Raw genomic sequence first — 144,179 nt, 5'->3', positions numbered from 1 at the left:
CTAAGCTGTGTAATGGCCCAGTGGTTAGAACGCGTGCATCTTAACCGATGATTGCGGGCTCAAACCCAGGCAAGCACCACACACCACTGTATATATGGGCTTAATTTGTGTATATAATTCATCTCGTGCTCGGTGAATGAAAACATCGTGAGGAAACCTGCATGTGTCTAATTTTATCGAAATTCTGCTACATGTGCATTCCACCAACCCGCATTGGAACAGCGTGGTGGAATATGTTCCAAACCCTCTCCTTAATGGAAGAGGAGGCCTTATCTCAGCAGTGAGAAATGTACAGGCTGTTACTTTACTTTACTTTTCTTACTTTATTGACTATTAGTAGTCGCCCGCGGCTTCGCTTGTCTTTTAGAGGATGGTTGTCAAGTGTTAGGCAAAAAAGTAAACTATGTCCTTTGAGTTCAAAATTGCTTCATACCAATTTCATTATTTCTTAAATTTATTTCATCAAAATCGATTCAGCGGTTTGGTAGTGAAATAGTAACAGACAGACAGAGTAACTTTCACATTTATAATATTAGTATAGCTTAGCGATTGACCTCGGCGTCGCTCGGGTACAATTTACTAATTAAAAAAATGATATACAAAAACAACAACAACAAACAACAACAGCCTGTAAATTCCCACTGCTGGGCTAAAGGCCTCCTCTCCCTTCGAGGAGAAGGTTTGGAACATATTCCACCACGCTGTTCTAATGCGGGTTGGTGGAATACACATGTGGCAGAATTTCTTTGAAATTTGCCACATGCAGGTTTCCTCACGATGTTTTCCTTCACCGCAGAGCACGAGACGAATTATAAAGACAAATTAAGCACATGAATCAGCGGTGCTTGCCTGGGTTTGGTTCTCTAGTTATCTTAATCATCGGTTAAGATGCACGCGTTCTAACCACTGGGCCATCTCGACTCTCGAAAAAAAAAAAATGATATACTACAAAAATAATTTATGTCCTTTATAGCAGTGTATGTCTGATATGATATCTATCAGATAACACGTAGACACTCTTGGTGGTTTGAGCAAACCCAGGTAGATACCACCCACTCGTCAGATATTATGCCACCACCCAGTAATAGTTGGTATTGTTGCGTTCTGGTTTGAAGGGTGAGTGAGCCAGTGTAACACAAAGGACGTAACATCTGAGTTCCCTAGGTTGATGGCACATTGGTGATGTAAAGGATGTTTATTTCTCTTCATCTCCCATATATATGTTCAGCGGTGACCACATACCATCACATTACCTACTTGCAAATACGCCTTATTATATATAAATAAAACATACTGATAATTTTATAGTAACGCTTTTAAGAAAGTTAATTTATTCTGGTGTGTTTCAGTAAACGTTTAAGAAAAAGGGAGTCCAAAAAAGAAAAGGAGAAAGAGAAGCAAAAGGAGGAGGCGAATCAAAAGGAAGGTGACAAGAAGGAGACGAAGGAAGAAAAGGAAGCCAATCCTGACGAGGAGTGCATCACCATCAGCGATGATGAAGAAGGTAAGGTGTTATTGCTGGGCTGATATTGAGGATAATGAAAGTCACTAACTGGTTCACGATTTATTAACGAGACGGTACAATTACACGGACTGTGACGCACTGTTTTACCTATGCAATGTTTCGACTTTTATACATGATATCAAAGAGTAAGAGATACACAGATGTGAAACATTTTAGCCATAGAATATGTAAGCTTTATCAATTGTTTACTTTAATACCTATGTGCATATACGGCACAGTCTTATATGAATTGACACTGACCCACTTGTCAAACTCCTATGGAAACAACTCTCCTCATTGGTTGAGGCGATCAAATGATATGATTTGGCTTATGAAGGTCACGCGTGTTAACCAATAAGCGTTCAGAATCAATTTCTATGGGGGGGTCTCGTTCCGTGAAACGTTATTTGGTATATAAATTATACCAAATAACGTTTCATGCAGATTTCCTCACGATGTTTTTCTTCACCACGACGACATGAATTACAAACACAAATTAAGCACATGAATATTCAGTGGTGCTTGTCTGGGCTTAATTAAATAGTAAGGGTAATGCGTCTGTATTTAATAAATATTTGTTCTTTTCTTGCAGTGAGAGAACCCTCCTGTTTCACGGCGGCCGCTGGCATGGGTGCGAACGAATTTGTATCTAAATACAGGTAAGGATTTATTTACTGTTCAGCTCGTGAGTGAAACATTTTAAGGGATAGGGTGGGAGGTCGTTTAGTACTACACAACGTAGATGTGGCATCGGCAAATTCAATCATACCGATTACTGGCGATTCACACAACCAATAGAAACAGCTCCCTATCGCGCCATTCGACGCTATTCGTCGCTATAGATTCTCGCGTCAGTTCAACCCGAGACAGCGAGTGCGTGTAAATTGGCGAATATATTAGGTCATATGATATTACAAGTTATTACGTTTGTATAAAGATCATATTCACATGAGAAATAAGTATTGATAATTTGGTTTCACGAACTTTGCCGACGCTACATCTAAGTTGTGTCGTACTATACCAATGACTAATAGTAGAGCTGGGTCAGGAAGTGTTTGGGGTGGCTGGTTTTATATATCAATCAATACTGTTTTTTTTTTTTGTTTACTCCGTAGTATATGGATTATAGGTTACGGGTTTAATTTCCAGGTCAATCAGAGTTACAAGACTAGTATGTAGTTTGACAGTTGAAAGATCAATTTATATTGGTTATAAGAAAGCAAATAGGTCAATGAACTGCCTGATGCTAAGTTATAAGTTGGGTCCAAAGATGTTACAAGAATTTATGAATGTTCTCTCTTATATGGTCTACGAATCTCACTATTGATGCTGCTAAGGTTTTGCCTTAAGTTTTACAGGTGGCCTGACACCAACCCCAATTGGGTAGTCCAAAGTGCAGGTGGTATGCACTGGGCCTTAAATACCATAATTCGTCTCCTATAATACATTGGGGGAAGTCCTTTTTTTTACGCTGGAAAAACGCTTCACGCGCTTCCCCCACGTGATGGAAAGTGGGGGGGGGTGTGGGACTCCCCGGTTTCCTGAACGCCTAGTGCGCCCAGGTCCACCGGGTTTACCCACTAAAAAACCAGCGGTACCCTCTCCGTCTTTCGGCGGGCGCCACGGGATCGCTTACGCATGCTACCGTGACATTGGGGGTGGTCCTAATCTAAGCGCAATCTTTGGAAAAGTGAAGTTTAAATTTCCTAATTGTATTTCAGATCAGTTCGCTCTCTGTTCGGAGAAGATGAGGCGTGCTACATCATGGACGCGAAGGTGCAGGGCAACATTGGGAGATACCTTAATGTGAGTTATAGTGTTGTGTAACGTAGCAAGGCAGACTGACTAACGGGCCACTTGACGGTGAGTGGTCACCACCGTAAACACACACCGTACGTATCGGTACTGTAAGAAATATTGTAACCATTTTATAACGTTATTGGCAACGTTAGAACTGAAATGTTATATTTCTTTTTTTAAGGCATTTCTTCGCGAATGAGCTAAGATGAATAAAGCTCGTTTAGATATATCTAAATCTATACATATAATAAAATTGGAGTGTCTGTTTGTACCATTAGAATAACCCTTTTTTACTCAATGCATTGGTATATAAACCAAAATAACATTTTTTCCTATATTTGTCTTTCCATCTGTTTGTTCCGCCTAATCTCTGGAACGGCTGGACCGATTTTGATGGGACTTTCACCGGCAGATAGCTGTAATAATTTGTTCGCTTTCAGCACTCGTGCTCGCCGAACGTTTTCGTGCAGAACGTGTTCGTGGACACCCACGACCCGCGCTTCCCGTGGGTGGCGTTCTTCGCGCTGAGCCACATCCGCGCCGGCACGGAGCTCACCTGGAACTACAACTACGACGTGGGCTCCGTGCCCGGGAAGGTGCTCTACTGCCACTGCGGCGCCAGCAATTGCAGGGGGCGGCTGCTGTAACCGATGGTACCTATATCGCTGTTAAATATACAGACAGTAATTGTTCAGTTCAATAGGCTATTTGACAATGCGAAAAAAAAATTGTGAATTATTGTAATCAGTGTAGAATATGAGTTTAAAAATGGTTATTTACTAACGAAAATTAAAAATAATACTTAATTTATTCATAAATCAATAAATAAAAATGCATTTTTTCAAACGTTTGTCACGTGACACAAAACGCTCCTGATTGGCCGGGCTTATGATGAAGTCACTTTTTTGTAAACCTTGCTTTTTTGCCTACTATTTGTACAACAGATTAAAATACAGCAAAGTGACGTCACCGACCCCTTTGCAGAGCCGTATTGTCCAAGTAGCGTCTTCGCGCGTTATTTAAATATGGAATATTTAATATGATATTTTTCGGCAAATATGTACTAGAAAAAAAAAAAAAATCAACTTTTACTGAGATCCTTAACCTTTACTAAATAATATAAAATGGATTTTAAAAACCAGTCAAATAGCCTATTGTATTCAAATTCGTTTGGCATAGAATTTGTGTACAAAAGATTCGATACTTGGATTGAAAGGTTTCAAATTCGAATCCAGCTTACAGACATATACTACATAAAAGTTTGAAGTAGCCCGGTTCTGTTTGTACAAATAACTCAATGTCAAGTAATGTAAGGCGTTTTGATTGAACTTCTTGGGTTATTGATAATGTTTATACGATACAAGCAACTTATGATGTTCATATATTTTCAAATAATTCTAAACGATTATTCTTTCAAGAATAAGAATCAAATTATATATCCAATCTTAGAGTATACAATCAGTACAATACTATGCCGTTTTATTATATATATAGGGGACGGGCATATGTACAACTTAATGGTAAGTGGTCACCACTAGCCATAGACTATGATGCTGCAAGATATATTGACCAATATTTACATCGCCAATGCGCCACAAACCTTGGAAATAAAGATGTTATGTCCCTTGTGCCTGTAGTTACACTGATATATCATAGAAAATATATGTTAATATCTATTTTATTTGTATTGTTTCAGATTGTATCTCATGGTCTCAATAATAATATTTTAAGCATCAGTATAAACGTTAGGATTTCTCATGTAACATAATAATTACTGTTAGGATCTGTACGCCTGTATAATTAATTCTTGGATACAAATACTTTGTTAGATCGAACAAAAGTATATCGCTGTGGAGTGTATTTACCGAAAATAACCGGAATTAACCGGTTTTTGTCAACTAATTAACAGACAGACATTCTTTTTTAAATGATAATCTTTTGGGGCCTGTGATGTACTCTACAAATATCTTTTATATAAGCTGTGCTCGTGACTTTACGCGCGTTAGTATTTAACAGAAGAGTTATTGTTGTAGCCTAAGTTACTAATTATTAAATCTATCTGCCAGTGAAAGTCCCGTCAAAATCGGTTTAGCCGGAACAAATAGACACGCAAAAATTGTAAAAATGTTCTTTTGGTATATGTAACCCTAAGGCTGTTTTGTCTGAGTTAGTGATCTTAATATGTTATTAAGTAATGTTTAATGTTAAATATTCTGTACAAATAATACTAAGTCAGTTTACGTGTCATCTTTGATCCTGAAGGTTACCAGTGCCGGCAATCGTTAGTGTGTGTTAAGTAAGGACGCTCTACACTAATTTGAAACATATGCTTAGTTTATGTGGTACGTACACAATTATCTTTCATTCTACTTGTTATGTTGACTGTACATTGTGATTGAGAAACGAAATAGTTTAAGATTAATATTCTTTATTCGAATTGGCTCAGTTACTCTTTTCAATCATTTTAATTACATTGTATAAAATGTCAGTGTTTATAATAAGCCTTGATTGATAAATAGTCATATATTCAGTTCCATCGATTTAGGGAATATCTTTTTATAAATATCATCTCGTTGATAATTAAATATCTGTGCTGTGTTGCCATTTTATTTGTGTAATTTATTGTTCAATCGAATGTTATTGTTAAGTATAGTGCGACACAACTTAGATGTAGCATCGGCAAAAACAAATTACTGCCGATTTACACAACCAATAGAAACAACTCCCTATCGCGCCGTTCGACGCTGTTCGTCACTATAGATTCACGCGTCAGAGAAAGCAAGTGCATGTAAATCATATGATGTTACATTACATTTGCGTAAAGATCATTTTTACATGAGAAATAAATATTGATAGTTTGGGATGGCGTACTTGATTCGGGTCGGTTTTACGAATTTTGCCGATGCGACATCTAAGATGTGTCGTACTATACATTTGTTTATTGGGATCTGACAGATGTCAAAAACAATAACTTATTATTTTAGTATAGATCTCTTCGCTTAATAAGACTTTGCATGTAGAATAATCATCGACGTGCATTAGTGTGAGTGTCGCTCATGCGTACGATATGTCTCTGTGTGCGTGTGACGGCTAAGAGTAGAGACAGCAAGAGTGTACAAATTTCATTACAATTTACAGTTTATTTTAATGAAAAATAATTGTTTAACGTACTGTGAATAGGTCTGTAGTCTGTTCCAATCGAAGTGGGAATAAAGATACACAAACCTTTGTTTTTGTATTTCACGCGAGTCGCTAATAACTCAGCTGTACTGCGCACTACTGAGAGTTTGTGATTGATATATCTTTATTTATAATACAACACTATTGCACTGAACTGCTTGTATCCACTTTAATTTACTTTCATAGTTTTGTTATTACTTTTGTTGACGTTCAAACGCAATGTTATCACACATCCACAGTGAATATCATAGATTATGAGAGTATCGAGCCCTCGACCAATGATATCGCGTCGATTTAATATTGAATCTTGTATATTTGGCTTTGATAATCTCGTGGATGGAATACACTATATACAGTTTTAATTAAAAATAGTAATTATTATTGTAATGGATAAGTCATCTTGCAGCTCTGATCATAGTTAACCTTAATAATTGTTACGAAAAGACGTGAAAAGTAAGTTTTTCATTTAAAGTCGAAATTTGGAGTAAAATCAAAATCAGTAACTCGGCAATCTTTTATTATTATCTTTTTGTCTCTAATCACGAATAAGAGGCGTTTCGTTTGTGAACGTTGTACATGTCAAGTCCCAGTATATCAAGGTGTGTAAATATTGTAAAATAATAAAACGTATTTAAATAACATGGTCGTTTTTATTACTCGTCTCCCCTCTCACAAACAGTATGCTAGTCACAGCACGCAGGCGGCTAGAGGCCGGGCATGATGTAGGCGATGTTGTGCAGCGTGTCGCGCATGAGCGCCGGCGGCGGCGCGATGGCGGGCACGGCGCGCGCGACGGCCAGCAGCGGCGCCAGCGAGCACAGCAGCGTGTCCAGCAGCACCGACACCGAGCCCGACACGGCGATCTGGCCCTGCGGAGGCACATCACTAGTTTTGTCCAGTTGACCTTGAGATACGGCGATCTGGCCCTGCGTGGGCACATCACTAATTTTGCCAGTTTGACCTTGAAATTTCTCATCTGCCAATGACTCGCTACGTTTCACTTATATATATTATATTCTTGTATTGGTAAGTAATCAAAACACTTGGTGGTAAGTAATTACCGGCCATAGGCCTTAGCCAGTGGCGTAGGTAGGTGAGGAAGAGCCCCGGTGCATAGAAAAAGAATCAGACCCTCATCCCCTCCCATCCCTCTTTAACTAATAATTACTCTTTAAAATTATAGATGCCAAATAAGAAGTCTAGTGCGCAGGGTCGTGTTCTAGCCCCCTGAACTACGGGGTCCTGGTGTACTGCACCACGTGGCCCTACGATAGCTACGCAACTGACCTTAGCACTAAGTTATCTAGTCTAGCATTACCAATGCATCCCAAACTTTGGAAATATGGTAATTCGTGCCTGTAGTTATAATCACAGATGCCATCTCAACTAAAAACTTGCTAGTGGCAGGAGACGTGAATGCTTGGAGCCACTGGTAGGGCAAAAACTCTTAAAACCGTCGCGGAGAGGAATTCCACGTACTTATCACGGAAATGGACCTCCGCATCCTAAACAGCGGCAACGTACCGACCTTCGAAACATATCGAGGAGAAAGGTTATACACGAGCTGCGTGGATGTGACGCTGACCTGCCAATCTCTGGTAGACAGAGTGGAGGACTGAAAAGTGGATAGAGGTCTCATAACAGACCACAACGCAATTACCTTCAACCTGCGTTAAGAGAAAGCTTTAGGACCCTTGAAACCTATCTCCACGCGCAGATATAATACCAAGAAGGCAAAGTGGTCGGACTTCTCCACTTTTTGCAGAACCAAGCTCTTCGACAGTGGAATTACACTGGAACGCGCCTCGAGCCTCACAAGACCTGAGGAATTAGAGGAGATGTTAAACATCTACACATCGATTATCCACGGTTCGTGTGAAGACACGATCCCGAAACTAAAGGCGTGGAAATGCAATCCTAGACCACCATGATGGTCAGCCGTCCTAGAAGATCTTAGAAAGGATGTGCTCAGGAAAAAATGCCTAATACGTAATGCTGCACCCAGCAGAAAGAAACTCACAGTCGAAGAGTACGTACAGGCCAGGGAAAATTATAAGAGTAAAGCGTGCAAAGACGACTCAAAGCTGGAAAGAGTTATGCTCCACCCAGGACCAGGAAAGCGTCTGAGACGGTGTCTATAGGGTGATAAGGAAGACCTCTAGAAGACGGGACGACATGCTGCCTAGAGACTCAGCTGGTGAAACACTGTCGCCAGATCAGTCAGCCAAGCTTGTCGCGGAAAAGTTCTATCCAAATGACTTTGTCCATGACGAAACAGAATAGCAAGTCCACAAGCAATCACAGAAGACAGAATTCCAGCGGAGATTAAAGACCTATGGAATGATGACCCACTTTTCACAACCGCGCAGCTGGAATTGGTTCTCTCCAGTCTCAATCCAAAGAAAGCTGCAAGTCCGGATGAAGCTGCCCATGTTTGCATTCTCCGTAAACCATAAAAAAAAGATTACACCCACCCTAAGTCCTACAGACAGATCGGTTTATTAGGCATCCTCATTAAGATAGTAGAAATATTTATGGTGAGCAGGCTTCAATGGCGCTTACTCCCCACTTTGCACCCGAGCTAGTACGGATTCATGCCACAGCGAGGAACGGAAGACGCTCTCTACGACATCATCGACTATATCCAGGTGGATGTAAGATCAAAGAAATTAGTACTTCTGGTATCACTCTATATAGAGGGCGCTTTCGACAATGCATGGTGGCCAGCCCTTAAAAAACAGATGTTGCGCAAACATTGCCCACGCAACTTGTATGTCTTGGTGGAATCCTACCTACAGGACCGGAGGATAATAGTCAACTATGCCAGAGCGACTAGCTAGAAGGGATGTGTCCATGGATTCTTTGGCGGACCGACCTTCTGGAACCTCGCCCTCGATTCTCTTTTTCAAAAAATGGCAACAATGGAGGTTCACACTGCCAAGCTTTCGCAGACGACGTAATCCTTGTTTTCTCCAATCACTATACCAGCGGGTTGCAGAGTACAGCTGAATCCACCTTAGCGGCCGTACAGGAGTGGGGCGTTGAAAACAAATTGAGCTTCGCAACGCACAAGACAATCGCGATGCTTATCACCAAGAAGGACAAAATCTCTCACATCGGTACTAGCTCTAGCAGAATTTTTCCCCCTTGACCTCTGTGTCCAAGAGGCTGCCACCCTATTCAAGATTAAAAAGGTTACTGCGTGGACCTCCTACTACCTGGACGCGAACTAGAGCGCAGGGTGGGTCTTTTGCAAAACCCCCACCCGTCGTTACTCCGACGACCGTCGCTACTACGGCCGAGCCCTGGACCCACAGTGACGGCGTGTTTAATCCGCGATCTGGTATCTCCAAAGAACAAGACGTCGCACTCACCTCAATCAGACCCTGGCTCGTCGGGATAATTGAACTGACAGGCGCAGTCAATGAGGGAATTCCTAATGGTAAAAACCCAAAACTACTCGCGCCCACCTAACAAGGGCCGATAAGGGTCAAGTAATACCACCGAAGCTGAAACCAGCGTCAACCCCTCGAGATCATGCAATGAATGCTTTCCTAGAGTTCCGGGCTATTGTGACAGCCACCAGTGAGGTCCACTTAGCCAAAGATCATGCAGACCTACCGACATAGTTACGAAAAGCTGCTAGAGGTGGAGCTCGAAGAAGCCGGGGCGGCCATATACAACAACGACACATCCCAAGTTATCAAAGGGAAAATGTCGGGGCGGTACATGGCAGCCTACAGCGCTGTAGATGGATTCGTTGGCCTGGTTGAAGCGGAGGGGCGAAAAGACGCATTCCCTAGGTTCTTGATACAAACAGGAGACCCAGTGGTAGTAGTGGCCAGATGCACGAGAGTAATGCTAGACGACAGTATACTCGTGATGGCAAAGTCCGTCTCAGAAGGTCCGGGCGTCGACGCACGTCCACAGATATCGTGGATAAACGGGGTACCAGGATGCGGAAAGACGAATCACATTGTCAGGAATTTTGATGAGGATAACGAAGTGGTAATCACCTCAACAATCGAAGCCGCCAAAGATCTGAAAGAACAACTTACACGCCGATTTGGCGAAAAAGCTAAATCAGGGGTACGAACTATGGCATCCGTGCTAGTAAACGGGTTCAACGAGAACACAAAGTGCAACCGACTGACGGTCGACGAAGCCCTCATGAACCACTTCGGAGCCATAGTAATGGCGGCACAGCTGTCTGGAGCTAGTGAGGTGGTCCTTATCGGAGACATCAACCAGTTGCCTTATATCGACAGAGAAAATCTGTTCGAAATGAGGTACTGCCGGTCAAGCCTGACAACAAACATCACCCGTGAGTTATCCTGTACGCACCGAAACCCCGTGGACTTCGTATAAGCCATTAGTGAGGTCTACCGTACCATCTACTCTGCCAGCCCTATAATCCACTCCCTCAAAATGAAGAGATTCTCTGACGCCAACATACCATCCGACCAAACCGAAACCCTATATCTGGTCCATACGCAGGAGGAAAAGAAACTCCTGATGGACCATGCATGAATCTCAGGGACAGACCTACGGTGACGTTATCATAGTCCAGTCGGAAAATGTGAAGCTCCGTATACACCAAAGTGTTCCTCACGCAGTTGTGGCAATCACCAGACACACTAACACCTGTGTCTACTACACGGACAATGGCGACAACGCTATCGGCAGATACATTGGCCGAGAGGCGGGCGCTTCAGAAAGGACCATTACGTTTAGTAAAAAATATATAATATAAAACGCCAAAATGTAAAATGTAAAAAAAAGGGCACGGCATCTACATAAAAAAATAAAAATCACTGGTGCCTCAAGCCAGAATACAACAACATCATGTATTGGTTTCGTGGTGTCTGATGAGTACCCAGATGAGCTTGCGCAAAACCCATATCCGTCCAGAGTTTGGAAGCGCTGTGCGCGTGTGCGTGCGCGTGTGCGTGTGCGTGCGCGTGTGCGTGCGTGCGTGCTTGCGTGCGTGCGTGTGTGTGTGTGTGTGTGTACAAGCGGTCGTTCCGGCTCCCACCTCGTGCTCCTTGAGGCGCTCCCCGATGATGGCGAGGCTCTCCCCGAGGAGGCGCAGGTGCGCGGCCACCTCGGCGGCGCCGCAGCCCGACACACGGTACGCGCCCGCCGCCGACGCGCCGCCCGCCGCCTACGGAGCCCGAGAATCTCCCATTACATTTACACAAGTATAAAAGTAACAGCCTGTAAATTTCCCACTGCTGGGCTAATGGCCTCCTATCCCATTAAGGAGAGGGCTTGGAACATATTCCACCACGCTGTTCCAATGCGGGTTGGTGGAATACACATGTGGCAGAATTTCTATGAAATTTGTCACATGCAGGTTTCCTCACGATGTTTTCCTTCACCGCTGAGCACGAGATGAATTATATAGACCAATTAAGCACATGAATCAGCGGTGCTTGCCTGGGTTTGAACCCGCAATCATCGGTTAAGATGCACGCGTTCTAACCACTGGGCCATCTCGACTCTTATAAATATTCAAGTATACATATTCACTTATATTTTGATGGGATTTTGATACTTATTTTATCAGCTGATAGCTTACTATAAGTGCCCAATATTGTGATGAAGAGAATTTAGAGCCTAGTATGAGGTGAGAAGAGAGATGTGGTGTACAAACCACGAGTGCCTGGTGTGGAGGCGTGGGGGGAGCCGGGCGAGGGGGCGCGCGGCCCGAAGGGGGCCTGCCGGGGCCCTGACTGACGGCAGGCCGGATACCTGGAAAATAGTTGTTTATGTACAGTCGGAATAAGAAAAATTTCGTCACCTTAAGATCTATTTTCGTGTGCTCAGTATGAGCGATAATCTGCTTTACCAATTGAGAATATATGACACTGACCAACATATTTTGAATATGTCCGTTTATATTGCTTTACTAAACAGTGTTATTACTTGCTTTAAGTTATTTTTCATTAAAAATACACCATAATTCCCCTGACAAACTAATGGACGTGTGATGTTTCGATTACTCAAACTCACTGACTATTCAAATAGCAATAGAAAGTATAGTGCAAGGTGAAATCATTACACAGTATAAAACAAAGTAGCTTACCGCTGTCTGCTCTATGTATGCTTAGATCTTTAAAACTACGCAACGGATTTCGATGCGGTTTTTTTCAATGGATAGAGTGATTCGAGAGGAAGGTTTTTGTATATAATACGTGGACAATATAGTAAAGAAACACTGGAAATTTTAAGTCTATTATATCTAGTATTGCACCCGTTCGAAGACCAACCGTCTTTGAACTATTGGTCATTATCTAATAAGCATTTTTAACTTACTTGGAGTCGTGATGGCCCAGTGGTTAGAACGCGTGCATCTTAACCGATGATTGCGGGTTCAAACCCATGCAAGCACCGCTGATTCATGTGCTTAATTTGTCTTTATAATTCATCTCGTGCTCAGCGGTAAAGGAAAACATCGTGAGGAAAAACGGAATGTGACAAATTTCATAGAAATTCTGCCACATGTGTATTCCACCAACCCGCATTGGAACAGCGTGGTGGAATATGTTCCAAACCTTCTCCTCGAAGGCAGAGGAGGCCCTTAGCCCAGCAGTGGGAATTTACAGGCTGTTGTTGTAACTTACTTGGATTAGATATGATCTTGTTAACGACCGGTTGATTCTGTTCCTTCTGCATTGCGAACCGCTTCGCTTTCCTCTTCCACAGATATCTTTCATTGTAATTTACCTGAACAAGTAAAACATATATATTAATAGCGTCAGTCAATATATATATAATATAAGCTGCACATAAGAAATCAGTTATAATCTCATTTTGAACAGCCTCAGCTGTAGATATGCAGAAAATTAGAGAGAATTTTTGGTTACAATTTGCTAAATTACCACATTTTAATAAAGAATTAATTTTAGAGAGCTTTTGAGAGCTGTATAAGAACCTCCGTGGTAGATTGGTGTGTACACCGGTTTTTATGGGTACGCCACTCAGAGGTCCCGGGTTCGATTTTCGATCGCGTCGTTGTAGATTACCATTAGTTTTCTATGTTGTCTTGGGTCTCGGTGTTGGTACCGTCGTTACTCTTGATTTTCCACAACACAAGTGCTTTAGCTACTTACATTGGGATCAGAGTAATGTATGTGATGTTGTTTCATATTTATGATTAAAAAAAAAAAAATTGAAAAGCGTAAAGAAAATAAGAGTAAAAGCTGTCAACGAATAAGCAACTTTGACCTTGAATTGACGCGATATCATTGGTCGAAATGTTTAATTGTCTATGGTGTTCATAATGGATTAGTGAAGGATTTGGTAGCTGAGTTATTGGCAAGTAGCATTTCTTTCAATCTTGTATTAGCTCAATGAGGAAAAGGGTCCTAGTTTGTTAGTTAATATAATCTTTATTAATATTATAAATGTGAAAGTAACACTATCTGTCTGTTTGTCGCTCATTCACGACCAAACTGCTGAACCGAATTTGATGAAATTTGGTATGAAGCAAACTTGAATTCCAAGAAAGAACACAGGTTACTTTTTTGCCTGACAAATGACAACCAACAGCCTGAAAAACGAAGCTGCAAGCGACTACTAATTTTATATATCAAGAAGACAATTTCTAAAAGTACTTACATTCGCCCACATCTCTCCCAGGCGTTTTGATATCGCTGAAAAGTCCAAATCCGGGTGCTTCCTTAGAAGATCATTGCGGGCTTCTTTAGCCCACATCATGTACGCGGTTATGCGAGTTTTGCCTGAAACATTTCGATTAATGGTTACTGAAATATTAAAACACACTTACTACAATAGTAAGTAGCTAAACATAGCGCATGACATGCTTTGACGTTTGTTTCATGTAATCTTATACTGATGTTTATTCCAATCAACGTAATTAATAATAATACTGTATCTAACTGTCACTGAGTCGTCAAATAACTGAACCAATTTAATGAAATAGTGTATAAATGCTTGCAGGGAGGCCGCCTTCCTTAAAGGCCGGCAACGCACCCGCAACCCTCCCGGTGTTGCAGTTGTCCATGGGCAGTGGTGATCGCTTTCCATCAGGTGAGCCTCCTGCTCGCTTATCCCCAATAACATAAAAAAAAGGAAACTTGACCTCTAAGGAACTCTAAGCCTACGCTTTTTTATGCATAACATCTAATGACCAAAACCTAACACACAATCAAAGCTTTTGATGTCAACTAGTATATAAATAAATAAAACTAGAAAATCATGAAAATGTAAATATGTTATTGGAGTTATCTTATCCTGAAGTACCAAGATTTCTATTAAGATCCAAGTATAGTATGACACAACATAGAAGTAGCATCGGCAAATTAAAAAAAAACCGATTACTGCCGATATATCAAACCAATAGAAATAACTCCCTATCGCCCCATGCAACGATATTGGTCGCTATAGATTCTCGCGTTGGTTACGTGTCAAATTATCGAATATATTAGGTCATATGATTACAAGTTAAGTTTGTGTAAAGATCTTCAAATAAGAAATAAATATTGATAATTTGGGATGGCATACTCAATTCAAGAATTTTGCCGATGTTACATCTAAGCTGTGTCATACTGTATTTTCTACCACCTTACAAGTGAGAACAGATAAACTTGCCTTTATCTTTCCGTTGAGCTTTTGCTCTCCCAACGACTCTACCGTCCTTGACAATCACCTTTTTCTTACTCTTCTCCATCATGTACAAGGAATTTGCAGGTGTACGTGCAGAGCCCTCGTCTGAGACTGAGCTGTCGGATTCCATGCTAAAATGAAATTTGGATTTAAGTTTATTGATTCTAAGCCAACCTTTCACACAGTTCAGGGTTAAATGGATCACAGTTTTATTTGTTAAGAGATCAAAAACAACACAGGACATTTTATAATGCTCAAGTGTGTGTAAAAAGGTGCCCTGTCTATTTCCTCACTCTCTTTATCCAATTAGACGGCATATACAACACAGCTGGAAATATTTCCAGTACAAGGCCAACAATTTTCACAGGAGTGTAAACACTTCAAACAATGAGTCTCCAGATTGTTACTACAAAATTTTTGATAAAAAAAAACCCCAATAACTGTATATCAGCCCAACCTGAGTTAAAGCCGTAGTGATCTGCGGTGTTATATATAACCACTACGCCAAGACCGTCAAACTATAGGACACCTAATTATAATGTATTTTTAGCAGAATATGAGACCAGAAAGTATATTGATTTTTTCTGTCACAAAATTCCAAGGAAGGACAGTCTTTTTTATATTCAACTCCTCACAATCAACCCCTTTAACGCGAGAAAAGCCGTTCTTGAACTATATGAAAGCCCCTGCACATTTTGTTATACCTGAGATCACCTAGCCCATAATGGTCAATATCAATGTTTAGCTATATATCTAATAAACAAATCTACCAAAAACATACATACCTTTCACCATTGTCTGCATTGTTCTCATAATAATCAGATTCGCTTCCAGATGCAGTGCCAGCTTCCTCGACGGGCCTCTGAGGAGTTGGCTCCTGATATTCCACTTGCTCCTCGTGTCTTACATTTGAATATGTCTTCAATGGAGTTTGACGACGGAATCTCGTCTCAATGTCGTCAGGCGACTCGAAATCCATTAACTTCGAGCTTTTCTTCCTGACTCTGCCACTACGCGATACCCCTGTCACCTCTAAATCTACCGATATAAATAAATATGAAATGCCAATATAACACTAGCTGTTTTAAAATATATTCAAACGTACCTTCTTGCATTTTTCCTTCAATTTTTCGTTTTAATCAAATATTAACGATTGATAATTTGATAATTTTACTTTTTGTTTGTAAATGTCTAATATTTTGTCTACTCAATGTCAAAACCGAAGCGATTTAGACAAACACAAACCACAGAATATATATGTATTCCGTTGATAAAATCGATCGATAAAATTAATCGATTCATAATATTGATTTTATTGCTATCTTCTAAATAAAGATAATTCTCGATAAGATATTATATTGTTTCGTTTTCTTTAACAGCGAATAAGTGTTACTGTCACAACATTTTAAATTTTATTTCTTCGTTTATTTTTCTTCCAATTTTTTGTACATTCTCGAAAAAAGTAAACATTTGATGAATACTAAGTATATTGTCAATCTTTTTAAAACTAAGATTTGTTAAAACTTTACTGATATGCATTGATTCGTTATCGTATTACATTATGTATATGGTACGTATATGCCCGTAGATCTTTAAGCCCCAGGTCGAGACGAAATTTTATTTTCTTTGTCATTCTTAGTTTGCTGCTTTCCCTTATTATATATAATGCCTAAGTTAACCAGTACACTGATTGTTTTTTAAGAAAATATATTGGCTTTTTTCAACTTAAGCTCATGAATATTCTTTAATGACTTGGTATATAAATTGTTTTTTTTCTCATACAACAAATATAGAAAAAAAAAAACAGATTAAATTGTTGTAATTGTTGCTTGGATTTCGGTGCAGGATTGATTTTCATTAACTGTGAATACCAATATAATACATCTGTTTTGTTTAAATGAAATACTTTTGATTTTATTTAAAAATCATCAATAAGTAAAAACTAGAAAGATCTTTATATATAATAATTGAATAAAACGCATATATTATTATATAATACAATGTAATTTGTGAATGTAATTCTTCTTTAAAAATAAGCAATTTAATGCGAAATTGTTTCCTACAAGATCCATATTATGTATGCCATAAAAATAAAACAACAATCGAATGATAAATAATTTATTACAACAATAATTGTATACATTGTACATACATAAAAAAACCGACCAGCAGCATACAGGCTTAAAAAACATCACTCTGACGCCATTATTAAGAAAAAAAAAACAAATTCATTTAAAAAAAAGCCCTTTTGACAAAACCTACTTTTAAAAAGAGAACTACCAAGATATCAGTCTGCAAGAAGTGGCTGGTGGAGAGAAGCGGCATCCAGTATTTATAGTCAGTTGGACGGGTCAGGTGCATTTTATTTTAGATTCATAGAATTGTACAGTTAATCAATTAGGAACCTGTTTACTTCAGACCTTTTGATATAAATACTATCTTTTCAAGTGAATTACTGGTAGGCAACCATTAACTTTGGCAAGATTTTAAAGTAGAGAAGTCTTATTAAACGCAAGGCCGTTATCGATAGTTTTGCTAACTTGGGTTGTAGATATATTTTATTCAGCTACAATCCACCTTTATATCCTGGCAATACTAATTAGCGAAATGTTTATCAAGCTACCGCTTTAACAAAACTTCTGGCTTTATGCGGGCTTTTAGATATTGATGCCTACAGTTAATCGTTTATGCAATCGAGTAATTACTCGGATATGGCTACTTTGCCGATTTTGATTGACTTTTTCGTTCGCCTCCCTAGATACTCTCTTAGAATAATCACTACCTTACTAGCCAAACTCGATAGTATATTTTTCTAATTAATTTTGTATCGATAAAAAAGATAATCATTTTACAGTCAGAGTAAGACAATCTTCATCAGTTTTCTAATTCATTTCTTCATCAAGTCTTAAGCTCTTAGTACCTTTTGAATCTAAGCATCAAATCATTGCGACGCAATATGTCATTCTCGATCGGTAAAGCAGATAATTACTCATACTGAGCACACGAAAATAGATCTTAAGGTGACGAACCTTTTCTTACCCCGACTGTACATTGACTGTATAAGAATGTCTCTGTCTCTGTCACTCGCGTAGAATTGTATATTGCCATTGCATTCACACCTTTAGGTCCTATTTGGGTTTCCATTTCGTGTTGGTAAGTTCGAAATCGGAATTCAAGTTCAATTCTTATGTTATTAAATTGGATTCGTTAGTTTATTGTCATCTATTGTGGAATATAGACTACGGTCTTCTCTTTCTTTATACTAAACAATGTTTTCCAAGTAGTTTTCACCTGTGGTTACGCCCACGTGTGGGGGGATAAGTTAGGTACTCTGAAAATTCCTGTATACCTGTTTTGTATGCAAATGAATCACAATCTTATTATGTAGTTAAGAAGCCTAACAAAAAAAACAGTAACATTTATAAAATTAATTAAGATTAAAAAAAAAATAAGACCCTGGCTGTATGTAATACGGTCAATGCCCGAAATTCTTTTTGTTCCCTTTTTTAAAAAAGAAATAAAAAAATCCCTCGTTTGCATTACCTGAGCCTCATCTTGTGCTAATAATTGAATTAGAAAAAAAATAACCTTTTTTATAAATATTTGTAATGTAAAAGTATAGATTACATAAAATGTCGTACAACAGCTTTTATTACATATTTTATGTTATGACAACACTTCATTTGGTAAAACGTGCTCGTATTTGCATTATTTTATAAGAAATATTATTATTTAGCTTATTTTTACACATGGCAAGTATTTCCAATACAAAAGATCCTGCGCTGAGCCAAATCACATCTCAAATATATATGTGTGTGGTTGGGATCTACAGAATACTACTTGAACGCGTATTGTGCTTAAGACATCTGTTTTTCAACTTATTGGTTTTAAATTCAATACAAAATTAAGTCCAAAAAGGTATAATTTATTAGTTGACAACTTTGCACTATCTTCCAACCATTTAACAAATTGTGCTTCCAAGTTAATATGAGACAAATATTATAAAGATTTCCCTCTACGAACATGTTGTACCAAGTGAAATATCACATAAAACTGAGATACAATATCACACTCGACAACGCAACATATTTTTAGTGGAGCAACACTTTAAATAAGGAATAAAAAATAAAATCGAAAACAACCTACGCATATGTAGTAACATTTATAAACTTATATTGACGCTGGTAAGCCATTTGAATCAACTGATCCTACCAAAAATATTACTCAGTATTACCACGGCGCACATCACTATACCGAGACCTGTGAGAATCTGATTACCGTCCACCGTTGTATTTGGTGGTTCATCCCTCTTCTCATCTTCAACTTCCTGGTGGACTGCTGATAGTACTTTAGCAAGCTCCGCTTCTGACTTGGCACTATTTTTCGATGCGACTATTATCAAACGCTTCAGTTCACGGATTTGGGTCTCTATCACGTGATCTTGGTGGTTCAGGTGGTCTGGGGAGTAATGAATTTAATTATGGGGAGGGGGTGTGTGGCTTAACTTAGGTATAATTGATATACTCTATAATAGACTATTTGACTGGTTTTTAAAATACATTTTATCTTATTCAGTAGAGGTTAAGGAACCCAGTAAAAGTAGATTTTTTTATTTCTAGTACATATTTGCCAAAAAATATCATATTAAAAATTCCTTATTTAAATAACGCGCGCAAACGCTACTTGGACAATATGGCGCTGCAGTGGGGTCAGTGACATCACTTTACTGTATTTTAATCTGTTGTACATATAGTAGAAAAGCAAGGTTTACAAGAAAGTGACTTCATCATAAGCCCGGCCAATCAGGAGCGTTTTGTGTCACATTAATTATTATTTTCAAGTTTCGTTAGTAAATAACCATTTTTAAACTTTTAATCTACACTGATTACAATAATTCACAATTTATTTTTCGCATTGTCAAAAAGCCTATTATAATGGATTGAGTTTTTTGCTGTTAAAATTTGTTTTAAAACTAGCATGATGATTGAAAAGCGTTTATGTGCTTTTATTCGACATTAGGGCTTTGTGTGATTTTCCTGGGCCACCCACATCAATAATCACCCAAATTGACCACCAATCATTAATACTATGTACTGGCTTCAAGTTACTACTACTTACTACAGGTATAAGAGAGATGACATTACATTATGGGCGTTTTAGCATAGCCAATACAAAGATTGGTTTATAATTTATATATTTCCAATGTCTATGGTAAGGTACACTCAAATGACACATAGTCTTTTGCTAAATAAAAAAAAATCTTACCAATCAAAGATGCCTGTTTTGTGACTAGATTATTGATGTTCTCCTGCATCGACGTCAAATTAGTTGCAAGTTGCTCCTTTAAGGGACAGATAAATAAATATCAGTTAAGTGACAAGGACTATATTCAGAAAAAAAAAACATTTTAATTCACATTAAAATTTAATCATTTTAAATAATAGTATAAAATGTCTTAAATTTATTTCTAAAAAATTTGTGTTGTTAAAAAGTGCTGTTACTATTTTATATTCATTTATTAATAATATAAATAAGAAAAATAAATACGCAGCCGGTAGGATTCGAACCTACGCTCCCAGAGGGAATCTGATTTCGAGTCAGACGCCTTAACCACTCGGCCACGACTGCTGTTTCTATTACTAGTGAAAATGTACATCAATTCAATACAAATAACATACAGTTATTGCTTTCTACCTTCCATCAATAATATTAGGATAACATATCAATATGATATACAACATATGGGAGGCGACATATTACATAACATTTATTATTGAATTGGCATTTTTTTACAAAAATAATATGTCCTGACTGAAATTAAACGTAGCCTTAAAATTTGGTAAGCATTATTGTTTTTTTTTTTTTAAAACCGTCTATCAAATATGGATTGAAAGTTTTATGGGTCCTCATGGGTAATATCCGCCAATTTTTAATTTAGAAACATGAAACTTCGTTTTTGGTGTATTGACTAAAAATTAAAAGATACACATTTCTAGCGTCTCTAGATATTCTACCCTTTTTTTTACTTTTTTTTCTCGCTGGAAAAACGCTTTTCGCGCTTCCCCCACGTGTTGTAAAAAGGGGGGGGGGGTGTGACTCCCCGGTTCCCTGGACACCGAGTGCGCCAAGGTCCGCCGGGTTTACCCACTAAAAAACCAGCGGTACCCTCTCCGTCTTTCGGCGGGCGCCACGGGATCGCTTACGCATGCTACCGTGACGAAGATATTCTACCCTAAGGGGTTACATACACCAATGTAAAGAGGTCTTATGCTAACGTAATATTTGAAATGAATCTGTAAATATATTGAACTAGCACGAGAGCAAAGCCCCTTGGAAAAACTAGTTTCCAATAATGACCAAAGTCGATTTTGGAACATTGGCGGTCAACATTCAATAATCTATGGAAATATTATAAATGTGAAAGTCACTTTATCTGTCTGTCTCTTTTTCACTGTCAAATCAATGAAAAAAATGTCAAAGCTTTATAGCTGAGATGGCCCAGTGGTTAGAACGCGTGTATCTTAACCGATGATAGCGGGTTCAAACCCAGGCAAGCACCACTATATATATGTGCTTAATCTGTCTTTATAATTCATTTCGAGCTCGACGGTGAGGGAAACCTGCATGTGTCTAACTTCATCGAAATTCTGCCACATGTGCATTCCAACAACCCGCATTGGAACACCGTGATGGAATATGTCCTAAAACTCTCTTTAAGAGGAGGTAAATTTCCCACTGCTGGGACTTAGTCCCACATATTGTGGAAATGTGGGACTTAGTCCCAGCAGTGGGAAATTTAATTTACAGGCTGTTACTTTTATTTTTTTTAAATCAACGAATCGAATTTGACGACATTTGCTATTAAGCAACTTTGAACTCCAAGGACGGAAGGCTACCTTTTTGCCTGAAACATGATGTTTAGTTGATAATAATTAATTCCATGTATACCTGGTAAGCGAATTCAGTCTTCATAGCATCAGCGATGTCAGCCCGGCTCGCGGAGCCGCCCCCCGCGACTGTGTACAGCACGCTCGCGCTGCGGGCCATTTGTTGCTCCATCATGTCACGAAACTCGGCCATCTTGAGACGATTGTTCACCGTCGAACCGGCTATCCCGAGGACCGTGCCTGTAAATAGTAATCGTTAATGGCGCGTGTCAAGTGGCAGATCGATTGAGTCTGACCCGTTGGGCTATTCAGTTGGGCTATTGCACCCCCTCCTAAAACAAGAAATAAGGAGGGGGGGGTAAACAAGGATATTAGCAGTTACGAATTCCTTCATTAATTTGGGGTATTGATCTTATTACTTTTTTAAAAAAAAAGTGTATTCGTTTCAATAAAAAAATCTGCTTTACCAATTTGTTCAATCTAATCGTTTGTTAAATTGTAAAAATATTAAAAACTAGTCACCCGCGCCTGCTACGCACGGGTCCAATTTTTATATTCAACATATAGATTTCATATTATGCTTACAACGTGGCATTCATTTATAAATAGTAATCGTTAATGGCGCGTGTTAAGTGGCAGATTGATCGAGCTTTGTGCTATTCAGTTGGGCTATTGCACCCCCTCCTAAAACAAGATAAGGAGGGGGGGGGTAAACAAGGATATTAGCAGTTACGAATTCCTTCATTAATTTGGGGTATTGCTCTTATTACTCTTGACGTGACAACGTCTTATAAATTGGTTTGCCGGGTGACACTTCAAGAAACTGCGTTACGCTCCGCTCACGTTATGCGCTCACAATGAGAGCGAGTGAGAGGCACGCGTGCCTTCCACTCGAGCACGGTTAGCCCGCCTAGGAGCGAGAGAGACAGACAATTAGAATTATTTTACCACTCAAAGTCGTTGTCACGTAATACTTTCGCCCGTATACCGACTTTATAGGCAAACAATTTTTTACAAAGAAAAGTGTATTCGTTTCAATAAAAAAATCTGCTTTACCGATTTGTTCATTCTAATCGTTTGTTAAATTGTAAAAATATTAAAAACTAGTCACCCACGCCTGCTATGCAATCCAAGTCCAATTTTTTTATTCAACATATAGATTTCATATTATGCTTAGGTTTGAACCCGTAATCACCGGTTAAGATACACGCATTATAACCACTGGGCCATCTCTAAGAGCAGTAACTCACCAAATATAGAGGCGACGATATACCAATACTTGTTGCGTTCAGCATGCGCCCTCTCCCTCTCGTGGCCGAGCTTCACGGCCGAAGACATCGTTGCGAACAGCTCCCTTTCTTCCCTCTCAGCGTCGGAAAAAAGCGTCCTCAGCGCTCGTTCTTGTATGATTAACTAGGAGAAATATTTTTTTAACGTGGCAACACTGACTTCTTAATTTAATGTCATTAAATTAATTTAATGTCATTAAATTACATAAATATTCCATACTCCTATCACGAAAACTCGTCTTGGAAAACTGGCTCCGATAGTGCGCATATGTGCTCGACATAATGAATTGACAAAAGTTATACATGGCATTGACATCTTTCATGATAGCTTCATTACTTTAAAAAAAAAGCTCATGGATTACTTTTTGTTAGCTAAATAGTGCGTTAAATTCCTGTTGTTTTTTTGTTTTCTTTATTTTTTGTTTTTCTGTTATTTAGTTGTTGTGTTCATAAACGACGAAAGCATAGGGCAATAATCTTTTTTTAAATTGTATATTATATTTTAATTTCAATTTTAAATTAACATGTTGACACGATACACTGCGAATGTTATGTATACTTGTAATCGATGTACATATCCGAAGTTGTTTTTCTTTTTTTGGATGTTGTGTAAGCCATCAATTAATATGTATATTGATAGTGTACTTATTAAATAAAAAAATAAATAAATGTCAGTAACATTCGATTTAAAAAAAAAAACTATTGTAAGTGAAATATCTGTTCTGAATTAATTATTTAAATTTTTATGCCGCTCCTATATCACGTACAGGCAGGCTTACACATTAAGGTTTCCTCAACATGTTTTCCTTTTTTTATGGAATAGGTTGGCGGAAGAGCATATGGGCCACCCGATGGTAAGTGGTCACCATTACCCATAGACAAAGAAGCTGAAAGAACTATTAACTATTCCTTACATTGTCAATGTGCCACCAACCTTGGGAACTAAGATGTTATGTCCCTTGTGCCTGTAGTTACACGGGCGCGCTCACCCTTCAAATCGGAACACAACGATACAGAGTACTGTTATTTGGCGGTAGAATAACTGATAATTGGGTGGTACCTACCCAGACGGGCTTGCACAAAGCCCTACCACCAAGTAAATTACAATTACTAATTGTGAAATAAAGAATCACACTACTAATTCTAAATATATTCTATATGTCAAACTTAAAACATTTCTTTTATATTTTTAGGTATTAGGTTATATAAAATAAATAAATTAATTCAATGAAATGTTTTAATCTAGAGAAATATAAATGTTTATGTTAATTTTTGTTTAGATGGTTAATGCTTTAATATTTATTTTCTAATTATTAATTAATAATATTTCTTGATTATTTAATAGTTTAGTCGAATTGTTATATGTATTCGTTTTCACTTAAAATATTTTATAAAATGTGTATTGTAATGTTATAAGTGCATGCCGAGACTACCTGTAATTAGTAGAACATTTTCCTTTATTCAAGTTCTTATATTGTATGTATTCAATGTGTTATTGTATCTACTGTTGGTTGTCCTAAATAAATAAATATAAATAATCACGGAGGTCGTCGCAGGTATTGTCTTACTTTGTGTTCTTCAGTACACAGCTGGAGATACTTCTCGTCGCCTTTCATCGTGTTTTGCATTTCTGCGTGAAGCTCCTTTAATCTGGCCTCGATTGAGGCCAGCTCCCTTCCCAGATCACGTCTGTGGTTTTGGGCGCTGACGAAACGTTCCTTTAAAGGAGATAATGAGAAATTATAAGATTTTAAATTAACATGGTTATTTTTAATACTAAAGTTATTGATTTCGGGATATTTACCATGTTTTTTATTTTTATTCGGTGGAGCTCGATATTTCGACATTATCTACGAATGTACGTGAGTTTCGTTTGCAAAACACGGGATCGAGTGTCGAGTGTACATAAAATAAATATAACTAGTGACAACGGTAGGGGTGAAAGTGACGATAGTAGTGGTGACCGGTGTTTACGCAGCAAACGTACGAGAGAGGAGGTAGCCCGATACGGACACTTCTAACATTATCAACATCTAACCGCAAACTTCTCGTGAACAAGACATTCGTAGATAATGTCGACATATCGAGCTCCACCGAACGAAAATAAAAAAAACATGGTAAATATCCCGAAATTAATAACTTTAGTGATAAAAAATTAGTTTGTATGGAAGCTGTTGAAGGACCTCTGGCTTAATGACGTTGCTTTTGCTGTATATTATGTATCACATAATAATTAAATATATCGATATAATGGCGTATACAGGTGTGCAAGGACCCCGTTACTGTTCGATATAACTTAGATGTAGCATCGGTAAAATTCGTAAAACCGATCACATCCGAATTGAGTACGCTATCCCAAATCATCAATATTTATTTCTTATGTGAATACGATCTTTACACAAACGTAATAACTTGTAATATCATATGACCTAACATATTCGTCAATTTGACACGTCGATTTACATGCACTTGCTTTCTTGAGTTGACCTGACGCGAGAATCTATAGCGACGAATAGCGTCGAATGGCGCGATAGGGAGCTATTTCTGTTGGTTGTGTAAATCAGCAGTAATCGGTTTTAATTTATTAAGCGATGCTACATCTAAGTTGTCTCGTACTATTCAAAATTATAGATAGAAAAATATATATCTTGTATCAAGGTTGAAGTTTCCTAAATTCAGGAGTTGGCGAGTTGTTGGACCCGCTCATTTCAAAGCATAGGTTAAAGGAGCCTTTGTGCACTGCACCATCTATTGCTATTATAGCTATGCTATATGTCCAGAATAATTAAATGACTATTGCGTAATTATTATTATGAACTGTGTGAATTATAACAATAAAAATAAAAGTTTGGAAACTATAACATAGAACAGTTTACAATAGGAAAATGAAAAAAAAAAATTACCTAGAGTAGCCATAATCCTTTTTTCTTATGGGATCATTTTTACTGAATACATTTTACTGTAGGGGCAATAATTAAATTTTATTATAACAATAATTTAACCGACTAATTTATAATTTTATATTAGTATAGATATATGAACATAAATTATATGAGATATATAAGATTAAATAATCTCTATTGAAATAAAGATAAAAAAGGAAATGGTTTTCTATTAGGTGAAATATTTTTATAGCAATCAAACTTTCATATAAAATATATATATTCTTTATAATTTTGAGATGGACTCATTTGAACTCAGATAGGCATTGTATTTGGGAAAAGGTATTTCATTCCCATTCCACCAAGCTCATATGTACAGTAGTTAGGTAAATATTTAATTTTAATATATATTTAAAGCAAATATCAAAATATACTTTATTCAAGTAGGCTATTACAAGCACTTTTGAATTGTCATTTAACAAATTATATTAAGTGAAGCTACCACTAGTTCAGAATGCAGATCCTACAGAACAACCGGCAAGAAAGTCTGAAGTTTTGATTCAACATTTAAAAATACAGTCATGTTAGTTAAATTCAATTATGTATGTATGTAATATTTCCTGCCTGGAAGTCAACAAGTATTAATTCAACACTTTTTTTATCATCTGTATATGCAAGAAGGCATTGTGCGAATGATTTGAATTTTTTAAATGAAAAAGTTAATCTTATCCTCACTTCCTGTGCACACACAATGATTATCACAGATTTTATCAAACTATGAATATACATAATACAATTGTAAATATATTGTCACGTAACAGTGACTATTTCTATTTTGTTAAAATAGCTTTAGTCTAGCTTAAAGAATATAGCTATAATGTAAATAAATTATTACATAAAGTAACTGTAAATTTCCCACTGCTGGGCTAAGATCTTCTGTCCCATTAAGGAGAGGGTTTGGAACATATTCCACCAGACTGTTCCACGCTGTTGGTGGAATGCACATACACACAAATTAAGCAAATATATGTATAGTGGTGCTTGCCTAGATTTGAATGCGAAATCATCGGTTAAGATGCATGAGTTCTAATCACTGGGCCATCTCAGCTTATTTAAATTATTACATATTATTAATTATATCTTTATAATAAAGACATGCATAATTACATGATGGTGGAAGTAGAATTTTTTTATGCAAACAGGGTCCCATAATTATAGAAAAAAATATTATAAAAATACTTAATAAATAATTAATTATATAATAAATATTTTCTGTGTAAAATATAGTTTATAAATGGACTTTGGCTCCATCTGGAAGTAGGTACAGATATTAAATAATCAACAGGTCATACTAATCTTAACTTACATTCCAAATTCAAAATTGAGTTTGTTATACTATTACACTATCTACTATTCCACAGATAATCATGAAATTTTATAGATACTTTGTCAGGGGTACACAAAAGGGCATGGAGTACCTCGCACAGCCAAAGTCAGGTGGTGGAAATTAGTATTATATCATGGCAAGGAAAACAATGAATATATTAAAATTAACACTGTCATCTAAGCTTATTTTTGTCAATTTATTATTGGACTGCCGAGTGACATTGATTTACAACAATGTTTAAAACAAACCTGTGCTTCGATGACCGTGTTCTGAATCGCCATAATCTCTTCGATACCCGTGAATTTTTCATATCTCGATACTAGTTCTTTGACCTTACCAGTAATACTACCCTGTTTGAACTTCTCGGCTATTTCTGAAACTTTCGAAGCCGGGTCATACTTTATGATAAGCTGATCGACTTTTTCACGACTGCTGGCTTTCAACTGCGGGAAATGGAATTTATCCCTCACTCTTTGCGCGACTTGGCGAAGCTTGTCGGCCATTTTTTCATAATAATATTGTTGTTTTCGTTGTAATATTGATGGTCTAATTTTCTGTTAACATTTTGCGGGTTATGATATCATCTCTGACTGACACTTATGACAGTCATTTACCATCTATCAAGATCAAGAATTGACTTTATAAATTTGACTTTTATAAATGACAGTGGCATTTGAAATAGAGTCATTCATTATTATTGAAAGTACCTTTAAAAATTGGTTTTGTTCCGCTAAATTACTTTTGCTGGTACTTCTCAGGTCCGAAGTTAATATTTCCGAAACTCATAAATAGTTTCTATATCTAATTTTTATAAATAGTTTTTTTTTTATATCTAGGAGTGTTATTTGAAATCAATTGATTCAATTATGGTTATCATGTAAATATGTATAATCTAGTTATTAGATAATTATAATAACAACATATAATCAACATAACTGTTTTAGGTTAGAATTATATAAAAAAAAGTTAATTGCTTGTTCTACTCCCACTTGGATAAATATAGTAAGCGAAATAGCATATCATATCTGTTATGTATGTCATTTTCGAGATGTAATTTGTTTACAAGATCGACTAAATTAGTTACTAACCATAAAAAGTTTTCAAATCATCTAAACAAAATACTAATAATGCCTTATTCTACCCCCTAAAGAAATAATTTATCAAGATTAAAATTAATTGCTGCTATCAAAATAGCTATCAGCTCCTTTTATTCGCTCGCAATCGATTTAGTATGTTGAGTATATCTAGTTAATAGGAAAAATAAATAAATATTATACACAATACTTATACACATAATATCTACCTGAATTGCATTTTTTTTGATTATGTGGGTAGGAGATACTATCTTAGGCTGATGGTCTCACAGCCAATCAACAGATAAAAAATGAGCAATTGTTGTAGTTTATTATAAGTTTTTTATTGAAATAAAAACACATTCAGTGGCAAATGGGGCACTTGATGGTAAGTGATCACCGCCATTGTAAGGTTTATTAACCATCCCTTAAATGTTAGGTAACTAAGGCATAAGGGCCCTTGTTGCTTTGGCTCACCCTACATACTAGAACATTAAAATACTATACACGATTGCAACCATAAGCGGAGAAAAGCCTAATAACTATAATTTGACAGGAAGTTGGGGTGGGTTACTAGTTGTATTATAAATAAAGATATTAAGGGATTGCATTAGAAATTCGCATCCCGAATTTTAGATTGGGGAAGGGGTGGGGGGTAAGGGGAGGTAGTGTAGTACCTACACCACCACTCCCCACGCGCGGAAATCATTAGTTTTTTTTTCAATTTTTAAATTTCAATACTAAAATCATCAAAATTCGTACTGTTAGTTAAATTTTGGAAGCGGAGAGATATAAAATTCCAATTATTGGTATACAATGTGATTTCTGGCGCGTTCAGCGTTTGGTCATAAAATCTAACCTAACCTAGGTTAGGTTAGGTTAGATTTTATGACCAAATTTTATCCTTTGCTGCTATAACTATCTACTATTTTTGTTGCTGGAGTGGCTTCGCCACTCCTGTGCCCCTCACAGCTGTTAATTTTGGGTGAAAAATAGAAACAACAATAGGTATATTTTAGAAATTTATAAGAACCATTTATCTGTATATATACTTGACTACATTTAATAATGCGATAAATGGATCTTTTTTTATATTTATTGTTATATTGTATTCTATTATCATGTTCGTAAAATCTTCTGGGTGATTATTATTTTCTTTACAAAAGAATCACTTCACTATAAAATTAAATTAAATTTTTACACGTTTTTTTTTATAAATTAAAATAGTATTTGTTAAAATATAATACAGAAAAAAGCTAATAAACATAAAAATTATGATTTAAGGTTAATTATAATGTAAAATATCGATCCGTTACACGTAACTTTAAACGCACATTAAAAAAAAAAAACTATGGGTTTCCTCGGGTTGGGAGTGGTAAATTTCGAGAGAGGAGAGCAACCCCTTTAAGAAACAACCCCTACTATTATCGAATTCGGGATGCGAATTTCTAATGCCGACCCGATATTAATCTTAATGCACAACATTGCTGGATTATCTAGCATATCTCGTAAAATTCCTAAATCTAATGTTTGTTTATATTTATTTATACTCCGATTGGAATGGCTATACGCAGCGGTAGAATATCTGAAATAAAATTAAAGAAAAAACAACCTTTTTAAAAACAAGCTTTTATTATTTGTTTATAAAATGAACTAAAAAGTTAAAAATAAATTAACTCTAAAAAGAAATATAAAACTTTGTAACTTGATTGTAACCTTTAACGACAAATAAGCGTCTTCGTCTAGGACAAAATAATTCCATATTGTACAAATTTATTTAATTTTAACACTAAAACTTTTCACCATACATAATTATGCAATCTCGTCCCCCCTTATCATGACTGAATGACTTTTTAGTTCATTTTATAAACAAATAATAAAAGCTTGTTTTTAAAAAGGTTTTTTTTTTAAATTTTATTTTTAACTTTTTAGTACCTCTATTTTTAATTCTAGTTACGATATAGTATCAAAGTACTCGTCAAGACTAATCCAATGAGCCCAAACTCGATGGGGTTGTGTCGTTTAATTACGGAGTTCCTATGGCCACCTTCCAGCTCCATCATCAGATCGGCTCTATGACACAATAACATTGCATTGTCATCCGATTTATACATGCATTCTAAATTTCAGCTCAATCGGAAACCGGGAAGTGGATCAAATTTAAGTTGCAAGATTTGATTACAGAACGACAGACAACGGGACAGGTGAAACTAAATAAAAGCTTGTAAAAATAGTGGGTAGTACCTACCTCGTTGGCTCAGAGTCGTTATTATTACATTTAAATAAAATTGTTTGTTATCGCATCAAATTGTTTGTAATAATGCATTAAATCTATTGATCCGTGTTCTATGTAAATAATGAAAGAATTTTCCCTATTTACTTTCCATTAATAAGTTATCACCAATTAACACTGCCTCTGTAAATGCATGTAAGTCAACAATAATAATGTTTTATATTAAAGGCAGTATTTATAAAAATAGTGTCGAATCCAACCATTTTCTTTATCTCTCTGGAAAAACGCTTTACGCGTTTCCCTACGTGAAAGTGGGAGGGTACATGGGACTCGACGGTGCCCTGGACGCCAAGTGCGTCCTGGTACAACGGGATACCCTCTAAAAACCCAGCGGTAACTTCTTCGGTGCCACGGGAACTGTCGCATGCTACCGTGACGCCCTAAACTGGAGTAACCATGGGTAATGCTCATCTAAAACCTTTACCCTTTTAACATCTTAAAATCATTTTCTTCCACTAATATTGACCTTTAGGGTCCTATACCCGACATCTGTTTGTCACCAAGCTTTATGTCTTATGAACAGTGATAGTTGGATAAATGAAAAATTCAGAGATAATGATGATAATGATCTAAAAACAAGATAATAACAGCATAAATAAGCGTGGAAAAGAGTATGATGAAAATGAACAAATTTTATAAAATACCACATAAAATAATACGTAAAAAGACAATTTTATAGATGCCTGAAGCTACGCACCAAGATACGTACAACGATATGGAAGGGGCCAGCCGGCTACAGAACGAGTGGAAGGCCACAAACACGATGGGCAGACGACAGGAGCAAGATATAGAAATTTATGGTAATCTCTGAAGGCCTTCATCTGAAGAGATTCTTGCCAATACACTTTGCATTGTATTATTTTTTTTACAAATTTTCTTTTTATATACAACAACAACAACAGCTTGTAAATTTCCCACTGCTGGCTTCTCCTCCTCTCCCTTTGAGGAGAAGGTTCGGAATATATTCCACCACGCTGTTCCAATGCGAGTTGGTGGAATATACATGTGCTAGAATTTCTTTGAAATTAGACACATTCAGGTTTCCTCACGATGTTTGCTTTCACCGTCAAGCACGAGATGAAATATAAACACAAATTAGGCACATGAATATTCAGTATTACCTGCCTGGGTTAGAACCCGCGATAATCGGTTGAGACTTGAGATGCACGCGTTATAACCACTGGGCTAAGGCTATTGAGAAAAAATAATAATAATGCTAAATACAGGTTCTTATATTTACTACTGTAAATAAATTATAGCTTAAAATAAGAAATTATGTAATTTAAAATTCATTATATTAATATGATTAATATTACTTATTTAACTTAATGAACAAAATAATATAATTTAATAATATAAAGATTATTTTATTTTATATAATAGTTAAATATGTACGTATAATGTATAACTCACTTGGAAATAATTAAAAGTCTTTTTTATTTTACTTTTATATCTCTTGTTATTTTGCTTTTACTTTTCTGATTATTTATTTATTATTCAACCGACTTCAAAAAGGAGGAGGTTGTCAATTCGTCTGTATTTTTTTTTTCATGTTTGTTACCTCATAACTTTTCACAGGGTGGACCGATTTTGATAATTTTTAAGTGTTTTTCCCGTGTGGTCCTATTTTAATTAATTCCGGTTCTGATGATGGTATCCATATGAAAACGATATAAGTCTTAAATTTTATTTATGTATGTGCGCGATAAATAGGTTAATAACTCAAAATTGCGCCAACCAATTTTGGTGATTCTTTGTTTTATTATAAAGTTTGGTAAGGTTCTGAGCATAGGATCCATGACAAAGTAACGAAACGGAAGGGAAAGTAACAATTATTCTTTTACTTTTATCACCTGTAATTGAGGTACCACTTCTTTTATTTTCTATTATACGAACTGTGTGCTATCATGTATCGGTGTGTACTTTGTTGGTGATCTAATAAATTAAATAAATAAATTAAATTCTAAAGAGCACGTTCGCGATACTCGGCCGTATCTATTATTTATAGGTTATTTGGATATAAGATCGTATTAATTTTTAGTGTTTATTTATTAATTAATGTAGTATTGATTTGTCGTTGTAACAAAAAAATGAAGTAAGGCTTGGCTGAAGAAAACGTCAGGAGTCACAAAAATCAAAATAAAATTTATTCAAGTAGGCTTTTACAAGCACTTTTGAATCGTCATTTAACAAGTAAAGCTACCACCGGTTCCGCACCGGAAAGTAGATTCTACAGAGAAGAACCGGCAAGAAACGCAGTAGTTACCCTTTTTTTTGACTTATAAAAATACAGTAATATTAGCTAATTACAATTATAAGTGAAATTTATCCTATCTGAAAGTCAACAGGTATTAACTCCACGCTTTTTTATCGTCTGCATAATACTATACTGAATAATATGCTTTCTTTACCAATGTACTTTTTACAAATTATTTAAATTTATGAAACAACAACAACAACAACAACAGCCTGTAAATACCCACTACTGGGCTAAAGACCTCCTCTCCCTTTGAGGAGAATGTTTGGAACATATTCCAACACGTAATAAATACACATGTGGCACAATTTCTATGAAATTTGTCACATGCAGGTTTCCTCATGATGTTTTCCTTCACCGCTGAGTACGAGATGAATTATAAAGACAAATTAAGCAAATGAATCAGCGGTGTTAGCCTGGGTTTAAACCTGCAATCATCGGTTAAGATGCACGCGTTCTAACCACTGGACCATCTCGTCCTGTTGTTCTTGTTGTTCAGAAATTTATGAAAAGAATGTCTGAAAATATTTCTAAATTCATTTTTCGTTAGAAGGGTCACAGTAATTAACAAATTGTTTCCCACACTGAGACTCACATTGTCAAATCACGACATTTTTATACCTTGACATTTTCAAGGTGAAACTCAAATATATAATTTAAACATACAAACATATACATAAATACATATGATATGCATATATACATATATCACCAGCGTTTAAGTCTTGTTCGTTAATTAATTAATATTGTTTATATATATATATATATATATATATTTTAATATTGAATGGTTCGATTTATTCTCAATTGAATAGACAAGCTTGTAAACCCTTTCTTTAAGTCATTTGGTGGTAGGGTTTTGAGTGGTAGGTCTGGATACCATTCACTCATCAGATATTCTGCCGCCAAACAACAGTATTCAGTATCGTACACATGGATTAGGGACATAAGATCTCAGTGCCCAAGGTTGGTAGTGCTTTGGCGATGTAAGGAAGGGTTATTTCTTACGGAATCATTGTTTATGGGTCGTGGTGACCACTCACAATCAGGTGGGCCATATACATATAGACTTATAATAAAATTTGATTTGTCTGTTTTTAATATTATTAGGTTGGGGAAAAAGTTTTTTCGCATATAGTATGTATGAACCTGTAATAAAATCTCTTTGGCTATACCATTTGTATCTGGCTGTTTTTGGTATCATTAAAAAGTTTTAATTTTAAAGAAGGCACTTCCAAATTCAAATTAGGAATTTGTGTGATTTTCATTTGTTTTTGTTGTTGTTAAAATGAGTGAATCTAAAGAAGAAATTCGATACATTTTAAAATTTTACTATAAAAAAGGTAAAAATGCAACTCAAGCCGCGAAAAAAATTTGTGATGTTTATGGACCTAATGCAGTATCTGAGAGAGAAGCGCAAGTTTTTTAAGCGTTTTAAAGCCGGAAATTTTGATATCAAAGATGCATCTCGCTCTGGTCGCCCTGTTACGGACAAAATTGATGCCATTTTTGAAAAAGTGGAGCAAGATCGGCATATTAGTAATTATGATGTAGCTGAAGAACTGGCAATTGACCACAAAACGGTTTTGACTCATTTGAATAAAGCTGGGTACACAAAAAAGCTCGATATATGGGTGCCTCATGAACTCACTGACAGAAACCTAATGAAGCGGTGAACTCATTTGTGATTCTTTATTACGACGTAATGAAACCGAACCATTTTTGAAGAAGCTGATAACTGGTGATGAAAAGTGGATCACATACGACAAGAACGTGCGAAAAAGATCGTGGTCAAAGGCCGGTCAAGCTTCACAGACTGTGGCAAAACCCGGATTAACTCGCAACAAGGTGCTGTGTGTATGGTGGGATTGGAGGGGCATCATTCATTATGAGCTGTTACCGCCCGGCAGGACCATCGATTCAGAACTGTATTGCGAACAATTGATGAGATTGAAGCATGAAATTGAGAGAAAGCGGCCAGAATTGATCAACAGAAGGGGTGTGGTTTTTCACCATGACAACGCTAGACCTCACACATCTTTAGCCACTCAACAAAAATTACGAGAGTTTGGCTGGGAGGTATTAATGCATCCGCCATATAGTCCTGACCTTGCACCTTCAGATTTTCATCTGTTTCGGTCTCTGCAGAATTCCTTAGGCAGTGTCAGGTTAACATCACGAGAGGACTGCCAAAACCACTTGTCGCAGTTTTTCGATCAGAAGCCCCAAAATTTTTACAGCAATGGGATCATGTCACTACCAACAAGATGGCAAAAAGTTATGGAACAAAATGGCACCTACATACTTTAGTCAAATGTAAATAAACTATAAAAAAAACTTTTTGAATTTTCATATAAAATACGAAGAAACTTTTTCCCCAACCTATTATAATAACCGCTTTTTACTATATGTTTAAGTATGTATGCACGGCACATAATATATCAAAATAATGTATTTTACAATGTTTGTCTGTCTATTTTTTCCGGCTAATCTCTGGAACGTCTGCACCGAATTTGACGGAGTTTTCACTGCCAGATAGCTAATGTAATAAAGAGTAACTAAGGCTACTATATTTTAGAATTATATATGAAATAATAAAAAAGTCACACTGTAATGGCTAATTCCACTTCGTCATCATGTGCGTCCCACGAACCTCCTAATACGACAAAAACTGGCTAATACAGAATTAATATAGTCCAAGATTTTAAGATATCCGCTCTGCATAAAATCCTTCTACGTGATTTTTCGATTGGATTATGTCGGAGGGTGCCCCCCAAGTATTAAACCGAGTTTCTGTCGCCAGAAACCGCGAGCGTTAGCCACCATCTTGGAAAACGTTTTTTTGCATATATCTCGGAAACGGTAAGTTCTACGTTAAAAACCGAAGAAATATTTTTCGTAGAGAACAAAATTTCCCACCTTTTTCATACCAAACTATCTATCCTATTGTTGATATTTTCCGATATATTTAAGTAAATAAAAAACTTTTTTTTTGTTTTTGTAAAGTAACTAAAGCACTTGGGTTATAGAAAATTTGAAGTAACGGCGAACCACAAACACGCAGGCCCAAGACAACATAGAAACTTATGACCTTTCTACATCGACTCGGCCGGGAATCGAACCCGGAACCTCGGGGTAGCGTACCCATGAAAACCAAACACACTACTCGGCCACGGAGGTCATCAAATTGCTATGCGCCACCAATATTGGCAACACTGATGTCAAATCCCTTGTGCATGTAGTTACACTGGCTCACTGACAAGACGAAACACATCTTGAGTATTTTGTTTGGTAGTTTAGTGATTAATTATAACTACAAACTCCTACCATTAAATATGCCCATAAATATGGCCTTGGTAAGTACTTGTACTGACCCTAATTCTTCCTAAAAGGAGAGGAGGCCTTTGACCTAGCAGACTTTCAGGCCTTGATCAGCTGTGGTAAATTTAAAGGAAGTTTAAAAAAAATAATTAATTAAGAAAAATGCAAATGAAGTCTTGATGTTCACGTTTAATTACGTTAAAATTAGGCAAATTTAATTACTATTACGTAATTATGCGTTGAAATTTACACATAGTTTTATATTGAGTAATCGTATAAGCGTTTGGTTAAGTTGCCGCCATTTTTGACATTTCTTTTCTTTTTTAAATTGACATAGGCATACGGGAGTCATTAAATGGTCTATGTAATCGAACTGGGTGGCTTTACATTTAATTTAATCTTGCACACGACGGGCATGGTAAAATGTACTAAAAAATAATATGAAAAAATATTTTTTATAAAGTTAGTAATTAAAATGAATTTATATAATTATAATGATAATGTAATGCAATATTAAGTTTACACGTTATGCAAAAAAAATAAGACGGGAGAGAGTGGTGGCGGAGGAGATTTTACATGATGGTAAGGCTAGTCCGTCTGGGTACGTACCACCCGTTCATCATTTATATTCTACCACCACCAGCAATATTCGGTATTAAAAGTTTTACAGGCACAAAGGACATAACATCTTAGTTTCCAAGTTTAGTAGCGATAGACGATAAAATGAATGGTTAATATTACAGCGTCATTGTCTATGGGCGTTGGGGACCACTTAAGGGTCCGCCCACACATGCAATAAAAAATGATACATAATAGCCTAAGAGAGCGTTATGCTCGTCTCAACAACTTGATCTTATTCCCGAGGCGCAACGTTACGTTACAAGCAGTTTGCCATATCGGTTAACGTCTATGGTATCGTAGCGTGAAATTATGCAGTTTATAACCTTCCTCATTAAAGCAACGAAATTTAAGACGGCAGTTTAAGAGAGCGCATGCCGTATAATCCGACACAACTTAGATGTAGCATCGGTAAATTCAATAAAACCGATCACAGCCGATTTACACAACCAATAGAAACAGCTCCCTATAGCGCCATTCCACGCTATTCGTCGCTATAAATTCTCGCGTCAGTTCAACCCGAGAAATCGAGTGCATGTAAATCGACGCGTCAAATTGACGAATATATTAGGTCATATGATGTTACAAGTTATTACGTTTGCGTAAAGATCAAATTCACGTGAGAAATATACATTGATAATGTGGGATACGTGGGATATGTGCGTAGTTAGTTCGGATATGATCGGTTTTACGTTTTTTGTCGATGCTACATCAAAGTTATGACGTACTACACCAACTATACCAAAATAATTTTCTTCATTACATTGTATAAAAAAAAGTCGCTTACCGCTGTCTGCCCCTATGTATCTTTGAAATTACGCAACGGATTTTGATGCGGTTTTTTTAATAGATAGAGTGTCCGTGATTTTTTTAAATATCGAAGAGATTTCTGAACGACTCACGAAGTCCGCGCCCTGCCTGTAGGATCAGAATGCGCGCGAAATCAAATATGACATCCGCTTTGCACCATTTACCTAATAAAATATATAAATATTGTTTTTTAAAGTTGTTAATTGATCTTATTCACATATATTAAAGTTTCTTTTGTTAAAATCTTTTTTTATTTATATACATGCTATAGTCTATTTCAACCACAAAAGTAATGAGTAAATCAAACAACTTTTGACATTGAAAGATCATTGTTCGATCATTGATCTTGAATATTCGCTATGGATTTGGAAAGAAAATGGCGGCGAAGTTAAAATCGGGACTTTGAAAGTTAAATCAATGTGAATATTGTTGTATTATGACTAAAAGCAAAAAAAGTTAGTAACAGCCTGTCAATTTCGCACTGCTGGGCTAAGGCCTCCTCTCCCATTAACCCTGTCCGGGTTTGGAACATATTCCACTACGCTGTTCCAATGCGGGTTGGTGGAATGCACATGTGGCAGAATTTCGATGAAATTAGACACACGCAGGTTTCCTCACGATGTTTTCCTTCACTGCCGAGCACGAGATGAATTATAAACACAAATTAAGCACATATATGTAGTGGTGTTTGTCTGGGTTTGAACCCGCAATCATCGGTTAAGATGCACGCGTTCTAACCACTGGGCCATCTCAGCTCTTTCTAACACTTATCATTTTAAAAGTGCTGTAAGTTGAGTAACCTTCAAAGTCTACCTAAGATACTGAGTTATCAAATCCAAGGTATCAATTTCTTTAAGAAGTTATCATGGTTACATTTTCACATCTCGGTTAAAACGAAAGAAGCTGCGTTATTTCTGGTCGTGTCTGATTGTGAAATTGGACTTTAAAAATCAGAAAGATAGTGTCTAATAATGTCTGTTTTCAGAATCATTACAACGCAGAGATCAAATAAATTAAGACCATAAGTCTAATACCGAATTGACAATGGTCTTTACTAATTAAATTGTGATTGTAATTATAAACACAAATTAAGCACATGTATATAGTGGTGCTTGCCTGGGTTTGAACCCGCAATCATCGGTTAAGATGCACGCGTTCTAACCACTAGGCCATCTCAGTTAATTATTATCATATATCTAGTTATCGTATATAGTAATAATACAAAAAATATAGTGCATGGTATAGCAGTGCAAAACTAATAATTATTTATCTTTGATTGAAAAAGGTTGCATATGTTACCGGCCAAACTAAACTCAAGGACTAACTAGTTTTGCCTAGGCTAAACTAGTTCTTACTATACATAGGATTCACTAGTATAGCTTAGTCTAAACTAATTTGTCCTAGTCTAAACATTAAAGTATTATAGAAAGTCAAAATTAAAAGATGGATTAAATAAAGTAATCTGTAATCCGTTTAGTCTATGCAAAACTAGTTTGTGCTGTCCGGTGTGGTCGGTAACATATACATATAGTTTCATAGGTGTAAAAGTTTAAGTACTCTTTGTAGGTTCTTCTAGATAGAAAGATCCTACATTTAATAAAGTTGCTCGGCAAATATTCTCATAACAGTGATAAATTTTATCAAAATCGACAAATCTTTTAACAAAGTACGTGACGCTGTTGTCTAGTTACACACACGCTTCTGAATTATAATATGTTCTGTAAAGATTTGTTAATTTTTTGTTTGTTTTTTTTTATTCCTTTATTTTAAGGGGTCTTTATAGTCAGCCTATAGGTCAGCTCCATAAAATAAAACTAAATCAATTTGAGAGAATTACAAACAAATTAATATATTTTAATTACTCAAACACTGGAAAGCTTTCTAAAATTATAATTAAAAACGCCAATATTAAATAAATTTAAATTTTTTTCTGTGACGTTGGTTAAAGAGTGGCCAAGGTCGGTTAGAAGGACGGTATAGCGGCTGACAGCGTGTCTGCCCGCGCATATTGCGACAATAAATTAGATTGAGATCTCAACCTATAAGGCCTAAAATCTTACCAGAAAATGATTAATTTAAAAATATTTGCAAGAACAATACTGCTTTATAAAAAAATCTAAATAAATATTTTTATAAATTATTTCGATATTTGTAATTTATTTTATTTATTTATATTAATATTTTTTTTTTTTTTGTTTTTTATATTATCACAGATTATTATTTCTCTGTAAGAATATTATGAGTATTTGAATGTGTAATAATATTGGCAGCAATCTGTGACTATGTACTTGGCCGAAAATTGTCTCTCAACATGTTTACATGATAAATTACATTTAAAAAAAAATATACATTTCAAATAGCAATGTATCGCAAAAATTGTTATTTACTTTACGCAATCGTCCTAGGATTTATCAATGTTTCGATTTTTCGGATAAATTTTCGCACATTCACTTAATACACTTATGATGTAGCTTATTTACAAAAAGATAGAAGACTAAGCTACAGTATGCAGTATTCTTGCGTTCCGGTTTGAAGCGTGAGTAAGCCGGTGTAACTACAGGCACAAGGGATATAACATCTTAGTTCCGAAGGTTGGTGGCACATTGACGATGTAAGGAATAGTTAATATTTCTTACAGCGTCATTGTCTATGGGTGATGGTGACCACTTACCATCAGGTGGCCTTTACGCTCATCCGCCAACCTATTCCATAAAAAAATATATATAAGAATATGAAAGTTCTATATTACACGACGAAAAAGCCTTAATAGATAAACAAAACAAAATAATTGTGCTTCAAAATAGGGACATTTTCAATGTCTAACTAACGGCGAGACCCGACTTCGCACGAATGGACATAATTAATCTATACAAATAATAAAATTGGAGTGTCTGTTTGTAATAATAAATCTTTTTTACTCAATGCATATATATGCAAATTTTTTTACAATTTTTTGTCTGTCTGTATTTTCTTTAATATTCTAGAACATCCTTCTGTTCTATCATCAATAGTTTTCGCAGCGCAAACGACGAAACGTTTTAGGGCACATTTTTTACACCTTGGGTAACATTACTTAAGTTTTAGTAAATATCCCTAATCTTATTTAGCAATAAATATAGCCTATGTTAGTAATGGTCAATGTAGCTTTCCGATAGTGAAAGAATTTTTATAATCGGCACAGTAATTTTCGAATTCATTCGTTACAAAATTACACACACAAAAACATAAACTTTTCGTCTTTACCATAGCTGTAGTGTAGCTGAGTAAATTAAAAAAAAAAAAAAAAAAGATATCCATTCATTTATCCTAATATTATTATAAAGTCAACATTCGTGCGACATCCAAATAGTTTTTAATTGTCAAATGCTTATTAATGATTGTAATAGTAATAACGCATTATCGTTATTAGTCGAGGCCAAGATGAATGGCTGTAGTCACATCACACCGTTTCGCAACAACGCACGAAGGCATCGCGGTAAAGCGCGCGCGTTTTGACAGTTCAATTTTTTAATATTTATTTTTATAGCAAACGAAACAGCTAAAACTGATTTATAATAATTTTTAATTTTATGTGAATTTAGAATCAGTTTTGTTTTTTTTTAATTGGATATAATTTTAAGGTAAGTTAATTTTATTAATTATTTTAAATTATTATTATTATTTGCGTTTTATCGAAAAAAATCAAATAATATTATTTGTTTTCTTTTTTTTAAATATTTGTAAAGTATTTGGTTACCAATAGTTTATATTAAACGTTATTTATTAATTTTTTAATTTTATATTTAAGGTCAGGGTAGAATCAACCTAGATTTCTGCTAAATGTCAAAAGACCAGATTTATAGTAAGGTTTATAAAATATTTTAACCATTACCGGCAAGGCACCAGTGGTTTATAGTGAACGTAGATATTTGACCCCAGTTCAAGAGAAATACTAAGTACTACATACCGTGGTTTGGTTTAACATCGAGCGTTAATTAAAATTTTACCAAAATACAAAGTAAAAGAAATAAAAAACGGTTTCAAATTCGAGTATTTTGAAATTATATAATTTTAGTCAAAAAAATTGTTATAATTCATTATTCTAATTTTGTAATTCATTATTTTTAATTTTAATTAAATACGAATAGGTAAGTGATCTATTTAAAATACGTTAATAGTTTAAATGGTTCATAAACAGAATTTATTTTTGTTATTTTTTTTAAATAATTATACAATGACAAACGCCCATTATTATTTTTTCACTTAATTTTTTTAAACACAATAGGTATTTAAAAATTTGAATAATGTCAAGTTTAAATAAACATGTTATTTAAAATTACATAACAAACATATTGAATTAAATAATATAGCTTTCATATCTCTTAAAAATATTCATTTAAAAAAAATATATAAACCGAATTTCAAAAAAGGAATACTTAGTGTAAAGCTAAGGTAATAAAGTAACCAATAAATCACCCATTGTTTAGCAAATGTCTTCTCCAATGTAAGTTGGTGGCAGAAGTTGATCCAACTCATATGAATGTAATTTACAAAAAAAAAAAAATTAAGCCTCTAAATGCTAAAACTTCTCCTTTTTTAAATGATCTTATTTTATTACGCTATTCCAATCTAGGGTTCTGGATAATAAGTAAGCAAGAATTCAAGTGTTTGCTTGAAATAACTCGAAAAAATTTAAAAAAAAACGGCTTTACCGTACGCCGAGCTGATTATAAACTTCGCAACTAATAGTTATAAAATAATTTATAATGAATGAATATCACAATATAACAAATATGGGATAAAATAAATTAGTTGCTTTCTTTAAATGAATATTTTTTCTTAATATTGAATTATATACTCTTATATACCCCTATATAATTATATACCCCTACCATCATACCTTACATTCTACCGTCGAGCAGTAATACTCAGCGTTTTTACTAACATGACTGTATTTTTTAAATATTGAGGAAGAGTAACCACTGAGTTTCTTGTGGGTTGTTCTCGGTAGAATCTTCTTTCCGAACGTGGTAGCTTCACTTAATTGTTAAATGACAATTCAAAAGTGCTCGTAAAAGCCTACTTAAATAAAGTTTATTTTGATTTGAATTGGTCCGGTTTGAAAGGGAAGTTATCCAGCCAAACTAGAGGAATACGTGGTATAACATCTAAGTTACCATAGTTAGTGGCAAATTGGAGATGTAAAGATTGTTTGATGTTTCTTATAGTACATAGCTATATCTATTGGCAGTGTTGACTATAGAATAAGGTAGCTCATTGGCTCGACTACCTAACTTCTTAAAAAAAAAACTTGGCGCGTTTGAATTTAAAAAAAAAGTTATTGTTGAATAATTACTCCTGGCTAGTCGGAATGAACAGAAAGAAAAGTCAAAAATTGTGAATAATGTTATTTTTGTATGTGTACCGTGTATACATATGTACCTATTTAGGGAATATATCTGCTAGTGAAAGTCCCGTCAAAATCGGTCCAGCCGTTTCAGAGATTGGCCGGAACAAACAGACAGACAAAAATTATAAAAATTGCATATATATTGAATAAAAAAGGGTTATTTTAATATTACAAACAGACACTACAATTTTATTAATTTTTTTATAAAATTGAAAATGTTTATTAAGGTTAACTTAATAAATCAAATTTATATAACAATGATTCTGAAGAACAGCATTGTAAATCTATTTATTAAATACGGTAACATTTAATTGTCGACGATTTAAAAACGCTTCATTGTGAAGTTTACTTGAATGAAATCGATTTGGTTTGATTATGCGCGTAGATTAGCAACGTTGTATGTACAAATCACCAAAAAACACCAAGGGATAGAGAGTAGCAGTGAAAAGAGATGTCCCTCTTCCATCTTGGAAGAGGGACTTTCCGAATCCATTACTTAAATATGCGCATGCGTCGCGAAACTTGTTACGGGGCAGATAATCATCCTGCTTTATGGTGAACTTAGACAGATTAAAAATAAATCTCATTCAAATTAAGTAAAATTTAACGTTGAGCGATACAATACAACAACAAACAAAAACAACAACAGCCTTTAAATTTCCCACTGCTGGGCTAAGGCCTTCCCTCCCTTTGAGGAGAAGTTTTGCAACATATTCCAGCATGCTGTTTTTACGCGGGTTGGTGGAATACACATGTGGCAGAATTTCTTTGAAATTAGGCACATGCAAGTTTCCTCACGATGTTTTCCGTCACCGCCGAGCATGAGGCTAATTATGAATTATATTCAATTCAATTATAAGAACCTGAGTGTTCAAAAATCATCAAAATCATCAAAAATCATCGGTTAGGATGCACGCGTTGTGGACTACAATGGATTGGGTTATTTGATTACTGACAACCAAATTTTAAAAATTACTTTTTTTTAATTACTACTCTTATTAATTTGATTGGTCACCAAGAATATAAGCTGGCAACCCTAATCTTAACCCCGAGGCGCGCCAAATGCCAATAAATGTTTAGCATTATTATGTTAAATTAAATTTCAATGAACTCACGACGTTTTAACCAAAATATATATACATTAATCTCAGTGAATGTCCAAGGACGGTTGTGTTGGTTAACAGATTTAGCTTTAAAATGATCGACCGAATTTGACCGGGTTATTCTCTAAGCACGGTTAAGCAATATTAAGTGAACTATTGGTTAGGATGAGCTATAATTATTGAAATAAGTTCCATGCACTACGTATTATATAATATTGGGTTGGCAACTAAGTGATTGCCGATTTTGTGGATAGGTGGACTTTAGGCTTTTTTTTGTTTTGTGAAAGTGGTCAAAGTACCTAACCTATATTTTTTTCTAATTGTTTAGACTTCTCACTTTAATTTAGTAAAAATATATATATCGATTAGTGCCTTAGTTTTGTTTTTATCCCAATTAAAAAATAGAAGAACAGGACGTGCACTTCAAACATATTTTATTGTATTACTTCCGAAAAGGCAAGAATGCCTCGCAAGCACAAAAGAAGTTATATGCCATATACGAGAATGGAGCCTTGAAAGAAAGGCAGTGTCGAAATTGGTTTGCCAGAATTCGTTCTGGTGATTTTTCATCGGAAAATGCTCAACGATCTGGCTGCCCATTCGAAGTCGATCGTCATATCAGGGCCATTATCGATTCAGATTGCACAACACGTCGTGATATTGCACAGAAACTCAATGTATCGCACATATGCATTAAAAATGTTTAGATATATCAAAAACTAAAAAAATAAAAAAAAATTCAAATTTTCCCTCTTGTTTGAAATTTGCAATCACTTAGTTGCCAACCCTATAAATATTGGACAACATCACATACAGTACTCTGATTCCAATGTAAGTAGCTAAAGCACTTGTGTTGTGGAAAATCAGAAGGAACGACGGCACAAACACCCAGACCTAAGACGACATAGAAAACTAATGAATTTCCTACATCGACTCGGCCGGACGAACCCGGGACCTCGGAGTAGCGTACTATGAAAACCGGTGTACACACTACTCGACCACGGAGCTCGTAAATTATATACCTGTGCGATATCCAATTTTTGTGATATCGGATGTGTAACGGATATTTGGATCAAATATAATAAAAAAATCAAATCAATTATATTCAAGTAAACTTCACAATTAAACGTTTTTGAATTGTCGATAATTAAATACTGCCACCGTTTCGGAAAGCAGCTTCTAGCGAGAAGACACGGCAAGAGACTCGCATAGTTGCTCTTTTCATATAAACAGATTTACAATGCTGTTATTTACAGTAATTAGTGCCCTATCATGGAACCCGAGCATAACACCAGGCTTTTTTTTCTAAAAAGTACTCTTTTAATATTATGATTTATTTCCTAATTTAGCCTTAATAATCTTCTTAAATTTTGAAAATAGTAAATTTATTACATTTCCCGGTATCTTATTATATATGCGTATACCATTGCCCAAAAACGTTCTCTTTACCGTATGCAAACGGAAACTAGGGGTTACAAGTTAATTCTTATTTCTTGTATCAATAATATGTAAAACGTTTAGGCCTCGTCGTCTATTAAGAAGAGGGTTTGGAACATATTCCACCACGCTGTTCCAATGCGGGTTGGTGGAATGCACATGTGGCAGAATTTGGATAAAATTAGACACATGCAGGTTTCCTTATGATGTTTTCCTTCACCCCCGAGCACGAGATGAATTATAAACACAAATTAAGCACATACATATATATAGTGGTGCTGGTCCTGGGTTTGAACCCGCAATCATCGGTTAAGATGTACGTGTTCTAACCACTGGGCCATCTCAGCTCTTAAGTTTTTCTAGAAGAATATCATGCCTGACGCAATCAAAAGCTTTTGATAAGTCACAAAAAACTTCAATAGCGTTTTGTGACTTTTCACAAAACTTTGTGATGATGCGTGCACCATAAATGTGCTCAACAAATGCTACACCCGCATCAGTAGTCGAGCGATAAAGTATGAAAACAATTGATTAAGCATGATTTTTTCAAAAATTTTATTCAATACGGCATTTGCAAATGGCAAAATAGAGATCGATCTATAATTGTTTGGGTCATTTTTATCACCCGACTTAAATATTGGGATTACTTTACTTAATTTTAACATATCAGGAAAAATACTATTGTACACATTAAAGATGATAGCTAAATAAGTAGCAAAGTCGACAATTAGGTTGTTAATAATTGTAACTGATAAATCCCATATTTATTTATTTATAGTTTTCGAAACATGATAATCCCATCCCATTTGGATGAGTTGAAGACGACATGCCATTTGAGATATGTTTCGATGTATCGAACACATTATAGATTACAGCTCCCAAATTCTATACGGTTTTCACTAATAGACGAATCGATTCACGAAGGAGGTTTAAATGTATAATTAATTAAAATTTCGTGCAAGTTGACTGGAATTTTATGATAGCTGTTGAAAAAATATGTCTACGGGATAGCGATGTATATACATATAGTAAAATATACACGGTAAGGGCATAAAAATTATTACAAGTTTTGTGTGTCTCGTTGTTCCGGCTAATCTCTGGAACGGTTGGACTGATTTTGACAGGACTTTCACTCACAAAAACCTGATGTAATAGGGAATCACTTAGGCTACAACAACATTTTTTTGTTAAATTATTAAGCGTAAGAAGTCCGAGAACAGATAGTAACCTATATTATATAATAATAATATGAATATGAGACAACATCACATACATTACTCTGATCCCAATGTAAGTAGCTAAAGCACTTGTGTTGTGGAAAATCAGAAGTAACGACGGTACCACAAAAACCCAGACCCAAGACAACATAGATAAATAAAATTTTAACAAAAAGAAAAACCGACTTCAAACAAAACACTATTTTAAAACAAATGAATATGCACGAAAAAGTAATAAAAATAATTGCGTATTCAACATATTTTTAGAGTCTTCCTAAGTTAAATGAAATGAAAAATATTAGACTACTTAAAAGTCGATTAACGATTATATCATGTAGTTATAGTTATTGGTATATTTGGAGCCGGTGTCAGCCTCGGTGCCCTTGCCCCAACAATCAAAAGAAAGAAGCGATACGAGCCCCTTGATTGATCCAGTATATTATTGTGTAAAAGGTAATTTGTAAAAAACATATTTGTTAAAGTATTCTCGTATTGTTTTTTGATAGATATACTGTAGGGTTTTATTGGCTGACACCGACTCCAAATATAATAATAATTATAACTACATGATATAATCGTTAATCGACTTTTAAGTAGTCTAATATTTTTCATTTCATTTAACTTAGGAAGACTCTAAAAATATGTTGAATACGCAATTATTTTTATTACTTTTTCGTGCATATTCATTTGTTTTAAAATAGTGTTTTGTTTGAAGTCGGTTTTTCTTTTTGTTAAAATTTTATTTATTTTTTGATTTTAAGTGAAGCTGATGTTGACTAACTAATTTTTTTTAATATGGATAGATTAAGCGTTCCGTTTATATGAGTCAGAAACTACTTCGAGGACAATTTCAAAGGAAACTTGCGAATAAAGCAAAAATAGACTTTCGAAAATGCGGATTTAATACGTCACGCGGCGTGAACTACAAGGATCCCTCGAAAGAGCTGTAATCGAACTCAGCAAAAAAACTTTGAAAAAGACCAACTATATTTCGTACATCATATGACATCACATCACATACACAAAATTTGATTAAAGATAGTAAGAAATTCTGCCCCATATCGCACCCTAACTGCGAGCCGTATAGGAGTTTCATCACTACATAATATAAAACAAAGTCGCTTTCTCTGTCCCTATATCTTTAAATCTACGCAACGGATTTTGATGCGGTTTTTTTTAAAAGATAGTGTGATTCAAGGGGAAGGTTTGTGTATATAATACATGAACAATATAGTAAAGAAACACTGATAATTTTAGAAGTTTGCGATGTGATGTCGTATATAAACAAATTCTGTAGTATATTTAGTATCAGTATTGCACCCGTGCGAAGCCGGGGTGGGTAGCTAGTTGATTATAATATTCGACTATGATAATTACATAAACATAACCACATTACGGAAGGTGACTCAAATATCCAAATAACCTATAAATAAAAGATTCGACCGAGTATCGCTAACGTGCTCCTCAGAATTGTTCCGTTCCCTTCCGTTCCGTCACTTTGTCATGGATCCTGTGCTCAGAACCTTACCAAACTTTCACCAAATTACCCTTGAAGTATATATTTTATAATAAAAAAAGAATTATCAGTATTGGTTAACGTGATTTTCAGTTATTCACCTATTTGTCGCGCATATACATAACGCAAATTTAAGACTTATGTCGTTTTCACATGGATACCATCATCGGAAAAAAAATAAAAAAATGGGACCCCACGGGAAGCACTACCTTTCAAACAAAAAAAAAATTATCAAAATCGGTCCACCCAGTGAAAAGTTATGAGGTAACAAACATAAAAAAAAAAAAAAAAAAAAAAAAAAATACAGACGAATTGATAACCTCCTCCTTTTGGAAGTCGGTTGAAAACTAAATAATGATAATCTACATTGACTCGGCCGGGAATCGAACCCGGGACCTCGGAGTGGCGTACCCATGAAAACCGGTGTAAACACCACTCGACCACGGAGGTCGTCAAATCAATAAATATTAGTGTGTTTACAAAAGTAAAGCGCTGAAATTCTCTGAGTGAGTACTCTGCGGGATTACTCTCTCTAATTCCTGGTTCCCCCTTCCTTCACAAATCTATGCGTACTGGCTCGCCATGTCACCGCTTAACTGTGACTTTGATCCCATCGCTCACGAAGAAATCTGGTAACTTCTTAGTCACACCGCCAGCAAATGGAACTCTACCAACTCACGTGTTCCTCTTATAACCTGGGTGCCTTCAAACGAGGCGTGAAGGGGTAACTTGCGAGTATTGAGAGGGTGACTAGTGCAGCTCATTTATACTACCTAAAAAACATGATCATTATTTTTATTAAAGAAGCCTGTTTTTAAACCCAAACTCAAATAACTTTATTCAATATAGAAGTATTACACTTTCTTATTGATGGTCAATTGAAACACTACCACCGGTTCGGAAAAGAAAATACCCTGACCTGAGAAGAACCGGCGAAAGAAACTCAGCGGGTTTTTTTGTTTGTCTCATATATTACATAAACAATTTAATATGAAATGAAATAGCCAGACGGCGATCGTTTCATTCCCAGAAGGCCAGAGTCTACACTGTGTTATGCAAAACACCTCAGCAATATTTCTTCATAATATAATGTATAGTTTAGGAGTTCATAGCGAACAAACATATAAACATTCAGGTTTATTTCAAAAATACTATGGTTCTGAAGAGTTTAATTTAAAATTTATGATAATTTCTACACGCTGAAGGCTAATCAAATAGGCATTAGCAATAATAATTATTATAGAATTTGACCTAATATATTAATAAATAAATATTGGACAACATCACATACATATATACGATCTTATGTTACGATTGTTAAATATATGTAATAAAATATGGTTTTAAAATTACAACGACGACTTATATCTTTAAAAAATGTTTCAAAAACCATTAACAAGACCTTGATAGTTTTTAAAGATGGCTTTTCCAATGCTTGGAACCAAAGTTTATTTGGTAGTTCCCACGCTCGCGGCTTATATTGAAATAATTAGAGAGAGGTGCCGATGGTAGGAAGTTGCTTTCAAAATATGATGTATGTAATAATAGACAGTGTAATAAATTAATAACGATTCAGAATTAATCAAAATATACTTTACCAGAGAACAGAGATGGTCCAGTGATTAGAACGCGTGCATCTTAACCAATGATTGCGGGTTCAAACCCAGGCAAGCACCACTATATACATATATGTGCTTAATTTATCTCGTGCTCGGCGCTGAAGGAAAACATCCTGAGGAAACCTGCATGTGTCTAATTTCATCGAAATTCTGCCATTGTGCATCCCACCACCCCGCATTGGAACAGCGTAGTGGAATGTTCCAAACCTTCTCCTCAAAGGGAGAGGAGGCCTTATCCCAGCAGTGGGAAATTTACAGGCTGTTACGTTACTTTACTTTTATACTTTACTAGCGACCCACCCCGATTTCGCGTGCCAATCTGATAATACAGCTTTATCTCATTAGACAATACAAATAGTTATGTCCCTGTGGTTTAAATCTAAATAAATAAATGCATTTTGGACATCACATACATTACTCTGATCCCAATGTAAGTAGCTAAAGCACTTGTGCAAAATCAGAAGTAACGTCAGCACCACAAACACCCAGACCCAAGACAACATAGAAAACTAATGCCTGTTCCCGGGACCTGGCATTCCTACCCATGAAAATCGATGTATACACTACACGATCGTGGAGGTCGTCTAATCTGTAATATCTTCGATAATATTAATTTAAATTGCATGCTGTAAAGCGCCATATTGATCTATATTAAATGCACAATGTAGTTAGGGTACTTAATTAAATAGGTGTTAAAGCTGTATTGCTAAAAATAGCGTTAAAATAAGCCTTTTGTCGTAAAAAGTAAAGTTAAAAAAATTGTTATTGAGGGTTATACCTAAGAGATTTTTTGAAGGTGAACATTGCTGTAGTACACTGTTTTCATTTATCTCGTAGGGTTTAGACAGCGTTTTGCAATGTTATCTCTAAAATAATAACCTTTTCGTTACTATATTGTAGTTAGTATTCGATACAGTATTGTTGTGTTCCGGCTTGAAGGGTGAGTGAGCCAGTGTAACTACAGGCACAAGGGACATAACATCTTAGTTCCCAAGGTGGGTGGCACATTGACGATGTAAGGAATAGTTAATATTTCTTACAGCTTCATTGTCTATGGGTGATGGTGACCACTTACCATCAGGTGGCCCATATGCTCGTCCGCCAACCTATACCATAAAAAAATGTATTATACATATAAACCTTCCGCTTGAATGAAACTAACTAATTTAAAGAAACCGCATCAAAATCCGTTGCTTAATTTCAAAGATGCCTAGCACACATAAGAACATACAAAGTCGCTTACCGTTGTCTGTGCCTATCTTTAAAATTAAACAACGGTTTTTGATGCTTATTTTTTTAATATATAGAGTGATTCGAGAGGAACGTTTTTGTATTATAATACATGGACAATATAGTAAAGAAACGCTGATAATTTTAGAAGTTTGTAATGTGATGTCGTAAATAAACAAATTCTGTAGTATATTTAGTATCAGTATTGCACCCGTGTGACACCGGGGCGGGTCACTAGTTTCAAATAAGTTCGATAGTTCATAATCTAACCGTCAATGACGCTTTTATATCGCTAAGAGGAACTTAAAGATAACAATTTAATCATTATTTGTGTTTATACAATGTACAACTGTTATTTATAAAAAAAAATGTTTACGTTGATAATCTTGTAACCATTTATAATTAATTGGTATTAAATATAAACAATAAACATATAATTAAGAGTATCTAAAATTATAGTATGTCATTAAACCTGTACCGATTTTGATAGTATTTGTGTTGTGGGTGGTGTAGGTTAGAGGTCGTGTTGTTATTTTTGGAAATTAAGTTATTTGAACCATCCAGTACGATAACATCCGATTATTATTAATAGTATTTTTATGAATTAATTATAGTAATGATTTTTATATTATGACCCAGTGGTTAGAACGCGTGCATCTTAACCGATATTTGCGGGTTCTAATCCATGCAAGCACCAATGAATATTCATGTGCTCAATTGTGTGTATAATTCATCTCGTGCTCGGCGGTGAAGGAAAACATCGTGAGGAAACCTGCATATGTCTTATTTGATAGAGATTTTTCACCCGCATTGGAATAGCTTGGTGGAATGTTCCAAACCTTCTCCTCATTGAGAGAGGAGGGTTTAGCCCAGCATTAGAAAAATTTAAAGACTGTTGTTGTTGTAGGAAATCGCCTTTAGATGACGGTAATGGTGACGGTGACGCACATATGTTCGCAACCCCATGACGACCCTTAAAAATGGGTAGGTACCACTGGTTTTGAATGGGTAGTCTCGACTCCCACAAATAATTTACTACATAAAAACTTCAACAGTGCTCTTTAATTATTTATCTATATATTTAGGTACGTCGAAGGGCGTTAAATATAACGGTCGATTGTTGACCTTACACGCACACTAATAACATGACGTTTCAATGTCAAGCATAGCTACGCACACATAGATGATAAGGTTGACCCGTTTGTTTTAGTTCTTTGAAGGGCGACCCTATCTGAACATACTAATAATCTAAGACTGTTCCGGGAGACGTTGCTTATGTAGGAATATTAACAAAACCTTCAATTATTTTTACACTATTTTAAAACAAATTAATATGCACTAACAACAGCCACAAGCTGTAAATATCCCGCTGCTGGGCTAAAGCCTCTTCTCCCTTTGAGGAGGTTTAAAACATATTCCATCACGCTGTTCCAATCCGGTTTGGTGGAATACACATGTGGCATATTTTCTATGATATATGCACTTTTCCTCACAATGTTTTCCTTCACCGCCGAGCACGAGATGAATTACAGTTATAAACAAAAATTAAGCACATGAATATTCAGTGGTACTTGCCTGGGCTATGCCTACGCTACGTCTCATTAATATGCACTAAAAAGTAATAATAATTGCTTATTTAAAATTTTTTTAAAGTTCTTCTAAGTAAAATGAAATGAAAAACATTAGACTACCTAAAAGTCGATTAACGATTATATAATGTAGTTACAGTTATTGTTATTTTTCGAGTCGGTGTCAGCCAAGAAAGCCCTGCAATTAAAACAACACCAGTTTTCTCCCAAAAAAAATCAAAATCTGTTTACCCGCTTAAAAACTATGAGGTAAACATAAATAACAATCGAATTGATAACCTCCTACTTTTTTGAAGTCGGTTAAAAATCCCCTCTGGTTAGCCCAAGACTAGAGTTTGTAAACCTTCCGAATAAGGCTAACATAACTCATTACCACTTCCTCAGTAAATATATGCAATTTCCGAAGATATTGGCCGTTTGTGCCCTTATTTTTTTGCCTTATATATTTATTGAATATTATAATGATATAGCAGGATATGGTATGAGTATCACGTTACTGCAGTGTGGTTGCAGCATAACGTAAGTTTTTTTTTAAAATATTTTTAACTTTTTTACATGCATGTTTTGTTTCTTTTTTCGGAAATGTTTAACAATTATCGTTTTATTTCAACTTATTTCCAGAAAACCCTTAATAATTGATATACCTAAACCTTCTGTATCCTTCTGTATATTAGAGAAAATCCCATGAATATCAACTCAGTAGTTTTTGAGTTCAACGCGAACATACAGACAGTCTTTGTTTTATTACAGGTAGTGATAAAAAAGTGACTCATCAGTGTGAACTGATTACGGTTTAATGTTTACTGAAGATATTGTCGTCAATGAAAATAGAATATAACTGGGGAGATAAAACGACGCCCTGAGGGACACTGGGACAGATGTCAGGGTAAACGGCCTGCGTGTTAATTGCGATAACGATTAATGCTCATAAATAAATTAATTTAAAATTATAATAAATTTACTGTAAAGATTTATGTCTTCGGAAAATGACAATGACAGTTATCGCGGTCAGTTTTTTTGTTTTGTCTAGCGCGAAGATCTACAATTTCGGTCTCGATATTTTCTATTATGGCAATTCATATGAAATACGCTTTTTTTGTAAGTATTCGATAATTTTCGAAATTACAATAAAATCATGAGTGGTAAACAATTATTAGCATCTATACATATAATAAAATTGCATTGTCTGTTTGTAATCTTAAAATAGCCCTTTTAAAACAACAACAACAGCCTGTAAATTCCCACTGCTGGGCTAAAGGCCTCCTCTCCCTTCGAGAAGAAGGTTTGGAACATATTCCACCACGCTGTTCCAATGCGGGTTGGTGGAATACACATGTGGCAGAATTTCTATGAAATATGTCACATGCAGGTTTCCTCACGATATTTTCCTTCACCGCTGAGCACAAGATGAATTATAAAGACAAATTTAGCACATGAATCAGCGGTGCTTGCCTGAGTTGAACACGCAATCATCGGCTAAGATGCACGCGTTCTAACCACTGGGCCATCTCGAATCTTATACTCAATGCTTATGTATAGACGGTACACACGGCGCATATACCAAAATAACATTTTTACAATGTTTGTCTATCTGTCTGTTCGTCTGTTTGTTTGTTCCTGCTAATGTCTGGAACGGCTCGACCGATTTTGACGGGACTTTCACTGGCAGATACCTAATATAATAAGGATTAACTAAGACTACAATATATATCTATTTTGTTAAATTCAAACGCGTACAAGGTCGTGTTAAACTATATTTTTTATATTCTGTATGACTCGTCGTCGTCGGTCGTCAATAATTACTAATATGTATATATCTTAATGGCTATTATTATGTATATATATATATTTAAATACTAGTATTCGAAATTGGTCAAAATTCAACTAAAAAATAATAATTACGATACAACAATAATAATTTCAAGTCTTTATACCCCAAAGCACGTCGACAGCTTTCAAAACATATGTACAAAATTGTAAAATAATTATAATATATGTATATATTTTTACCGCCTAATACGTCAATACCTTGTAGCGCAACATTAAAAAAAAAAACATGCGATCGCCTGTCACAGTCTCGCGTTTTTGGCGCGAAATTGGATGCTTGGGTATGCTATTTCTGAGTAAAAAAATGGTCCTATTTTTTTTATTGTTATTAATTTAAATTAATTAATGTTATTATTTATTGTTATTTGATATTGTGAAGTCAGATAATTATAAGATTATTCTTTTAAAAGGTTAATATCAATTCTGCTTTGTATGAATATACGTTTAATGGCGGCAGTAATTGTAATTGATTCTTTTATTGACACGATATACTCATAAATCTTCACTGTCCACATTAACATATATTTTTTATAGATATTATCATCATAATTTAAATACATAGTCAAATATAACAACGCACCCGGTTTTGCACGGGTTGAATAAAGAAGTACTTGTATATTGATAAACACATTAAAAAAAAAACAATTCATATTTTTATACGGCCAAGGTATTGGGTGCGTGCTGCCCAATATCGGGATGTTTGACGCTCCATACGGTTTTCGTCAATCAGTGGGAAATAAATTATCAAAAATGGTCCGTTCTGGAATACATAAAATACCTACGTTACGAAATTTATCACCTGGACCAATGGCGTAGGATAGTGTAGATGCTAATTTAGTAGTGGTACGGCTTTTTATATTACGTTTTATATTCGATTCGATTACGGAAAATGCTGGGTATCAAGTGGACAGATCGCCGCACAAACGAATCAATCCTGAACCAGCTAAAGATTAGAACACGTCTCTCCACCATTACTTGTCAACGCGTACTTCGTTTCTTTGGCCATGTGGCTAGGCAGGAGGACAGCCTGGAAAAACTTATAATGGTTGGCCAAGTGGAGGGGAAGAGAGGTAGAAGGAAGAGTGTCGTCCCGGTGGATAGACACGGTAAAGACAGCCATAGGATCCTGTACCCAGGCTTGCCTACGAATGGCACAGAATAGAAATGGCTGGAGGAAGGAAGTATTCAGGAGAGCTATACGCCTGGTGGTCACGACCCTCAGCAATGAGGAAACGACTGGGAAGAAAAATTCGATTCGATTCTGACTCAATCATAACGATAATTTCTACTCATCTGTGTGTACGTTATGATTATATTTTAATCCAACTTGGACCGAGGTACGACTGGATCGTTGCTTTTCATCATTACCATTACATAGTATAAAACAATGACGCTTACCGCTGTCTGTAGGAACAGATATACATAGGAATGTATGTCTAGATCTTTAAAATTGGGTTGGGCCCAAGGTTGGTGGCGGATTGACGTTGGTAAAAATAATACACATAAATCGTTTATATTACATACAGATCTATTGTTCGACATAATTTGAGCAATTGTTACAATCAACAACATATGTCAGAAATTTTACTCAAAACCTTAATTAATTATACATTTAAACCTTCCTCAGTCACTTCCGGCATTAGTGAAAAATTCGATTTGCAGGGCTTTAATTTTAGACGCAGCGGGAGGACATTATTTTATAGTAATATTTGATAAAAACCCTAGATAAAATAATTAAACTAAATAAAATACATTTTATTATTTATTTATAATTTATTGTTGAATTTTTTTTATTGGTTTATTATTATTAGGAAAACACTGAACGCACCCAAACGTCAAACATGGCCGCTTGTTCAACTATTTCATTGAATTTTATGTACATAATTATGTAGGTACATAGACCTTTACGAAATTATTTATACTATATAGTAATTATTACTATATAGATATATAGTAATAATTGCTTCAATGTGATCCAATTACAATTTAATTAGTAAAGACCATTGTCAAACCGGTGTACACTTATGGACTTAATTTATTTGATCTCTGCGCTGTAATGATTCTGAAAACAGAAATTTTTAGACCCTATCTTCCTCATTTTTAAAATCCAATTTCACAATCAGACACGACCAGAAATAAAACAAACTCTTTCGTTTAAACGAGACCTGAAAATGTAACTATGCTAACATCTTAAAAAAATTGATTCCTTTGATTTTAACTCAGCATCTTGGACTTTAAAGCTTCCTCAACTTACAGTTTTTATCAAATGATAAGTGTAAAAAAAAAACAAATCACTATTGACTATATAGGTTCTAAATCACAAACGCAAACTGGACGACAGTCTAAAAAACTAGGTCATGATCTAGGTGTATTAAGGCCAATATACAATTCAGGTCATTATTAATTGCCGATCAATAAAATAACAAACCATTCCTGAGACCTAGATACTGTTAAACTCAAGACATTTTGCTTTTTGTACTCCTGTTACTGTACCTGCACTCGGGAAAAAAAGTTTTTTCAAGATTATCTCGTGAACGGTCGCAATAGGCTATTTGACTGGTTTTTAAAATCCAATTTATATTATTTAGTAGAGGTTAAGGAACCCAGTAAAAGTTGGTTTCTTTATTTCTAGAACATATTTGCCGAAATATATAATACTAAAAATTCTATACTTAAATAGCGCGCAAAAACGCTACTTGGACAATATGGCGCTGCAATGGGGTCGGTGACGTCACTTGCCTGTATTTTAATCTTGAGTACACATATCAATCAAAGTTAACAAGCAAGTGATTTCTGATCCAATCAGGAGCGTTTTGTGTCACGTGACAAAATAAATAAAAATGCATTTATATTTATGGATTTTTGAATAAATTAAGTATTATTTTTAACTTTCGTTAATAAATATCCATTTTTAAACTCATAATATATACTGATTACAATAATTGACAATTTATTTTATTCGTATTTGTATTGTCAAATAACCTATTATGAAAAAAACGTAGTTATGAAATTTGTAGCACTTACTACAGTTAGTGTGTGTAATGGAAAACATATCGTTTTCGAGAAAAATTTACTTTTACCCTGGGTAACTTTCTTAGCACATAGATCAATGGGAACTTTTGGGAATTTGTTTAGAACCACAAAAGGAAGACATGTCCAAAATACCAGCTGTTACCAAAATTTTCAAAATTTGGTCTTTATTCCCTGCGCATTTTATAGGATTTATTTATTGTTTTGATAGAATATGTAGCCCGCTTTGCTTTGAATGTTGAATATAGTTACAGATTAATTAAATATATTTTATTAATTGAAGATTTCTTTGTATACCATATTTGTGATTTGACTTTCGTGAGTTAGAATCACTGGATACTTGCAGAGCTCTCGAAGAGACTACATAGAATTGACAATGCGAAAAACAGTCTTCTCATAGGTCTACTCATTTTAAATGTTGCTCTTTATTAATTGTAAATTTTCAACAATCTTATTGACTGCCCTCAGCTTCTTGAACTTTTTAAATTTAGGTTACCATATAGGATTCTCCGGCATTCAATTTTTACTTTTCAACCTCTCTTTCGTACCACTGTGTTTGGTAAAGGATCGCCGATACCTCGCATGTGTAGCACATTTAATACATGGCTCACAAACGAACCTAGAGATATTTTTTCCCTTGAACTCAGCCAATTTAAATAATAAAATAATATTGTCTATTATATCACTCTGTAAAAATCACACTAGATTATAAATATAGATCTGTATACAACATAGATTTTTTGCACGTTGTACACGCCTCTAAGTGGCATACATATTGGTATTTAAGACTTACATGTTTAAGATTTTATTGTGAATGCTGTATATGTTATGCTGTTGGTGTGTCTAAATAAATAAATAAAAGTAATTGTCAAGAAATGCAAGCGAACGTTTGGGGCGATGAGGCATCTCAGCCTCTGGATTTTTTTTAAAATTTATCTAACCAATTTTGGAACCATTAACGATTCATTGAATTATCCGATGTACTTAAAAATTCTATTACTAACCATAAAGATTTCCTATTGCTAAAAAGGTACGAAGATCACAGAACACTGTACTCCAAAGAGTCTTTAATCTTGAAACAAACCTCTTTGCTGTTAATTAATCAAACTTGTTGCTTAGAAAGGACGTTGGTCTTAAATTCTTCGGTCCAAATGTTGTGCATTTAGGTCGTGCGTTCAAACTCGATATTGCGAAATCACTGGTACTAGATGTGGTTTAAAATGAACGCTGGTTATTAACTATCTTATTGTCACTGGGTAAATATATTATGTAATATAAATAATTAAATATGAGACAACATCACATACATTACTCTGATCCCAATGTAAGTAGCTAAAGCTCTTGTGTTGTGGAAAATCAGAAGTAACGACGGCACCACAAACACCCAGACCCAAGACAACATAGAAAACTAAATGATAATCTATACCGACTTGATCGGGAATCGTATCCGGGACCTCGGAGTGGCGTACCCATGAAAACGGGTGTACACGGAGGTCGTCGAAAATACTAAATACTAAACCAATCTTATCTTGTATAATTTATCTATGCCGAAATTATTTCATAAAATTGATATATTGAGTTTAAAACTGACAAAAAATTCTAAGTTATTTAATTATTGAGATTGAAATTGTATCGTCCTCAGAAAACATGCTCATATAAAAAAGATATATATTATAATTTATTTAAGTGAGCTATTACTATATTAAGTGAAGCTAGCACCGGTTCGGATTGTACATTCTACAGAGAAGAAATGACAAGAAACTCAGTAGTTATGTAGTAGGCAAGTAGGCTTTGACAAGCAATTTACAGATCAGTATTAACACGTTGAATGCGGAGCGAGGTCTAATACGCCTCGTATGAGTCCCTTGCGGTGCGGCTAAGAAAAACATAGATTTCTCTGTCGTGCGGAGGCCGTAACATCTATTTGATATATTGTAGGAAAGTGATAAATATATTTATATGATGCCTGTTGAAAACAGAATGCTATGGTGTGCCTACTTTAATACGGGGTCTCTTTGACCACGTACCGTAATGAAGAAATAAAATTCGATCACGTCACATCGAGTTTTAGTTTCTTAAACGTTACGGGGTCTAAAAAGCCCCGTGACGATATGATGATAGTTTTCATACGAGGCCATAAGCGCCCCTTGTCGCAGGAATGGAAAAATAAAAAATACATGTAAAACTAAAATGAAGAACTTTCTAGAAACTCGGTAGCTATTATTTTCCAACATTTGAAATACATACATACAATATAATGTAATTTAAATACAATTATATATCTTGCCTGAAATTGTATCATCTGCATAATATTGTTATATAATACATAATATATTAATGTATTTTAAACAAATGTAAAATTAATTACTTAATATATAATTACTATGATTTAATCGCAAAACGCATCCCGCCGTTAAACGTAACAGTTTAATTTATAATATTACTAGTGACTAGCCCCGGCTTCGCACGGGTGCAATACTGATACTAAATATACTACAGAATTTGTTTATTTACGACATCACATTAGAAACTTCTTAAATCATCAGTGTTTCTTTACTATACCTTACTATATTTTACCTTCAAGAAAAGATCGTACTCCTTCCTTAAAGGCCGTCAAAGCACATGCAAGCCCCCTGATATTGCAGATGTCCATGGGCGGTGGTAGTCGCTTTCCATCAGGAGGCTTCCTGCTCGTTTGCCATCTATCACATAAAAAAAAGAATATTGTCTATGTATCATATACAAATGCCTTCCTTTCGAATCACTTTATCTATTTAAAAAAACCGCATCAAAATCCGTTGCGTAATTTTAAAGATCTAAGCATAGGTACATAGAGACAGACAGCGGTAAGCGAATTTGTTTTACATATACATATAATCATTACATAGTATTTATACTATGTAATGATTATATGCATATGTAGAGCACATCGCTCTTAATTTCATCTGCAACAAATTTAAGCTAGATATTGCAGTGATATGACACAGAGTCTCTAGCCGGTTCTTCTCAATATAATCTACATTGCGAACCGGTAGTAGCTTCACTTAACAATGTTTTGTAAAAGGACCAGGGCCGAATTTAGGGAAGGGCGAACGGAGCAACTGCCCTGGGGCCTTTACATGAGTGAGGGCCACAATATTTTTCAGCGAGTTAACAAATATCGAGATATACTTATATTAATAATGTAACATAATATTTTAAATGTTACCGATACGAGTAAATAAATCATAGCTTATTGATTGTAATAAAAAAGGCTTATTAATCCATAATATAATTATTAGGGTCTCCACGCTCCTGTTGGTCTAGGGCTTTCGTGCCTTGTAGCCTCCGGGCCTCCAGACCCTTAAACCCGACTTTGAATAAGACGATTCAAAAGTGCCTGTTAAAGCTTACTTGAATAAAGTATTTAGGATTTTGATTTGATCCAACGTGAATTTCATGTTTCTTTTTAAAATATATGTATATATCTTATATGTGTGTATTATGTACACATAGCGGAATTAATAATCTGTTTATTCGCACAGATAAGCAATAATTATACATAAGAATAATTAAGCAATGAGGTCGTCCTTATTATGTAATTAAACAATAGACAGGTATTCTTTTGTTTCACATAACTACCGACCTGCTTCGACTTTACACGGTTTTTTAGGGTTCCGTATATCTAAATGAAAATGGGTTACTTGGTGGTAGGGCTTTGTGCAAGCCCGTCTGGGTAGGTACCACCCACTCACCAGTTATTCTAGGGCCAAATTACAGTACTTAGTATTGTTATGTTCCAGTTTGAAGGGTGAGTGAGCCAGTGTAACCACAGGCACAAGTTAGTGGCGCATTGACGATTTAAAGAATAGTTCATATTTCTTACAGCGTCATTGTCTATGGGTAATGGTGACCACTTATCATTATGTGGCCCATATGCTCGTCCGCCAACCTATACCATAAAAATAATGATCCGTCAAAGAACTAAAGTCATCGACATAGCCCACCGGATTAGTAAGCTAAAGTGGCAGTGGGCTGGTCATATTTGTCGCAGAACCGACAACCGTTGGGGAAAACGTGTTCTAGAGTGGAGACCGCGTCTCGGCAAACGTAGTGTAGGACGTCCTCGGGCACGGTGGAGTGACGATTTACGCAAGGCGGCAGGCAGGAGCTGGATGCGAGTAGCCGGAGAAAGACCACAGTGGCGTGCACTTGGAGAGGCCTATGTCCAGCAGTGGAAGATCAGGATGATGATTATATAAGATCAATTCGATTTTGGTCTGTCTTTCGGTGAAGAACAATTTATCGAATAGCAGTGCTTTGCAAAAGTGCTTTTGATTGGTATGTTATGTGTGTATTTGGGTAGCTACCCATCAGCTAATCTACATAGAGAACAATACTTAATGTACAAATGCAGGCACGACGCATTGGCTCTCGAGCGCATTGGCTATGTAAGGAAATCAAATCAAATAATAAGAAATCAATTTTATTCAAGTAAACTTCACAATGAAGTGTTTTTGAATCGTCAACAATTAAATACTACCACCATTTCGGAAAGCAGCTTCTAACGAGACGAAACGGCAAGAAACTCGCATAGTTGTTCTTTTCAAATAAACAGATTTACAATGCTGTTATTTACAGTAATTAGTGTCCTATAATGGAACCCGAGCCTAACTCCAGACGTTTCTTTCTAAAAAGTACTCTTTTAATGAATAATATTGAAAATTGGAATGGTTAATATATGTATGTAGTTTACAGCACCCATGTCCAATATAAATAATATATATAGTAACAGCCTGTAAATTTCCCGCTGGGCTAAGGACTCCTCTTTCTTTGAGGAAGGCTAGGAGTATATTCAACCAAACTGCTCCAATGCATGGTGAATTCATATGTGACAGAATTTAGTTGAAATTAGACACATGCAGGTTTCCTCACGATGTTTTCCTTCACCACTGAGCTCGAAAATTATAAAGACAAATTAAGCGGATGAAAATTCAGAGGCACCCAGGCAGGGTTTGAACCCGCAACCATCGGTTAAGATGTACGCTCTCTAACCACTGGGCAATATAGCCTCTCTAAATAAATTATACGAATATTCCTCTACTTTTGCTTATAATGCATAATATTTAGTAGTTTAGATCAAAATAGATAAATCGATTAAAATATTAGTAGGTACAATAAATTATCAAGTTTTACGAATAATGTATGCATGTAACAAAATTGGAGTGTCTGTTTGTAATATTAAAATAACTCTTATTTACTCAATGCATATATATGTATACACGGTACATATATCAAAATAACATTTTTTACAATTTTCGTCTGTCCGTCTGTTTGTACGGCTAATCTCTGGAACGGCTGGACCGATTTTAATGGGACTTTCACGTGCAGATAACTAATATAATAAGGAGTAACTTAGGCTACAATAATATTTTTTGTTAAATTCAAACGCGTACAAGGTCGCGGGCACAGCTAGTACAGACTAATATAGCGTGAGATGAACGCCTTATCAATAATAGTGATCTTTAAACAGACCTTGAGCGTAGCGAGATTAGACCTAAATTGAAGGGAAGTGTGTTTATCTATTTATATAAATAAATAAATATAAATATGAGACAACATCACATACATTACTCTGATCCCAATGTAAGTAGCTAAAGCACTTGTATTATGGAAAATCAGAAGTAACCACAAACACCCAGAATCAAGACAACATAGAAAACTAATGATAATCTATATCGACTCGGCCGGGAATCGAACCCGGGACCTCGGAGTGGCGTACCCTTGAAAACCGGCGTACACACCACTCGACCACGGAGGTTTATATAATGCTAGTAAACCGCCCTTCGCAGGGGAACTGGATATGTATTATTATATTATGACCAAATTACAGAGCTGTAATGGCCCAGTTAAGGAAAACATCGTGAGGAAACCTGCATGTGTCTAATTTCATAGAAATTCTGCCACATGTGTATTCCATCAACGCGCATTGGAACAGGTCGGTGGAATGTGTTCCAAATCTTTTCCTCAAGATGAGAGGAGGGCTTAGCCCAGTAGTGGGAAATTTACAGGATGTTTTTATTGTTGTCAAATTTACTTTTACTTTTATAATAAGAAACAATTTGTAACCTAAAATCTGGGAAGGAACTGACTTCCAAAACACAGCGAAAGCTAGTTTGGAATTCAGGGCTAGCATTTAATAATGTAAACAAAAACTTGTGTGTGAAATAAATAAATAAATGGTTGTTGACTAATTGACATTTCTTGCACATTATCAACAGACAAACACACGTGTGTAAACACTGGGCGAAAACTTATGCAATAAATATCACAGGATGCTAATTATACTGGAACAAAGCGAGAACAGCTAGTATATGATATTGACAGGCCCTTCTAAAAGCGCGGTTAAAACGAACGCGCCTTAGAAGGGCAAAAGAGAACGTTTGTTAATTTTTTAATCTATAATTTAATCGGACGTTTATTACTGGATACAGTGAGGAAGGCCTTGAGCATGGATGTGGATGGATATAGAGGTAGAGGACCGAGGAAACGATGGATGGATTGTGTGAAAGAGGATACGTTTAGAAAGAATATTACTTGTGAGATGACGTCTAACAGAGAAGTATGGAAGGAGAAGACATGCTGCGCCGACCCCAAATAAAATTGGGAAAAGGGCAGGAGGATGATGTTTATTATTGGATACAAACTGTAGTTAAAAATCAGAAATTTAATAACACTAATAGTTGATTTTCTATACTACAATAGTAGACGAAGAAAACATGAATAAATAAAACCTGGATGTAGCCCAAATAGAAGAAGCGTACAATTTTAGAAGACCTCCTTGGTCGAGTGTGTCCACCGGTTTTCATGAGTACGCCACTCCGAGGTCCCGGGATCGTCCGGCAGAGTCAATGTAGATTATCATTACTTTTCTATGTTGTCTTGGGTTTAGGTGTTTGTGGTTCGTTAATTCTGATTTTCCACAATACAAGTGCTTTAGCTACTCACATTGGGATCAGAGTAATGTATGTGATGCTGTCTCATATTTATTATTTTGTGGTGCTAATAACAAGTAAAATACAATTAATCTATAACTAATAGTAATAAATAAATGTATATATAGTCTACACATATCATTTATCAATAAAAAATATAAAAAAACATATAAGATTACAATTATATATACACGATATATTTACAATAAGTACGAATAGAAATGATGAATCCTCAACAACAACAGCAGCCTGTAAATTCCCACTGCTGGGTTAAGGCCTCGTCTCCCTTTGAGGAGAAGGTTCGGAAGATATTAACATGTGGCAGAATTTCTCTGAAATTAGACACATGCAGGTTTCCTCACGATGTTTTCCCTCATCGCCGAGCACGAGATGAATTATAAACACAAATTAAGCACATATATATTCAGCGGTGCTTGCCTGGGTTTGAACCCGCAATTATCGGTTTAGATGCAGGCGTTCTAATCACTGGTCTGTCTCGACTCTATCACATCCCTTGAACTTTCGAAATCTTTACTCCTTAGTCTAAATTGTCTAAATTGTCTTTCAGCTAGATGGAAATGACATCCATATGGTTGTACGACCTATAATTTGATCGATATCGATATTTTCAAAAAACCAATGTAAATTTTCATTGAATAAATTAATTCTGTTGTAAGAGAATTACACAATTAATACCATGATAATCTCATTATCATAATTAGTGTAATTACACATTTATATTGCTAAACAACGATGCATATCTAATTATTTTTTACGTCCATAACTAGCTGGGCGCCACGGTTTTATCGACAGCATATTAGGGAATAAATGGCAAATAATGTTATCTATAGTATATACTAAAAACTAGCGACCCGGCATCACACGGGTGCAATACTGATACTAAATATACAACAGAATATGCTTTTTTACGACATCACATTAGAAACTTCTAAAATAATCAGTGTTTCTTTATTATATTGTCCATGTGTTATATACAAAAACCTTCCTCTTGAATTACTCTATCTATTAAAAAAAGCCGCATCAAAATCCGTTGCGTAGTTTCAAAGATCTAAGCGTACATAGAGACAGACAGTAAGCGACTTTGTTTTATACAGTGTATTGATAGTAATTAGTATATAAACAAAACTGTAAATGTATATAACTGTACAGTTACTTAATAACGTACGTTATAATTCATTATTTCAGATATTCTGTAATAATAACTTAATAAAACATTTTTGTAAGCCATTTTGTAAGTCTGAGTGAAAGGGTTACTATAATAAACATCTATATAAATAAATAAAATTGATGTGTTTGTTCGTTCAATACATATATACATACATAGATAGATAAGTTACCAAAATCAACACAATCATTACTTTTCTTTTCTGTTTGTCAAAATCTTTTTGTTTTTTTTTTGTGGCTTTTATTTGTGCCAAAACGGCACAGATTATTTCGCCAATGTCACGTGCGATAGAGAAGACACGATGGAGATTGATCGGTTCGGTCGAGATTACTGTCAAAATCTTAAAAACGGGAAAAAATGAAAATATACATATATGATTTGATTGTAACTGAATAGTGTCCACATAAAATAAAATTGGTGCATCATGCTGGGTAAGAGAGGAACTCTGTGCTCGGCGAGCTTTTTGTTTTGATTCTGATTGCTCAGTTTTAATTTGACTACATGTGATATTTATCACTTCTTTATACTTCAGAGTAAAATACAGAATCTTATCATTACATATGTATTTTGTGGGTACAGGTTACAGGGTACTCTTTAAAGTAAAGTAAAGTAACTACTGTAAAGTAAAGTAACAGCCTGTAAATTTCCCACTGCTGGGCTAAGGCCTCCTCTTCCATTAAGAAGAGGGTTTGGAACATATTCCACCACGCTGTTCCAATGCGGGTTAGTGGATTACACATGTGGCAGAATTTCTATGAAATTTGTCACATGCAGGTTTCCTCACGATGTTTTCCTTCACCGCTGAGCACGAGATTAATTATATTCACAAATTGAGCATATGAATATTCAGTGGTGCTTGCCTGGGTTTGAACCCGTAATCATCGGTTAAGATGCACGCGTTCTAACCGCTGGGCCATCTCGCCTCTTACTACTGTTTACGATTCTATAATCCTACAATTTTGATAGTCGGACACTGCCCTGCAAAACGTTTGTCAGATTACCACTGTATATACTAAGTGATTTGATTAAAATCCCACCGGCATGACCTTTTGGGGTACTGTCATAGAAAAAATACTTTTTATGATAAAGGTGAGCGGATGAGCAAATTGCTTAGCTGATGATAAATGGATAATGGCGCTGTACAAAATAATCATTCCTCGCGCCAATGCGCCACCAACCTTCAGAGCTAAGATGTTATGTCCCTTGTGCCTGTAGTTACACTGGTTCAGTCAAAGACAATATAGTTTTCACAACGTGTTTGACAATTTAGATATAGACGATTTTACAAGATGTACCACCGCCTTATATCTGAATACTATCTAAACCTGCGGCTTTACCCGCTCGAAATTTCTAAAACACAAACACATCGTTTTACCCCTTTTAAGGGAGTTTTAGAAATACGTTCTTAGAGGATGTTTACACCCTATACGGAACCTATATGACAAATTCTAAGTTTGTAGGTGTAATAGTTTCTGAGATTTCGTGTTTGATCATTGAGTGGTATTATGCTTTTAAATAAATAGATAAAAAGGTAGTTAGAAAAGCTTTGTGAAAATTTCCTACCAGACAACTTTTTTTTTATTTCAATTGCATACTTTTCTTGGTGGTAGGGCTTTGTCAAACCCGTCTAAGTAGGTACCACCCACACATCGGTTATTCTACCGCCAAATAACAGTACTCAGTATCGTTGTGTTCCGGTTTGAAGGGTGTGTGAGCCAGTGTAACTACAGGCACAAAGGACATAACACCCAAGGATGGTGGCACATTGACGATGTAAGGAATAGTTAATATTTCTTACAGCGTCATTGTCTATGGGTGATGGTGGCCACTTACCATGTCCATATGCTCGTCCTCCAACTTATACCATAAAAAAAAACTTTTTTGGAGTTAAAATGCCAGTATTGGTAAAATTAAACTATATGCATAAACGATGGCGATTGAAATTCACTATTTTTTCAAAAAACACACAACAAATAATTACTATATTAACCGCCCCGGCTTCGCACGGGTCAAATCTGATCTTAATATACTACAGAATGTCTTACAACGTTCACAGCTTTTGGAGGAGGTTATCAATTCATCTGTATTTTTTTTATGTTTGTTATATAGCAATATAACAACATTATATAACTACATTATATAATCGTAATGAAAATACATGACTTTGTATTTTTTAAATGTTGAAAAAGAGTACCTACTGACTTTCTTGTCGGTTCTTCTCGGTAGAATCTACTTTCCGAACCGGTGGTAGCTTCACTTAATTGTAAAATGACGATTTAAAAGTGCTTGATTAAATACAGTTCAGCGGATCAATCGCGAAAGTGCGACAGACAAACAGAGTTACTTTCACATTTATAATATTAATAATATAGATTAATAATGCGCTTTTAAGACTCAAAATCAAAATGTTTAAGTATATTTCTTCATATATTTTAATATTTATCAAATTTCATAATTTTATTTACACTACCGCCCAGATTTGATACCTAACTGGTAGATAAGAATTTCGGACACGAATATAACCTCCTTTCGTATTATTCATTCATTGAACTATTGTTTTATTTTAAATCGTCCTAAAAACGTGAGGCGTTTGTTATTTATTGCCGCCATTTTGTATATTAACAATAATGTTTATAACCTTTAAATGTGCACGATCTACAGTAATTATGGTTACCTACGTTAGACGTAATATTGTTTCATATTATCTTGCGTAAACTTTGAGGTTAATTTAACACTAGCCCGCCCTGGATTCACACGGATGTAATCTATTGATCATAGGCGTAGGTAGGTGAGGAAGGGCCCCGATGCATAGAAAAATAATTGGGCCCTCACCCCTTCTTTCCAATCCCTCTTTAAAATTACCTTGTAAGAAATCTTAGCTTACAACTTAGCTACAGAAGCTTAAGGCTTAAGTTTAGAGGGCCCCCTAAACTCCGGGGCCCTGGTGTACTGCACCACCTGTCCCTACAGCTATCGTAGTATCGTCGCCACTGCTATTAATACAGTAAATTATCAATACATAGTCGAAAGCTTCACTTTCCGCTGTCTGTATGTCTCTATTTAAGCTTAGATTTTGATGTGATTTTTGTAATAGATAGAGTGATTCAAAAGGAAGAGGACGGAAATACATTATATATGTAGTAGAGAAACACTGATTATTACTATTATTTTCATTTGCGCGAAAAATGAATTTATGTGTTTATGTTTACCCAATAGTCAACCCTTTGAAAATCAGTGCTGTGCATTAGCACAGCCTATACTGAGATGAACCCCTTGCTACCTACACTGTGTTCTTTAAATTTAATTATTATCTTGTGTACAATCGATGTAATGTATGTGTATGTGTAGCAAAATAAATGGTTTTAAATGATAATTTTGAAGGTTACATTGCAAACGCTGGCTGAACCCAACGAGAGAGATGAAAATAATGTATTACGTTATTGTACATCTAAAAATATCTTCAAAAAAGTCCGCGCTGATATATATCTCTTAGGAATAACCCAAAATAACAACTTTTTATTCTTTACTTTTTACGACACATAAATTATTTATAGAATCAATCCTCATATAATAAAACCTTCGTCAGTTTTCAAATTCATTCCTTTATCAAGTCTTAAGCTCTTAGTACCTTTAGAATCTAAACATCAAATCATTGAGACAAAATATGTCATTCTCGATCAGTAAAGCAGATCGCTCATACTGAGCACACGTAAATAGATCTTAAGGTGACGAACCTTTTCTTACCCCGACTATAACTTAAATGTATTTAATAGATAGATATTATAGATAGATATAAGCCTGAACTTACTGAAAAAGATTTTTTAATTAATTCACTTCATTGTTATATTTTATTTTAAGAGCTGAGGCGCGTTCTAACCACTAAGCCATCCCAGTGATTAGAACGCGTGCATCTTAACCGATAATTTGGGGATCAATCCCATTCAAGCACCACTAAATATATGTGTGCTTAATTTATGTTTATAAATCGTCTCGTGCTTGGAGGTGAAGGAAAACATCGTAAGGAAACCTGCATGTATCTAATTTCATCGAAATTCTGCCACATGTGCATTCCACCAAACCTCATTGGAACAGTGTTGTGGAATATGTTCCAAACCCTCTCCTTAATGGCAGAAGAGGCCTTAGTCCAGCAGTGGGAAATTTACGGGCTGTTACTTTACTTACATTATTTCTTTTCAGAGACCAAAGATGATGTCGACTACACCAAGTTCAGAATTGAACAGCGAATCTTCATCTTGCACAAATTCTACAACCTGTGTCAACGACACAGAATGCCCAACGGATTCATTGCACAGTCTCATTGATGACGGGTCCCAGAAGGTATCCGTCACAGACTGCACTGGGAATGAGTGTTCAATGTCTTGCACAGATAATAAAACGAATGGACAGAAGAAACGAAAATCGATTTATTTCAGTAAGTTTTTATTTTTTTATATAGTTAAGTATGAAAAAAGACTTGATACGCCGATCTCAAATAAAATTGGGATAAGGGCAGGGTGATGAAAAGACGAAAATTTTATTGACGACCTCCGTAGTCGAGTAGTGTGTGCGGTTTTTATGGGTACGCCAACTTCATTAGTTTTCTATGTTGTCTTGGGTCTGGGTGTCTGGTACCGTCGTTACTTCCGATTTACCATAACACAAGTGCTTTAGCTGCTTACATTGGGATCAGAGTAATGTATGTGATGTTGTCTAATATATATTTATTTATAAAGACTATTTTTGACATAGGACCATTACCGATTGTCTTTTTGGAACTCCTTGGGGGTTAAATGAGATCTTACCTCACTCCTTACTAGTGTAGTACAAGGTACAAGTAGGGTACAACGATCCACGTATTCCATCAGTCCCTTCTACAACAGGACACGCAAGGTCCCAGACTACAAGGCCTTGGGTTGGATCATGTTCTGTATTTTTAACGCCTGATGACAGCTGTAGGAGAGCCCAGTATATAAAATTGTACATAAAGTGGCAATATATAATAAGTTCATAAATATATATAACCGATTTTTTGCTATATTTGATATATCGTAAAATTCAAAATATATTTATTTTTCTTTTAACCTTACTTCAAAAAACTGTATTAGTCATCATGAAATATATTAACTAAAATTAACTTTTTAATTATATTTTTAATCTTGTAGGAAGTGTGTTACATAACCTCAATATATTATTTGGCTAAATTGATGACGTACACACTACAGTTTCATAAAACAAAAACGTGAATTGCTTTTGATATATATCTATACATATAATAAAATTGGAGTGTCTGTTTGTAATATTAAAATAGCCTTTTTTACTCAATGCATAATATGTATGCATACGCGGTACATATACCAAAATCATATTTTTTACAATTTTTGTCTATCTATCTGTCTGTTTGTTCCGGCTAATCTCTGGAACGGCTGGACCCATTTTGACGTGACTTTCACTGGCAGATAACTGGTATAATAAGGAGTAACTTAGGTTACAATAATATATATTTTTTTTTAATTCAAACGCGTACAAGGTCGCGGGTACAGCTAGTTATAAATAAAATAACAGACATAATTAATAAATTCGCAACGTTTGATAATAAATAACTAAATAAGTGACAAAAACGTAATTATTATTCAAAACCCGATTGTCTTAAAATAATAAAGAAAAATAAGTTTGAATAATTATTATTTAACATTTAATTAATTTTAAAGAACGGTTTTAAGTTACTGGCCGGTAGAAAGAGACAAAAAGGCTATATTTATATTTAAAAAAAAAAAAAAAACAAATGTAAACCGTGCGAAAATACGTTGTCAAATAAATTAAAAAAAAAATTAAATAAAAATTAAACCATTGATAGATTAGATAATTTCTCAATATATATATATATATATATATATATATTGTTTATATCTTGTGTATAAATTGTTGCTATCCACTAGCCTTATATTAAATCGTATTCATTAGAAAGAAATAGAGAGAAAGGGAAAGGGAAAGAGATGGCGACATTTTCTGTCGATTTTGTCCTTTTGACAGTGTTACTATAGGTCGCGTATAGTACGACACAACTTAGATGTAGCATCGGCTAAATTCTTAAAACCGATCAGATCCGAATTAAGTACGCTTTTCCAAACTATCAATATTTATTTCTTATATGAATATGATCTTTACACAAACGTAATAACTTGTAACATCATATGACCTAATATATTCGTCAATTCGACGCGTCGATTTACATGCACTCGCTGTCTCGGGTCGAACTGACGCGAGAATCTATAGCGACGAATAGCGTCGAAGTGCGCGATAGGAAGCTATTCCTATTGGTTGTGTAAATCGACCTATATATTGACGACCTCCGTGGTCGAGTGGTGTTTACACCGGTTTTGAATGGGTACGCCACTCCGAGGTCCTTGGTTCGATTCCCGACTGAGTCGATGTAGATTATCATTAGTTTTCTATGTTATCTTGGGTCTGGGTGTTTGTGGTACCGTCGTTACTTCTGATTTTCCGTAACACAAGTGCTTTAGCTACTTACATTGGGATCATAGTAATGTATGTGATGTTGTCTCATATTTATTTAAATCGGCAGTAACCGGTTTCATTGAATTTTCCGATGCTACATCAAATTGTGTCGTACTGTACAAGATCTTCGTTCCAATAAATATTATTCATTTGTAATTGATATTCAAGTACAACGTCTATACCAAAATTGATTGTGTTGCGAAATTGTGATAATTTTCCTTTCCACATAAATCAAGTCCGTTCTATATTTAAAACGGTACAGATTATCCTCACTCCTCACGAACGCGTCAAAGACTAATTCATTATAAGACGACCTCCATGGTCGAGTGGTGTGTACACCGGTTTTCATGGGTACGCCACTCTGAGGTCCCGGGTTCGATTCCCGGTCGAGTCGATGTAGATTACCATTAGTTTTCTACGTTGTTTGCGTCTGGGTGTTTGTGGTACTGTCGTTACTTCTGATTTCCATAACACAAGTGCTTAAGCTACTTACATTGGGATCAGAGTAATGTATGTGATGTTGTCTCATATTTATTTATTATTTATTTATTATGAATATATTATCCAAGCTATAATGATTTACATAAAATCGTTGTCAATTTTTCAATGTTATTAATGTGCTTTTGTCTGTCCTAGATCTTTTAAATTACGTAACGGATTTTGATGCGAATTTCATCAATAAATAGAGTGATTCAAGAGCAAAGTTTATATGTATAATACATACATTTTGTAATGTAGGAAAGCTATTTATACACTAATACATACTATATATTATATATCTCAATTATGCACTAATACATATTTAAGTTAATAAAAAGATATAAAAGGAAATTAATTGAAGTCGTCTAAATTATTATTTAAATTATTACATACTAGGTATATATATTACTAGCCCAGACTTCGCCAGGGTACAGATTATTATTAGGTATATACCTATACTAGCGTCCTAACCCGGCTTTACTCGCCTGGAAAGATACTAAATGAACTGTAAATATGTTTATTTACGACATCACATTAGAAACTTATAAAATTATCAGTGTTTCTTTGCTATATTTTCCATGTAGTATATACAATAACCTTCCTCTCGAATCATTCTATCTATTAAAAAAAACGCATCAAAATCCGTTGAGTAGTTTCAAAGATTTAAGCATACATAGGGACATAGGGACAGAGAAAGCGACTTTGTTTTATACTGTTTAGTGATTAATTATTTCGTTATATTTGCACAGATTTATGCTCTGTGCTAATAGCTATTTTTAAAGAAATTTGATGAACAAATCATGAATGAATTAATTATGCAAATACTTCACGATTTGTATTTGACCTCCGTGATCCAAGGACCTTAAACGCGATGAGGTGACTAATTAACATTTAACTGCCTAATCTGACAGACGTCACAATAGGACCGACCACAGATAAACTACGAAACGGAATCTATGCTATCGTAATATAATCTACTAGATGTAAAATTCGTTAGTGTTTTAGGGTGCTGGCTGTCATGTGTTTCTTCTTTTTTTCTTTCTTGGATTTCAACTTTAGTATAGTAAAGTAACTGTAAATTCCCCATTGCTGGGCTAATGGCCTCTTATCCCATTAAGGAGGCTTGGAACATATTCCTCCACGCTCTTCCAATGCGGGTTGTTTGAATGCACATGTGGCGGAATTTCGATGAAATTAGACACATGCAGGTTTCCTCACGATGTTTACCTTCACCGCGGAGCACGAGATGAATTATAAACACTAATTACCCGTTTTGAACCCGAAATCATCGGTTAAGCACGCGTTCTAACCACTGGGCCATCTTGGTTTCAAGTTTGCTTTGTACAATTTTCATCAAATTCGGTTCAGTTTGGTCTTGAAAGACCGTCAGATCGGCATTCGTCACATTTATAATATTAGTTTAGATTCATTATGGATTTATTATGTTTTGAACTCGGATGAAACTGTTATTGAAACTTTGGAATTGAAATTAAAGTGGATACAAGTAGTTCAGTGCAGTAGTATTGTATTATAAACAAAGATATATCAATCATAGACTCTTAGTAGTGCACGATAGCTCTTTGTAATGTCTGTGGGCGGTGGTGACAAGTCACGTGGTCTATTTTCCAATCTGCGATAAAAGGAAAAAAGCCACTGGTGACAGAAGGGCTGGTTCGTTTTTAGCCCAGAAGATCGGAATTGCGATTCGGTGAGGAAACGCTGCTAGCAGTCTTGCCACCATTACACGCAGTCAAGATTTATATAGTAACTAGTTTTAGTTCATATTTGTATATAGACTCTTAGTAGTGCACAACAGTACAGCTGAATTATTAGCGACTCGCATGAAATAAGTTAATCTATTTACGTATTTTACTTGGTGGTAGGGCTTTGTGCAAGCCCGTCTGGGTAGATACCACCCACTCATCAGTTATTCTACCGCCAAACAACAGTACTCAGTATTGTTGTGTTCCGGTTTGAAGCCAGTGTAACTGCAGACACAAGGGACATAACATCTTAGTTCCCAAGGTTGGAGGCACATTGACGATGTAAGAAATAGTTTATATTTCTTACAGCTTCATTGTCTATGGGTGATGGTGACCACTTACCATCAGGTGGCCTATTTGTGTATATTTATTTCCACTTCGATTGTAACAGACTATATACTCATCTACTTATATAATGATAATATATTAATATATTCTCCGAAACACGCTGCATTTCCTCGTAAAACTTTCTTGTATAATGCAGTTGTATTTTATTTCAGTTAATATAAATGTAGTAATAATTTTAACGCCAATTAACAATTTCATGATGTAATTATAATGTTTTTTTAAACTAACATGGTTATTTTTATTATTAAAGTTATTAATTTCGGGATATTTACCATGTTTTTTATTTTTGTTCGGTGGAGCTCGATATTTCGACATTGTCTACGAATGTCTTGTTCACGAGACTGAAGTGTGCGGGTAGATGCTGATAATGTTAGAGGTGTCCGTATCGAACTACCTCCTTTCTTGTACGTTTGCTACGTAAACACCGGTCACCACTACTATTGTCACCCCTACCATTGTCACTAGTTGAATTTATTTTATGTACACTCGACACTCGATCCCGTGTTTTGCAGACGAAACTCACCGTATCAATTCGCGATTTTTTTATTTTATTTTTATTTTGCGGGGGTTTGCATAATTTTATTATTGGATTCCATACTCTCGACAGTTGAAACCCATCCTCTCTATTGAAATTACTAAATTTAGTTATTTCAATGGCTTCTCGTACCAGTCGGGGTATGTAGTGGCGTTCTGTCGAGAGTATCTGAGTATTATGAAACTCGATCCAATGGTTCGACCCGGCTTCCAGGAGATGTTTCGCGATGGCTGATTTCTTGGTATCGTTGTTTTTTACCGCCTTGATGTGTTCGTTAATGCGACAAGATACCGTACGCTTCGTCTGTCCAACATAGGATTTACCACAACTACAGTCGATTTTATAAACTCCGGGTTTTTCCAGGGGAAAGCTATCTTTAGGCGAACGCAACATTTGCCCTATCTTCTTGAAAGGAGTGAAGATAGTCTTCACCGCATATCTACTCAGGGTTCTAGCTATCTTATCTGTCACTCCTTTAACATATGGCATAAACGCTGGTTGTCTTTCAACCCTGTACTGTCGCAGTAGCTTATTATTCCGTGCAGCTGTGTTTCTCGTTTTATATCCATTCCGCTGTAGGACCTCTTTAACGTGTGCTAGCTCAGATTGTATATGGTCTTTATCACAAAGGTCGTATGCGCGATTGGTCAATGATGTTACTACAGCGTTTAAGTGTCGAGGATGGTGGTGTGAAGTAGCATGGAGATATCGGTCGGTATGCGTTGCTTTCGTCTGCAAAACACGGGATCGAGTGTCGAGTGTACATAAAATAAATTCAACTAGTGACAATGGTAGGGGTGACAATAGTAGTGGTGACCGGTGTTTACGTAGCAAACGTACAAGAAAGGAGGTAGTTCGATACGGACACCTCTAACATTATCAGCATCTACCCGCACACTTCAGTCTCGTGAACAAGACATTCGTAGACAATGTCGAAATATCGAGCTCCACCGAACAAAAATAAAAAACATGGTAAATATCCCGAAATTAATAACTTTAATAATTATAATGTTGCCAGTTAAATTAATTTAAAAAAATCTTTGCATCATATATGCTTCTAATTACTTAACATTGTTATAAATATATATAATGAAGTACATAATATTTACAAAATAAATACAGTGGTAGCTTGTCCATCGATTCAAGATAGATTTTTAGAAAAAAACGCCAGGAGTTAGGCTCGGGTTTCATCATAGGACACTAATTACTGTAAATAGCAGCATTGTAAATCTGTTTATTTGTAAATAGCAACTATGCGAGTTACTCGGCGTTTCTTCTCACTTGAGACTGCTTTCCGAAACGGTACTGTAAAGTTTACTTGAATAAAATTGTATTGATTTGATTTGTCTATAAAATGATCGTTAACAATTTTATAAGCTGTTTCTTCAGTGTACTAAAATGCTTTTTAATGTATTTTAAATGTCAGTAATTTAGAATATAGATGAACGCAAGAGTTGGGTTTTATAAAGCTGGGTAGGTACCAACCACTTATCAAATATTCTACATCATCATGTAGATTCTCCCGAGAATAATCGACAAGCAACTTATTTATTTTATATACTCTTTATTGCACACCAATATAGACAAAAATAATAGGAGTAAAACAAAAACAAAGACAAATGTACAATAGGCGGCCTTAACGCTAATACTGCGATCTACTTAGTAACATTATATTGAATTATATGTTTAATTTGCCTCAAAATCAAAAGTTAGCTTCACGCTTTTTTAACATCAATATTATCTTTATTAAATAATACGCCTTATTTTGTAACTTCTGCACCAGCAAAGTAAAAAATCTCGGCGGAATTTTATCATTTCGACTGCCCCAAGAAGGATTTATTGACTTTGCGGAATCTTAACTATGATACCTGAACGCGCGAAGTTTAACCTCGAGGCCCGTTGGCTTACGTCAGACAGGAAGTCCGTTTGTCAGTGGAATCCACATTACATCTATTCTTTATCCATTTCATATCTGATTTAGGAATTTGACCCACTGACCTGCACTAAGGACGTAAGTCATAAACAATGTAGACTACATACCGTATATAGAAGCCGGCTATTGTTACATGCAATATTTGTAACGCGCGTTTATATTTAAACTATGGTTACATGCGTACATTAGCTGTTATATTCTACTATATGGTTACGTATAATGTTTCTTAAAAATATGACGTTTCAATTTTTTAATTTTATTTATTAAGCTGTTGCTGTTACACAACAATAATGTTGTGTCAAAAGTAACATAACATATATTTTATTCTTTTTTTCCTACGCTGTATTTATAGCCTATTTAAATCGAAGTAACAACAAAAGCCTGTAAATTTCCCACTGCTGGGCTTAGGCCTCCTCTCCCTTTTGGAGGAGGAACATATTTCACCACGCTGTTCCAATGCGGGTTGGTGGAATACACATGTGGCAGAATTTCCATGAAATTAGACACATGTAGGTTTCAAAGCGAGAGGAAGCCTTAGCCCCGCAGTGGGAAATTTACAGGCTGTTGTTACTTCGATTGGAATAGTCTAATAAATACAGCGTAGAAAAAAAAGAACAAAATATATATTATAACACTTTTGACATATGAAGAGCGAAAAGTATCGTTTTTTGGAGTTTGCAACAAACAACAGTCACCCAATCTATATTAATATTATATATGTGAAAGTAACTCTGTCTGTCTGTCGCTCTTTCACGATCAAAATTTACTTAGGGCTTTGTGCAAGCCCGTCTGGGTAGATACCACCCACTCATCAGTTATTCTACCGCCAAACAACAGTACTCAGTATTGTTGTGTTCCGGTTTGTAGCGTGAGTGAGCCAGTGTAACTACAGGCGCAAGGGACATGACATCTTAGTTCCCAAGGTTGGTGGCGCATTGACGATGTAAAAACTCAAACCGTTAAACCGAATATAACGAAATTTGCTATGAAGCAAACTTAAACTCCAAGAAAGGACCTAGGCTACTTTTTTTGCTTACACATGATAAAAACCTCTAAAATTCGATCGAATCCACGGTTGACTACTAGTAATATTATATTTAATCTGTATTCTGAGAAGCGATTGGCTGTCATCGCGCGGGTGGTCCTGCTATACCATACTTAATTAAGTAATATTAAGTTTCATTTGTTTAAGGTGGTCTAATCGTTTTTATTAAAAAATAATATATATTTTAAGATAAGCCACAAAAAGTTGATTACCAGAACGCCTTATAAATAAATTTTTATAAATAAAAAAAACCGCCTTCAAAAATGAACTAAAAAGAAAAAAATAATCAGTTACATCCATATCCAATTAACGATTTTTTAATCACCTCTCAAAGTCGGTGCCAACATTGCTAATATAGGTTATAATACATACATACAAAAACTAAATCTATTTATTGTATAGATGACACCATTAAACAAACCCTACTATCGATACAAATTAAATGATTTCAATATAGGAATTTACTTACTTTGTTGGCACCGACTTCAAAAGGTGATTAAAAAATCGTAAATTGGATATGGATGTAACTGATTATTTTTTTCTTTTTAGTTCATTTTTGAAGGCGGTTTTTTTTTATTTATAAAAATTTATTTAATGCTTTTCAGTGTTGTTTTGTTATTTATAATTACAATTGGTAGTGTTTGTCATTCACTTTATTATACTCAGTACATTTCGGCTTTCGACTCTAAACATAACTCAACGCCGTTTCAATGCGATGTGGACTGCAACTCACATTAAGCGTTACCTAAGTTACAATAGCCTAATGTTAACTGCTCATCGCCAATTAGACAATACCATTTTTCCCGATGCAATGCCGTTAATCATTGAGGAATTCTCCTGGTAGTCCACCATCAGCTAGACTTCATCATAGGCATGTTTACTAACATCAATTGCTTGACGACTATCTTAAAGAAATAGAACTAAACCCGTAAAATAGTTACTTACTAATAGGTTCTGATTACCAGTTGTGGTCTTCATCATCAGTTCCACTTCATCAAATGTCACTTTTCGTGAGCATATGACCAAGGCACTTTGAATAAAACCAAAATCACTATAGGTGTGCCTATAAAATTTGAGGAGTTCCCTCGATTTCTCCAGGATCCCATCATCAGATCCTGATCTCCTGACAATGGGACCACCTGTAAAACATGCCCTTTCAAACAAAAAAAGAATTGTCAAAATCGGCCCAGCCATCTTCGAGTAATTCGGTAACACACATAAAAAATAAAAAAAAAAAAAAGGCCCCGACGAATTGAGAACCTCCTCCTTTTTTTGAAGTCGGTTAAAAAGATATTGGTCATTTAAATATACCGATTTTTTAAATATTTTATATACTATAGGACATGTAATAAAACTACTCACATGACATTAATTTATGTCACTATACAAAGTGTTTTTTGTAGAGGGTTCGAATCAAGTGGGCGTGTTTGAGGGCCCATTTCGAGAATACAAGTTGGCCAAAAAAAGTCAAAACCCATCCATATTTTTTTAAAGTTTTTTTTGTTAATATTTAGATTTTCACCGAAATTCTATCTTACTTATACTTACCTTCATAACATTTTTAAAATCTCGATATTTTTACTTTAACTTCTCTGATACATCTTTAGGCATCGAAAGCAAAATTAGAAAGAATCAGAGCTAACTGACTGATGTAGAGGTCATTTATTAAAAAAATATAATAAAAAATCATATCAAACTTCATCTTTGACAATGATTTAAAAAAAACAATCAATTCTGGTGGTAATATGCATTCAAAAACTTCTTTGTGTATCACTTTTTACAACGACATGTATTAATTTACCAATCGATACATACATTAATTATCCGCTTATTAGCATAAGAATTAATAACAATAAATGCTTAAATATATACAAATATGCACTAAACCGCGTGCAATGGCGGCAAGAATGCTTTCAGCATTTCCCCGTTGAATCGCAATTCCGATCCTTTGGGCAAACGAACCAGCCCTCCTGTCACCAGTGGAGGCAATGAGGCGAGGTGTTATACTTTTGATTTAGCTTTTTGTACTACTACTCTAAGGGCCAAGCGTTTCAACAGCAAATGGAACAAATATTTCTGCTTATTGTATATTAATTATATACTTTTACCGCCCATCCACGAACCTCGTTTTCTTCTTCTTCTTCGTTCAAAATAAAACCGCCTTTTGTTTTTCTCGTGCCAATCAGTACCAGCTCGCCACACCACGATCAATAATCATACTAATAAATGTTATTTCAATTAAATAAACGTATTTAAAAATCAAAGCCGAATTAAATATTATTATTTCAATTTAAATTGTGTAAGTATATTAAAAAAAACATGACAAACATGTGCAATTAGGACCAAGTAACTTATGTTTTTAAACAAAGTAACATAATATTAAGGTTGTTTTGTTACCAAGACACAAATAAATTATGATAAAAAATACATATGAGTTTTTATGATATTTATAGAGATTTGATTGAAGAGCTTAGATTATGAACGACAGTTACACCATTGGCGGGAAACCATTCTTTTTTGTTTTTTTTTTCGTTGACTGTTCCTTATATTTCCCATATTGTATAGATCGTAACTTAGATTTACGTATTATATACGATTTGATAATAGCACAACTATATTTCCTTGGTTGTAGTGCTTTGTGCAAGCCCGCCTGGGTAGGTACCACCCACTCATCAGTTATTCTACCGCCAAACAACAGTGCTCAGTATTGTTGTGTTCCAGTTTGAAGGGTGAGTGAGCCAGTGTAACTACAGGCACAAGGGACATTCGTTAAAATACATCACTATTTCACTTAACTACCTATAACTTTAATTTTACCGATTTCTTAACGTGTTTTTTTGACAGATTCCAATCGCAAAAGGTCAAAAGCCATATAAATAAAATTTGGACAAAGCCCTACCAAGTATGTTTATTTAGCAAAACAAATAGACAATTCATATATCTAGTTTTTATTAACCCACAAAGATAAATAACGTTGTTATGTTTTTAATTAAATTTCACAATTAGAAGATTATGTTTGCGTGTTTTTATTTATTTGGGAGGGTATTGACCTCTCTTAGTGGAGATTTTAGCAAAAAAACACTGAAAAACCAAACAGCATATCATTTTACTTTAGGTAATGTTACTTGCTACAAAGTTTAATATCATTGAGATGATTACAATTTAAAAAAAACTAGCGAGATGGCCCAGTGGTTAGAACGCGTGCGTCTTAACCGATGATTTAATTTCAAACCCAGGCAAGCACCACTATATATGGATATATGTGCTTAATTTGTGTTTACAATTCATCTCGTGCTCAGCGGTGAAGGAAAACATCGTGAGGAAACCTGCATATGACAAATTTCATAGAAATTCTGCCACATGTGTATTCCACCAACTCGCATAGCCCCGGCTTCGCACTGGTGCAGTGATTTGACATCACAGTGGAAACTTCTAAAATTATCATTCAACTCTATGTCAAAAATCTTTATTCAAAATAGAATGATAACACTTTCTTATTGATAGTTAAAAAACTACTACCGGTTTGGAATTGAACGCCTCAGACCTGAGAAGAACCGGCGGAAGAAGAACCATTTGTTTCTTTGCTAAATTGTCCAGTATTATAATTATATAAAAACCTTCTTCTTGAATCACTCTATCTATTAAAAAAAACCGCATCAAAATCCATTGCGCAGTTTAAAAGATTTAAGCATACATAGGGATTTAGGGGCAGAGGAAGCGACTTTGTTTTATAAAAGCTATGCTAGATAGCATTTCCATTTAAAAGAAAATCAAAATATACTTTATTCAAGTAGGCTTTTACAAGCACTTTTGAATCTCCATTTAAAATATATATTAAGTGAAACTACTCTCTAAATTCGGATCCTGTGGGAAATAATTAATTAATTAGTAGAGGAGGCAATAAGGCGTGATGCTTTTCCAAGGTCCAAGTGTTTCAACTACATTAAACTTGTTGATGATATTTCAAACAATCCTTTAACGATAACTCTTTGTAATGTCTGTGGACGGTGGTGACAAGTCAAGTGGTCTGTTTTCCAATCTGCGATAAAAGGAAAAAAGCCACTGGTGACAGAAGGGTTGGTTCGTTAGCCCAGAGGATCCGAATTGCGATTCAGTGAGGAAACGCTGCTAGCAGTCTTGCCACCATTACACGCGGCCAAGATTTATACAGTCACTAGGTTTAGTTCATATTTGTATATATTTAAGCATTTAATGTTATTAATTCTTATATTAATATAAAAATAAAATTTTTGTTATTTATTTGACAGCTAATTGACGCGATGTCATTGGTCGAGAGCTTGATTAATCTGTGATATCCTCTGTGGATTTACGAATAAATACCGTTTAAACGTCATCGAAACTGTTATCGGAATTTTCGAAGTAAAATTAAACTGAAAATAATTAGTTAAGTGTAATAGTGTTGTATTTTACTTGGTGGTAGGGCTTTGTGCAAGCCCGTCTGGGTAGGTACCACCCACTCATCAGTTATTCTACCGCCAAATAACATTACTCAGTATTGTTGTGTTCCGGTTTGAATCGAAATCGACAAAATGGTAGCGAATCGCATGAAATATGTAAATATAACATTCGTTTATCTTTTTTCCCACTTCCATTGGATTAAGCCATTAGTTATTTGAAATGAATAATAAATGAAGCCGAGCTTTACAATGAATATCCTGGTACTTATAATGATATAATGATAGTTCTTTTATAATTTTAGACATTTGTATAGTTAAAGTACTTGACACAAGGTCGAAAGTTAAAAAACTCAACTTGAATGCACGGAAGTGACGTCATAACTTTTAGTAATAACTGATTCGTGTTCACAAAAACATAAATCCTGAAATGTATTGATATAGAACTCATACGATCTTGGGGCATTTGTTTTGTGAGTCGTATACAACCTCGTCATGCGCAGTAGTAGTTTACTTAGAAGGGCTCTGTCCAATTCTGGGTAGGTACCCACTCATCAGATATTCCTCCGCCAAACAACAGTACTTGGTAATGTTGTGTTTGAAGGGTGAGTGAGCCAGTGTAACTACAGGCACAAGGGACATAACATCTTAGTTCCCAAATGGTTCCCGAATGGTTAGTGTTTCTTATAGCGCCATTTTCTGTGGAAGGTGGTGACCATTTACCAGAAGGGTGGAAGTGGTGGTAGCATAAAAAAGTATATTTGAAGAAATAAAAGAACTACGGCGCTGCAGTTGAACGCGATTGGTCCGTCATACTATGCTTATCGTCTATTGGTCATTTGCTTGTCAGTTAGCTCAAGCCCCCAATACTATCCTTACTGGCAATTGTACAGGCTAGTTACGAATAAATGTAAGGCACTCTTACGATGAAAAGCCGATGGCCCAGTAGTTAGAACGCGTACATCTTTACCGATAAGTGCGGGTTCGAAGGCAGGCATATTATCATGTGCTTAATTTGTGTTTATAATTCATCTCGAGCTCGTCAATGAACGAAAACATCGTGAGGAAACCTGCTGATCTAATTTCAACGAAATTGTGCCAAATTTAAATCCACCAACCGGCATTCGAGCAGCGTGGTAGAATACGCTCCTTACTTTCTCCTCAAAGGGAGAAATTTACAGGCTGTTACTGTACTGTCTTATGATACTGTATTTTGGTTAAAGACCAGGTCTATAGAAGGTATGTTGGTTGTTACTGGCCTTGACACCAACACCAGAAACAGCGAAGGCCCTTAAAGTTACGATGACATAATACCTCTTTGGTGTGCCGGAGATCGGTCAGACCTTGAAGGTTAGGTTTTATATGTTAATTTATAAACCGATGAAGCAACATATCATCTTTAAAATGTATTTAATAATTAGGAAAGGTTTTTTTATCACGTGAAATGTTAAGTTATACTTAATAAAAGAAGTATTGCTAGCGGGTTTAACACGTTGGCAGTGGCATTATTTTCCATTCCTCTGGTACGGGGCGTTTCAGACCTCGTATGAAAACCATCATAATACCGATACGGGGCTTATTAGACCTTACATTTAAGAAATTGAAACTCGATGTGATGTGATCGAATTATTTCTTCAGTGCGGTACGCGGTCAAAGAGACCCCGTATTAAATTAGATACACCATAGCATTCTGTTTTCAATTAATATTATATAAACATATTTATCACTTTATCAAAATTATATTTAAACGTCCCTCACATCTCGTAGAGTGAGCCATTTCTTTTACACCAGATTTTGGAAAACGCAACTAGGTAGGAATTGCGTTACATCGACATTATCGTTGTTATACATCACGATCAGTATGACAGTAAATGATTTAGACATATGTCATGATAGTCGCTCTCTATTCAATCAAAAAGTAAAGAATTTCATTTGTGCTCAATTTTAATCGTATGTTTTTATTTTCTATTATATAAATATAGTTTAAATAATGTTTAATTTATATTTTTAATAATATGCACGTTGATACCTGTGAATAGTAGAACTTTTACTTTGATAATTTTGAAAGGTTATTTATTTTTCATGTGATATTGTATCTACTGTTTGTTGTCCTAATAAAAATACAATAAATCCTACAATATATCAAATAGATAACGGCATCCGCACGACAGAGATATCTATCTTTTTCTTAGCCACATCGCAAGGGAGTTATACGAGGCACCATAGACCTCGCTCCGCATTGAACGTGTTAAGAACGCCGGCGTCACTGTGACATCACGTTGGTTTGTGCGCAAGCACGTTTTTAAACGCAAAGGTCAAGAACCGTCTTTTGTTTTATAATAGTGATGTAGTACGACACAACTTAGATGTAGCATCGACAGATTCAATAAAACCGATTACTACTAATTCACACAACCAATAGAAACAGCTCCCTATCGCGCCATTCGACGCTATTCGTCGCTATAGATTCTCGCGTCAGTTCAACCCGAGTCGAGTGCATGTAAACCGACGTGTCAAAGTGACGAATATATTACGTCATACGATATTACAAGTGATTACTTTTGTGTAAAGATCATATTCACATAAGAAATAGATATTGATAATTTGGGGTAAACGTACTTAATTCGGATGTGATCGGTTTTACGAATTTGACGATGCTACATCTAAATTGTGTCGTACTATACCTATTATCATATACCCTACGTGTCATTGGTCAAATAATCTGTGCCCTATGTGCACAATTAAAAGCCTTTAAACTAAGTTTTGAATTTAATTGAATAATCATAAATATATGTCACCGTATGATTACAAAATTCGAAATATTGTGAACAATGAAATACGATTGCAATTTAACGCATATTGTATGTAATCTAGCGATGATAATCTATGATGAAAAATACATTGGTAAAAAACCATATTATTCGATACAAGATTTTATAGATGATACAAAAGCGTGGAGTTAATACCTGTTGACTTCCAAGCAGGATATATTAATTTAAATAATTGTAATAACTAACATGACTTTATATTTTTTAAATGTTGAAAAAGAGTAACTACTGAGTTTCTTGGCGGTTCTTCTCGGTAGAATCTACTTTCCGAACCGGTGGTAGCTTCACTTAATTGTAAAATGACGATTCAAAAGTGCTTGTAAAAGCCTACTTGAATAAAGCTTATTTTGATTGATTTTGATTTTTGTAAACTGGCGTAGAACGGAATGCGTCTCGCGCGCTAATTGGTTGAACGTTATGTGCCATTACCTAAGAAATATCACCTCTATAATGTTATCATAGAAGAAAAGGCAGAGGTTGTCAACATCCTCCTGCCCTTATCCCAATTCTGCTCGGAGTTGGCGCAGCATGTCTTCTCCTTCCATACTTCTCTGTCGGAGATCATCTCAGAAATAACATTATTTCTAACCATATCTTCTTTCACACACACATACATATAAAGGTTATATTTTTATTTATAGTTTATTTTCTGTCCTTGTCTAACAGTATATTTCTGTTTCAGATACAATAGGGCGAATGGTGTGGGCGATAATATTAATAATAATATCGATAAGTGGGTTCGTATTCCCCCCTCAGGATGTGATGCTCTGGGAAAGATTGAACATGAGACCAGGTAACTCTAAGTAAATAAATATAAAAAATATTTCTATTCAAGAGCTGAGATGGCCCAGTGAAAGCGTGCATCTAAACCGATGATTGTGGGTTAAAAACAGGCAAGCACCACTGAACTTTCATGTGCTTAACTTGTGTTTAAATTGCATCTCGTGCTCGGCAGTGAAGGAAAACATCTTGAAGAAACCTGTGTGTCTAATTACATCAAATTCTGCCACACATGTATTCCACCAATCCGCATTGGAACAGCGGTGGAATACGTTCCAAGCCTTCTCCTCAAAGGGAGAGGAGGCCTAATGTAAAAAAAAATACAAATAGTCCATGTATATTATTATAATAATAATTAATATACTGATAATGATGTTGTCTTAAATTTTCGCGATTACACATTGAAATAAAACGGATTTGAATCGCGTATATTAATTATTTTTAACATCCCGACGTTTCGAGCACTTTACAGCGTTCGTGGTCACGGGTCTACCCGTTTTTCAAATCCGTTATAGCTAGTTTTATTTTACTGATAATGAGTTATAAATACATGGTAATTAAGAGCTGCTTTGAACCAGACACTATCGGTTAATTTTCTAAAGTCCTGTTCCATATCAGTCCTTGAACATTTAATAAAATTACCATCCGGCAGACTCTAACGACTCGCTAACTCACACCATAACAACTATAGACCACTAAATCAAATACTGGTCATTAATAAAATGGATTCTAATGTAAAATCGTATTCATAATTTAAATTCTCTTTCCAGGTTTCCCCCCATACGAATGGTGGGCAGATCCTCCAGATGAGGTGAAGATGAGGGCCCACATTTTCAACATCACAAATCATGAGAGGTTCATGAATGGGTTGGATGCCAAGATGAATGTTCAGGAAATCGGTCCGATAGTATATCTGTGAGTTTGACAAAGTTGTCCAATTATTAATATTTCGGTTGCATCATATACCTACTGATGATTACTACAGATTTCCCGAATATATATTATATTTGTTGGACAATTGGACAAAGACAATTTAATTACTTGTTATTAATATTATAGCAGATAATAATTTCCTCCTAATAGATTACATTCTCCGCGACCATTCGCAACAAAGAATAGCTTATTGTGCAAAGATAGCACAGTGATCAAGTGTGTGCACATACAGTTCGGTTAGGTTAGGTTAGAGTTTTTATAATTTAACTGACATCTACTACAATAAACAAAGAAAGAAAATGTTTATTGGAACACGAGCAACAATAGACTATATAAACAGCAAAAGAGTATAAACTATAAAAAAAATTTAAAAAAAAGGAAACAGCAAAACTAAAAAAACATTCTTAAGTAACTAATTATAACTACTGACAAATTTAATTTAAAAAAGAAAAACAACAACAAATCAATGATAATTAACGTGTCCTAAAGGTACCATTCAGCTTCCAAGTTGTATTCCAAGAACCTAACGCTGGTTTCCAATGGTATTGTACCGGACAATAAGACTGGCCAATCAGGAAGAACTTTCGACAGTTGATAATTTGACGCGGGACAGATTGTAATCTAACAGTTTAACTTCGATAGATTACAATATAGCGAAAAGTAATGCGTTAAATTGCAATCATATTTCACGGTTCACAATATTTCGACAGATTACAATCTATCTAGTCAGATTGTAATGTAACGAATTTTGTAATCTTACGGTGACATATATATATTTTATATAGATCTGTTTTGTTCATTTAATGCCTTTTGCAATTTTCCCATTAATCCCAGACTTGAGTAAGCATTATGCATATGCATTATGCTCTTTGGTGTTGCCAGACACAGGTGTTTAATCCAAAAAAGGAGGTCATTAGTATCATACGTGGTATGTATATCAAAAAAAAATAAAATTTCATAGCATATAATTTTTTTTTCCAATTTTACCCCCTCGAGGGTTGAATTAAATTAAAATAGCCTATGAACTTACTAAGGGTTTAAGTTTATTCCGTACAAAATTCTATCAAAATTAGCAATGTACAATTTTTTTCTCTTTTTAATCCGTAAAACCACAAACTATGTAAAAAGTAGATCTCGACCAAAAAGTGTTATCTCATGGTCAAAATTGTTTTAAGTATTCCTGTCGTTGAAAAACACTATGAATTATACTTATTATTGAATTTTGTAATGGTAACATCAAATTTGATCAGAAATTTACACAGTTAACTACTTAAAAATATGTCAACTTAATTATATAACTAACGACCCGCCCATGCCTACAATAGTATAGTACAGATTTTTTCTTGTTTCTTTACTATGTTTTCCATGTATAATATACAAAAACCTTCCTTTCGAATAACTCTACCTATAAAAAATCCGCATCAAAATCTTTTGCGTAATTTAAAAGATCTAAGCTAACTTAAGGACAGACAGCGGTGAGCGACTTCGTTTTATACTATAGAATATAATATGTAGTATAAAACAAAGTCGCTTTCTCCCCTGTCGCCCCTATATCCCTATGTATGCTTAGATCTTTAAAACTATCCAATGTATTTTGATGCGGTTCTTTTTAATAGATAAATTTATTTTAGAAGTTTCTAATGTCACGTTATAAGTAAACAAATTCTGTATATTATCAGGTGGCGGATCTCTAGTAAATAATAATAATGATTACCAACTTTATTTCAGAGAGAAACTGAAGCATTCGAATATGAAATTCAACGAAAACAGCACTTTGACGTACACGGCAGAGAGATATCTAATCTATCTCCCGGATGAGAACACGATCGATTTAAACGACACGGTGATAGTTCCGAATCTAGCGTTACTGGTGAGTTAGGATAACACTAATAGAAATACTAATTGTCGCCTGCGGTTTCGCTTTATACGGGTTTTCAAACCCAAATAAGCACCACTGAAACATTCATGTGCTTAATTTGTGTTTATAATTCATCTCGTGCTCGGCGGTGAAGGAAAACATCCTGAGGAAACCGACACGTGTCTAATTTCATCAAAATGCCACATGTGTATTCCAGCAACCCGCATTGGAACAGCGTGGTGGAATATGTTGCAAATCCTGTCTTTAATGAGAGAGGAGGCCTTAGCTCAGCAGTGGGAAATTTACAGGCTGTTACTGTTACTGTTTTACTGTAATTGTTCTGTGTTGGGCAAAAAAAAGTAGACCATGTCCTTCCTTGGAGTTTAAGTTTGCTTCGAAGCAAATTTCATCAAATACAGTTCTGTTGTTTGGTCGTACAAGAGCGACAGACAAAATCAACATTTACTTTATTCAAGTAGGCTTTTACGAGCACTTTTGAATCGTCATTTAATAACTATATTAAGTGAAGCTGCCACTAGTTCGGAAAGAAGGTACTACCGAGAAGAACCGGCAAAGAAACTCACTAGTTACTCAAAGATAGACCGACGGAATTACTATGAAAGTTTAGATAAAAACAACAACACTGTCTTGCAATTAATAAAATTTAAATAGAAATGTTATAGAGCTTTAAATGTATACAATACTATTGTGCATTATTTTGATCTATCTCATAAGTTATAGCCAGCATTTGCTGAAAAACATCTACTAACGTGTTTCTCTATTATATTGTCCAAGTATTATATACAAAACCTTCCTCTCGAATCACTCTATCTATTAAAAAAAACCGCATTAAAATCCGTTTCGAAATTTCAAAGATCTAAGCATACATAGGGACAGCGGTAAGCGACTTTGTTTCATACTATGTAATGATGATTACAACCTTTAACTATGCGGTTTGCATTTAAGGCATTTCCTTTATGAAAACGTTTAGCGAACGATGATTATGGAGTTAACATTAATAACGTATACAAAATCCGTTTCATTTTGCGGATATTCTATTATCAAAAAACAGTGCCAAGGACATAGCGTCATTAAGAGTACTTATGCTTGAGCTGTAGTTACGATAAATAGTTCACAAAAGACGCGATTACAAGGTTATAGCTGTGTTTGAGGTAATCATCAAATAAGCGAGTATTACGACTTAACTTAGATGCAACATCGGAAAAATTCGTAAAACCGATCACATCCGAATTGAGTACGCCATCCCAAATTATCAATATTTATTTCTCATGTGAATATGATCTTTGCACAAACGTAATAACTTGTAATATCACATGACCTAATATATTCGCCAATTTGACACGTCGATTTACATGCACTTGCTTTCTCGGTTTTCATGGGTTCGATTCCCGGCTGAGTCGGTGTAGAAAAAGTTCATTAGTTTTCTATGTTGTCTTGGGTCTGGGTGTTTGTACCGGCGTTACTTCTGATTTTCCATAATACAAGTGCTTTAAGTAGAGAGAGTAATGTATGTGATGTTGTCCAATAATTATTTATATTTATTATTCCAACGAGGATCTGTTAGACAACATCACATAAATAATATACTTTGTTTTCAGGGTATTTCATCCTACCTCCACGATGCTAACTACTTCATTCGCACCGGTTTCAAGTTATTGGTGAACACGCATGGCAGCAAATTCTTCCTCAAGAGAACCATTTATGAATACCTGTGGGATTTTAGGGACCCACTACTGGAAACTTCGAAGAATTTGGCGCCGGCCATCGTGCCTTCAGCGAACATGGGCATGCTGAATAAGGTGATCCTCGGAAGCTGTTAAATATAATACTAGGAAACTCATACAAATCTAAACCCCCAAAATAAGGTCCGGGTTCTATTTTTTTTATGGTATAGGTTGGCGGACAAGCATATGGGCCACCTGATGGTAAGTGGTCACCATCACCCATAGACAATGACGCTGTAAGAAATATTAACTATTCCCTACATCGTCAATGTGCCACCAACCTTGGGAACTAAGACGTTATGTCCCTTGTGCCTGGAGTTATACTGCCTCACTCACCCTTCAAACCGGAACACAACAATACTGAGTACTGTTATTTGGCGGTAGAATAACTAATGAGTGGGTGGTACCTACCCAGACGGGCTTGCACAATACCCTACCACCAAGTAAGTCTATTCATAGAGTTTCCTGTGTTAGTAATGATGATTGAAAAGCTTGAATACTTTAACACTTTGCGGAGCGAGGTCTAATACGCCTCGTATGTGTCCAAGAGAAACATATATTTCTCTATCGTGCGGAGGTCGTAATCTATTTGATATATTGTAGGAAAGAGATAAATATATTTATATGATATCTATTGAAAACAGAATGCTTTGGTGTATCTAATTTATACAGCACTAAAGAAATAAAATTCGATCACATCACATCGAGTTCTAGTTTCTTAAACGTTACGAGGTCTAATAAGCCCCGTGCCGGTACTATGATAGTTTTCATACGAGGTCTTAAAAGCCCCGTTACATGGAAATGGAAGATATAAAAACATGATGCTACTACCAACGTGTTAAAACCATTTGTTAAATATGCAGTAGCGCAGCCCTGATTCTGAATTGACATAATTTGTATTTTCAATGATGAATTTAGAACGAATGGTAAGAGTGTCTTCGTAAGGCCAAAAAAATCTTACGAAGTAAACACGATTAAAAAAACTTACCTTATTTTACTATATTTAATTTGTATGGTATGACACTTTATTTTTTATCTGTTACAGATATACGCAGACTTTACAGATGAAGTGACAGTCAAGATCGGCCCACAGTGGGGACACCAGAACTTCTTCAAGATAGATAAAGTTAGAGGACTCCCACACATCACTGGATACGATCCTAATGTAAGTTATGACGTTTTAGAATTACGTGTCAGGACCTCCTTCGAGATTCATTTGACATTTCGTTTTGACTTTACGCGGGAAAATCTGACGTAATACTTTATTTGACGTTTGTAATTATGCCTCTAAAATAAAATTGTGCCTGCAATCTCGATCGTACCTTTCAATCTCCATCGTTTATACATCTTTATTTATAATAAAACACTTAACAACTTATATCCACGTTAATTTTACTTCCGAAATTACAATAAAAGTTTCATCGACGTTCAAAGCGCCATTTTTAAGTAAATCCATAGTGAATATCATAGACTAATCAAGCTCTCGACCAATGACATCACGTCAATTTGCCGCCAAATATTGTTTATTAGCCTTTTTTTCCTATTATGGTAGAAAAAATTCAGACCTTTTTTTACTGAATCTAATCATCTTTCATATACAATATTATAAATGCGAAATTAACTCTGTATGTCTGTCTTTTGCGCTTTCACGAACAAACTATTGAAGCGAATTTGATTTTGGAAAAGGATATTTTTATACCTAACCCATATAATACGAAAACAATGCAGCCAACGATGTCTCGTACCTATTTTATTGAATGTTAATGTGTTTAACTATTATTAAGAAACGCCTTAAATAAAATTTAGTCATTTTTAATTTCAGAAATGTCCAGATACACTCTCCGGTTCAACGGAAGGCGTGCTGTACCATCAGCATATTTCGAAAGATGACGCCCTCGTCTGCCTCAGGAAAACTGTTTGCAAGCTCATGCCTTTGTATTATGAAAGTAAGTTATCCTGTGTACATAGTAACAGCCTGTAAATTTCCCAACGCTGGACTAAAGCCTCCTTTCTCTTTGAGGAGTAGGTCAGTCTGGAGGAGTCTCCAATATAGGTTGATAGATTCAAGTGTGGCAGAATTTCTTTAAAATTAGAGACATGCAGGTTTCCTACGATCTTTTTCTTCACCGCCGAGCTTGAGATTAAATATAAACACAAATTAAGCACATAAAAATTCAGTGGTGCTTGCACGGGTTTGAACCCGCAATAACCACTGGAAAATCTCGACTACTCCTGTATATGTTTCTGGATAATAATTGTTACCGAATTAGATTGATTTCGCTATAAATAATACTTGATCACTAAAGACAGGGCTCTAAGGCTATCGTTTGTATTACGCGAGTAAAACCGCAAGCGAAAACTAGTCATTAATTAAAAAGTCATGAAAGTGGAGCAATGACATTTACCTTTAAGGATTAATGACATATTGTTTTTTTTTTATAACAGAGGAAGCAATGATGGACGGCGTCAAGGTCTACCGGTATAATCTACCCGAGAACGTGTTCGATCGGGTCAACGGGACGGACTGCTACGCATCTGATGTTCCCCTGCCTGATGGCATCAGTGATGCTTCTAAATGTTTTGCAGGTAATATCTTGTAACTAGCTGCGCGACCTTGTACGCCTTTGAATATGACAAAAAAAATATTGTAGTCTAAGTTACTCCCTATTATATCAGAACCCCACATACACCCTCACATCATAGGAGGGAATCTCGTAATACATTTCAGCAAGAGAAAAACACCCAATTTGGCAAAGTTATCTTACGTCCCTTAACATTAGCTCCATTTGCACGAGCCTTCATTGGAACCTAAAACCTTCGACCAACCCCTGCCACACAAAACTGGACTACCAATCGCAAACCTATATATAACGTATTATATTATGTAACTAGCTGTACCCGCGACCATGTACGTTTGAATTTAACAAAAAAAAAAACAATATTGTAGCCCAATTTACTCCTTATTATATCAGTTATCTGCCAGTGAAAGTCCCGTTACAATCGGTCCAGCCGTTCCAGAAATCAGCCGGAATAAACACACAGACAGACAGGCAGACCGACAAAAATTGTAAAAAATGTTATTTTGGTATATGTACCGTATATAAATAATCGGCACTGGAGCGCCATTATCATCTTCGTCTCTTAATATAGGATTTGTATAACTCATTATAAGGGAGTGGGAATGTTGTTATTGATTCCAGAAATAAAAGTTGGTATCGTTAGATTACAGTGTTGCAATGCTTTACATGCGTTCGTACAATTATTTTCGGATTCGTTAGTCAGGATCGGATTAGTTAAATCAAATAATGAACTGGGATTACAATTATAGACGTCGGCGTCCGTTTGCGGGACATACACTGCTTTTACCGGCCGTTATTCGTTGCCTTAGCAATGTTAGCCATCTAGCGGCGCTGCACGTTTCGCCAGAGCAAGCTTAACTCACCCTCGTCCAATAATCAAAACTTGTAAAGTTTTGATTATTATGATATTGATTTAATTGATTTAATTCAACATTTATCAAATAGATATCGCTGCATTTGGTGGGCGCCGTCAAATACATAAACCGCTCGTTTGCCGCGGTTCGCTCGGATGCGTTCCTTTAAAACCTTTGAAATTAGAAATAAACATTTAAAAAATTGTTACTTTGAAAAATAAATTCTTACGAAAAAAATATTATAAAAAAAGAAAGAAGGGGCTGGGCGTATTATTATTTTTTCTTTTCATAGGGGGAGGGAGGGGGAAAACTAGTGAAAATAGACTTACGTGATAATTGAATGGCCCCTTACTATGAAAGGCATTATTATCTGAACCTACGCGAAATTTATACAACACAAACCTCCGACCTCCTATTTTACCCACTTAGGGGTAGAGTTTCGTAAAATCGTTTCTCAATAAAGACATAAACAAATTTACTTCTTTTCACGATTATGATATTCCTAAATATTATTAATAAAATAATATTCGTGATATAGATTTCTAAACAACATAATGTGATTTATATTCCAGATTTTCCAATGGTGGCGTCTTACCCCCACTTCTACACCGGATCACCCCCTAAGGACCGATATGTCACAGGATTGAAACCGGATCCGACAAAACATAATTCCTATGTTTATGTTGAACCGGTAATCTTTAATACATATATAGAATAATACAAATATATACATTAGCTGTTTTCAATGTAACATATGTCAAAATTTAATCACAATAATTGTCATTATAAAATATAATAATTGTCATTTAATAAGAGCTGAGATGGCCCAGTGGTTAGAACGCGTGCATCTTAACCGATGATTGCGGGTTCAAACCCAGGCAAGCACCACTATATACATGTGCTTAATTTGTGTTTGTAATTCATCTTGTGCTCGGCCGTGAAGGGAAACATCGTGAGGAAACCTGCATGTGTCTAATTTCATCGAAATTCTGCCACATGTGCATTCTGCCAACCATTGAAACAGCGTGGTGGAATATGTTCCAAACCCTCTCCTTAATGAAAGAGCCTTATCTCAGCAGTGGGAAATGTACAGGCTGTTACTTTACTTTACTTACTTTAAAGAAAAATAAAAAAAATATTAAATATCAATGTTATTACTGTTATACAATTCTCTTTTAAAAAAAATACATTTTTTATTTTTTATTTTAGGTAACTGGCATCCCTTTTCGAGCCGTTGCCAGAATGCAGTGCAATTTAAGAATACACAATTTGTCCAGCTTTTATTCGCCTGAGCTCGATAAATTCTCCAATATCGTTTTGCCGATAGGATGGATTGAATACGTAAGTTATTTTATGTTTTTGACGTGACAACGTCTTATAAATTGGTTTGCCGGGTGACACTTCAAGAAACTGCGTTACGCTCCGCTCACGTTATGCGCTCACGATGAGAGCGAGTGAGAGGCACGCGTCCCTTCCACTCGGGCATGGTTAGCCCGCCTAAGAGCGAGAGAGACAGACAATTAGAATTATTTTACCACTCAAAGTCGTTGTCACGTAAAACTTTCGCCTGTATACCGACTTTACAGGCAACCAATTTTTATTCTTAGCAATGCGTCTTAGCCATTGTTCTGAATTTTCTATAACCATATCTTTACATAGTATAAAACAAAGTCGCTTACCGCTGTCTCTGTGTATGCTTAGATCTTTAAAATTAGCAACGGATTTTGATGTGTTTTTTTTTAATAGATAGAGTGATTCGAGAGGAAGGTTTTTTGTATATAATACATGGACAATATAGTTGACAAACGCTGATAATTTTAGAAGTGTCTAAAGTAAAGTCGGAAATAATCAAATTCTGTAGTATATTTAGTATCAGTATTACACCGGTTTGAAGTCGGATAGCTTCGATATAACATTAAAAATAGTATTTGTTTAGCACAATACCGATGTTAATTTCCAAATACACTACTTATTTATATTATATGATACCCTTCTCGACTTTACATGTTATAATAAGGATATTTATACAACTTTTAGAATGGATATTAAACATATACAGAAAAGGCTTTTTTGACTAGGAAGTTGAAGATCTTGGCTTTTCTCAAGTATAATATGCATGTATTATACACATAACTTCCCTCTTGAATCACTATGTTTATTTACTAAAACAAGGCAATAAGGTGAATTGTATATATTATAAAACCCAAAAGCACAGACGGCGGAAATTTAAGTTGCAAAATATATATATTTATCATCATGAATCTTCAAATATTTATTACATTTTCCAATACACACATGTTTAAATTAATAATTTTAAAATGTAAACTTATTTTCAGAATCAGGAAGGCCTTCCTTCATACGTCCTGTACATGGTGTACTTTATGCTGGTCATCCTACCTCCGCTGTCAACTGTCATTTTCATTATGACATTACTGTTAGGGACTTACCTGATAGTCAAACAAATTTATCGACGTAGAGTCAAAAGAGAGACATTAACATCAATATTTCAATATAAAAAATCAATTGTAGATAATTTAGAAAATAATAAAATGTTGACTTATGAAAAAGAAACGTTTTTAAGTAAAGTTTCTAAAAGTTAAGGTTCCGCCACAGAAATTATATGTCTGCCGTCATAAGCAGGGTATAAATATGACGTGCATTCTTTAAATAATTCTTCAACATATTTTGTAACAATAAATTAAAAAAAGAATATTTTGACGGTTTATTTTTGGTGTATTATAATTTCAATATGTTAAACAGCCTTAGATGTTAACAAATATTTAAATTTTATTTATCTGGATAAAATTTATTTTTTTTTAATCAAGACATGTCGTTATTTGCTATTGTATACTTAGGTAACATGACAAGGCTGAACTTTAAAAACTTTAAACGTCAAAATTTTTAAATGATTTTAACATGTGTGGTAAATGAAAATATTATGTTGTGAAATTTTCGAAAATATTCAATATATTAGAGATGTATTTAATCTTAGATTATTTATGTATCTAGAAGTATCGCGCTACGATAGATCGAGCTAACTTTATTACCTTTGTGTGAGGGACAGCTGCTCTCGACTCTTTACAAACGTGTACATAGAGGTCAACTAATGGCGCTGATTTTTGTCGAGCTTTAACATTCTATCTAGATATAAAAATAATTTAACACATATAACATACATAACTATATAATAAGTTAATTAAGATAGTTTTAAATTAAGACTGATTTTGTATCACATCAAAGAATTATATAGGTTAAGTAAAGGGTTTAAAGTATTTTAAGGGGATTTTATAAATTAAATATCGAGCAGGGTTTATGTTTCACGTTAATTAGATGTATTTTTTATCTATATAATAGATCAAATTTATACTCGTAGGTTATATATAAGTTTGACATTTAAATGACAGATGTCATTTTGAAGTAAGGGTTTTCCTATGTGACCTTAGTGCCAAATTCATCGTACAAATTTTGGTATTATTTTTTATTCAACAATATTCAAAATAACAGCTACTTAAATAAATACATTATATATCAAAACCTTATCTGAAACGCGCTTTATCATCTGGTTTAATTTTTATGTAAATTATCTCAAAAGTTTATTCATTTGAACATGACATTTTTATTGGCGGGAACTTCCTATAGATGCGTTCTATTTTAACAGAAATTATTTTGTTCATGGATATTTATGAGTGCATATAAAGTATTTGCATGAAATGAATTAAAATATTAATCTAATTCCATATTCGAGAGTTTTTATGAATTAAATTTAAATTACTTTGTTTTGCGTACTCTTGTAGAAACTTTTCGCTGATTACCGCAAACGCCATGTTTCAGCTTTCTCCTGTTTCCGGATTAACAGCTTTATTAGAATACTGTTTTTTGCAACAGAATATACATTAAAAAAGATTTTTCAAATATTCCATGTTTTTTGTAAAGATTTTTATGAATATTTTTTGGTTCAGTTTTAGACACTGTATACAATATTTTAACTGATCTTTACGCTCAAATTTTAATGTGCTATCACAAAATATGGCGTCTTCCTGTCAAAAGCACACGCAATATTTAGTTTTATGATTAATAAGAATTGTTCCTATATATTATTAGTAAGTTACTCTATTTTAAATGGAATAAAGTCATTAAGAAATTTCTTTACTTTTTATTTATTTTTACATCACCAATGCACCAAATCAAATCAAATTCCTTTCTTCGATATAAAGGATTATACTTATTTGAAAAAGAAAATATCCTGACCACAAAAGAAACTGCGAAAGAAACTTATTAGGTGCCTTAGAGAGAGAGAGAGATATATATAAATTTATATATATATTCTTGGTTGATATACGCTGTTTGCTGTTGTTTGTTTGTGGGTTGGTGGAGTATACATATGGCAGAATGTGTACTCCACCAACCCACAACGAAACAGCGTATTTCAATTCTATGAAATTAAGACACATGCAGGGTTCCTTCACCGTCGAACACGAGATGAATTATAAGTATAAATTAAGCACATGAATCAATCAGTAGTGCTTCTCTATGTGTGAAACCGCAATCATCGGTTAAAATGCACGCGTTCTAACCTCTGGGCCATCTCAGCTCTGTTTTACACTGGCTCACTCACCCTTAATCTTTGAACATATCAACACTAAGTATTGCATAGTACTAGTATATTTGAAGATTACCTCTTAAGTAAATAAAACAACGATGTCCATTAAATATATTTATTAAAATCAATCAAATTGAAGATAACAATCACTTTATTAACAGTAATAACAATTCAAGAAACAAAAAAAAACACTTCTAATAATAAAAAAATAAACATTTAACAAATAGCAATAACTAACAATCTATAAGATAACCAATTCAAAATCAATTTTTTTTGGATAAGAAGCCTGAATAAGGGTGATTATAGATTTCTACCTTATTTTTGTCTCAAATAGGGGGGGGGGGGGGGGTGTCGAGTTAATGCTTCCACTGGCTTATTAGCCGACTTCAAATAAAGAAGATTATTTAAATTATTTACGTAGTTGGACATGCAAGTCTCTCAAGACTAAATTTGGAAAAACAGTAACCCAACTCCCAACCCTCCCATTAAGGGTTATGGAACATATTCCACCACGCTGCTCGAATGTGGGTTGGTGGAATGCACATGTGGCAGAATTTCAATGAAATTAGACACATGAAACCTCACGATGTTTTCCTTCACCGCTGAGCACGAGATGAATAGTTAACACACATTAAGCATATATATAGTGGTGCTTGCCTGAGTTTGAACCCAAAATTTTACTTTAGATGCACGCGTTCTAACCACTGGGCCATGTCAGCTCAATTTAGAGAGTAAGATCTAAACTCTCATTAAAATTTTGGATCAACCAATTATAATATAAAGAAAATGATTTCTAAGCACTTATAACTTATAATACGATTTTAATCATCTATTAAAATTACATATATATTATATATCTATTCGAATATATTAAAATGAGTGATATCGTTTCTACTGCTCACAGATATATCGCAGTCGTTGCTTGTTATATTCAGCATTATCTTCAGAGAACTTTCTAGAACTTGTGCCTGTTCCAGACATTTGGTGACCGTTTGTCTGAAATATTTATAACGCGTGCGTCAGACATGATAATGATACCATAGTTTTTTAAATTGATAATATGTGGCTTAGTACTAAATGGACCTTATTTTGAGGAGGTTACAATTGCCCATACTCGGAATATAATTAAGACGGTATGTGGTGACCATTATATTGACTATAGACCACAAGCCCAAGTGACTAAGATATGTGTCTTGTACCTGTTACACTTGCTCACTCACCAGCCAGACAGATAAGTATAACTCTTGGCGGTAGAATATCTTAAGAAATGGTGACTTCATCTCTATTTCAAACTAAAGACAAATTACCTGTATCTGGTCATTCTCTTGTCCTCTGTGACGTCATTTCCGGCCTTTATGAACATCGTTTTCAACGTACTATCCGCCGATTCCCTCTCGATAATACTGAAAATATTCCATCATTATTGTACAATCATCGAATACACCTTGTATTATGTTCTAAGTTTTCTTTTATCTCTATCTATTGTTTTTTTTTATGGTATAGATTGGCGGACGAGCATATGGGCCACCTGATGGCAAGTGGTCGCCATCACCCATAGACAATGACGCTGTAAGAAATAATAACTATTCCTTACATCGTCAATGTGCCACCAACCTAAGATGCTATGTCCCTTGTACCTGTAGTTACACTGGCTCACTCACCCTTCAAACCGAAACACAACAATACTGAGTACTGTTATTTGGCGGTAGAATAACTGATGAGTGGGCGATACCTACCCAGACGGGCTTGCACAAAGCCCTACCACCAAGTAATACTGAGTATCATAACCTTTTTTTCCCCAAATGGGGAAATCCGGGTTATTTGTGATTGCTACCCACTAAAACCATTGTGATGGCAGTCTTTACCGCGGATCGGGTAAAGGGTGAGGTCTTGTCAATATAACACATAACACATCCGTAGCCATTAACGTGGAGTGAGTGAGTGAATGAGTGAGTGACTCAAGGGGGTAAATTGAGTTAATATTCCTTAGTGTCAATGACTACACTCAAACAAAGTAGATACTTAAACATTTTAATTCTATATTAATATTATAAATGTGAAAGTAACTCTGTCTGTCTGTCTGTCTGTCTTTCACTACCAAACTGCTGAACCGAATTACATGAAATTTGTTATGAAGCAAATTTGAACTCCAAGGCAGGACATAGGCATATTTTACCTAACACATGACAACCAACATAAAACGCGAGAGATATATAAGCAGGATATATTAATTTAAATAATTGTATTTAACTAACATGACATTGTATTTTTTAAATGTTGAAAAAGAGTAACTACTGAGTTTCTTGGCGGTTCTTCTCGGTATATACTTTCCGAACCTGTAACTTCACTTAATTGTTAAATGACGATTCAAAAGTGCTTGTGAAAGCCTACTTGGATAAAGTTTATTTTGATAAAACAAACTGACCTCTTCAACTTGTCGATGACGTCAGCGATGTGTGTGTGTGTCTGGTTCGCCTTATGCAGAAGCTGGTTTTTCGTTTCATCCGATAATTCGTCTTCTTGGAACTCCTTGAGGCATTTGTCTCTGTAAAGTTATGATTTCAATTTTGTAATGGTGGTTTCATCCTGACTGATGACAACCGAGGCAGTAACAGAATAAAACCAACAGCTTTACGATCTCTCTGACCTACGGCACCTCTAAAACTTTTATAATACAGGATATCACCGAGAAATTTGAAAAGAGAATCCAGAAATTTACTTGGTAGGGCTTTGTGCAAGCCCGTCGGGGTCGGTACCACCCACTCACCAGTTATTCTACCGCCAAATAACAGTACTCAGTATTGTTGTGTTCCGGTTTGAACGGTGAGTGAGCCAGTGTAACTACAGGCACAAGGGACATAGCATCTTAGTTCCCAAGGTTGGTGGCACATTGACGATGTAAGGAATAGTTAATATTTCTTACAGCGTCACTGTCTATGGGCGATGGTGACCACTTACCATCAGGTGGCCAATCTGCTCGTCCAACAACCTATAACATAATAAAAAAGAACCTTTTTCCTAGAGCCCTATACTATAGTCATTAGTAACATTTCTCTTTCATCACCAGCTATTAGACCAACTACTGATTTTCTTGCCCATATTTTCTTAAAGAGCCGTGATGGCCCAGTGGTTAGAAGGCAAGGCAAAACAAACACCACTATATATATACATATATACATATATATATATATATATATATATATATATATATATATATATATATATATATATATATATATATATATATATATATATATATATATATATATATATATATGCTTAATTTGTGTTTATAATTTAATTCGATCTCGGCGGTGAAGGAAAACATCGTGAGGTAAAATACATGTGTCAAATTTCATAGAAATTCTGCAAAATGTGTATTACCTTATTCTGCCCTAACCCGCATTGGAACAGCGCGGTTGAATATGTTCCAAACCTCAAAGGAAGACGCTTTAGCCCAGCAGTGGGAAATTTACAGGCTGTTGTTTTATCAGACCAATAAGATATAAAATACTCACAGAAAACTATAGATCAGCTTAAACGATGTACTTAGCTCGTTCAAGAAACTTCTTATCAACGTACAAGCGTGTACTTCATCAAACCCACTGTCTATCGTCGAATCATTTCTTGCATCATTCGCAACATCATTAATTAATGACAGGCTATCATTAAAATCTTTCATTATATCATCATTAAAATTATAAAGAGGAAAACTATTTCTGTTGTCATTTGTTTTGTTATGTTTAGTGTCATTGATCGATGATAGTGTATCAACAATTTCTGAATAATCTAGCGCATCTAGATCTAAATGGGTTGCTTTATTGACTTTCTTCTCAAACTTATCTATTATTTTTACATTTCTTATCACTTTCGGGCCATCTTTATCATTGCCATTACCGAAGGTATTCCCATGGATTAATGGTATGTTTAATTCTGGTTCTACGTCGATTTGATTTTTAACATTATCAATGGTATTATCATGGGAACTATTAATTTTTAATGGGTTTTCGAATGATATCCGTTTCTGATTATCAATTTTGAATGTGTTCAGATTTCTACCGGACGTACGGAATATTTTCATATTCGGATTTAAGTTTTCATCCTGAAAAATGTTATATTACATATTCTGTGATAAGACAAAACTATAAACAGCACACATGCATTACATTTCACCAAATTGATTATAGATAATTTTAATTACAGATTCCCTAATTATAATGGTGGAAAAGAGTAGCTACTGAGTTTGTTTCCGGTTGTTCTCATAGAATCTACATTTCAAACCGGCGATAACTTTACATATTTACAAGTTTCACTCGCACAACCATTTGTTGCCTCGCACAAGCACTTTGTAGAACCAGTTTTCGACGGCGGCTTTTCCGATACGACAAGAAAGGAGCGTACTCCTTCCTTAAAGGCCGCAAGTTCTTGGTGTTGGAGATGTCCAGGGCCGGTGGTAATCACTTTCCATTCATGAAGCTTTTCTGAGCTTACTTGACTAAAGAATATTTTTGATAAATCGCTTTTTCAGTACAGTTACTAATTACTCCTCAGTACATCCTAACTTCCAATACACTTTATATATCATTCAGTAAAACTCTTACCTGTATCATATCTTGATCGACTTCGTCGTAGTTTTTCCATTCAACGAAATGGTTTTTCAGATAACGTACAATGTCACTACGCTTCTTGACGACTGGAAATAAAATAGCGTTATTTTAACTGCTCTCAAATTCCAATCAAAGACGTTACCCCACTCCCCCTCATTTTGGTAAAAGTAAAGAATTTATTCCACCAAACTGTTCCATTGCGTTCCATGTATCTTTGACATTGATACAGACATATATGGTTGCAATTTAAGTATATATTTATTTTTAAACATTGGACAAAATCACATACATAACTCAGATCCCAATGTAAGTAGTTAAAGCACTTGTGTTATGGAAAATCAGAAGTAATGATACCACAAACACACAGACCCAAGACAACATAGAAAACTAATGAACTTTTTCGACTCGGCCGAACAAACCCGGGACCTCTTTTTTATGGTTTAGGTTGGTGGACAAGCATATGGGCCACCTGATGGTAAGTGGTCACCATCGCCCATAGACAATGACGCTGTAAGAAATATTCGTTTACATCGCCAATGCGCCACCAACTTCGGGAACTAAGATGTTATGTCCCTTGTGCCTGTAGTTACACTGGCTCACTCACCCTTCAGACCGGATCACAACAGTACTGAGTACTGCTATTTGGCGGTGGAATAACTGATGAGTGGGTGGTACCTACCCAGACGGGCTTGCACAAAGCGCTACCTCGGAGTAGCCATGAAAACCGGTGGACACACTAACTCGACCACGGGTTTAGAAAAACACATAGGAAAGCATGTACCTTCAAACATGATACACGAACAATGTATTGTCGTTAAAAATCAATCATTAAAATATTGCCCATAATCAATTAATATTTTTTGTTATCACATATCTTTGTTTGAGTAGGGTGGAATAAACTCCAAACGTAGCACAATATCCTTGAAACGAGGAGGCTTAGCGCAGCAGTGGGCTGTAATTATCAATACAATATTCCTAATCAATAAATGATTACAATTTGATTATATTACATGAACAGCCTTTAATTTCCCACTGCTGGGCTAAGTCCTCCTCTCCTTTCAGAAAAAAGTTCGGAACATATTCCACCAAGCTGTTCCAATGCAGGTGACAGAATCTCTATCAAATTAAACACATGCAGGTTTCCTCACTATGTTTTCCTTCAACGATTAAGCACATGAATATTCAGCGGTGCTTGCCTGGGTTTCAACCAACAATAATCGGTTAAGATGCACGCGTTCTAACCCCTGGGCCATCTCGGCTTTCGATCCATTGTAATTGAACCTTATAGCTTATAAAATAAGGTTTAATTTCCTTTAAATTAATCAAAAATCACTCACAATTACGTCTAAACAAACTTATGTCTTCATCGCTTCTTCGTAAGGGCGTTTCAATTTGTTCAATATCTTCGATCAGCGTTGAGTTTTCTATACTCTCCAACAATTTTACTAACAAATCTTCTGTTTCAGAGAAATCTTCTGAGAGAACTTTCTAGAAAATTAATTTTTAGGGACATCTCATTGACATGTCTAAACGTATGCTCCACCTGATGTTATCAGGCAAAGCTAACATCTCATTTCTCATATTTAAGATATATGGGCATTTTTAAATGCCCATATAAATTATTTTTATAATTATTTACTTTCCCGTTTACCCTTAATTCACTCCCTTAGGGGAAGAATTTCCGAAATTCCTTTCTTAGTGGCTGTCTACTCAATAAATTGATCCTATTTACCAAATTTCAAGGCCCTATCTTTAGCAGTTTACGCTCGGCCATGATGAATCAAACAGACAGGACTTGTTATTTTATATATACAGGGTTATTGGTAACTCGACGGATATCCGTTAGGAGGTGATAGGGGTGACTATTTGCTATAATATTAACCCCCATATGCATAACCCAAAAGTGAACCATTTTTTAGTTATCACGTTTTTAACTTTTTTCAAAATCTGTCAATAATGCAACTTCAAAAATTGATTTTGAAATATCAAATTAAATCTATTCATCTCTTATGTTTTATAAGAAAGATTAAACATTGAATATTTTTCAATATTTAAACAATAATTATCTGTACAAATTTAAAAGCGAAGCGAACCTCCTAAAGAATGTACGTCGAATTACCTAAATACATAACTCACATTAAAATACACATAAAAATACTTATTCATCATGATTTAACCATGTATGTGCATGTATCATATCGAAAATTAATTTCAAATAAAAAAAAAAACAAGTCTAAATTTGAACTCAATAATATATTTATATAACACCTACCTTAAAAGCTCCAACCAATAAGAATCCACACTCCAGCATCTTCATGTAATCATTTGGTTCTATGTACAGTTTATTTATATCTGAAAACAGATAATATAAATCATTTGTATACATCACTATCAAGATATAGATCATATGAATAATTTTGGTCTTAGTATTGCACCCTGAGGAACTCCATTGGAATTTTGTTATTTTTGAAAATTAATTTATTATTTACTTGGTGGTAGGGCTTTGTGAAAGCCCGTCTGGGTAGGTACCACCCACTCATCAGTTATTCTACCGCCAAACAACAGTACTCAGTATTGTTGTGTTACGGTTTGATGGGTGAGTGAGCCAGTGCAACTACAGGCAACATATTAGTTCCCAGGGTTGGTGGCGTATTGGCGATGTAAGGAATGATTAATGTTTCTTACGGCGTTGTCTACGGGCGGTGTTGACCAATTACCACCAGGTGGCCCATATGCTCGTCCGCCAATTTATTCTATAAAAAAATAGTTCATGACTAATTTATCTTTAATTATAATTTTTTTTATGGTATTAGTTGGCGGACGAGCATATAGGCCACCTGATGGTTAGTGGTCATCATCACCCATAGACAATGACGCTGTAAGAAATATTAACTATTCCTTACATCGTCAATGTGCCACCAACCTTGGGAACTAAGATGTTACGTCCCTTGTGCCTGTAGTTACACTGGCTCACTCACCCTTCAAGCCGTAACACAACAATACTGAGTACTGTTACAGAGGGGCTTGCACAATGCCCTACCACCAAGTATAATACAACACTATTTCACATAAACTTAGTCTTACCTTTCGTCGTAAAAAGTCGGTTAAGCGATAACAACTTATCAATGATTGTCTTAACCGTTTCATTGCCAACATATATATCCTTTAAGAACTCCAATCCTTCATTTAGAAAATATGGCGTATCACATACTCCGCTAAAATGTCTCTGTAAAGAAAATATATATTATGACGATTTAAAAACAAAAACATAGTATCATAACCGTCTGTTTGCCCAATAATGGTCGTTAGTCTTTTGGACTTGTTGAAATTGTGTCAGATTCTTTGTTTGAGCTGAGATGGCCCAGTGGTTAGAACTCGTGCATTAACTGATGATTTCGGGTTCAAACCCAGGCAAGCACCACTATATATATGTGCTTAATTTGTTTTTATAATTCATCTCGTGCTCGGCGGTGAAGGAAAACATCGTGAGCAAACCTGCATGTGTCTAATTTCATCAAAATTCTGCGACATGTGCATTCCACAGCAGCGTGGTGTAATATGTTCCAAACTCTCTCCTTAGTGGAAGAGGAGGCCTTAACCCAGCACTGGGAAATTTACAGGCTGTTACTTTACAGATTCTTTGTGCGCTATAAGTCTCAAGTTGGAAGTTGAGAAGGTACTAAACCGTGTTTAGCTACACTCATAATCTTGTATATTCTGACAAATGGTCAATTTTCTGGTAAGTCATAACCACTTACAAAAGCTTGGAGTTAATACCTGTTGGCTTCCAGACAGGATATATTACATACTTATATAATTGTATTTAACTAATATTATAGACTGTATTTTATATATAGACTGTATTTATTTAATGTTGAAAAAGAGTAACTATTGAATTTCTTGCCGGTTCTTCTCGATAGAATCTACTTTCCGAGCCGGTGGTAGCTTCACTTAATTGTAAAATGACTATTCAAAAGTACTTGTAAAAGCCTACTTGAATAAAGTATATTTTGATTGTTATTGGCGATATAAAAGATATTTACAGCCTTATATTGCCAAAGAAACCAACCTTTGGACTTAAGACGTCACGGGCTCAGTCAGCCTTCAAAACTTACAGACCTTTCTACATTACTACTTAAAAAAAGAACTAAGTTAAAATTACTAGTGAAGTTTTATTTCTTTTTAGAGATACCTCTGGAATTATTCGGCGACAACAGTCAATTTCAAAGCCGAATTATTGAGCTGGTATTAATAATAATACTTACGGTAGAAGCTACTTTCCGAACCGGTGGTAGCTTAACTATATATATAAAAAAAGTTGTTAAATGACGTTTCAAAAGGGCTTGTAAAAGTCTACTTAAATAAAGTATATATTGATTTGATTTGATTACGAGTGACCATTAATTCGAATAACAGGAGTTTAGCTTAGACGACAAAATATATTGAAGATGGCTTGAAAATACTAATTCTAATTCGTGTTACTTGCACAACGTTTACAAAGCATTGCTGTTTGCCGTTCTCTGATTGGTGGTACCTTTGCAACAACCAGCTTGACCTTCTGACTTCTTATCTTAACAATAGAATTCAGAGGGTTGACGTTAAAGGAAATAGGTCTCCTGGGGTCTCAGTTGGTATGGGGGTCCCTCAGGGATCAATTCTTGGACCTTTTCTGTTTCTCACATATATAAATGACTTGCCCTTTCTTGTTGGGAACAAACATGATATAGTATTGTTTGCTGATGATACCTCCTTAGTTTTTAAAATTAATAGAAAACAGGTACAGTACGACAACGTAAACAATGCTATAGCTGATATAGTACATTGGTTTAGCGTAAACAATCTTAGGCTTAATAATAATAAAACAAAAATTGTGAAATTTAGTACACCAAATGTACATAATGTAAAAGCCGATGTACTCATTAACGGGGAATCTATGGATCCAATTGATTCTGCTGAGTTTCTTGGCCTTACTGTTGATGCCAAGTTGCAATGGGGCCCCCATATTAACGGATTGGCGAGTAGACTGAGTTCTGCGGCATTCGCGGTCAAAAAGATTAGATTATGTACCGATGTTGATACGGCTCGCTTAGTATATTTCAGTTACTTTCACAGTATAATGTCATACGGTATTATGCTGTGGGGCAACGCAGCCGCTATCCATACTATATTTGTGCTACAGAAGAGGGCTATTCGCGCAATCTATAACCTAGGAGCTAAAGAATCGTTAAGGAATAAATTTAGAGAAATCAAGATATTGACTGTTGCTTCTCAATATATATTCTGCAATATATATTATGTATGTACGAAAAAATATTAATGATTTCATGAGAAAATGTGATACTCATAGCATTGGTACAAGGAACAAACACAAACTTGTTACTCCTGTTACTCGACTACATAGAGTCAGTAACTCCTTTGTGGGGCAATGTATACGGTTTTACAACAGGATCCCAGAAAGCGTTCAAAATGCCTCTGTTGCCAAATTTAAGAAAATTATTAAGGAACGCTTGTGTGCAAAAGGTTACTATACAATTAATGAGTTTATGATCGATAGCACACCTTGGGAATGAAACGATCGCCTCCTGGCTATTTCATCTCATATTAAATTGTTTAAATAATATATGAGACAACTAAAAAAAAAAAAACCCGCTGAGTTTCTTTCGCCGGTTCTTCTCAGGTCAGGGTATTTTCTTTTCCGAACCGGTGGTAGTGTTTCAATTGACCATCAATAAGAAAGTGTAATGCTTCTATATTGAATAAAGTTATTTGAGTTTGAGTTTGAGTTGAGTTTCAACAACAACAGCCTGTAAATTCCCACTGCTGGGCTAAAGGCCTCCTCTCCCTTTTAGGAGAAGGTTTGGAACATATTCCACCACGCTGTTCCAATGCGATTTGGTGGAATACACATGTGGCAGAATTTCTTTGAAATTTGCCACATGCAGGTTTCCTCACAATGTTTTTCCTTCACCGCTGAGTACGAGATGAATTATAAACATAAATTAAGCACATGAAATAGCGGTGCTTCCCTGGGTTTGAACCCGCAATCAAACAACGTTTATAAACTAACCTAACCAATATAATCATCGTACTCATCATGATCAACGTCTCCAAACACAACAATACAAAGCATTGCTGTTTGCTGTTCTCTGATTGGTGGTACCTACCTACCACCCCCCCCCCCCCTTACTTGGAATACAATATACAAACCTGCAAAACATTCAGAACAAATTCCTCCATAATCTGAACGTAACAACAAATCCATTCATCCAATCTGACAACGATATTATATTTGATATTTTCATCATCAACGATCAACCTTTGTTCATCTAGATTGTCAATGGACACAGTTATATTTACTTTATTGTCTGTGGTCATTGAATTTTGATTTACAACTGTAGGTTTGTCATTTTGATTAACGATTAATTTGGACAAGTAATTCTGTTTACTTTGATGACTTTCTATTTGAGTTTTGGTTTTCTGTTCATTATCATGTATATTATTTATCAGACCGATTCGATCGTCGTCATTTTCGCATACTATTTGTATGTCTGTTTGTCTTTTCGTTGTTTTGGAACTTGTTCGTTCCGAATTATCTATAAATATAGAATTATTAATAACTCTTCTGATGTCAGTTAATTTTTCATCATTAATTTTCAATTTTTCGATACGATTGCACACATCTGACGAATTATTTTCTTTATTTATCGTATCAAATATATTTTTATCATTGTATATTACTTGTCTGTCTGTCTCGTCACCAAAATTGATACTTATATTATTATTATAGTTAAATTGATTAGTTTTGGGTATATTATCATTATTGACACTCTTGCTTAAGACAAAAGGATCAAAATCATTTATATTTTGTAGAAAAAGATTATCTTTGGTACTATTTCCGGGTTTTCTTGTATTAGTATCAGTTATATCATTTTTGATATCATTTAAAGAATAAACATCGATTCCATATTCTTTTGCTACGTTTTCCAAATCGACATTTTCTGTAATGAGTACCTGTAAGATTAATTAAACATATATTATACTATTTGTGGAATTGGAAGAGTAGCTGTTGAAATGTTATGAATAAATAAATAAATTTCGGTTTTTATTATGCTTTCTAAATTTTAAATACAAATGTGATTTTTGTGGAAATATGCTTAATAATCTTTTGAAAGATTGTCATATGACTATGTAAATAAAATAAAAAATACAAACAACACAATACAGCTCAAAGATTCATCACAAAATCTCAGAACTAAAGCAGTAGGTGCTTTAGTGAAACTTGAAATTTGGCACATAGGTTCCTTATAGGGTGTAGATATTCTAGAATTTTACGATACTACCCCTAAGGGGGTAAAACAGGGGTTGGAAGTTTGTTTTATATAAATTACGCGCAAATAAAGCCTTAGATCCATACTTCACTACTTACAATATGTTTATCTTCGTCCAAAACTTGCATACAGCATTTCACTATATCATCTACAAGCGACGCGCCCTCTGCCTCAACTATTAGTACTATAACACGAAAATAGTTATAAAATAAACTTTATTAAGATTTTATACAAAAAATATAAATCTAAAATAAATATAGCCAAAGTTACTCCTTATCACATCAGCAATAGCACTGGAACAGCGTGGTGGAATATGTTCCAAGCCCTGTCCTTAATTGGAGAGGAGGCATTAGCCCAACAGTGGGATATTTACGGGCTGTTACTTTACTTTTTTTTATGTTATTATATTATATTTTTATATTATAGGATGGCGGACGAGCATATGGGCCACCTGATGGTAAGTGGACGCTGTAAGAAATATTAACTATTCCTTACATCGTCAATGTCCCTTCAACCTTGGGAAATAAGATGCTATGTCCCTTGTGCCTGTAGTTACACTGGCTCACTCACCCTTGTCGGAACACAACAATACTGCGTACTGTTGTTTGGCGGTAGAATACTGATGAGTGGGTGGTACCTACCCAGACGGGCTAGCACAAAGCCCTACCACCAAGTAAATTATTTTATACTCAGTTCAAAAATAAAAGTATCCAGGTGTACCTAATATAAGTCGTTTACTTCAAATCTAGCTGTGCCCGCCACTCCATGCCAATTAGCGTTTAACAGAAAAGTTATTTTAGCCTACGTTACTACTTATTACATCAGCTATCAGCCAGTGAAAGTTGCGTCAAAATGGATTCATCCGTTCCAGAGATTTTATATGTTTAGAAAGAAGATGAAGATGAAGAGATGTCATCTTTCTAATCATATCAAACCAATGATTAGAACTTATTTTAACCGTCTCGACTAAAATAGTCCAAGTATCTAAATAAATACCCAATAGGCTATTTGACAATGCGAAAAATAAACTGTGAATTATTGTAATCAGTGTATATTATGAGTTTAAAAATGGTTATTTACTAACGAAAGTTGAAAATAATAATTTATTTATTCAAAAATTCATAAATAAAAATGCATTTTTTCAAACGTTTGTCACGTGACACAAAACGCTCCCGATTGGCCGGGCTTATGATGAAGTCACTTTCTTGTAAACCTTACTTTTCTACTATGTGTACCACAGATTAAAATACAGCAAAGTGACGTCACCGACCCCATTGCAGCGCCATATTGTCCAAATAGCGTTTTCGCGCGCTATTTAAACATGGAATTTTTAAGATGATATTTTTTATATTTCGGCAAATATGTACTAGAAATAAAAAACACAAATTTTACGGGGTTCCTTAACTTCTACTAAATAATATAGAATGGATTTTAAAAACCAGTCAAATAGTCAAATAAGCAGTCAAGAATGCCACAAGTTCTTATTTTTGGGGTTGCCCTCCTCAATTATTTAAAGCTCTGAGTTACCATGTCTCGAAGTCACCAGCTGCCGATAGACCTGCCGCGCAGCGATCACACGGTCACGACCACCATGCTCGCCCCTACCTAACGACTCTATGTATTTCACCATAGAATCTGGTACCAATAACTTGCAGTGATCATCTGTAATGGAAATTTTGGAAAATAATACGCCACTAGTGTGCCTGCGACTTTAATTGTATTTGACATGGTGACATATAATATTTAAGTAAATTAATGACATGTAATGTCTTTTTAAATGTGTCTAATTTTATTCGTAATTCTATGGTGTTGCTTATTTATTTATATCAATTTATTACGAACTTGATACCTTAATTTTAAAAGGTTGTTAGCGCTTTAGGAAGATAAGAAAGAGATGTTTTATATTACTTAAATCGCCAATATCTATGAAAGGTGATGATATGGTTGTGATGATTGTTAGTGATGATTATGAATATGATGATGAAGACGATGATGATAAGTATGATGGTGATGATGACGACGGTGATGATAAGCATGATGAGCGTGATGATGACGATGATGATAAAGCCGATGGTAATGAGCATGATGAGCGTGATGATGAAGAAGATGATGATGATAAAGCCGATGATGATGAGCATGATGAGCGTGATGATGATGATGAAGACGATGATGATGAGCGTGATGATGATGATGAAGACGATGATGATGAGCATGATGATAATGATGAGTTTGATGATGATGATTTACACACACAATGTACACCATATGCCCTGTATAGTCAATCTTACTTAATATTAGTCGCTGTAACCAAAATCGGTTAGTACGAAATCATTTTCAACAATAGGAGCATTTGTTTGTATCTCATTTTGTGTTACAACTATAGTCCTTTCCCTTAAATAAATAAGGCATCCGAGATAGCCAAGTCGTCACCCAGTGGTTAGAACGTGACTCTTAACCGATGGTTCAAACCCAGGCAAGCACCACTGACTATTCACGTGGTTAATTTGTGTTTAAAATTCATCTCGAGCTCGTCAGTGAAGGAAACCTACACGTGTCTAATTTCATAGAAATTCTGCCACATGTGTATTTCACCAACCCGCATTGGAACAGCGTTGTGGAATATGTTCCAAACTTTCTCCTCAAAAGGATAGTCCTTAGACTAGCAGTGGGAAATTTACAGGCTGTTGTTGTAAATAATGCATCAAATGAACTCACCCTCATTAATATAATCGTGTATGAAGTTGAAATCATTTATCAGAACATCTTCGTCAACGGCTACAAACCATACTCCATCGTCTATGATCAAATCTTTTAAAGATTTAATCGGTATTAATGTTCTTTTCTCCTGAAACATTACTTATAGTTTAGGCGAGGCTTTTCATATTTTGTTTATCATTACATAGTAAAAAACAAAGTCGCTTACCGCTGTCTGTCCCTATGTATGCTAAGATCTTTGAAATTTTACAGATAGTGATTTGAGAGGAAGGTTTTTGTATATAATACATGGACAATATAGTAAAGAAACGCTGATAATTTTAGTTACTAATGTGATGTCGTAAATAAACAAATTCTGTAGTATACTTAGTATTGCAACCGTGCGAAGCGTTTATACTAATCTATATTATAAGTTACTTTCCCATTTATAATAATAATAAATGGGAAAGTAACTTTCTGTCTGTCTGTTTGTCATTCTTTCACGAATTGGTTTGCAATTAAGCGAATTATATCAAATTTGGCTAATTTTTTGCCTAATTTTGAAATTGTTGATAGACAACCTCATTTTTATTTGCGTCCCAATCCCATGAATAGAAAATGAATTGGTTGATGACTTTGAAATAACTGGCCATTAAACCAACACAAACAACAGCGGCTTGATGTGCTTATTTCCAAAGCGGTAAACTTTCGACAACCTATAATCGCATACATTTTAACTTTGACTTTTAATTTAACAACCGCCAGTAAATATGGGTTCAGTTAAAATCGTAGAGTCGTGATGGCCCAGTGGTTAGAACGCGTGCATTACTGATGATTATGGGTTCAAACCCAGGCAAGCACCGCTGATTCATGTGCTTAATTTGTCTTTATAATTCATCTCGTGCTCAGCGGTGAAGGAAAACATCGTGAGGAACCTGCATGTGAAATTTCATAGAAATTCTGCCACATGTGTATTCCACCAACCTGCATTGGAACCGCGTGGTGTAACATGTTCCAAACCTTCTCCTCAAAGGGAGAGGAGGCCTTTAGCCCAGCAGTGGGAATTTACAGGCTGTTGTTGTTGTAAAATCGTTAACAACAATACACACACACACACATTGAAAGAAATCTTTCTTGAAATGAATATTATGAATATATATCGTCAAACTTACCTCATTAGTATCATTTACAGAATCATCGTCGTTACTGTTATCAAGATTAAATGTTACTTGTTTCTTCGGCGAATCTGTAAATATATTCTGATTAAAAAATATAAAAATTAATCCACCGCCTATCCGTAATACTAATGGCTGCATTCCAGCTTAAACTGGTAACCTTACCACCAGGCGCAGTGGATAACATTTTATTTTGTGGATCCTGTTGTAGAAATGTATGGAGGCTTTGATGGTACACAGAGTTATCTCTTACAGTGTATAAGGCTGTATGTATCATCGGCATTACGTGACCAATTTGGACTCCTCTTTATAAAGTAGAAAGATTCCTACTTAGAAATTTGAAGCATTAAAAACGCAGAACACTTCCAAAAAAATAAATCAAAAGCAACTAGGTTTTTATGACTGAATTAAACAGGAAGCAACCACAAGGGTCGGTCATAATCATCTAGGCACCCACGGCAAGTCTCAAGTAGATTTGAAACCGTTTTACATTTGATTTGATGATTCACAACCAAATTCCAATTTAAAAAAAAAACTTATTTCTCTCGGACTAAACCATATCGTGAGGAAACCTGCATGTGTTTGACAATTGCAAGAATAATCTGCTACATGTATTGGAAACTGCAAGAATAATCTACTACGCGCAACAACGCTGCTTCAACTGTTCGAAATTTAAACTTAAATACAGTTCAAGTTTAAACTTCGAACCTTAAAAATAGATAAAGCATACCACTAAGTTATTTCCAGGCTGTTACTTAATAAATATTAAAATTAAGTTTACCTTGCCTTTTATTTACATTATACATCATACCAACATCAACTGATCTTTGCCTTTTCATTTGCAACAAAATTCTCAAATCGCCTTGGTCCAGCTCTTTGACAGCACCGTCCATTTCTGGATTTGTCGAATTTTCGACCTTCTGTTGTGCATCGAAGTTCGAATTTTCCATGGAATCTAATTGTGTATTAAGACTATTTGGAAACCGATGTTTTAAATGATTACTAGATAATGTTCTTATGCGTTTCAATTGCGGTTCTTTTAACAAGAATTTAAAGTCATCGAGTTTCCTTTTGATTTGTGAATCCGATTTGCATATACCAGTATTCGAATTCCTTTCTGTATTCCACCAATTTTTCTTTGGAGTCGAGCAACGAGATCTCATATCGTTCGCACAATTGTAGTCTTTATTTGTATTAGAATTAAGAGTCAAATCAGTTTTAATGTTATCGAATAGAGAAAAGCGTTGGGTCAAAGGTATTGCACATGTTTGTACAAACATATCTCGATCCGGTTCAGATGTTTGTGTGATTTGATCCAATGTTTGTTTCCTAATTTCTGTTATATTGGCCAAACACATTGGCAGCTGTATTGGTGTCCAAATTATATTAGGTACGTTTGATATGTATTTGGGGAATGTTGCTTGTCCAAACGAGTGTATTTGCTGCGCTTCATTCACAAGACAGTTTCTAGGAAAATAGATATTTGATACTGTTTGATTACCTTCCGGTGGACTTACTGGTTTTAGAGGATCATAATTCTTATTTATATCTTTTGAATTGTTTGTATCTTTAGTCTAAAAACAATATATAAAATTTCATAATACTTTACATTTACTTGTGACACAGCACTATAGAAAAATATATATAAAAAAAGGTAATCCTATTTTGTATAATAAGATATCTGTACAGCAGTGTACCCTAAAACTCAAAAACTAAGATCAATCAGCTTATGTTAAAACTGAGAAGCATACAATGTACCCAAACTTCATTGCTGATTTTTAGTGACCACCTTTTAGGATGGACCACAGATAAGTTTTAGCCTCAAATAAATCAATATATTATAAAAATAGAACAATATTATAAATACTCATATTATATGCAATTTATACATGCAGCCAAAAGTCCTACACCTACTTGTTTATATCATTATTACAAATTTAATAAAATATAAAAGGTGATCTCTTAACTAAAGTAGGTACAAATTCCATGACAGTGTAATTTTTTTGTATGTAAGGCTGAATGGCAAATAGACCTGAGGGTAAGTGTTCACCAACACCCATAGACATTGGTGCTGTTAGAAATATTAACCACCCCTTACTTCCAAGTTTTGCTGGTTGGCAGCAGAATACCTGGTCTGCAGATGGTACCTACGCAGTAGCAATATAAGTCAAAATATTCTAAAATAATTAAAATTTGTCTGTAAAACCTCTAGAAGTAATAAAACAATTCTGATTTTTTATTCTCGGATAGACGGCTACATTATTCCTGAGTGATATATATAAATTATATTTATATAATATCATATTCTTCATTACTAAATTGTATCAGTGCAAATTCATGTTTATGTTTCATGTTCATATTATACTATTGAATAGAATTTATTTAATTAATTAAAAAGCTATGTTTGAATTTAGAATTTGGATACTATATATCATCCATATTAAACATTCTCAAGAATATAAACATGTATAATATATGTAAACATACTCTCAAATTTAATCATATTATATCAACGTTGTTTAATATCATGCCAATATATTTTTTAAAATTTTTATATTTTACCAATCATATAATTTTATTATTAATTTTTTTTTATTTAATATCTTGGCGGACGAGCATATGGGCCACCTGATGGTAAGCGGTCAGCATCACCCATAGACAATGACGCTGTAAGAAATATTAACTATTCCTTACATCATCAATGCGCCACCAACCTTAGGAACTAAGACGCTATGTCCCTTGTGCCTGTAGTTACACTTGCTCAATAACTCTTCAAACCGGAACACAACAATACTGCATACTATTGTGTAGTGGTAGAATATCTGATGAGGGGGTGGTACCTACCCAGGTGGGCTTGCACAAAGCCCTACCACCAATTATTTATGTGTTCCTTTATATATATTTAATTACAATCAATAAATTATCAGGATACACTATTATTAGCTTAGGATACACATGGTATTGTCCTGGGTTTATCCCTGATTCAAACCAAAAAAATAGCATTGGCTTATAGAAATAAGTTTGATACTTTGAAAAAACTTTCAATAGCATTCCGAAAACTGGGGTCTCTAGTGTTTATACGCCTCTAAATATCTCTCAAACTTTTTCCAGTCCTAATAGATTGTAGTGGTCAGTACTAATCAGATCAGCACAGCTTATGAAAGTGTTTATGTATTTTCGTGCACATCACTACACTATATGTCCTACGCAATTGTAACATTATATTTCAATTAAATTTTAAGAATTCATATTAAAATGAACAAGTGCTTCTCTCATTAATGACCGTTCTAAGACATCGTACTTAAAATAAAATCAACATACCTCAGTTTCGGTCACACTCCAAACAGCCTCCCCGGTCCGAACATTAAAATAATAATATTTTCCTGGATTACTTTTGGACGGGCACAATATCCAATCGCTGTTTTTTTTATTTGTATTCATTTTTGCACTTGGTTTTTTTTAATTTCGTTAGTACGAGTATTATGAGCCAAGACTTGTTTTGTTTATACAATAGCCATTACGTTACGAATTGTTTAAGTCTTTCTGGTTGTAATTATTAGTGATGTAAGCATTTGTTTATTCAAACTCAAAAGTTTTGCATACACCCGCGAAAATTATACTATAAAGTTTCAAGTTATGAATTTGTTACATAGATTAAATATGTTTGATTTTTTTAATTAACAAACGTCAAATAAACACTAATATTTAGCGATTAATTGATTAATTTTTCACGCATGAATTCAGAAAAACTAATAATAAAACAAATTATTGTTTTTTTTACAATAACTATAGATTTTTGATAATTTAAATAATAATAACACAAAAGTATTGTTTTCATTTTTATTTTCTTCAATTACAGTTTTTCTTACGATACAGAATTACGATTATTTTTGACATTGATTCTTACGATTATGCAACAGGGAATGACATACAATATCGATTATACTGTAATAAATGCATAAAATAGTAGAATCATTCGATTTTTAATAGTTTTAAACAAAATAAATACGAGCGTTGTACTCTATACTTGTGAGAGAAGTAAATTAATATTTTCTGATCTTTTTATTCAGACACCATTCATTTTGAATAAAGAAATTTACAATAACGAGTTTATTTATTTAAGGTTCCAAATGAAGTTTTACTTCGCAAAGATTTTGATCGCTGTTATAAAGTCACATTTATTTTGAAGACAATAACATTTTCAAAGATTAAGTTAACGTAGTATTTAATGTCTTTGACAATAAACATATTGCGTTCATACATATTTTGATAATCATTAAATGTCATTTTGATATAATTACATATTGTAATGTTATAATATATTAGTATTTGAAAAAGATCAAACATCGATCTTACTTAATATAATATTAAAAAGTGATTCTACGACGTAAATTGCTACAAATTTCATTTACCCGACTGCAGCCAATAGGAGCTGTGCCACGTCCTCACGTGGTGACCGGGCAGCAATCAGCATAGTCACACCTACATTACTCGAAGCTATTCTAGCTCTTACCAAAAATGGAGCCCCACCTCTGAAAACACCGCCCCCTCGAATTTCTTTCACAGCCTCACCAACTATAGTCGCTTTCGGTAAGCCCAAATATTCGCAGACTGACTTCGCAGCTGCAACGGGATCTTGTTCCGGAAGTGCGTACGTGTCTGATATTTCCGGTACATTAGCAGCTCTTTCCCAAGTTGTCTCCCAATCTTCACCCATACCTCTAGCCCTTATCTGATCCGAGCAGCCCATGTAGAATTCCTCCAGGGGATATGTATCAGCGTAACCTTCTCCCGGGTCAGGGTTTCCTGTATTAGGATCACAGTCACGAACAACAAACTCGAGTGTTGCCCCGAACGTGCCCAAGCTGTCTAAATATGAAGAGGGGTATTCAAGTACTACGAAAACGCTACCTGGCTGATTGTATACGAGTTTCTGGCAGGGTACGATTGACTTTATTTCGTATTCGGGGGGGCATTCCAATCTCACGTGAACTTCCTCCAAAATCTGATCATTTAATGTATTGATGCATTCGAATTGTAATACAATGTGACGGACGTATACATGCTTCAGCAGACGCACCCTGTATTCCGTTTCAGCCTCCGTCAGTTCTAACGGCATATTGGTTTTGAAGATTGAGCCCAGTTTCTCGATGCCAGGCACTTGTGCCAGCTGCTCTGAGTAAATTTCCTCGATCGTCATCTGCTTGGGTTTACGGACTTCTATCGCTGCGATGTCTTCTTTCTCCTCCTTCTTTTCTTCTTCCATTGGAACTGTCATAATATCGAACGGCTCATCAGGATTTGTAGCAATATGGTCTCGTAAAGCTTTCTCCAATAATACTGGATTTGGTTTTGGCACATCTATAATGAAATCATTGATCAGCTGTTGATCTCCTGAGTCTAGAATCGCATTGTAATAAATAGCGCGGTCCCTTACTTCGTCTTCATCATCCAGTTCGCATCTGGCAAGGAGAACTCTTATATTTGGCAGTAATTCTGGTCTTTGAGCTCCAAATTGCGCCACAGCGGACACCGCAGCGGCTCTAACCGGTCCTGATTCTAATATAACCCTGTTATAAATAAAGCGTATGTATCGCGAGGGTTGACGCGATTTGGGCCCTTCGCGTCCCAACAAATGTAGGATACGGACAGCCAAAGTCGTGTGTTCGCAATCCTCGATAAATTCGCACAGATGTGCCAGTCCTGTCTCTTTCGCCTCTGGGTTTTCTTCGACCAGCGTTATAATAGCATCAGCTATAGCTGCTTTGTATTCAAGGCCGCCTTCATCCCGGAGCATGCCAGCCAAGAAAGCGGCTAATGATTGATGTTTCCTCGGGAATTTCTGGCAAAGTCGTCGTATTGCTTTGACAACAACAATCTTAAACTCATCCGATATTTCGGACACGAAACTTGATATCTGCTTCATTAATCTATCAACCGAACTTTCGGCACCAGTAGCCAATAGCGTAGTTACTGCTAAAGTAGCTACAGACCTGTTCGGATCGGAAATCAGGTTTTCCAGATCAACAGCACACGCTGCTACGGCCGTTGGGTGCTTGGTAGTCAATCTGGCTAACGTTCTTGCTCCGGCCAACCTCAGAGCAGCTTTGGATGATCCGCAGAATAGCTGCAAGACTGACACAGCCGGTGCCAAATCTCTTGCAGTTTTTCTTAAATTGACAATCGCATGGGCTGCTTCATAAATGACCATTTCTGATTTATGACGCAAGCAACATTCTATGAAGTCGATGTAGGGTTGAGACGCATCTGAGTCATCATTCTCGACTAGCTGAGCCGCTAAGCGGATCAAGAGGCATAGCGCGTAAGGCGATTTCAGAGGCGACTTTGCCAAACGAGTCACCAATTTCACGGTAGATAGTTTGTCGTTCTTACGAGTACTCGCCAAGATGCCCAGTGCGTGGTAGGAAACCATTGCATTATCAGAGTTGATTGCTTCCTGTAACAAAACAAAGTACATGTAATAAGAAATCAAAGCTATACTTCAAGTATTTGGGTATTATTTGTAAGGGTTCTGAATCTACTTCCAACTAATCTGACTTTTGTACAGACATTTTGTTGTAAAAATCATTTTGCGAGTATTTTTATTATTAAGACAAAATAAATATCTTTATATTAAAACTGTGTGCATATTTTATTAAATTGTTATAACTAAATTGAATTGAACTACCAATCACATACAAGATTTAGTACTTTTATGTATATAGAAATCAATAATGCACACATATCTCTAAAGGCTAAATTAGTATTTCTGAGGAAATTCTAAGATAATAACAATATAAGCCTGACTGAAAAAAATAGGACAATATGATTGGGGTCTTCCCCTCACAAAGATGTTGCCAGCATCAGAGGCCCTTTATAACAAATTAAAAATAATTCTGTGAACAAATAGAATTTATTGTATTAAATTATTTGATTCAGAATTCTTTATCCATTGGTAAACATAGCTGGAAAACAGCCTACAATAAGACTGTCTATTATACCATGTGCTATCTATGTTTGTAAATATATAAAAAGCATTAACATTTTTATCATAGATTCAATCAACTGATACATTGATAACATTTTCTGTATTATCTATGCTTTGTAACCATTTTACACAATGAGGCCTACTTTTCAATGTATACATGTAAATTAAATTTTAAATAAAATAGAAAAACATTTTTAAATTCCATAATAGGTCTTATTTGACTGGTCATTTTATGGTCAGTCTCTGCATGGGGTATTTCGGTCTTAATAATTAAAAACATTTTTAATTACATTTCACTCCTAGAGATGCTCTTTTCCAATTTAAATAAAATAATCTCAAGTAATGTAATCTAATTTGTAATTTTACAGTCTTTACTCTAAGCAATGCTCATGCACATTAATACACTCAGAAAGTATGAACTAAACCACTAATAAATCAACAGTAAGGTAGTAGGTAAGAACCTTCATGAGTAAAGCTCTATGGACTGTTTAGCTTGTTAAATTAACTATCCTTAGATTATAAATAGGAAACATATTTTTTTTATATATGTTATATATTTATATACAACACATCACAACTACTAACACAAATATCATGGAACTTCACAGATAATAATTGGCACAGAAAAGGACATAGTGTATCTACTCCTCAACAGCAGATTATAACTAGTTTAAAACAAATAAGCAGTAATATAACAATGTTACAAACCTGAGCTTCATTCGCCCAACGCTTCACTAAATCAGGTGCTGTTGTTGACAAGTGCAGAGCGGAAACCAATGCAGCCGAACTGACCGCTGGGTTCTTATCCACTATAGCCTGTTTCATGTATCTTTCTATTGCCTGTATCATTGTACTGTCTGTGATGCTGCATAGAGCCCGAATTGCTGCAGCCCGATACATATCCTCCTTGCCGGTCATATCTTTTGTCAAAGACGATGTCACGATTATAACATCCTGAGCGAGACTACTTAACTCTTTAATACATAAATATACCATTCGACGTAACATAACATCCTTCGATTGAAACAGCTTCGTAGTAGCAAAGAACGCGTCTGTCGCCTCCTGTGTTGATAACTTCTCGCCCTGGTTCAGCAGGAAGAGGATTTTCGATAAAATATGCGAACATTTTCTCGGATTCACTGGTGTTTCGTTGAAATAACGCGCCTCTTGTAAAACGATTGTCTTATCCAAATTAGAATATGGATTACCACCGGTATCTTCTTCCTCTTTCTTATCGCGCTTGAAGGAGCTCATTTTGAGCTTCTTTTTTGATAATATTAGGAAATTATGAGGAGCCGATGAATACAGCTTTCGGCTTACATATACATCGTACACGTCACATCGGTTTAGTTGTCAGATGTCAAATTATTTCCGTTCGGAAACTTAATTACGTGTATACGAGATTTTACTGGAAACAATATAAATTATTTTACAACAAATGAAAAATATAATATTTAAGGGTTTGCTAAGTTTGTATTCTCCTTATAATAATAATTATTTTTAGTATTGTTAATGTATTCGATTCATATTTTATGTTAATTAAGTTTTGGATAGTTTGACAAGCAGCTGTTACAATAATAAGGCTTTGGTTACCTAACGCCCGAATATAAGACTCTAATTAAAGCTCTAATGTTTAACTTTTTGAAAATATATTACAAATTAATGATATTTCTTTAAACTAATGTTTTTATTATTTATTTCAATACATTGAATTATTTTGCAAAACAATTATTTTGATGGTTGCTTCTTGCGTATCAATATATTTTTTTCTTCTTAAATAGAAATATAATGTTAGTGAACTGGTTAGTTTAATTTTTAATAATTATAAAGAGTTTTTAATATTGTTTTTTTCTCACAAAACACACACGTGTTTTAAGTTGTATATAGTTCATATCAATGATATTCTAATAAACAGATATGTTATATCCATACTAAACAACAGAAAAAAGTGTGCCGCGCCGGGGACCGTTTATATTAATTTATTTTTACATTTCGTTAAAAATAAAAAGGATAGCTTGATAAAAACAATAAGTAAAAGGGATAACTAGATGTTTTAATTACGCAAAACGTATTACTACGTAATTATGATGTATTATAACGTATTACTACGTAAAACGACTAAAGGCAAACGTCCCAATTAGGACGTTTTCCAGTCTTCACTTTTTGCGCGTTAATAACATATCTGTTTACTACAACATCATTGGTTCATATTGATTCGGTGTTTGTAAACCTATACATTTTAATTGTATATTGTCATTTATAAATTATCTAATTTAAAATATCAGACAAAAGCTGAATGACGTTAAAAGGTTACTAAAATGTTTTACAGAATAATACTCACTATTTTCCATATTTCTTTTTCCTTTTTGTAGTTTTTATAAGAGATCTTGTTTTTACAATAGTTACACTCCTTAGGTATTCATTTCTGGACATATTTTAATATTGATATAGTATTTAAAGTTTGTGAATTATAAGTGTTATTATCAGTAAATTAGAAAGGTCACATTTCAATATAACAGCCAGTCAGCCACGCGAACGCTGTGTTGTCAACCTTTAAAAAATAAACGGGTCGATTTGAGAACACTCCTTTTTTTGAAGTCGCTTAAAAAACAATCAATGTCATTTCAACGCTGGATTCGATCGCTGGAATGAATCGGTGAACCCATTTCAGTGAGCGGACCAGTCCTGATAGAAAAGCCAGTTTTCACTATCGTCGACATCAGCTTTTAGATGAATGGTGCTGATCATATCTTTTACATTATTAGATGATGTAATCAGCACTGGGTAATGGGTTGGATAACAGGTACTGGAATAGAGTAGTATCAACCAGGCATTGTCGAGGCATGACATTTCAATGGAAATATATTAAAACTATTATTCAGGTAAAGTTTAAGATATTAAGTTATATGTATTACTGTAAAATATTAAACTCAGATTTCATTAGAGCAGTTTAAACTAAAAATTACGACAAATTATGTTACTTACCAAAAGGAAAATTACTTGACTAACAGGTAATAGTGGTAGGGCTTTGTGCTAGTTCGTTTTTTTTTTATCATTAGCTGACGGAAAGTGACTGCTACCGCCCATGGACATCTGCAACATCAGAGGGCTAGCAGATGCGTTGCAAGCTTTTAAGAAAGGTGCCTTTGTTTTGAAGTCGTATCGGTTCGGAAAAACTACCGCCGAAAGCACAGTGTGGTTGTGCAAGGCAGAAAATGCCTTAGAAAGCGCGCTAGTGTTCGGACATATAGGTGGTTCGAGAAGTTTGTTTGGATAGGCCACCCACTCATCAGATATTCTACCAAAAACATTTAGTTTTTTTATATATGCCTATTTATATGTAGATATGCAAAATAGTGTCGCTCAACTACTGATGCGGGAATAGCACTTCTCAAACAGATTTACAATGCTTGGGAAATATCGCAGAATGCTATTGGAGTATTATGTGGTTTGTCTAAGCATTTATTTATTTAATGCCACACTGTATACATATCATTACAGGATTGTGCCCCAATTCGATATTACAGCACTTTAAAAAAATGAGTGAGTGAGTGAGTTCACTCATACTGCAACAAAACAAAACAACTCTGTCTGCTATCGCATTGAGAGTACGTAACGTGCGCGTCAGTGGTGCTTCCTTGAGCAACTTGGTTCGCCCGGTGGACACCGCTAGCAACGACGGTCGATGTCTCCGCCACACATATCTATCTGGGGCGCACAGACTCAACTGGCTAAGGACATCAGCATTATAGACTATACCTCTCAAAACCTTAAAAACATATATTACAAGAGCTAGCTCTCTCCTTACCCTTAGTTCATTGTATCCTACCATACCTAAGACAAATAAATTTGATTGTGTAGAGCACGAGACGATTCTTTATAAGCTCAAATACTACGCCAAAGCAAACGGTAAGGTAAAAGTAACGATAAACTCTTGATCTCATTGCTTCATACTTAAGTCACAGAATCCAGCAAGTTTTCATTAATGGAATAAAGTCTTCTAGATCTTCTAGATCTACCTTAAAATGGGTGTTCCACAAGGTACAACTTTGGGTCCCTTTCTAGTTCTAGTATATATAAATGATCAACAAAAACAACAACAGCCTGTAAATTCCCACTGCTGGGCTAAAGGCCTCCTCTCCCTTTGAGGAGAAGGTTTGGAACATATTCCTCCACGCTGTTCCAATGCGGGTTGGTGGAATACACATGTGGCAGAATTTCTATGAAATTTGTCACATGCAGGTTTCCTCACGATGTTTTCCTTCACCGCTGAGCACGAGATGAATTATAAAGACAAATTAAGCACATGAATCAGCGGTGCTTGCCTGGGTTTGAACCCGTAATCATCGGTTAAGATGCACATGTTCTAACCACTGGGCCATCTCGACTATAAATGATCGTTCTATGTTATAACATTTGTGATGCAATGTTGTTTGCTGACGATGCTTCAGTAATTTTTAAGGTAGTCAGGAAAAAACTGACTATGACGATGTGAACGGTGCATTATCACAGATACACAATTGGTTTACAGTAAATAATTTAGTTTTGAATTCCCAAAAAACAAAATATACTAATTTACCAAATAATTTTATTTTACACAAAATGATACCGACATAACATATTTGTATATTATTTAGAGATTTTGATAAATATTTCAAATGAAACAACGATTAACGGCATCCGTACAATGTTTATTGATAATAATAATTCATTTAAGTTACCGTAGCGTTCACCACACTTACCACCGACACACGATCAACAATTCACAGATAAAAAATTTTGATAAACTAAAACAAAAACATTCTTTCATTAATTTTTTTTTTTAAGAACACAATTCAAAACAATTTTTTTAATTTAAGATTCAACTATTAAAAATATTGTGTATCGACAATGACGTAACAATAATTACAGCTAACTTTACTTATAACCTAAAATATACAACATTTTTTTTTCAATTTAAACTTCGAAAAGCTTAAATTGAGAACACTGCATTTTTTTAATTAAAATAATTAGAATTGATGTGAAAATGTCGAAAATGAAAAATGAATATTATTTTATTAAATTAATACTTAAAAACATACTGAACTATTATTTTGACAGTTAGATTTTTTAAATATTATAATCTTCGCTTTTGTCCGGTGTGAAAAAAAATAGAAATTAAAAAATAACCGTTCAACAATTTCTTCACTTCACTTCACTCATATAATTTTTTTATTAAGTAAATAGCACAAATAAACAAAAACCAAAGAATTTGCAGGTTATTTATTAAATACATATATTTAAAATTTATTTAAATTAAATTCATAAAATACAAAAAAAAACATATAATTTATTATGTTAGAGGTTATTATTTAACAATTAAGTAATTATACATGACAATTAAAAAGAAAAACTGCACAGATATTATAAACTTTAACTATTTTCGAGCGCGTGACATTATCTTTACAAAAAATATAAAAATATTCTGTTTGCTGCGCAATTCCTTATAATATTGATATTAATATCAATTATGTATAATTATTGCTTGTAATTTGTGTTTTTATTTTAATATATATTTAAGTCAAAACTCTATTTAGGTCATATTTTAATCGATTCTAAATGTTATACGTGTGCATAATAAAGGTGATACGGCCAAGCGAAGTTATTTCTTACGTCAAACGATAGGATTATGTAGATGTAGATGATTTATAAACAGTATTACACAGTATAAAACAAAGTCGCTTACCGCTGTCTGTCCCTATGTATGCTTAGATCTTTGAAACTACGCAACAGATTTTTATGAGGTTTTTTAATAGATAAAGTGATTTGAGAGGAAGGTTTTTGCATATAATACATAAACAATATAGGAAGGAAACACTCATAATTTTAGAAGTTTCTATTGTGATGTCGTTAATAAACAAATTCTGTAGTATATTTAATATCAGTATTACATCCGTGTGAAGCCGGGACGGGTCACTAGCAAATTATAAAAAAAACAGAGAGAGCTATGGAAATATACTAATAAAAACTTTGAATATGTTTTTTTTTTAATGTAAAATTTTTATTAATGACGTTACTGTACAAAATCTACTTAAAGTTTTATCTACGAAATGGATTTGTGCGTTCATTGGCCAACCTTTAACGGTTAAATCATTTCTCGGCTCCGGATTGGTCTCGCTCACTTCTAGCAAAGCGTATCCACCAATGAGGTGCGAGTATTTACTTCCCTAGGAGTTTAGCTAGTGGAATGGATCATAATTGACAGGACTCTATAACTTCGCTCAGACGCTCAGTATTGGTAGCGTTTTTATTGACTAGACCTCGTTATATACCTCATATTAAGATGATGACGTCACGATGAGAAAAATTGGTGTTTTTTTCTGGAATTTGTATACATTTATTAGTAACAGTAAATAAATTTCCCACTGCTGGGCTAAAGCCTCCTCTCCCATTAAGGGTTTGGAACATATTAGTGAGTAACAACATTATCCAGAAAAAGAGATGTTTGATTCATGCTATTATTTTTTTTTAATCTCAGTGTAATCTTCCTTCAGAAAAGTGAAAATGTGTGCACATATTTTCTCTCTGACTTGTGTCGTGACGTTTATGGATCGAGGTATAGTATGGCAACATTATTTTTTATAGTATTGCCAAAATAGTTACCAACACATTTCTATCTATTTTGAACTGCGTGAAAATTTGTATGCCTTGCTTAGTTTTTGATGGATTTCACAAGAGTTTTTCTTATAAATAATTATTTAGACAAGTGACGTCACAGAGTTTAGACCACAGATAATACAAAATAAATAAAACAAAAACGGTCAGTGTTTTTTATAATAAAAGTAGAAATGTTAAGATTTTTTAGCTCGATGTGTAATTATAAAGAGCCGTGAAAATGTAATTTTTCGTTGTGTCAACTGGTCCAATTCATTTTTAATTAATTTAATATGTTGGCAACATTTACCCATGTTTAATGAATTGTCCTTTAGTACTTTATTTATGAATGTGTTTTGTTTTATTTGAATGTAGAAAATAATTTAATTTTCCAGCTTATCATATTTACTATCGTAATAAAACTAACGACTTAAAATAGCTGTATTAATTTAAAATAATGGCAAAATTAATGTTGACCATAAAGTGTCAAGAAAAACGGTGTTTTTACCCGACTGCCAAAGAAGGAGGGTAATGTTTTTCGAGTGTATGTAAGTATGTATGTATGTCTTTTCCTTTGTGACCTCCTGTAGCCTAAACGGCTTGATGGATTTTGATGTATGAGGTATCGTTAGATTTGTCTTGATTACGGGAGTGTCATAGGATACATTTTATCCTAAAAGTCCCACGGGATAAAGACATAATAATATTTTTTCTAAATTTCCCTTTAAAAAAATATGTATGCGGTATCATTAGATTCATTTCAATCACGGGAGTAATTAATATAGGATACGTTTTTTCTCAAAATTCCCACGGGAACATGTTAATTCTGCGTCAACGCAAAGTTTTACTCTTTTTTTAGTGTGCAGTCGGGTATTTTGTTTTTTTAATAATATATATTATCATTTAAACAAAATTCAAATATCGAGCAAAAGAAATTATTGATTTTATATTCAAACTAGTAGTCTAAAGCGCCTTCGAGCGCATTTTAGGGTGTTGGTTGTCATGTTAGGCAAAAAAAGTAGCTTATCGTTCCTTGGAGTTGAAGCATATGGGCACCCTGATGGTAAGTGGTCACCATCACCCATAGACAATGACGCTGTAAGAAATATTAACTATTCCTTACATCGTCAATAACCTTGGGGACTAAGATGCTATGTCTCTTGTGCCTGTAGTTACACTGGCTCACTCACCCTTCAAACGAAAACACAAATCCCTACCACCAAGAATCTGATCTTTTTCTTTTTAAAAGTTGCTTGAAATAGAAAACGTATAAATACCGTCGTCTTATAATAAAAACATTCGAAAAATTACATTTTCACGCTTCGAAACTGGCAATACTGTGTTAAATCAAATTCAAAATAAGAACACTTAAACTCAATACTACTATAAGTATTATATCGACGCCATTCTCAACATTCCTGATATCAATTCAAAACACCATAATTACCGACACCGTTTATATTTTCCGTTATATTTCAAACATCTTTCCTAAATCCTTATCATCGTATAACGATTATCGACAGCGTGACATTTACACGTACAATATTAAAAATGAAAGCGAAATCATAATAAAGCACATTGTTTTTTTATATTATTTGTTTTTAATATTTATTTACAATATGTTTTTAAAAAAATATTTTCAGTAGCGTGACGCGAGGTCGTTACGTGACGAGGGGGCTGGGCGAGCCGGGCCGGGAGCCCTACGCGAGGTACGAGTACGTGTCGAGGGTGCCCGGGGCCCGCTCCAGGTATTGCTTGTCTATTAGCGCTTCGATACATTTCTTTATCATCGCTACAGAGGGCGCGAAAGAGCCCCTCGCTTGAGATACTACCTCCTGTATTAATTCCGTGTGACGTAGAACCTGTTTCACAAAACAATATTACACATTTACAGGCTGTCATAGCACCATACAAATTAGATGTATCATCGGCAAAATTCGTACAACCGATCACATCCGAACTAAGTACACCATTCCAAATTATATTTCTCATGTGAATATGATCTTTACGCAAACGTAATAACTTGTAATATCATATGACCTAATATGTTCGTCAATTCGACGCGTCGATTTACATGCACTTGCTGTCTCGGGTTGAACTGACGCGGGAATCTATAGCGACGATTAGCGTCGAATGGCGCGATAGGGAGCTGTTTCTATTGAAATGCCGATGCTACATCTAAGTTGTGTCGTACTATAATTTGTACACGCCTTACGTATGTGTAAGTATCTCGTGCCATCGTTTGTGTTTTAAGGGGGGGATTGTTTCCTATGCTGTCTATAAGTGTTAGGTATCAAAATGTCTAGTTTTCAAATTTGATAAGCTATGACAGTGTCACAGACAAACAGACATAGTTACTCATTGTAATATTAGTTTAGATTCTTGTGTTACTGTAATTTGTATAAATTTTAACGAACGCTATATGTGTATGTGTGAGTGCGTTTTTATTTTTCGTATGACGTAAGCGTATTGTACATTTCAATGGCAGGAGAAGTAAAATCAACCTTAAAGTAACATACTTTATGTGACTTGCTTATACATATTTGTGTTATATTGTGTACTATAAACAGTTATTGATTAATATATCTTCATTTATAATACAATACTATTCCACTTAACTGGTTGTATCTAATTTAATTTTACCTCCAAAGTTCAATAATAGCCTCTCTGACATGAAAAACGACATCTTTTCACAAATCAAATTGTGTTGTAAGGATTTCAGTAAAAAATATTTGTATATGATTACTCCTCCTGCCATTGGAACTGACAATACGTTTGCGTGTACGTTCGCTCACCTTCCTCTGCTTCATGATGCGCACGAGCGCCGCCTGGAGGTACATCTTGCGGTCGTCGTCGCAGTGCGTCGACTCGGAGCCGCCGGGCGCCGAGCCCGAGCCGCTGCCACCGCCTGTAACAGCGCACACGGTCACACGGGCGCGGGGTGAGGGGGGGGGGGTCGTTTGTTGGTAGTGGTAGTTGGATTGGGGTGTGTGCTCACCCTGTTCGGGCGGCGCCGCCTGTAACAGCGCACTCAGTCACACGGGCGCGGGGTGAGGGGCGGGGCGTGTGGTGTTGGGGGGGGGGGTAGGCGTTATTGCTCACCCTGTCCGGGCGGCGCGGCGGCGCAAGTGAGGCGCAGTCGCGTGCGCTTGCAGGCGAAGGCGAGGTTGAGCCGCAGCGTGCCGTCGGCGTCGCCGGTTAGCAGGCCGGCGTCGATCAGCGGGCGCACGTGGCGCGGCCACGCGTCCGCCGGCAGCTGAAGCGCGTCGCGGGCCTCGCGCGCGCCCATCTCGTCCGCCTCCTCGAAAAGCAGCAGCAGCGCGCACTGCGGCGTGCTCGCGCTCACGTGGTACACGCGCGCCGTGTAGCGCGTGCGCAGCTCGCCCGTGCACAGGTGGTGCAACCACGCCAGCCGACGCCCGCTGAACGACGCGCGGTAGAACGCTTCGAACAGCCGCGCCGGTCGCTCCAGTTGCGCAGGCGGCGCCAGCGGGGCCATGGCGCCTCCCAGCGGCCACGCGCCCGCCTGCAGCACCTGCGGGGGGGGGGGGTGTCGGCTCACGATCAACAACAAAGAGGATACGCTGATGCGATGGCTCGATAACGATTAAATAAACTTTCGCAAGGGGGGAGGGGGGGGGGGGGGTCGGCTCACGATCAACAACAAAGGGGACACGCTGAAGCGATGGCTCGCTAACGATTGAACAAACTTTCTCTCGCTACTTTGTCTAAGTTGTAATATTTATTTCTTTGTTTTGATTGTATATTTATATAATAAAACTAAGCACGTTGGTCTTGCGTTTAAATTTGGCTGGCGAAATTTTTTCAACTTAAAACTAAAGCACGACGATATTGTTGTTTGTTGGTAGAATATCTGATGAGTGGAATGTACTTAAATATTTAAAAAATTAATTTATTAAAGTGGACAACAAGTATATAATATAGGTATACAAGTAAATCGAGATTTCAAGGTCAAAGTTTGTTTGCCTTTATGCCTCCTATAATTGATGTAGGCTGTCTGAAAGTGTTACCTGTATGAAAAATCCTGTGTTTGTACTTAAGTTATTATCTCGCAAGTATTGCTGAAACTTGGCGTTCAGGTCGGCCGAGACGGCCACGTCGGTGAACATGCGGTGCAGCTTGTTCGTGAACTCGTACCCGCACGCCGCCTTCAGACGGTTTATCATCGCTTCCTCCTGGAATTGGCCCTTATTTAAATACTGGATACTTTTTTATAAAATAAATAATCGGTAAGAGGTGATCATCTCTCATAGAAGGCTCTCTCAATATATTAAATTTCTCAAATCGAGAATTTTGTCGGAAACTTTGGGCATCTAATGTAATGTTATTTCCAGGCTGCTAATTTACTTTTACATGTAAAGTTATTGTGTCTTAGTTTATAGTGTATGTAATGTTCAAAGGCGAGTGTGACGGACCTGCTCCATGGAGGCGGACAGCTGGTGTATGAGGCGGCGCGCCAGCGCGCGCGCGTAGTGCTTCTGGAAGACGTCCTTGTCGTCGACGTACTTGAAGACGACGATGGCGGCGGCCAGCTTGTCGTCGGCGTCGGCGTCCGCGCCGCGGCGTCGCAGCAGCGCGTCGCAGTAGCGCGCAACCAGCTCGGGCGCGCGCGCGCACGTCTCGCCCGGGCGGCGGCGGTTGACGACCGCGCTGCAGGCCTTGTCGAGCGCGCCCACGAAGGCCTGCGCGCCGGCGAACACGTCCGCGTAGAGCGCGCCGTACTTGCCGTGCAGCGCCAGCATGGCGGTGACGAAGTGCGCGTGCGCGTCGTCGCGCGCGTGGTCGGCGTCGAGCAGCGCGAGCCCGTCGCGCACGGCCTGCGCGTGCGCGGCGTCGACGAGCGGGCGCAGCGCGGCGGGCGGCAGCGGGCGCAGCAGCGCGTACATGCGGCGCAGGTCGGCGCGGCGCGCGGCGTCGCCGGCCGCGGCCTCGCGCAGCAGCCGCTCCACGTCGGCGTGCAGCGCGGGCAGGTGCGCCGCGACGCAGGCGCGCTCGTAGCACGCGCGCACGCTCTCCACCGACGACGCGTGCAGGAAGCGCTGCGCCAGCGACACCTCGCGCTCCAGACCTAAACCCATACACACGATCATTATACAGTACACACGAATTGATTATTTTTTTTTTTTTTATGGTACGGACGAGCATATGGGCCTCCAACTCCATCAAGCCACGAACAGACCGCGGAATATGATCATCAGGAATATGATCATCACTCAAATCATTGGGTTATCAAATGCCGCTCTCTGCTTTGTTAACGTGATACATATCTATTTTTTTATGTTATAGATAGCCAGACGAGCATATGGGTCACCTGCTGGTAAGTGGTCACCATCGCCTATAGACATTAACGCTGTAAGAATTATTAACTTACATCGTCAATGTGCCACCAACCTTGGGAACTAAGATGTTATGCCCCTTGTGCCTGTAGTTACACTGGCTCACTCACCCTTCAGACCGGAACACAACAATACTGAGTACTGTTGTTTGACGGTAGAATAACTGATGAGTGGGTGGTACCTACCCAGACGGGCTTGCACAAAGTCCTACCACCAAGTATATATTGACCAACAATCAATTCAAGCATCAATATCCAGTACTTTATCCATGACTTTGCATTTGCATCGACTTTAGCACTAAACAGCCATTCAAAATCAAAATATACTTTATTCAAGTGGGCTTTTACAACCACTTTTGAATCGTCATTTAACAATTAAGTAAAGCTACCACTGGTTCGGAAAATAGATTCTAGCGAGAAGAACCGGCAAGAAACTCAGTAGTTACTCTTTTTCAACATTTAAAAAAATTGACTGTATTTTTTTAAATGTTAGTTAATACAATTATTTAAATTAATATACATATTATACATTGTCCACATCACTTAGTTTAATTTAAAATAAGTCTTCGTATTTCACCAAGAAACCTCGGATACAAATCTTCAATAGCTAGTCTATGACATTAGTAATGTTGGGAGAGTGAATCGTCTAACATCTGAAAATAAGGTGTCATAATTCCACTGAATGCGTTCGGGTTCATGATGTAAACCGTACAATCTCTTAATTGTTCATTATGCAATAAAAGAGAAGATGTTTTCCACGCATTGGTGGAGTGCGCTCGGATTGGAGCCGAACGTGATACATTAGAATTAGAATTTGATATTAATTTACATGACGTTGGGTTATGTAATTTGATTTTGTCTAATCCTTCATCCAAATTGGCCATTAGTGTGTACTCTATGATAATCAAATTAATTAAGATAAGAAGTTAGTGATTTGTAAATTAGAACGATGGGGCTGACATAATCGCTCAGCAACTAAAGCCAGAAGGCACTAACTGTATCTTTAAGTCTCTGCGTGCAACCGGAACGTTACTCAAGATATCAATTGAGAAATCGTTGGCGATAGTTATTAATAATATTTCCTTTGTTCTTCAAATAGACAAATGTCACCTTAGTCTACCCGTGACCACGAACACTGCAAAGTGCTCGAAACGTCAGGATGTTAAAAATAATTAATATACGCGATTCAAATCCGTTATAGCTAGTTTTATTTCAATGTGTAATCGCGAAAATTTAAGACGACTAAAGCCTCTTTTCAAATAAAGATTTTAAAAAAAAAGAAGGTGTCATAAGTGTTAGAGTCATGTACCATCGAGCACGTGTTTCATGAAGTGCGACACGTCCCCCTCGGCCAGCAGGCGCGCGGCGCGGCGCGAGTGGTAGGTGGTCGCCGCCGCCAGGAACGGCTCCAATACCAGCTGCTGGTACAATGATAATGGAGCTCGCACGCGAAACGCCTGCAAACGGAATATACCATAACATAACCACATTTTGAACAGCTGTCGTTATATATAGTGTTATAATAACAATAATAATAACACTGTTATGCGTGTCGAACAATAATAATAACACTGTTATTATTAGTGTTAGACACGCATCCAATAAAAGCCACCTAAACAACGGGATTACACTGAGTAAAACAACCGTTGCAAGGTGAACCGACTTTATTCACACTTGAAAGGAAAAGCCACTGTATGTAAACAGGGCGACCCTTATGTACTTTCCCGCGAACACAACGCTTGCGCGATTCAGAAATGAGCAACCGTTGCTTACCGCCTATGACATATATGAAGATTCAGTTCACAACTTCGCTAGCGCGATTCACGATGAATCGTGACTTGTTTTAGTGACATACTATTTTACTGCATACATTTTATCTTATTTTATATTATATTTTATTTTAAACTTATTTATTATTTTATGAATATTTACATAAAATGTGAGGCTTTAACAATTATTTTAAAATATGTGAGCAGTTTTTTTTGTCTTTTTCTATTGCGATAGGTGACAAACGGACAGGTGTCTCAACTAATGGAAAGGGATGGAAGGCCCATGGACATCTGCAACACCAGAGCCTGCAGGTGTGATATCGGCCTTTGAGGAAGGAGTACCCTCTTTTCTTAAAGGTTCCCAAATCGGTGCTGAAAAACCGCTAACAAAAGCTGGTTCCACAGACGTGCGAGGCGGAAAAAGTGATAACTGCCCGCACGCGCGCGCGCGCGCGCGCGAACGTGCGTGCGTGTGTGTGTGTGTGTGTGCGCGCGCGTGTGTGTGTGTGCGTGTGTGAGTCTGTGTGCGTGTGTGTGTGTGTGTGCGTGTGTGTGCGTGTGCGTGTGTGTGTGTACCTGCACGTGCACGGCGCTGTGCACGGCGCTGCGCAGCGCGTCGGCGGCGGCGGGGTCGGGGGCGCAGTCCCGCGCCGCGCTGAGCGCCGCCACAAGCCGCGAGCTGAGCGCGCCCGACAGCGGACGCACCAGCACGCGCTCCCACGTCAGAAGGCCCAGCTCGCCCACCTGGAATCCAGTCAATACAAGGGTAAGAAAACCTTCGTCAGTTTTCATATTAATTCCTTTATCAAGTCTTAAGCTCTTAGTACCTTTTGGATCTAAACATCATGACTGCGACGCAATATGTCATTCTCGATCGGTAAAGCGGATTATCGCTCATGCTGAGCACACGAAAATAGATCTTAAGGTGACGAACCTTTTCTTACCCCGACTGTACATTGCATGCATAATAACAGCCTGTATATTTCCCACTGCTGGGCTAAGACATCCTCTTACTTTGAGGAGGTTTGTGGTAGAATTTCTATGAAATTAGACACATACAGATTTCCTATATGAATTATAAACACAAATTAAGCAAATGAATATCCAGTGGTGCTTGCCTGGGTTTGAACGCGCAATCATCGGTTAAGATGCTCGGTTTTTAACCACTGGACCATCTCTGCTCTTATTATTAATATAAATACGACAATTTAAATATAAATCTGTTTGAAACTATTAATAATCCAGAAATGATTTAGGAATAAAGTAAAACAAAAACAACGCCATCTATTGGCCCACCTTAATAACATGTTATAAAGTATAAACATACTGTTAACTCTATAAATAACATACCTCGAGCTGTCTTGTGTCGTGTTCCGGACAGCTGACGGTGGCAGCTGAACCATATATTATCTCTGCGTCTGATACCTGAAAAAAAAAAAGAATTTATTTATCATTATTAAAAAAAATAGTAGCAATGTCTAAAAGGAATTATTAATATTCCTATTCAGACACTTTATACTCCTATAAATATTACAATGGCGTATTATTGTAACTTTTGTAAATCATTCTGTCTATATACATAAACTAGCTGTCTCCATGGCTTTGCTAGCGTGAAAATTAGATAATAAATGTATCTAGATTAACTTAAATAATTATGTATGTACCATATTGGTGCATTTCAACTACAGGCACAAGGGATATAACAACTTAATTCCCAAGGTTGGTGGCGCATTGGCGATTTAAGGAATTATTAATGTTTCTTAAAGAGCCACTCTACCTAGATCATCATAAAAAAAAATAACATGCATGCTTGAACAGAGTATATTTTGTTTTTGATATATGTTAAACTATATATCATGTGTGACTGTGTATACAGACAGTTTTGTAGTTACGGCATGTTGGGTTCTTGAAATACATGACGCAAATCGAAATGACGTCAGTCGAGAATTATTAGATTCCTCATTTTTTTCTTCTTTCCATGACATTGATCTCGCAACAAGTGAATTCTTACACCGGATTTTGAAACAACTGACGTATGCCTTGAGGAATAATGTCAAAACATTGTTGGACGTAACTCGAAAACAACATAAGTCAAGGACTGCCTATCTAAATAAACAAATAAATAAATCAATATGAGACAACATCACATACATTACTTTGATCCCAATGTAAGTAGCTATAGCACTTGTGTTATGGAAATCAGATGTAACGACGGTACCAACACCCAGACCCAAGGGAACATAGAAAACTAATGATAATCTACATTGACTCGGCCGGGAATCGAACCCGGGACCTCGGAGTGGCGTACCCATGAAAACAGGTGTACACACCACTCGAGCACGGAGGTCGTCAATATATATAACTAGCTGTGCCCGCGACCTTGTACGCCTTTGAATATAACAAAAAATATATATGATTGCAGCCTAAATTACCCCCTATTATATCAGTTATTTGCCAGTGAAAGTCCCGTTAAAATCGGCACAGCCATTCCTGAGATTAGTCGGAACATACGGAAATAAAATGTTTTACAATTTTTGTCTGTCTGTTACAGACAAAAATTGTAAAACATTTTATTTTGGTATGTGTACTGTGTATACATACATATGCATCGAGTAAAAAGGGCTATTTTAATATTACAAACAGACACTCCAATTTTATTATATGTATAGATATATAACAAGAATTTACTTGGTGGTAGGGCTTTGTGCAAGCCCGTCTGGGTAGGTACCACCCACTCATCAGTTATTCTACGGCCAAATAGCAGTACTCAGTATTGTTGTGTTCCGGTTCGAAAGGTGAGTGAGCCAGTGTAACTACAGGCACAAGGGACATAACATCTTAGTTCCCAAGGTTGGTGGCGCATTGACGATGTAAGGAATAGTTAATATTTCCTACAGCGTCATTGTCTATAGGTGATGGTGACCACTTACCATCAGGTGGCCCATATGCTTGTCTGCCAACCTATAACATAAAAAAAAAATTACCTTTTGTCTCTTGACATGCTGTAGGTTGAGATATGAGTACAGGGAGTTGAGATACGCCACGCCCTGACTGAACTCGTGCCAAGCCGTCACGTATCTGTTAACATATCATAACATGTTACATTACATAATACTTTGACAGAAATATGTATTTAGTATACATAATATAGATATATAATATAAAAGCTTACAGATACACCCACATATATAATCCAAAAGTGAACCAATTTTGAGTCGAATCATAAAATACGTCGAATTACCAAAAACCCTGTATATTAGATGTACGAAAGTAACTTTGTCTATCTGTAAGGTAATAAATTAAATATTTCGTTGAAATTTGATCACTTTATTCACCATGATAGTTGAGTATATATATTTATTTTATCATGGCAAAGAGACACTATATATTTTAACATAATGCTAGTGAATCGGAACTTACGGATATTTTATAAAAAAATGGGATCAATTTAAATAAAACTAGTTATAACGGATTTGAATCGCGTATATTAATTATTAATATACGCGATTCAAATCCGTTATAACTAGTTTTATTTAAATGTGTAATAATCGTGAAAATTTAAGACAACATTAAATGTCAAATCTTTCAGATTTAACTGATAATCAATAAAGAAACATATAAAGACTCTTCAATCATCTAGAAAGCGTTATGACCATTTGCGAAAATTGGTCCTTCGAGCCGGATTTCCAATTTTACTGTAAAGCAACAATCTATTATATTTTTAACTATATTATTAGTAATGAAAGTATTTGAACTACTCTATATAACAAATTTCAAGCCATCAAATTAATATTTCAGATTATATTTCCTTACAAGCCCAACCAAATATATTAACTACATTATAATTAGTTTATTCTAGTTATAACTAGTTATCAGTACAAGTAGTGTCACACTGTTGGACAAAACTACCTTCTGAAAAGGATAAACTACCTAGAAACCCAATCATTATATCATCACAGAGTTATTTGCTTAACAGACAGCCATAAATACATTCAATTGATAGACAATTAATAACTTACCTTGTAAGGAGGCCATCATTGTAATCACTGCTTTCAAGCACAGAGTTTCCTTTGACTCTTTGTAGAAGGCCACCGACATGTTCCTCCAAGAAGTTTCTAGAAGAAAAGGATAACTTCAAGGTACTATCCTAACATATGCATGACATGCTCATGTTACCACTCAAAGGAGCAAAGATAAACCAACCTTAGATGTGCATATTCTATGAGATCACTAATCTCCACAAACAGTTCTTGCTTGATATATTTCTAATCATAATATAATACTGCATTCGACTATTGGTATTCACTCTAATATCACATAAGAAACACAGATTAATAATCAGGATCTCTAAGGTTCTTCTCAGGTCTGAGGTATTATATTCCGAACCGGTGGTAGATTTTCAACAATTAATAAGAAAGTGTAGACACTTCTATTTTGAATAAAGGTTTTTAACTTTGACTTTGACTAAGTTATGTCCTGTTAATTCAGGATCAAAGTTATTCTCTACTCTTGTAATTTGAATCAGATGTTATTATGTTACCGAGCTATATCTCCATTAAACTACATAATATTGCTTGTAAACCTATATTGAAATAATTGTATTTAATTAACATGACGCTGTATTTTTTAAATGTTAAAAAAGAGTAACTACTGAGTTTCTTGCCAGTTCTTCTCGGTAGAATCTACTTTCCGAACCGGTGGTAGCTTCACTTAATTGTAAAATGACGATTCAAAAGTGCTTATAAAAGCCTACTTGAATAAAGTTTATTTTGATTTTGATTTTACAAACATAAAAATAATACTTTACTTTGTTTCATCATACAGCCGGTCTGCTAGTGGTTCTGGGTGTGCGACGCAGAGTGCATAGACGTCTGAGAAACGAGTGTTCCACACTGCACGTTCAACCGCACGGAGAGCCACTACTCCTGCCACCTGGAATCATATCGTTGATTTGACATTCACCTTTAAACTATACTAATTTGCACTAATATTATAAATGCGACAATAACTCAGTCTTTTAACTCTTCACTCTTAAACCACTGAACCAATTTAGATAAAATTTACAATGGTTTACTATGGGATATAGATTGAGCAATGATGGAACGACATAGGCTGCCTAAATACTTTTTCTTAGTTATCCAGAACCTCCATTCCGAACCATTATCCACTCAAGTTAATCTTATGATGATTAGTAAGAGTAACTAAATCCTAATGAATATAATAAATATGAAAGTAAGTTTGTCGGTAACCCATGCATGTCTCCGACCATCGTTTTGCATACTCATTGTTATGGTTAAAGAAAAATGTAGAAGTCACACTCGCACCACCAAACTCATATACTATATGGGTAAATATTGTCACGAAATATTCTCATTGTACTAACAGTTTCCTTAAGATTGGCCCAAGTCTCCTGAAAGTCCACATTCCTAGGCTTTAGAGACATCATTTGGAGAACACTTCATGTACCTGAAATTATAAAAATAATCCATAAATAATGTTAGCCTCGGCTTAAAGATCAGCTCATAAAATGTTATTTCATAATGGAACCATTTCTATATAGTATCTTTGACTTGGTATTACAATGACATTGTAAAAAAAATAAATAATATTATGCATTGTTTCAAAACAAAATTGACATTATTTTATTCATAAATAGATCATTTTATGGAAGAATAATTTCAATAGGCTGAAATATTAATATACAACAAAAAATTGTAGAAATTTTGTATGTTTTCAAATATATATAGTCCACAAATAGCTCACGATGATTGTTCTGTTGAAAAGGGAACATACCACATTAACATATATTTCAAAAAGCAGTCATATGTTACAGACAATAAATACCTACTTATAAACAATAACAAACACGAAATAGGTCACATATAAGTGAGGTATTGCTATAATTTGGAGCATTCCAACTGGATTGCTTGAGAGGTGTGAGGGCCTGCATAAGGCAGTTTAATAGCGATATACTTAGTTGTATGGAGATTTCAGAGTTAGTTCGAGGGTCACGCAGTCCGGCTTGCGTCTCGAAACAAACTTGGCAGCGTGACAACAACGAACAAAGCTACACAGTGACCAGATCGAAATTACTCAGCGAAATCATTTCACCTCAATAAAACTACGCCATTTATAAAATTTACAGTAACGTAAATGAATATACTCACTCTATTGCTGTTTTGTTAAATTCAGCAGCTCAAATATGATCTCAAATATATCTTATTCTCGTTATATGTAAAACATAATCAAATGAAAATAATTAGTGAAGTTTGTGAATTCGAGATAATTTAGGTTTTACATTTTGATTTTTTAATCGGATTTTGTACTTTGACAGATGTTCGGCTTTGATTCTAGGCATTTTGCTATTAAAAAATATCGATAAAATGACATAAATGAATGAATGAAATATATAGACAAAATGTTAAGTAGAATTATATATGGTAATAATTTAAGTATTGTAATTATAAGCAACAACTAAATAATTTTGAGAATCATACTAACATAACTTACAATATTAATGAGACTAACAGTAACAGACAATAGTTAACCTTCGTAGTAAACATGAAATCAAATGATTATTATGTAATAATTAATTTATTAGCTGTACAGCCCAATTTAAGATTCATTACATACTTGGGGGTTGAAGCTTGAATTTAAATAAATAACCTTTCAATAATTGACCTTCTGTATCCAAAAATATTTTAACAGGTGTGAATCTTTGATTTAAATATTCTTATTGAATTATTTGTACTTATAAATTATATTGAAATTATAAAAGTATGGATGTTTCTTCTAAGGATTTTAATTTCTTAACAAAACTATATATAATGTAAGTATCTCCCCTTTCTTCTAGATATAAAGCTGTTTGAAAGTTTTATACGCTTGCAGACTCTACCCACTTGTCTCGTAGTGCACGCAGTCTTTATTCTTGCACATGAATTATTTCCGGTTGATTTTCTCTCTCTCTCTCTCTCATCACATAATTCGAGGAATTATATACTTGTTTTCGCAAATACAACAAATTTAACTACGCGTTGTTTATTCATTTATAATGCAGGTAACATCAAGCCCCAGGTGGCCCTGTGAACGGTCAGGAGGCTATAACTTATGTCTTCTTCCAATTCTTTGCAGTGTGTCCGTTGTGAACGGTCGTTGTAGCCGTTGTAGAGGTTAGTGGTACTTTGTCTATGTAAATTTTAAATGAAATACATTTTTTAATCGACACATTTTATTATAACATCTGAGTATCACAATAAGAAAACAAGTACATACTTTAAGTACACAAATACACTTGATTAAACTATACTAATGATTATTTTTATAAATTTAGCGATAAAGTGAATACTTATACAATAATCAGACGACGTAGAATTCGTACGTGAATTGTCATTATGTAACATTATGAGATAATGACTACAATAATAAAGCCCATTGCACAATGAAAAAACTAAGAGATAAATAGCACAGCAACCAAAACATAATAGGCGCTACCGCTACGCTGAAATCTGAATACCTGCTACTAGTTACGTGCTGCTGTCAGTTTTACGACACTTCGTTGAAAAAATGCCCTGCGATTGGCTGGCTATAAAAAATAATAAACAAATTTCCACCGCGACGAAAATATTATTCTTATTTCTTGCTTATTATTCCTTATTTTTTAATTATGAATAGATTAACGGTGCTGCCATCGCTGGATTATGCTATTCCTTCTTCCTTATTCCTTATCTCTTATAGCTTATTTTTTTCATTGTGTAATGGGCTTTAAAATATTGAATTAATACATTTATTAGAATAGCATAAGGTTTAATGTGCAGGTTGTAACGTCAAACATTCGTATTCCGTTGTCACAATAAGCATCTGTAAACAGTTAAAGGCAAATTGCACAATAGTTTATTTAGATATTAATAAATTCGATCAAATTTTTTGGTTGTATCGTTCTATGACCTATATATAAGACAATGCGTTGAATTGTATTGCATGACAATGTTTGTCTAAGAGCCTTTTCTGAAACACACTACACACAGCGGCGGATTTACAAATCGGCCGTTAGTAGGCTAGTAGGCTATTAAATTTTTGCCGCCCCTACTTTTTTTATGCAACATTATGATTTGTGTTCAATCGTCCACATTACATCGGGTTTTTCCCGTTATTAATATGATTAAAAAATAGGTGATATTTCTGTCAGTTACTAGATTATTTTTCCAACCCGCTATGTAGTGGCGAGTATACGGATTACGGACGTAATGTGTATACATATAATTATAAGTTTTTTTTTTTTTCTGTAAGATTATAACAAATTTGGGCTAAATTTGCCACCCCTCTAAATCTGCCGCCCTAGGTTCCAGCCTATTTAGCCTATTGGTAAATC

General features: G+C 35.4%; 8 protein-coding genes, 1 long non-coding RNA gene and 1 other non-coding gene across 12 annotated transcripts in view; 2 read left to right on the top strand and 8 right to left on the bottom strand.

The window, feature by feature from the left end:
- The window catches only part of LOC124541909 (histone-lysine N-methyltransferase eggless), a 38,530-nt gene extending 33,323 nt beyond the window's left edge, over window positions 1-5,207 (top strand). Inside the window, exons 31-35 of the mRNA XM_047119833.1 lie at window positions 1,350-1,504; window positions 2,097-2,163; window positions 3,226-3,310; window positions 3,745-3,957; window positions 5,001-5,207. Of these exons, the coding sequence (XP_046975789.1) occupies window positions 1,350-1,504; window positions 2,097-2,163; window positions 3,226-3,310; window positions 3,745-3,951 (514 nt within the window). The 3' untranslated portion in view covers window positions 3,952-3,957; window positions 5,001-5,207. The remainder of the gene's footprint in view (window positions 1-1,349; window positions 1,505-2,096; window positions 2,164-3,225; window positions 3,311-3,744; window positions 3,958-5,000) is intronic.
- A 1,907-nt stretch (window positions 5,208-7,114) lies between these two features.
- On the bottom strand, window positions 7,115-16,334 carry LOC124541908 (HMG box-containing protein 4). 2 transcript variants are annotated; one of them, XM_047119829.1, is made up of 8 exons: window positions 16,221-16,334; window positions 15,901-16,153; window positions 15,101-15,246; window positions 14,108-14,229; window positions 13,111-13,213; window positions 12,141-12,238; window positions 11,520-11,648; window positions 7,115-7,353 (listed from the first exon to the last, which is right to left on the bottom strand). In XM_047119829.1, the coding sequence occupies exons 1-8, from the start codon at window positions 16,228-16,230 to the stop codon at window positions 7,189-7,191; spliced, it is 1,026 nt and encodes a 341-aa protein (XP_046975785.1). In that variant the 5' UTR covers window positions 16,231-16,334; the 3' UTR covers window positions 7,115-7,188. The 2 variants fall into 2 exon arrangements, with proteins under 2 accessions (XP_046975785.1, XP_046975786.1); XM_047119830.1 differs by having other exon boundaries at window positions 15,901-16,147; window positions 16,221-16,328.
- Window positions 16,335-19,046: 2,712 nt separating this feature from the next.
- On the bottom strand, window positions 19,047-28,185 carry LOC124541969. Its single transcript, XM_047119909.1, has 6 exons — window positions 27,809-28,185; window positions 24,860-25,009; window positions 23,253-23,415; window positions 22,064-22,242; window positions 20,381-20,456; window positions 19,047-19,573 (listed from the first exon to the last, which is right to left on the bottom strand). Exons 1-6 carry the CDS (start codon window positions 28,061-28,063, stop codon window positions 19,314-19,316), a joined length of 1,083 nt encoding a protein of 360 aa, XP_046975865.1. The 5' UTR covers window positions 28,064-28,185; the 3' UTR covers window positions 19,047-19,313.
- On the bottom strand, window positions 20,662-20,743 carry Trnas-cga. Its single transcript has one exon. It is a non-coding gene; the product is annotated as a tRNA-Ser (tRNA).
- Window positions 28,186-41,361: 13,176 nt separating the features above from the next.
- On the top strand, window positions 41,362-98,734 carry LOC124542038 (scavenger receptor class B member 1-like). The gene is made up of 12 exons (XM_047119993.1): window positions 41,362-41,552; window positions 70,247-70,481; window positions 86,595-86,705; window positions 87,463-87,607; window positions 89,354-89,495; window positions 91,103-91,303; window positions 92,274-92,393; window positions 93,051-93,174; window positions 93,674-93,814; window positions 95,234-95,352; window positions 95,871-96,002; window positions 96,998-98,734. The coding sequence occupies exons 2-12, from the start codon at window positions 70,256-70,258 to the stop codon at window positions 97,259-97,261; spliced, it is 1,725 nt and encodes a 574-aa protein (XP_046975949.1). The 5' UTR covers window positions 41,362-41,552; window positions 70,247-70,255; the 3' UTR covers window positions 97,262-98,734.
- A 1,332-nt stretch (window positions 98,735-100,066) lies between these two features.
- On the bottom strand, window positions 100,067-101,800 carry LOC124542033. The gene is made up of 3 exons (XR_006967301.1): window positions 101,687-101,800; window positions 100,569-100,664; window positions 100,067-100,257 (listed from the first exon to the last, which is right to left on the bottom strand). It is a non-coding gene; the product is annotated as an uncharacterized LOC124542033 (long non-coding RNA).
- Window positions 101,801-102,775: 975 nt separating this feature from the next.
- Window positions 102,776-105,756, bottom strand: LOC124541844. Its single transcript, XM_047119752.1, has 4 exons — window positions 105,751-105,756; window positions 105,206-105,356; window positions 103,863-103,954; window positions 102,776-103,363 (listed from the first exon to the last, which is right to left on the bottom strand). Exons 1-4 carry the CDS (start codon window positions 105,754-105,756, stop codon window positions 102,776-102,778), a joined length of 837 nt encoding a protein of 278 aa, XP_046975708.1.
- Window positions 105,757-115,670: 9,914 nt separating this feature from the next.
- On the bottom strand, window positions 115,671-118,656 carry LOC124541842. Its single transcript, XM_047119751.1, has 3 exons — window positions 118,387-118,656; window positions 115,877-116,639; window positions 115,671-115,726 (listed from the first exon to the last, which is right to left on the bottom strand). Exons 1-3 carry the CDS (start codon window positions 118,504-118,506, stop codon window positions 115,671-115,673), a joined length of 939 nt encoding a protein of 312 aa, XP_046975707.1. The 5' UTR covers window positions 118,507-118,656.
- Window positions 118,657-119,208: 552 nt separating this feature from the next.
- Window positions 119,209-123,403, bottom strand: LOC124541899 (coatomer subunit gamma-2-like). The gene is made up of 2 exons (XM_047119821.1): window positions 122,762-123,403; window positions 119,209-121,522 (listed from the first exon to the last, which is right to left on the bottom strand). Exons 1-2 carry the CDS (start codon window positions 123,305-123,307, stop codon window positions 119,474-119,476), a joined length of 2,595 nt encoding a protein of 864 aa, XP_046975777.1. The 5' UTR covers window positions 123,308-123,403; the 3' UTR covers window positions 119,209-119,473.
- A 6,449-nt stretch (window positions 123,404-129,852) lies between these two features.
- Window positions 129,853-142,135, bottom strand: LOC124541965 (cullin-2). 2 transcript variants are annotated; one of them, XM_047119902.1, is made up of 13 exons: window positions 141,979-142,135; window positions 141,195-141,277; window positions 140,619-140,743; window positions 139,831-139,926; window positions 138,796-138,889; window positions 137,162-137,236; window positions 136,388-136,555; window positions 135,352-135,499; window positions 133,123-133,775; window positions 132,718-132,882; window positions 131,789-132,221; window positions 131,482-131,594; window positions 129,854-130,548 (listed from the first exon to the last, which is right to left on the bottom strand). In XM_047119902.1, the coding sequence occupies exons 2-13, from the start codon at window positions 141,255-141,257 to the stop codon at window positions 130,387-130,389; spliced, it is 2,295 nt and encodes a 764-aa protein (XP_046975858.1). In that variant the 5' UTR covers window positions 141,258-141,277; window positions 141,979-142,135; the 3' UTR covers window positions 129,854-130,386. The 2 variants fall into 2 exon arrangements, with proteins under 2 accessions (XP_046975860.1, XP_046975858.1); XM_047119904.1 differs by lacking the exon at window positions 141,979-142,135 and having other exon boundaries at window positions 129,853-130,548; window positions 141,195-141,257.
- Between the last annotated feature and the right edge of the window lie 2,044 nt (window positions 142,136-144,179).

This window comes from Vanessa cardui, chromosome 29 (assembly GCF_905220365.1).
Source record: "Vanessa cardui chromosome 29, ilVanCard2.1, whole genome shotgun sequence".
Taxonomy (NCBI): domain Eukaryota; kingdom Metazoa; phylum Arthropoda; class Insecta; order Lepidoptera; family Nymphalidae; genus Vanessa; species Vanessa cardui.
Note: the sequence above shows the minus strand (reverse complement) of the source record. Positions and strands in the feature narration are given on the sequence as shown.

What these genes read in the sequence shown, in the direction of transcription:
- LOC124541908 (XM_047119829.1), bottom strand. An exon ending in AGCTCAACGGAAAGATAAAG is followed by an intron (nt 14,230 to 15,100) that starts GCAAGTTTATCT and finishes GAAATGTTTCAG; the next exon opens with GCAAAACTCGCATAACCGCG. An exon ending in CAAGATCATATCTAATCCAA is followed by an intron (nt 12,239 to 13,110) that starts GTAAGTTACAAC and finishes ACTATTTTCCAG; the next exon opens with GTATCCGGCCTGCCGTCAGT.
- LOC124541969 (XM_047119909.1), bottom strand. Translation starts at nt 28,063, where the DNA reads ATGGCCGACAAGCTTCGCCAAGTCGCGCAAAGAGTGAGGGATAAATTC. An exon ending in ACACGGTCATCGAAGCACAG is followed by an intron (nt 25,010 to 27,808) that starts GTTTGTTTTAAA and finishes TCTCCTTTAAAG; the next exon opens with GAACGTTTCGTCAGCGCCCA. An exon ending in AGACTGAATTCGCTTACCAG is followed by an intron (nt 20,457 to 22,063) that starts GTATACATGGAA and finishes TGTCCCTTAAAG; the next exon opens with GAGCAACTTGCAACTAATTT.
- LOC124542038 (XM_047119993.1), top strand. Translation starts at nt 70,256, where the DNA reads ATGATGTCGACTACACCAAGTTCAGAATTGAACAGCGAATCTTCATCT. An exon ending in ACGAAAATCGATTTATTTCA is followed by an intron (nt 70,482 to 86,594) that starts GTAAGTTTTTAT and finishes TTTCTGTTTCAG; the next exon opens with ATACAATAGGGCGAATGGTG. An exon ending in AAGATTGAACATGAGACCAG is followed by an intron (nt 86,706 to 87,462) that starts GTAACTCTAAGT and finishes TTCTCTTTCCAG; the next exon opens with GTTTCCCCCCATACGAATGG.
- LOC124541844 (XM_047119752.1), bottom strand. An exon ending in AAGTTTGTTTAGACGTAATT is followed by an intron (nt 103,955 to 105,205) that starts GTGAGTGATTTT and finishes TTTTATTTCCAG; the next exon opens with TCGTCAAGAAGCGTAGTGAC. An exon ending in TCGATCAAGATATGATACAG is followed by an intron (nt 103,364 to 103,862) that starts GTAAGAGTTTTA and finishes AACATTTTTCAG; the next exon opens with GATGAAAACTTAAATCCGAA.
- LOC124541842 (XM_047119751.1), bottom strand. Translation starts at nt 118,506, where the DNA reads ATGAATACAAATAAAAAAAACAGCGATTGGATATTGTGCCCGTCCAAA. An exon ending in GGAGTGTGACCGAAACTGAG is followed by an intron (nt 116,640 to 118,386) that starts GTATGTTGATTT and finishes TATTGTTTTTAG; the next exon opens with ACTAAAGATACAAACAATTC. An exon ending in GCAAAGATCAGTTGATGTTG is followed by an intron (nt 115,727 to 115,876) that starts GTATGATGTATA and finishes AATTTCGAACAG; the next exon opens with TTGAAGCAGCGTTGTTGCGC.
- LOC124541899 (XM_047119821.1), bottom strand. Translation starts at nt 123,307, where the DNA reads ATGAGCTCCTTCAAGCGCGATAAGAAAGAGGAAGAAGATACCGGTGGT. An exon ending in GTTGGGCGAATGAAGCTCAG is followed by an intron (nt 121,523 to 122,761) that starts GTTTGTAACATT and finishes GTTTTGTTACAG; the next exon opens with GAAGCAATCAACTCTGATAA.
- LOC124541965 (XM_047119902.1), bottom strand. Translation starts at nt 141,257, where the DNA reads ATGATGTCTCTAAAGCCTAGGAATGTGGACTTTCAGGAGACTTGGGCC. An exon ending in AATGATGGCCTCCTTACAAG is followed by an intron (nt 138,890 to 139,830) that starts GTAAGTTATTAA and finishes ATATGTTAACAG; the next exon opens with ATACGTGACGGCTTGGCACG. An exon ending in CGCCGCGCCGCCCGGACAGG is followed by an intron (nt 131,595 to 131,788) that starts GTGAGCAATAAC and finishes GCGCTGTTACAG; the next exon opens with GCGGTGGCAGCGGCTCGGGC.